We start from the raw sequence: 113,701 nt of genomic DNA on the forward strand, positions 1-113,701 counted from the left end.
CAGCTACTTGGGAGGCTGAGGCAGGAGAATCGCGTAAGCCCAGGAGTTGGAGGTTACTGTGAGCTGTGTGACGCCATGGCACTCTACCAAGGGCGATAAAGTGAAACTCTGTCTCTACAAAAAAAAAAAAAAAAAAAACACAGGGCGGTGCCTGTGGCTCAAGGAGTAGGGCACCAGTCCCATATGCCGGAGGTGGCGGGTTCAAACACAGCCCCGGCCGAAAACCAAAAAAAAAAAAAGAACAGAGTCAGACTGAATCAGAGTGTACCTGAGAACAGAATGTAAACTGACAGTGCTCTGAGGTTGGTAACATAGTATTAAGTAACATTGAATCACATCCTGTGAAAGTTTCCAGTTTTTCAAGTCCTTTCCAAATCTTGTTTAAGAATATGGACCTGCACCTGTGGCTCAAAGGAGTAGGGCGCCAGCCCCATATAACGGAGGTGGCGGGTTCAAACCCAGCACCGGCCAAAAATTGCAAAAAAAAAAAAAAAGAATATGGACCTGCACTGGGGCACAGTGGTTAACGCCTGTAATCCTAGCACTTGGGAGGACAAGGCGGGTGGTTTGCCTGAGCTCACAGGTTGGAGACAAATCTGAGCCAGAGCGAGACCCTGTCTCTAAAAATAGCCAGGCTTGGCTTGGCTCCCATAGCTCAGTGGTTAGGGCACTGGCCACATACACCAAGGCAGGTGCATTCGAACCCTGCCCAGGACTGTTAAGCAACAATGACAACTACAACAAAAAAATAGCTGGGTGTTGTGGCAGGTGCCTGTAGTCCCAGCTACATAGGAGGCTGAGCCAAGAGAATTGCTTAAGCCCAAGAATTTGAGGTTGCTATGAGCTGTGACACTACAGCACTCTACCAAGGGCAACAAAGTGAGACTCTGTTTCAAAAAAAAAAAAAAAAGAAAAAAAACAGAGCATGGACCTGGTGGCTCTGCTGTTAATCCCAGCACTCTAGGAGGCTGAGGTGGGAGGATTGCTTGAACTCAGGAGTTCCAGACCAGCTTGAATAAGAGTGAGACCCCCATCTCTACAAAAAATAGAAAGTGCCTGAAGTCACTTAGGAGGATTAGGAGGGAGACTTGCTTGAGGACAGACAGCATGGACAACATAGCAAGACTTCATTTCTAAAAAAATAAAAACAAACATAAATTAAAAAACAAAATTTCTCTAGGTAGTACCCAGAAGCTGGAATTTGGCAAACTCAGGATCATTCCAATCCTCTCTGACCTCAGTCAACAGCAAGGCTGCCACTCCTCCTCCTTACTTCTACTCTTCCCCCAACTTCTCATTCAACCCTGAGGCACGTGCTAACTGCCACCTGCTCTCCCTTCTTACCCTAGTCAGAGTCCCCTTTAATCATCCAAGACTCCAAAGACTTCCAAAGCCACCCCTGGGTGGGCTGAGCCTTTCCTGGAACCTGCTTTGGCAGCAGATTAAAGACACCCCGCCAACCCTTAATCACGGCCTCATGACTCCAGATAGCGGGTTCAGTCCCTTCAGGGGCAGAGATCCTGGTGGCTCCGCCCACTGACCTGTGGCCTGACCCTCCTCAAATGCACCCAGAGGCGACTCCCGGCCCCCTTCCTGGACCCCGCCCCGGATTGATCCAGCCCCGCCCCGCAGCAAGTTAAGAGCCCCCCAGTGCCCAACGCTCCAGAAGGTTGCCACTCTTGAGGCGTCAAGCGGATTTAGTTGTCGTCATGGCGACAGCTCGGCTGGCCGCAGTCCTCCGGGCCGCGACTGTGGGCAGGAGGCTGCACGGCTCCCGAGGCACTGTCGGCGCCCGGAGGCTGAGCTGCAGCGCTCAGCGGAGGGCGGCGGGGAGCGCCAGCCCGGGGCGCCAGCTCAGCACAGCCTGGGCGCAGGCCCAGTCCCCGCGGGAGGAGGCAGAGGAGCCATTGTGGGCGCCGACTCCCGCGCCCCCAGTGGTCTCTGAGTCCTCCGAGCCTCCGGCTGGCCGCTCACTGGTGCAGCGGGACATCCAGGCCTTCCTGAACCAGTGCGGGGCCAGCCCGGGGGAGGCACGCCACTGGCTCATGCAGTTCCAAACCTGCTATCACTCCGCGGACAAGCCCTTCGCAGTCATCGAGGTGAGCATAGCATCGGCTTTGTCACGGCAAGGGGATGAGGGCTGTGTGGAGACATTTCGTCCGGCCTGGCAGCAACGGCTGCACATTGCGCAGCGGAAGAGAGGGGGCTCAGAAGAACCTAGTAGACAAGTGCTAGGGATGGGTGAGGTTGTGTGCTCCACCAGAAGCCTCGCACACAGTCCGAGTGAGCTTGGGGACCTCAAACCGTAAGGTGGGATGCTCTGTAGGCACCCCACCGTGGGCGCAGTTAGTGGTTCAAAAGGATCTGGACTGGAGCCGCTTGCATTACCCCTGGCCCCAAGGTGTCCCTGAGTCCAAGGTCGAAGGGAGGAGCGGAGGGAGGAACTCTAATATGAGATAAGGGAGTGGGAAGACCCAATGGGGCAAAGGGCGGAGCAGGTGGGCACCAGTGGCCAGAAGCGGGGCCTAATAGCTTCATGTGAAGCGTGGAATCACCTAAGCGACCCTAGAACCAGGCTGTAGGACTAAGCAGCTCAGGGCAGTGTCACCCCCACTGAATGTCTCCTCTTCCTCAGGTGGACGAGGAGGTGTTCAAGTGCCAGCAGGCGGTATCCAGTCTGGCCTTTGCCCTGGCCTTCCTGCAGCGCATGGACATGAAGCCTCTGGTGGTCCTGGGGCTGCCCGCTCCCACGGCGCCCTCGGGCTGTCTTTCCTTCTGGGAGGCCAAGGCGCAGCTCTCCCAGAGCTGTAAGGTGCTGGTGGACGCTCTGCGACACAACGCCGCCACTGCAGTGCCTTTTTTTGGCGGCGGGTCGGTGCTGGGCGCTGCTGAGCCAGCTCCTCATGCCAGGTTAGTGCTGGCCCTACCTGCCCTGGCATTCTCAGGGCGCGCTACTCCGCCAGTCCTGCCCAGTCCGGCGGACCTGAGGGTCCCCCTCTCGAGCACCACGTCTGGCCCACAGCTACGGCGGCATCGTCTCGGTGGAGACTGACTTGCTGCAGTGGTGCCTGGAGTCGGGTAGCATCCCCATCCTGTGTCCCATCGGAGAGACCGCTGCACGCCGCTCAGTGCTTCTAGACTCGCTGGAGGTGACCGCGTCTCTGGCCAAGGCATTGCAGCCCACGAAAATCATCTTCCTCAATAACACAGGCGGCCTGCGCGACACCAGTCAAAAGGTGCGCGGCCCCACCCTTCACACGCTCCCCTCGCTAGTCTGGGCCTGCCTGTCTGAGCACCCTCTCTGGAGCCCCTCGCACGCCTCCCTGACTGGCCACACGCAGAGTCCCTTGCAAGCTGGGTGGGTAGGAAAGCCGAGTGGAGCTCCTGGAAGGGAAGCAGTTCAGTCCCTGGTGCTCAGATCTGAGCCCTCGCTGGCCAGGGACTCCCAGAGGAAATAAGGGCAAGAGAGCCAGAGAGGACAAGTCAGTGGGGCAGGCCTGGGAGTCAGGGGAGCGGTCCGTGCCCGGCTGTGGGCCAGAGGCTCACCCTCTCGCTCTGGACGCAGGTCCTCAGTAACGTGAACCTGCCCGCCGACCTGGACCTGGTGACCAACGCCGAGTGGGTGAGCACCAAAGAACGGCAGCAGATACGGCTCATCGTGGATGTACTCAGCCGCCTGCCTCACCACGCCTCGGCTGTCATAACTGCCTCCAGCACGCTGCTCACCGAGCTCTTCAGCAACAGGGGTGAGGATCACCAGCGGGCAGGGGCTGGGTCTCGGGAGTGAACCTTCCCCACCGGTCTGGAAGCTGCAGGGGGACAGCACCGCAAGAGCTTCCAGCTCCTGCCCAAACCTTGTGGAGATGAACCTCACTAGGATGGAATTTGGGAGGAAAGAGGTGGGCGGGGCTTGAGGGGGCAGACCCGTGGGTGGGCGGGGCTTGTGCGTGGGACCTGGCGGACAGTACTAGATTGTGGGAGATAGGCGGGTGGGTGGGACCAGGGGCGGCGAGGATGGACGTTGGGAAGAGGCGGGGTTAAGAGAAGTAAGTGGGACTACAGGCGATGGGCGGGACTTGGGAGACAAACTCTGCTTGGGAAAAGCATCTCCTTGAGTAAAAAATAAGAATACACCACAGAAGGCACTTCATTGCAGATGTCCCTGAGAGGGAAACTCAGACCGCCAGCCCCTACCCTACTTGCAGCCCCCACTGGGCGGCACGACGGAGGAATAGGTGGGGCCGGGTTCCCCGCCTTAACCTGCCCCTCCCGCCTCATCTCTGCTGCAGGGTCCGGGACCCTGTTCAAGAACGCTGAGCGGATGCTGCGAGTGCGCAACCTGGACAGCCTGGACCAGCGCCGTCTCGTGGGCCTGGTCAACGCCAGCTTCGGCAAGAAGCTCCGGGACGACTACTTGGCCTCGCTGCGCCCGCGGCTGCACTCCATCTATGTCTCTGAGGGGTGAGCCTGCAGGCCCCAGGGGGCGCAGTCCGAGGGACACAGGTAGCTTTGGGACAAAGAGAAGTCAAAGCCTGCTTCTCTCTTGATGCACCAGGTACAACGCGGCAGCCATTCTGACCATGGAGCCGGTACTGGGGGGCACCCCGTACCTGGACAAATTTGTGGTGAGCTCCAGCCGCCAGGGCCAAGGCTCCGGCCAGATGCTCTGGGAGTGCCTGAGGCGGGACCTGCAGACGCTTTTCTGGCGGTCTCGGGTCACCAACCCCATCAATCCATGGTATGTCCCGCCCACCCTCACCTTTCCAGCCTTTGCCAACCACGCCCCTAGGTTCACCAGCTGAGAAGCCCTCCCTTCTCCAGGGAAAGGCCCTGCCCAGCGTCGCACTGGTGACATTTCCCAAGGTGGCAACCCACAGGGAGCCTGGGATTTCCCTAGAGGTAGACCACACCTAACCCTGCTTTCTTAAAGCAAGTGGCACCTTCTAAGCCTCACACATCCTAAAACCCTTCTGGTTCTATTCCAGGCCCTTACACCTCCAGTGGGACTCCCCCTCGCCCCTCATCCCTTATCACTCTGCTGTGTGGGCACTAAGAAGTGCACAACCCTCCCCTCTGCTGCACAGTCAAGGCCGGGTGGAGAGAGCAAGGAACGTCCTCACTCTGACCTTCCTAGCTCTATGACTCTGGCAAGTTATCTAACTTCTCTGAGCCTTAGCTGCTTCTATGAAATAACAATACCACTCAGGCCCCCGCTGTGAGGATAAAATAACAGGTCCTAGACGGGTACATAGCAGGTAGTAGGTCCTCAATAAATGTTTTGCAAAAACAGAATCTGTGCTAGGCACAGTGGCTCATGCCTGTAATCCTAGAACTCTGGAAGGCCAAGGCAGGTGGATTGCCTGAGCTCAGGAGTTCAAGACCAGCCTGAGCAAGAGTGAGACCCCATCTCTACTAAAAATAGAAAAATTAGCTGGGTGTTGTGGTGGGCATCTGTAGTCCCAGCTACTCAAGAGGGTGAAGCAAGAGGAGCTCTTGAGCCCATGAGTTTGAGGTTGCTGTGAGCTATGACAATGTCAAGGTACTCTACCCAGGGTCACTGAGTGAGACTCTGTGAAAAAAAAAAAAAAAAAGCCAGAATCAGTGAATAGTGAATACTGAACACTGGCCTTACTCTAAAAGCTTTCACTTAACTGCCCCCAACCCAGGTACTTCAAGCACAGCGATGGCAGCTTCTCTAACAAGCAGTGGATCTTCTTCTGGTTTGGCCTAGCAGATATCCGGGACTCCTATGAGTTGGTCAACCATGCCAAAGGGCTGCCAGACTCCTTCTGCAAGCCAGTTTCTGACCCAGGCAGCTGACCTTCACCATAGACTCTGCAGGCCCTGGGACAGCCAGGGTGAACCAAAAGCCACACCCCGAGGGTGACCCCAGGCAGCCACAGGCTGAAAGGGGCTCATTGGCTGAGTGATCTGTAGAGGAATCAGCAGCCTTGGCTCTACCAAGAGTGGTGCCCAAGTGGGACAAGCACAGGAAGGAGGGGTGCCCACCTAAGCCCCTGACTTGCCCCAAAGTCAGGCAGATGGCTTCAATATTTAACCTGGGAATGGGGGTGGGGGTGGGGGTGCCTTCCAGGGCTACTCTCAGGGCTAATCTGAAGAGTGGGCCAGATTTCTGTGGCCTCTGTGCTGTGTTTTGAGATTCTCTTGCCCAAAATATCACCCCTGCCTACCTGATATTCTTTTTTTTTTTTTGGCCGGGACTGGGTTTGAACCTGCCACGTCCAGCATATGGGGCCGCCCACTTGACCACAGGTGCTACCCCCTACCTGATATTCTACCATTCATTTTAATTCCTTTGGCTCTTGCAGTGATTTTCCAGGAGGTATTGATTAAAACACAAATACCTGTCTATGAGTCAGCTCACAGTTGAAAGGAAGTTAGTTACCCTCTGGGAATAAGATCTTGAGGGCTGGAGACCAAGGGACTTCTGGGGGAGTCAAGGACCCAATGAGATGGTGGGCCCCAGGATGACTTACCTGGGTGTCAGCAGCCCTGAGGAGCTTCCCATCCCTAGGCTATTCCACAGACCAGGCAACAGCAGCCTAGCTGTTGTGCCCTCATCCCCACAGTTCCCTTTCCAGGCGAGGTTCAGGGCCAAGCCCAGACAGGTGTAGGTCATCTTTCACCTGCAAGAACCACAGCTAGGACTTCTTCTGGGACTACACTTTTTGTCACAGGTGCAAGGAAATGAAGGGACACATTCAATGAAGAGACCATCAAGGCACAGCAGGGGCAGTGATAGAACCCAAGAAGCCTCCTCCAGGGAATGGGTCATGTTGAGTACACATCTGGGCTTGGGTATGAGATAGGTCTGACCTGGAATCCAGCTGTGCTAGTCTGGATTTGCTCTGTGGCTTTAGACAAGCTGCTCACCTCCGAGCCTCCATTTCCTCATGTGTAAAATGTAAAATACTCAGCTTCATAATAGACACTGAATGGTAGTTCTCTAGCTGCTCTCACCAAAGATTTCTTTAAAAGAACGAGCTCCAAATGGGGAGGAAAAGACAAGAGGGATTGGGGTGAGAGAGCAAAAGCATATAGTACTGTGAGGATTTTGAGAGTCTTAAAAAGAGCTAAAGATCCGTGGGAAATTCAGGAACAGGGGAAAAGTCATGGGAGGACCAAGGTGGGGCTTAACCAGATAGGGTCTTTGAAGAAACCCAAGATCTGTCTGAGCCAGCGGCAAAGTGCCCTGTGGGGAGAACAGTGAAACAAAACCAAATGTCTATATAAAATGTTTATTTTTGGAGGACTGTGTGGTCTGGTGTTTGGGAGGGCATTCAACCCCCACCAGGCCAACCACAGAACTGGAGACAGAGGTGGCATCAGGGGAAAAACTGGCCACTGCCTGCTCCACCCCCGCATAGCCCAGAGCAGACCAGGTCCTGCTCTGCTGTCAAGGTAGGTGACACAGAGTTGGTACCGTTTCTGTCCCAGCATATCCTGAGAATCCACATGACTTCTGTGGTGCCCAGGCCCTTTGCTCCTCCTGGGCCTGATGCACATGTGTTGAGTTTCCACAGACTCGGTCTCTGGAAAGCACAGCAGAGCCTACCTGCATCTGCTAGGTTCAAAAAGGAATTTTTCATATTTGCTCACTTCTGATCTCCACCATCTTTCCTTGTCTCCCACTCTTAAGATACCCACACCCTTGGCCATCTTATTCCCTTCCCAGGGCCAGGAGGCCCAGGGAGCAGCTGGCCTCAGTTCTCCTAATAAACAAGAAAACGAAAAACCTGTGAGGCATTAGTGCCAGGGCTCCCACCTTCCCAAGGGTCAAGCCCAGGCTGGGAAAAAGACCGGCCTCTTAACAATGCAAAAAAAGAAAAAACCAGCAAGGAATCAAACAAACAGACCAAAAAGTATAAATAAACAGCAACTGGGCCAGCAAGGAGGAAGGCAGGGTGGCCCTCAGTGGCTCCCTGCGCCCATCTCAGCCTCTCGCCGTGCAACTCAGCCGTCAGTGGCCAGGATGACAGCAGCCCCAAAGATGCCCACACTCTCTCCAAGGAGCTTCATTTGGTTCCAGAACTCAACACGCCGCATGTTGTGCCAATAAGCAACATTGCCATCAATAAGCAGCATGACTGGGGGCAGCAGTACAGCCAGGATCTGGGCAGCCAGGGTCACGTAGTAGCCCGACAGGAAGGCCAGGGCCAGGATGCCATACAGCACGAAGAAAAGCTGGATCATCAGCTCCCCTCCTGGGAGATGGTTCAGATACGCCAGCCGGTCCTCCTTGCTGTGCTGCAGCGAGTAGGCCTGGAGACATACCATCCTCTAAGACTCACCAAAAAGGCTGAGAAGGCTGTCTGGGAAAGGCCACCCATGAGACTGAGATGGCACCTATAAGTCAACCCCTGCAAGGTAGGCTTCTGACACCCCACTCAGATGGGGACTTTAAGACAAAGGAAAGCCTTTATCTCCTCCTCAGACTTTGTAAGTCCAGGAGGTTACGGACTATGTCTCCCCTCACCCTGGGGGCTATGGAGGGAAGAAGTGTGTCTCCAGTCAGACTAGAGCTCCCACCTCCAAATAAACCATGAAAGCCTACACAGCGTGGCACAGGAGATGTAATACCCAGTAACTAAGATAAGGCCCAGTGGCTTGGGCCCTCCCCTAGTACCAGGGAGTACCATAACTGGCTACCCCAGGAAGCTCCATCAGCCCTAGGGGGCAGAATCCCAGTTGGGGCCGCCAAACCACTTCTTTGTCCCCTCTCCTAGCCCTCTGGGGGCTGGAGCCATGAGAGAATCACTCCATTTTATTCTCTTGGTTCATAGGGTTGGGATTGAATGGTCAATCCAATTTCTTCTCTACCTGGCGGCAATAATGTTTGAAGAAGGAGCTCTCAGCCAGGTCTCAGGCATTTGGAAGGCCCCTAAGGCCTGGAAACTGGCCAGGCAATTCCCAGGCCCCAAGCCTTCAGGAACTACATGCAAAGCCTTGTTCTGCTAGGCCTGGGCTCACATCTCACTCCTAGCCAGGCACCTCCAACCAACAGACCCCCAACCTACCACACAGATGAGGTAGATGCCCAGGAACACCTGGCCGGTGGACTGTAGGGAGCGGCTGCGGGGTTTCCGACGATACAGCTCCCCAGCACCGCTGGCAAGCACAAGAAAGCCACCGATGACGGCAACTGTGCGAGAATACATACGGACCTAGGCCGAGCAAAGGGACCCCAGTCAGGAACTGCAGCCACCACATTTCTCCTGGCTGCCCAGAGTGCAGAACTGCCATTCTTTACACATCCCATTCCATCTGATGAACCCTCTTACCATTTCCAAGCTTGGTGGACAGTAATAGCAGAGATAGATAATTATTTTATACAGAAGTGGAAACTGAGACCCAGAGGAATTGAGAAAATTATCCAAGATCCTACAGTAAGTGGCAGAACCCAAACATGCTGTATTTACCCTCTCCCTATCCCCACGTCTGCAGACTCTCATCCTGGTGTTTTTTCTCTGTATCAGTGGTTCTCAACCTGTGGGTCAAGACCCACAGGAATTGTATTCAAGGGCGGTGGCATTAGGAAGGTTGAGAACCACTGCTCTATATGGTACAAGGTCTATTCCATTAAAACAAAACAACAACAACAACAACAAAAAGAAAACAAAACAAAAAACAGGGCCAGGAATAGTGGCTCAAGCCTGTAACCCCAGCACTTTGGGAGGCCAAGGCAGGAAGATTGCTTGAGGCCAAGAGTTTGAGACTGGCTTGGGCAATATAGTGAGATCCTGTTTATAAAAAAAATTAAAAATATTCCCCTAGTGTATCCTTGTTGATTTGTTTATGGCCTTTTATGAACTGCCATTTTCTAAAATTTTTTTCAATAAAAGGAAAGAAAAAAATATATATATATTAGCCAGACATGGCAATGCATGCCTGTAGTCCTAGCTACTTGGAAGGCTGAGGCAGTAGGAACACTTAAGCCCAGGAACTTGAGGTTGGAGTGAATTACAATCTCACCACTTCACTCCACCCTGGTTGACAGAGACCATGTCTCAAAAACAAATACCCACTAATCTCCCTCCCCTACTGGACCGTTGGTCCCTTCCTTGAGGGTAGTGCCTTTGTGCAAACTCATCTGCAAGCCTGCAGCACCTGACACAGGTTCTGGCAGTTACGGGCTTAAATGCTATGCTAAGATTAATTACATTGAACCCGCCAAGGTCCCTTTTGCCCTATGACTCTGAGATTACTAGATTTAATGGTTTAAAGATTCTGGGAACCAGGCCAGGTGAGCTCAAGCCTGTAATCCTAGCACTCTGGGAGGCCGAGGAGAACGGATTGCCTGAGCTCACGGGTTCGAGACCAGCCTGAGCCAGAGCGAGACCTTGTCTCTAAAAATAGCCAGTGTTGTGGCAGACGCCTGTAGTCCCAGCTACTTGGGAGGCTGAGGCAAGAGAATCGCTTAAGCCCAAGAGTTTAAGGTTGCTGGGAGCTTAAATTATAGAGTGAAGCCAAGGCACTCTACCGAGGGTGACAAAGCGAGACTGTCTCAAAAAAAGATTCTGGGAACCAGGTGACTTCTGGTTCCACCAGTATGTTAACTAACTGTCGGGTGACTTTGGGAAAATGTTTCCCATCTCCGGATCTCAGTTTCCACATTCTAGAGGGGAGGTTTGCGTTTGCGTTGTCGCTAAGATCCTTCCATTTCTGCGATCTGTAATCTCTACAAACCTGGAGAGGTTCCGCCCTCCCCGTCTTCACACAGTTTCCATTTCTGCGATCTGTAATCTCTACAAACCTGAAGAGGTTCCGCCCTCCCCGTCTTCACACAGTTATCCACCAGTACAGCGCATCGCCCAACAACTGCCCTGAGCTTTGGCCGCTGACTCCCCATCACCCACAGCGAAGCCCCTTCTAGGGCGGAGGCGCTCACCTTCAGCCAGTCCCCGTAGTGGACGTAGCCCCCGATGTAGGCGGCATAGGTGCTAACGGCCAGCTGGAGTGCAGCCCCTAGCGCGAACCAGCGCCGCTTCACTCCAAAGGACATGAAGCTAGCACACAGCACGGCCGCCCCCATGTCGAAATACAGATAAGGCACTGGGATGTCGGGCTTCCTGCGAGCCAAGAGTGGGAAGCAACGAGGACAGAATGAAGGGAGAAGAAGAGCCCCTGAGTTCCCACAAGCTCAACTGCTCCCCCGAACTGGAGCCCCCTCTCAAGGCTAGAACCGCCCCACCAGATCTGGCCCGGACCTTACAAACGAGGCCTCAATTCCTCCCAGTCCAAAGGCCCCAACTTTTGGCTCCCAACTTCTTCCCCACATCACCGCACCCCCGTTCCTGGGACGAGCCGTACCGCCCCCCACCGCGTCCGGCGGCTACATGGGCCTTCTCACCGGCGCGCCTCAGCCCTCTCAGCATACAGCATGAGTTGGCTGAAGCAGCCCCAAAAGGGACATCGTGTGAGCAGCACCGAACCCAACTGCATGAGCAGCTGCAGCATCCACCGTCTCGAACCTATTTCAGACGCCATTTTGGGAAAGGGCAGAAAGGGCAGCGGCTTCACTCCGTCAGAGAGGCCGGCGCGAAATGGGCACGAAACTTCCGGGTGTCTCGCCTTTTCTTTTCCCCTCCCGCCGGGAAACAACGTTGTCTATTCTAGTTCCGACACGAAGGAGGTGTTCCCGCTGCGAACTTCAGTCTTCCCCCTGCCCATGGAGACTTCTGGGCTTTTCATTGTACCTGCAAAATTGAAAACTAGACTAGAGAAAGGAACAGTGGGGTCAGGACATTATAAGTCTTGGAATGTGTAATTTCATGTATTGAAACCAACTGGTCTTTAAATGCAGCCAGACCTAGGCTCTAATCCCAACTCCAACCCTGTAATTTTGGACTCATGAAATGGAGTTAATGATATCTACCTCAGAATTGTTTGAAGTTTAAATGTGGCAGATTTGATCCTAGCACATAGTAGGGGTTCAATAAATGGTACACACACCAGAGGAAATTTCCCTGCTTCTATTAAGTTCAAATAAAGGGGGTCCTTCTGGCTCAGTCACCTGGTTGGTCGTGGTCCATCCCCTAAGAGAGAGATCTAATGTGGACATTTGGGACCTCTCAAATCAGTCTATTTTCACCAGCTCCCATGCTCTCACACTAGCCCAAGTTATCATCTTTTGGCAGTTTTAACTGCAGCAGCCTTTCAACTGGTCTTCCCTACTCACCTTTGGACTCTTCGAAGTTTGTTCTCAGCTCCTAACATAACTACCCTCCTTTTGAATCACTTAGCAAAGTGGCAATGATATATTTGTGATTTATTTTTGATTTATTTTTTGAGACAGTCTGTCACCCTGAGTAGAGTCCACTGGCATCGTTATAGCTCACAGCAACCTCAAACTTCTGGACTCAAGCGATCCTCCTGCCTCGGCCTCCTGAGTAGCTGAGACTAAAGGTACGAGCCACTGCATCTGGCTAATTTTTCTATTTTTAGTAGAGACCAAGTCTTGCTCTTACTAAGGCTGGTCTCAAACTCCTGACCTCAAGCAATCCTCCTGCCTTATCTTCTAAAAATGCTAGGATTATGAGCGTGAGCCACTGCATCCGGCCTGCGATTCTTTTATTAATGACAAACTTCCCCCACAAGATTACAGGCTCCATGAGAACAAATACAGAGTATGATTTCTGTTTACTATTTATGGATGTTCCTTGACTTACAATGGGGTTACATCCCCCATGGACTCATCATCAGGTAAATATATATTAAGTTAAAAATGCACGGCTTTACAAGAAATGGTTTCTAGTGAATGCAAATCACATTCACACCATCATATATTTGAAAAATCCTAAATCGGCCAGGCATGGTGGCTCACACGAGCTCAGGAGTTCGAGACAGACTGAACAAGATACCCAATCTTTACTAAAAATAGAAAAATACCCACGCATTGTCGTGGGTGTTCTCAGTACCAGTGACTTGGGAGGCAGAGGCAAATCCGAGATCACTGGGAGCTAGGCTAAGACCATGGCACTGCAGCTAGGGCAACAGAGTGAGAATCTGTCTTAAAGAAGAAAAGGGAAAGGGAGGGGAGAAAAGAAAAGAAACGAAGAAAAATCCTAACCATCCTAAATTAGGTACCATCTGTACATCCCTCAGGGCCTAGTATACAGGATACACTCAGGAAATAAGTGCCACACAGATAAATAAACAAAAGGTGTTATCACTATGTCTAGTTCATAGTAAGGTGTTCATAGATATCTACTGAAAAATGGGGAAAACTTCCAGGCGGTTTGGGGTTGTCACCAGAGATGCCACCACCTATCATACTGCACACATAAATCCATTAACACATGGGTTCACCCTCCAATGTTGAAGGTTAAGACCATGAAAACACCCTCAATAGGCCATTTAATTCATAAAGTCTACTTCCAATTCTGTGGGGAGGGGAGAAGGGGCTCATGTACAAATGATTCCTGACCATGTGAATTAAAAATTACCAGTCAGCCACTAGAAGGTGGCCAACAAAACACCTTTTCACACTTCTTTCTTAACAGTCATTAGGATATGGCTATGTATAGCAGAAAAAAAAAGTGTGAGAGAGGATATACTGATAGAAAGAACTAGGCAATGGGATTGTATGTGTGGGACTGTATGTGTGCTGGGGGATGGGGAGATCTGTAAGCAAAGAAAAAGTCTGGGTTAAAAGTCATTTCGACTACCTCCACCCATGAGCAACCACCACACAGAGCAAGTTTTCTTTATAATACAGGCAAAAGGTACAGAATCATCTTTCCAACTGGTTTCATTTTTCAAGTCTCTTCACCCATCTGATTTAATGCACAGCCCTAAAGAGTTGGACCAAACTGGGACTATGTATAGTAAGTCCATAAAATAGCCCTAGCAGTCTGCTTGGGCTGTCCCCACAGGTGCAATGCTCCCATCTTAGCAACCAGATTCTACTCAAATCTCCATCAGCAGAGGCCAGAGATAAATCTGAGAAGGATGATGGAGATCAGAATGAAGGAAGCTTTCCTTGGTACCCACAGCACCTCAATTCCTCTGGGTTTAAGTCCCTCTCTTTTACTACTCTCTTTGCCAGAGGGGTAATGAGAAGGAAAGAATTAGGGGTCAAATCCTAGTTTCTAGGGTGGGGCAGATGCCAGCCTTCTGCTAGGTCAGGGAGAGACAAGCGGACACTGCAGGATCTGAGAAATGAACACAGCCATATGTTCCTGCCTGCCTCTATTTTTCCCACCCCTTCCCTGCAGGCACCTAACCCCATGGACCTCTGAGGAAATTCCCTTTTCCTCCTCCTAATTCTCTCCGCTCTTCTTTAGCACCCTGACTTCCCTCTGCAACACCCCTCACCTCTCCACGGAGGTTCCCATCCTGTCCAGGGCCCTGCCTGCGTTTATGCTCAGCCATAATCACAGCCACAGCGAGCAGCATGGTGCCTGAGATGCCAAGGAGAGTGGCCATCTGGGCCAGGCAGAGCTGGAACTAGCACTTCAAGTTGCCTAGGTTGGCCACATGCAATCCAGCTTCCTGAAGATTCCCGGCAGGTCACAGTTGTATGTCCAAGGGTTTTTGACCAGTGGCAGCTATAAACCTGCTGTCCAGATAGCGGCTACTGCCTTGAACTTGAGGTGATACAGTCAGTTGTCCATGAGATAGTCCCAGTGCCCACAAGGCTGTAAATGCCTCAACCTCCAGCTCATTTTTGTTCCCAGCCAGAAAGACAATTTCCAAGCCTGGCAGGGATACCAAAATAGTGCCTTTCACCCACTGCAGCTGGTTCCCAGCCAGGATAGGCAGAAGAGGCCACCAAACCCTGCTGTAGGCAGCTAGTTGAGGCTCAGATTGAGCTGCTTAAGGCTCCCCAGACCCCATTGGGTACTGGGGAGCAGGGTGGTGAGTAGGTTGTGAGACAGGTCGAGACGAAGCAAAGAGCCCAGGGTGGCTGAGAAGTCTGGGGCAGGAGGGCCAGTTGGGAGTGAGGACTAGCCGCTTCAGGCAACTCAGGTGCCCTAGGGCTCCACCAGCTACATCTTGCAGGACATTGTGAGAGAGCAGCAGACCCCATCTCCAGAGGTCTTAGAAGGCACCAACAGGCAGGTGGCTGAGATTCCTGTGGTTCCAGCTCCAGGAGCCAGGCTCTATAGGGGAAATTGGGAGGAAGGTTGAGCAGGTGGAGGCCCCTACAGCCCACCACACTGCCTGTGCTTGGGCAGGTGCATGGTGCTAGACATACTGCTGCCAGATTCCTGAAATTAGCCAAATGCAACCATCAGGGCCACTGCCATAGTGTCAGAAAGTGGACACACCCACCCCATGCTTGTCCAGGAGGGGAAGGGGAGAGGATGGATCAGGCGCTCATGTATGCTGAGACCTTCATGCCTCTCCTTCACCTGGGACCCTGGGCAACCATGTTGACACTAAGGGAGAAAAATACAAGTAGATACCATTCAGGAGTCTCACCATTTGCTGGACTCCCAGCATGGTCTCAAGGATACAATCCCTTCATCTCCCACAATTTTACCTGTCACTGAAGCTTCTGGTAAGAGCTATCTCAGGCCCCAGCATCCTGATCACCTCCTCCTAACCATCCCTCATGCCCTTACCTCTTAGATGAAAAGCAATTAGGGAAGATGGCCTTTAATCCAGGGCACCCCTTACTTACTCTCACCCACACCCCACAACACTGACTTTTAACAGGGCCCCAGCAGAAACTCTGCCTTTCCCAGCCCCTAAACATTCACTCAGTCACTCTTCATACAGCCAGCATTTCCAGAATTACCATTCTGCAAAAGGTCTGCACAGAAGTCCGATGCACTCACCTATGTTCCTAGGCAATACCTGCTGAGTGCAATCCCAGCCCAGGAATGGCAATGGAAAGAATCTCAGCTCTGCTTTCCTGCCTCTCTAGCCTCCTGTCAAAGCCCCACCTTCAAGAGCAATAGAACAACTAGCTCTCAGGGAAGCCACAGCCCTGAGATGGGTATATAGGACAAGAGGAGGAACTCTCCAAAGCCTCGTGGCCTTGTACCCAGAGGAGCAGGACCCAATCCTGCCTAAGAGTGGTGCCCTCTACCTCGTTCATCACTCACTTCTGGAGACCCATCTCCACTCTCTGATCAGGATGGCAGCTTCAGATTCCTTTGGGGCCCTTTCAGGTCAGGAAGTAGTCAAGTGTCTCCTCTTTCATTCTATGCTGCCTCCCTAAGAAATCTGCCAATGTGGCACCTGTGGCTCAAGGAGTAGGGTGCCGGCCCCATATACCGGAGGTGGTGGGTTCAAACCGGGCCCCGGTCAAAAACTGCAAAAAAAAAAAAGAAAAGAAAAGAAATCTGCCAATGTCTATAATTCACTGAGGTCTTGTCTGGACACAAAGAAAGGGAATGCTTTTTTTTGTTCCCATTAAGCCAAAGGTCAGAAAACTCCACGCTGGCCTGTTCAAAGAATATCCAGCATCTCCTGAAACAAGGTATTTGCGTCTCCTTACCCTAGGAGCAATTAGTGGCAGAGGTGAAATCTGACATTATTCAGCCCTGCCTGAATCCAGGCAGGCTTCTAACCACTAACCAACAGTCATCCAAAACTGGGCCACTGTTTCCCAGGCCAGCCAGCCAGTCCTTTAAGTTAAGGTCAACTAGATAAGACAAAAGGGGTCAATAACATAGATTATCTCAGAATAGTAAGAGCAGCAGAGCTACCACTAACTTAGGGTCTGAACCTTTGGTTGATCTCAAGCCTCTCTGCACTAATTCAAGTAACCTGGTTCAAGCAAATTATAATGGAAAACTTCAGGAATCAATGCCAATAATCTTTAAGAAAACATTACCAACACAAGATTATAAGAGCCTTGAGCTCAGCAAAAATTCGGCTCAGCGCTGATAGCTCAGTGGTTAGGGTGCCAGCCACACACACCCAGTCTGCCAGGTTCAAACCGGGCCAAGGCCTGCTAAACAACAACTACTACAACAACAGCTGGGCATTATGGCGGGCATCTGTAGTCCCAACTTCTTAGGAGGCTGAAGCAAGAGAATCGCTTAATCCCAAGAGTTTGAGGTTGCTTGCTGTGAGCTGTGATGCCATAGTTCTCTACTGAGGGTGACATTGTGAAACTGTCTCAAAAAAAAAAAAAAGGCGGTGCCTGTGGCTCAATGGAGCAGGGCGTGGGTCCCCTATGCTGGAGGTGGTGGGTTCAAACCCAGCCCTGGCAAAAAAAAAAAAAAAAATTCCCATTTTCAAGTCACACAAGTACAACAAAAGTTAAAAAACTTGGCCAGGTGCAGTAGCTCAGGCCCTTAAATCCCAGGCACCCCTTCCTTACTCTAACCGATGCCCCACCTCACTGGCTTTTCATAGGGCCCCAGGAGAAACTCTGCCTTCCCCAACCCCTAAACATTCACTCAGTCACTCTCATATAGAAGTTAAGGTCAGGCAGGGTGTGTTGGCTCACGCCTGTAATCCTAGCACTCTGGGAGGTTGAGGCGGGTAGATTACTCGAGCTCACAAATTCAAGACCAGACTGAAAAAAAAAAACAAGACCCGGCGCCTGTGGCTCAAGTGGCTAAGGAGCCAGCCACATACACCTGAGCTGGCGGTTTCGAATCCTGCCCAGACCCACCAAACAACAATAACGGCTGCCACCAAAAAAAAAAAAAAAAATAGCCGGGCGTTGTGGTGGGCACCTGTAGTCCTAGCTACTTGGGAGGCAGAGGCAGGAGAATCGCTTGAGCCCAGGAGTTGGAGGTTGCTGTGAGCTGTGATGCCACAGCACTCTACCCAGGGTTACAGCTTGAGGCTCTGTCTCAAAAAACAAAACAAAACAAAAAACAAGACCCCGTCTCTACTAAACACAGAAAGACTGACAGTTCGGTGCCTGTGGCTCAAGCGGGTAAGGCATGAGCTACATATACCTGAGCTGGCGGGTTTGAATCCAGCCCAGCCCCGCCAAACAACAATGACGGCTGCCACCAAAAAATAGCCAGGCATTGTGGCAGGTACCTATAGTCCCAGCTACTTGGGAGGTAGAGGTGTGTGAATTGCTTGAGCCTAGGAGTTGGAGATGACCGTGAGCTGTAATGCCACAGCACTCTACCCACGGCAACAGCTTGAGGCTCTGTCTCAAAAAAAAAAAAAATTGAGGCAAGAGGATCACTTGAGCCCAAGCTGGAGATTACTGTAAGCTATGACACCACAGCACTCTAGCACTCTACCCAGGGCAACAACTTGAGACTTTGCCTCAAACAAAAAAAAAGTCAAGGTCAACTAGACAATAATAATCCTAGCACTCTGGGAGGCCAAGTCAGGTGAATTGTCTGACCTCAGGAGTTTAAGACCAGCCTGAGCAAGAACGAAACCCAGTCTCTATTAAAACTAGAAAAACTATCAGTGTAACCTGGCTTATTGAACCCTCAATGAATCCCCAACAATAAAAAAAAAAACTAGAAAAACTAGCCGGCATTGTGGTGGGCACCTGTAGTCCCAGCTACTTGGGAGGTTGAGGCAAGAGAATCACTTGAGCTCAAGAGTTTGAGGTTGCCATGAGCTATGATACCACAGCTCTGTCTCAAAATAAAAAAAATAATAATTTAAAAAACACCAAAAATTAACAAAACTCGGGGTGGCACCTCTGGCTTAGTGAGTAGGGCACTAGCCCGATATACCAAGGGTGGTGGGTTCAAACCTGGCCCCATCCAAACTGCAACAAAAAAATAGCTGGGCGTTGTGGCAGGCGCCTGTAGTCCTAGCTGCTCAGGAGGCTGAGGCGAGAGAATCACCTAAGCCCAGGAGTTGGAGGTTGCTGTGAGCTGTGACGCCACAGCGCTCTACTGAGGACGACAAAGTGAGACTATCTCTAAACGAAAAAAAAAATTAACAAAACTGAAAAAAGGCTCATTGAACATGTTATGTCTGAGCAGTTAACTTAAAACATAAGGACCACTAGGTGCCCGCATGAGTTCACAAGTTACATTCAAACAACTGTATATTTTGTTGTTTTTTTTTTAATTGAGTCTCACTTTGTCATCCTCAGTAGAGTGCTAGGGCGTTCACCACAACGCCCAGCTATTTTGTTGTTGTTGTTATTTAGCAGGCCTAGGCTGGGTTCAAACACACCAGCCCTGGAGCATGTGGCCAGCGCCCTAACCACCAAGCAATAGGCGCCCAGCCAGAAGCTCAGTTCTAAGTTCTGATCAATGGCAGGTGGACATGAGTTTACTCCCCAGATCTTTTATCATGTGTGCCTCCAATAAGTCCTGTGACAAACGCTCTTATGTAGGTACACACACCTTTTTCCTCCATACTCCACTTACACACAACTCCAAACCCTGAATCCCTTCTTAAACACTTTGCAGTGTATTCCTGGATGAATTCTCAGGGGGTGAAAAGAGAAAGTAAAGAGTAGGAAGCAGAGATTCTAAAGAGGAAAGTCAAACCAAACAGGCACATCCTCCTGGGATGCCTCGAATCCCCTCCCTTTGGAGCCTCTAAAGTATGCACAAACCCGAGACATGAGTGATGGTTAAAAAAAATTGGGTTTTATTGTTTTTGCTAAACAATACTAAAAAAAAAATTTCATTTTGAAGGCAGGGCTTGAATTATTTAATTTTGATCCATTTATTTAATTAAAAAAAAAAAGGAAGGGGAAAGAGATCATGGCCAAAAAAATAGTAGTTAACCCCCACCCCACCCCCAAAGCTCTAGCCAGTCACATGAGCATCACCCATATCCCACTCAGTGCCTGATAATCAGATGGTGGCATACTCTGCCCCATGAGACTGCCTGAGGGCACAGGGGCAATGGATGCCAGTTTTAGCTCTCAGCAGGTTAGTCAAACCCAACAAAGTGGTGGGCTAAAGTCCAGAAATTCTTTCTAGGTTTCTGCCCAATGGCTGAGCAAATACAAACTGTCATAAGCTTGTAAAATTAAAGGGAGGTGGAAGTGGGGCATAAGAGCAGGAAGATGGCAGAAGAGAAACTGTAGGGTGGCCAAGCTTCTTCCTGGGCTAGTGGATCTGGATATAGATTTAAAGAGAAGTCTGGGTAGATGGACTCCAAGTTTCCTATAAAAGAAAATCATCCCTCAAGGAGGAAGAGCTGAGATGTGCCATGCAAAACAAGCTCTCCCTGCAGAGGCACAGGAGGAAGGGCAGCTGACTCTCTCCATTTGGAGAGAATGGTAAGGAGATTCCTTCTAGTACCATGTAGTAAGACAAAAGGCAGAGGGCGAATCCTGAGGTTTGGGCCAAATGTGAGACTGATGCACACACAAAGACTAAAAGCCATCAGGAACCCTCAAAGCCAAATCTCATCTGCATACACTGGCTCTACAAAGTGCTGCAGGAGATTCTTGCTGTGAACGGAGTTAAGCTAGTTGCCTGGCTATGGGTGGTGGGAAGGGCAATACATTTTTATTTTCAGAGGGATGAGGTGGGAAGAGCGGCCATGATCTAGTAAAAAGAGACCTGCAAGAAGCAGAAAATATTTAGAGAACATTTTAATATATATTTTCATATATATATTTAAAGTTAAGAAAAATAAAACTAATTCAAGCCATGCCCTGTGCAAAAAAAAAAAAAAAAAGAAAAAAGAAAAAAAAAGGAAAAGGAAAATAAAAGAAAAGAATTAAAGCAAGACCTCTGTCTTCTCTGGTCTCAACTTAAAAATCACAGTCAGCTTGTTACTTTTATTTTAGAAGAAAAGATGTAAAAGTTTCTTTCAATCACTCAGAAGACAAGTGTTGCCACTTATAAAAACAGAATGGCAGGAACAGACTAGGAAAGGAAAGTAGAAGTAAAAGGGCAGAGTGGGAAAGAAATTTTCAAAAATAAAATTAACAAGGTGACTGCTCCAGAAGGGGGGCTGTGAAAAGGACATGGTGGACCGAAGTCTGTTAGTCAAGTAATGATTCAACTTTTAAATTATTCTCTTGTTCTTTTTTGTTGGGTGTTTTGTTTGTTCAAGTCTAAGATTTGGAAATGCTGACCCTTTGTTAACAAGAGCCAACAGGACATATAGGATCCCTTCCCTCCCCCGGCCTGCCTCCGCTGAAGCCACCACCACCGCCTCCTTGGCTGGATGCTGGAAGAGTCCTCCATGTATATGGACTCAGGATGACAGGGTAGCCTCCTTCTGTGGTTGCTGGGCTTGTGAACGTTGCAGTATCTTTTGGCTTTCCACATCTCTAAAATGTTTTTCAACCTGAAAGAGATCAAGCAACCAAAGTCAGAAAAGGAGATGGACAAACAAGGTTTCCCAAACAATCCAGTCTAGACTTCAACAGCCCCATACCGGCTATCCAGCCCATGAACTCTTGCTGTCTGTTGGCCTTCCCAACCACAGGTGGGCAAGGCTCTTGTTTCAGCCACATTTTTTTTATAGCTTTCAATAAGAGTGATTAGGAGTTGAATCTACAAGCTAAAATATACAATCAAATGAGGAAAGATTATAGTGACTAACTCTTAACTCCTCCTCCCTTCTTTACTAAGTACAGAATACAAAGCTCATAGGAATTAGTCTTACGCTTTTCACATCCACAATGTTGGTCTCTCAATATCCCTCACAGGGGCTTGGTGCCTGTAGCTCAAGCAGCTAAGGTGCCAGCCACATACACCGGAGCTGGTGGGTTCTAATCCAGCCCAGGCCCGCCAAACAAAAATGACAACTACAACCAAAAAATTGCTGGGCATTGAGGGGGGCACCTGTTATCCCAGCTTCTTGGGAAGCTGAGGCAAGAGAATCGCTTAAGCCCAAGAGTTGGAGGTTGCTGTGAGCTATAACGTCACAGCACTCTACCCAGGGTGACAGCCTGAGACTCTGTCTTTAAAAAAAAAAAGGGTAGGAGTGTGTTTTGATGTGTTTCTATAAATGCTGTACCACAATCTAATAAGTCAGGTGACATATGTAGGGTCAGACGCACCAACAGTAACTAGCATATATCAACCAGCCCTTCCTAGAAGGGCACATGCAGCTGACAGCCTGGGATGAAAGGAACTGCTCAGGCCCCATTCCATCACATTATTCCACATCACCCATTGGATCCATCCCATAGGAAATGTCCAAGCCACAGCTGCAGAGCCCAGTGTAAGGAAGGCACCGAAGCCAGATACAGCTGCTAGAGGTGGCAGAGATTATAGCTCGATGTCCTGCTCTGACCCTGAAGGATGAAGGCCAAAGAACCACCCTCTTCCCTAAAGTTGCCCAGCTCCTTTACTTACTATTTTGCGTACATGGCTCAGTGCACTCCCCTCTTTGCCTTTACAGTTTTCCACTTGATATGGGGGTGTAATAACAACTTCTTCCATGACTACAATGTTTTTTTCTTGCCATTTACAGTCTTTAATGCTGAAAGGAAAAGAGAGCAGGTAAAATGTTACTCCTTGGGGCACTTTGCACCTCTAGCCTGTTGAATAAGTAAACTTCCAAAGGCTAACCCCAAGTTCCCACCCCTCAACAACTACAGCCAATAGCTCACAGAGAGGAATAGCCAAGAAACATTCCCTGGGCACCACTGGCTAGGAAAGCAATGAAACTCATGCATATTATTCCAAGAAGAGCCCAGAACTGTTACTCTGAAACACCAAGGACCCTGGAGAACCATAAAAAACTTGATAGTAGCCACAAAATTCCAAACTAAATTTAGTTATAAATAGCTAGGCTCAGAGGCCACTAGATTCAAGTTAGGTAACAGCCCTGGGCAAAAGTTGGTAAACTTTTTCTATCAAAGGTCAATCAATGAATATTTTAGGCTTTGCAGGCCATATGGTCTGTGCCACAACTACTGAACTCTGCCATTGTAGTACACAGCAGCCACAGGCAGTGCATAAACAAATGAGAAGATGTGGACCATTGGGGAAGTTTGTCAAATCTAGGCCTAGGGAGAACTACCACCTTTACAAAGTCAAGAAAACAAACTCCACATCTTGTGCTCTCTGCTTTCTATTACCTACAATGGAAGCCACTCCTCAAACTGGCCCTTCTCAGTTATCAGACAGCTGGGCACCTGCCAGATTGGGAAAACCCATTCCAGTTCACACTTGGGGAACCCCAGGGCAGCTGATGCTACTAAGAGATTCCTTTGCATACCTGTAAATGTTCAGATACTCACACCATGGCCTCAAAAAGCTCTGATGCCAGCTGCCATCTGTGCACCAGACCCCGGTTAAATAGGGTAACAGAAGGCAGCAGGGGGGTAGGGTGTCAAATGTTCCAGTTTTCAGCAGCTAGGGAAGCTAGTGGAGAGTCAAATGACTTCTGCTGTGACAAACTGTCTTTAAGAGGTGGTAAGAAGGTGGCCTTCTGCTCTAATTCCCTGTCTTCATCTCAATCTATGTTTGGGAGAACTAATATAGATGGAACTTTCCCTTATTAAAACTCTTTCGGCTTTTACAGAAATACAATAACAACATAACAAAAAAGAAAGAAATTGCTAGTTCTAAATTATGGACTACTAGGTCTGGAAGGGACTCTTAGAGATAACCAAATGCAAAACTAAGTTTTACTGACAAGAAACTAAAGCCCAGAGACAACAACCTATGATTATACTCTCCTTCTCTGTGGAAAGGCTGGAACAAGCACCCACAGCTCTGGGTGCTGGCATATTGCCAGTACACGAACCACTTCCCCGGTAAGAGAACCACCCAAAAGTCTGCCACCAGACAGCACAGCCAAATAGCTTCACCCCTCTGTCGGGACCCTTTGCTCCCCCAACTCACGTCTTGTGAATGGTCTGGAAGAGCTGCTGGCCCTCTAAGGAGACACCAGCACTGATTGCATAGGCCTGGCTCAGCTTCTCCTCTTTCTCCGTCCGTGCTTTGCTGGCAAGCTAGGATGGAAGAGAGGAAAGAAAACTCAGAAAAGCATTAATCTTCATTCTTCCCAACATCCAACTTCTGAGCTGAGGAAAGGAGGCTAGGGAAGGCTGGTTTAGAGGACAGATTCCATTTTCTCAGAGACAAAACATGAAACAAACCAAAAAATTTCTCAACATACCTAAACAGTTATTGCTACTCCTAGCAAATATTCCTTCCTTCTGAAATTTACTGAGTGCCTAGCATGTGCCAAACATTCACTATGCTAGATATACAGCCTAAAGAGAGGAGGGAGAAACAGACTATATACAAGTAAACAAAAGCATAAATTAAGAAGATAATTTCAGACAGTGATAAGAGCTAGGAAGAAATTAAAGCAAGGTAACATTAATGGAGTCTGATTGGGGGGCTATATGATGAGAAGTGATGATCAGAGATAAAAGGTAATGCATCCATTCCTATTTCAAGGGGAAAATTAAGAATTTTTACCAGCTACTACGCTAGAGCCTTAGGTTTAAAAATTAAGGGCGGTGCCTGTGGCTCAGTCGGTAAGGCACCGGCCCCATATACCGAGGGTGGCGGGTTCAAACCCAGCCCCGGCTGAACTGCAACCAAAAAATAGCTGGGCGTTGTGGCAGGCGCCTGTAGTCCCAGCTACTCGGGAGGCTGAGGCAAGAAAATCGCTTAAGCCCAGGAGTTGGAGGTTGCTGTGAGCTGTGTTGAGGCCATGGCACTCTATCAAGGGTCATAAAGTGAAACTCTGTCTCTACCAAAAAAAAAAAAAAAAATTTAATATATACCAAATCTTCACAGACCACCATTTGGAGCTCTGAAGACTCTACCTTTCCAGTGCCATTTTTTTTTGTGTGTGTGTGGTTTTTGGCCAGGGCTGGGTTTGAACCCGTCACCTCCGGCATATGGGACCAGCGCCCTACTCCTTGAGCCACAGGCACCACCCTCCAGTGCCATTATTTATGTCCACCTGGGGAGTCAGGACTCACGTGAACCCAACCTTGGATGTTGTTCACCTTTACTTGAGCTGAAGGCAATCCTGTTCTGCTTTTCGGGAAAAGGAATTGTCTGAATTCTACCTCTTATCTGTTCCTTCATTCCCCTCTGGTAGAACAATCATAAACTGATCAAAACACCATCTAGTAATATCTGGTAGTCTACTAAACTCTAGTAAATTCCACCCAACAGAAGTAGGTACCCTTTACCCGTCAATCCATATGGACCCTCCAGCACATTTCTGGTCACCAGCCCACATTCCTGGTTGCTAGAGACTCCAGAAGTAGAAATTTTTTAAGTGTTAAGACAAAACAAATGGGGCCGGGTGCAGTGGCTCACATGTATAATCCTAGCACTCTGTGAGGCTGAGTTGGGTGGAGTGGCTAAGCTCACAAGTTTCACACCAACTTGAGCAGGAGTGAGACCCTGTCTCTAAAACTAGCCAGGCACTGTGGCGAGCACCTATAGTCCCAGCTACTTGGGAGGCTGAGGCAAGAGGATTGCTTGAGTCTAAGAGTTCCAGGCTGCTGTGAGCTATGATGCCATAGCACTCTACAAGGGTGACAAAATGAGACTCTATCTCCAAAAAACCCCAAACAAACAAACAAAAAAAAAAAAACGTGCTGGGTAAGGCAGTGAAAACAAATGAAGATAATGCATCTGAAAGTCAAACAAATGACTTTGAGATTTTTCAGATCCATGAACATCAATAGCCATGTATAAAAAGCTGGAGCATGGGGCGGCGCCTGTGGCTCAGTCGGTAAGGAGCCGGCCCCATATACCGAGGGTGACGGGTTCAAACCCGGCCCCGGCCAAACTGCAACCAAAAAATAGCCAGGCGTTGTGGCGGGCGCCTGTAGTCCCAGCTACTCGGGAGGCTGAGGCAAGAGAATCGCTTAAGCCCAGGAGTTGGAGGTTGCTGTGAGCTGTGTGAGGCCACGGCACTCTACCGAGGGCCATAAAGTGAAACTCTGTCTCTACAAAAAAAAAAGAAAAGAAAATTAGCCAGGGTGGTGGTGCATGCCAGTAGTCCTAGCTCCTACAACTGTGCTGTTTACTGGGCCTGTGAAAAGCCATTGCACTCAAACTTGGGCATCAGAGCATAACCCTGTCTCTGAAAAAGAAAACAAAAAAAAAGCTGCAGCACACTAAACCCACGTGTGGGCACACAATTTGTCCTCCAAATCAGCTCCTTAAATAAAAGTGCTGTTGTTTTAGCTTCCACAGATAAGAGGGAAGACAAAATTCTGCAGTGATCTGGCTAGGCACAAAGGCTCACAACTGTAATCCCAGCACTCTGGGAGGCCAAGGTGGAAGGATCCCTTCAGTTTAGGAGTTTGAGACCAGTCGGAGCAAGAGTGAAACTCCATTTCTACTAAAACTAGAAAAATTAGCCAGGTGTTGTGGCAAACTCCTTATTTATTAAATAAATAAAAATAAAATAAAAATTTATTAAAAATAAAAATTAAATTAAAAAAAAAATATATATATATATATATATGAGAAACAACCAGGTGTTGTGACAGGCGCCTGTAGTCCCAGCTACTTGGGAGGCTGAAGCAAGAGAATCACTTAAGCCCAAGAGTTTGAGATTGCTGTGAGCTGTGATGCCATAGCACTCTACCAAGGGCAACATAGTGAGACTCTGTCTCAAAAAAAAAAAAAAAAAAAAGAGATGGGCAAATACAGCAGCAATCTTTTAAGCATGGCTACCATTCTAGCCTTACCAGGTTACACTACAGATAAATAAATGTACAGAGCTGACAGCATTCAGAGCAATGGGAATCTAAACTGTAACAAGGAAGCCTTGTGGCTTTGAAAGCACTCAGTTTCTAGCAAGAGAGAACTGCTGATGGTGTATCCTAAGCAGCAATCAGTTAACACTCACCCAGGCATCAAGAAAAACCCTGCCAATGGCCCAGAAAAGTGACTCATGCCTATAAACCTAGCGGCACTCTGGGAGACCAAGCCTGAGTGACACCTGGTGTCTACTAAAAATGGGAAAATTAGTGTGTGCCTGTAGTCCCAGCTACTACAAGAAGCAAGAGGATCAATTAAGCCTATGTGTTAGAGGTTGCAGTCAGTTGTGGTAATTCCATAGCACTCTGTCCAAGATGACAGAGCAAGACTGTCTTAAAAAAAAAAAAAAAGAAAGAAAGAAAGAAAAGAAACCGGGCAGTGCCTGTGGCTCAAGGAGTAGGGCGTTGACCCCATATATTGGAGGTGGTGGGTTCAAACCCAGCCCAGGCTAAAAAAAAAAAAGAAAAGAAAACCACCACTCTCTACACACACACAGAAAAGAAGAAAACCCTGGTATTAAGGAAGCGTTTACTTGAGTCTCACTTTCTTTTTTGTTTTTTGTTTGTTTTTTTATGAGACAGTCTCACTTTGTTGCCCTCAGTGGAGTGCCATGGTGTCACAGCTCACGACAACCTCAAACTCTTAGGTTTGAGCAATCCTTTTGCCTCCACCTCCCAAGTAGCTGGGACTACAGGCACCTGCCATGATGCCTGGCTACTTTTAGAGACAGGGTCTTGCTCTTGCTTAGGCCAGTCTCAAAACTCCTGAGCTAAGGCAATCCACCTGCCTCTCTTTCTAAACAACCCCTTAGAAAATCTGAAGTCCTTAAAGAAAAAGGAAAAACTGGGTGTAGCAGAGCTCCTGGGAAGCAGCTAGTGGTCAAGCAGATGTTAAACCTCAGTAGCAGGCAGGAGTTTCACTCCACAGTCTCAATCCCTTTTAAAATGTTTATATCCCTGGCTTAGCACCTGTGGCTCAAGCAGCTCAGGCACCAGCCGCATACACCTGAGCTGGCGGTTTCGACTCCAGCCCGGGCCCGCCAAACAACAATAACGGCTGCAACCAAAAAATAGCTGGGCATTGTGGCAGGCGCCTGTATTCCCAGCTACTTGGGAGGCGGAGGCAGGAGAATCACTTGAGCCCAGGAGTTGGAGGTTGCTGTGAATTGTGATGCCATGGCATTCTACCCAGGGCGACAGCTTGAGGCTCTGTCTCAAAAAAATAAAATAAAAAAGTTATATCCCTGAAAACCAAAATCATCTCTCAATGCTGGGTCAAAGTTGCTTCTATAAAGCTTGTGTTGACTAGACAGTCTGAGTGCTCAAAGAGTGAAATGTCCTTGTCACCTACATAGTAGCTTAAAAATATAACATCACCCCACTCAGTAAGATAGGCGCTGGCTCAGGAAACAAGCATCTACACAGAATGTTTAAGAATGGAACTGACAAATTAAGCTAGAAGAAGAGGGAAAAAGTTGGGAGAAGAGCCACTTTTAAATTTTTGCCAGAAGCAGAATAAAATGGAAATACATCTCCACCAGTGTGATTATTTACTTTAGACAGTCTGAGTAACAATGACAGACTGATTGTAGAACAATGATTTCAAAATCATCCCCCAAAATACCAAATGTGAAATCTCCTCCAAGAGCTCTGAAAGCAAAGAAGAATGGACTAGATTCTCCATTTCAATTTTAACACACAGATCTCAAAAGCCAAATAACATTTGTAAAAGTCAGCAGAAATGACTGCAAGCTGACTGTATGTCTTTCAATTTGCCCCCAGAATCCTCAATCTACACTTCTGCCTTAGGGAGCTGGACTCATTGCAAACTCTGAAACCTCCAGCTGTCAGTTTATACTTTATATTTTCATGACAACCTGAATAATGCTTCAACCTGATATACAGCTACTGAGATGTGCTTTTGCTGAGAAGTGGTACAGACAGCAAATTTATCCTATAGAGGACCATACCAATTAACCATGGAGGACAGTGCTCTCACAAAAATGATCTACAGCCATTTCCTCTCTGAAAATCCAGGTCACCGGGAGAGGGAAATTACTTGCTCTTCTTGGGCATGAAAACTATGCAGAAAGTAGATAAGCCTTCTTTTGTAAAGTAAATGATTATCACTCTCCCCTCAATTTAGCTGTTGCACAAATCTAAATTTTCCCACATATTTTTGTACTCCTATAAATGGTCCAGTTATTCTAAGTTAGTTAAGTTTATGGGTTACAGGCGCCGGCCCCATCGAGGGTGGCGGGTTCAAACCCGGCCCTGGCCAAACTGCAACCAAAAAATAGCCAGGCGTTGTGGCGGGCGCCTGTAGTCCCAGCTACTCGGGAGGCTGAGGCAAGAGAATCGCTCAAGCCCAGGAGTTGGAGGTTGCTGTGAGCTGTGTGAGGCCACGGCACTCTACCAAGGGCCATAAAGTGAGACTCTGTCTCTACCAAAAAAAAAAAAAGTTTATGGGTTACTATTAAGCCACCAGAGGGAATCAACAAAAACTGCCATTAGTAGTGAAGATGTAAGGTGTGGCTTTTAGACTTGAGAAAATCATCAAGATTCCAATTTTTAGGCTGGGTGCAGTGGCTCATGCCTGTAATCCTAGCACTCTGGGAGGCCGAGGCAGGTGGATTGCTTGAGCTCACAAGTTCAAGAGCAAGGGCGAGAGATCCCATCTCTACTAAAAATTGAAAAACTGAGGCAAGGCTTAGCACCTGTAGCTCAGTGAGTAAAGCGCCAGCCACACATACCAAGGCAGGCAGGTTCAAGCCCAGCCAGGACCTTCTAAACAACAATTACAACTGCAACCAAAAATAGCTGGGCATTGTGGCGAGTACCTGTAGTCCCAGCTACTTGGGAAGCTGAGGCAAGAAAAGCTCTTGGGCCCAAGAGTTTGAGGTTGCTGTGAGCTGTGACGTCATAGACATACTCTGCCTCAGAAAAGAAAAACTGAGGAAAGAGGATTGAGTTGAAGGTTGGGTTGAACACATTGGGTTGAGGCAAGCTGAGAAGCATAAACCTACAAATGTCTATTATTAACATGCATGTGGCTTAACTTAAATGGCTACACATGACAATCTGCACTTACCTGCCTTTCCTTGCACTCTGTGTGATTCCCAGTGAAAACAAAGTTATTCCTTACATACTTACTAACCAGTGCTTCTTCCTGTGCCTAATTTATACATCTCCTTGATATACAAAGGAGAAAAATACATGAACTTGATAGTAAAGCACATCAATATATTTTTTTAAGACTAGTCAAATGCAGTAGTGAGAAGGGGGAAAGAGAAGAACAAGGAGTTCAATCTGTAACTGACTGCGAGCAATCAAATGAGATAACTCATTACCTTCAGACCAGCCAAGCACATCAATATTAAAAGACTTCTAGTCATGCCTGCTACTGGGTAACCCCAGAGTGAGTGATTTAATGAAAACCAAGGGCACATATCTTTTCTGCACTCAGTGACATGGAGGGGAAGAGGAAGCCACAACAACAAAATCCAAGCAATATGCACTTCATCTTGTTATTTAGTCACCAGCTGGGCCATCTTGTTTCCACATGCCCAGACAAGGAAGGCACAGGTGCCATGGTGAATCCAGAGGGATTGCTACTGCAAGTATTTAACAGACTCAGACAGCTGATCAGCTTAGGCAACACTGCAAGACCTTACCTCCATTAAGAAAAATTTTTAAGGCCAGGGGTGGTGGCTGAATTCTAGCACTCTGGGAGGCCAAGGGGGATGGACTGCCTTGAGCCCACAGGTCCGAGACTAGCCTAAGCAAGAGTGAGATCCAGTCTCTAAAAAATAGCCAGGCTGGGCAGCGCCTGAGGCTCAGTGAGTAGGGCGCCGGCCCCATATATCAAGGGTGGCAGGTTCAAACCTGACCCCGGCCAAACTGCAACAAAAAAATAGCCGGGCGTTGTGGCGGGCACCTGTAGTCCCAGCTGCTTGGGAGGCTGAGGCAAGAGAATCACGTAAGCCCAAGAGTTAGAGGTTGCTGTGAGCCGTGTGATGTCATGGCACTCTACCCAAGGGCGGTACAGTGAGACTCTGTCTCTAAAAAAAAAAAAAAAAAAAAAAACAGCCAGGCATTTGTGGCAGGCGCCTATAGTCCCAGCTACTCAAGAGGCTGAGGCAAGAAAATCGGCTAAGCCCAAGAGCTAGAGGTTGCTGTGAGCTGTGACGCTATGGCACTCTACCCAGGGCAACAAAATGAGACTCTGTCTCTTTAAAAAAAAAAAAAAAAAAAAAATAGCCAGCTTGCAGCTTGGCTGGGTGCCTGTAGCACAGTGGTTATGGTGCCAGCCACATACACCAAGGCTGGCAGGTTTGCACCCAGCCCGGGCCAGCTAAACAACAATGACAACTGCAACAAAAAATATAGTCGGGCCTGGCTCAGCGCCTGAGACTCATGCAGCTAAGGTGCCAGCCACATACATCTGAGCTGGTGGGTTCAAATCTAGCCCGGTCCCACCAAACAATGATGGCTGCAACCAAAAAATAGCTGGGCATTGTGGTGGGCGCCTGTAGTCCCAGCTACTTGGGAGGCTAAGACAAGTGAATCACTTAAGCCCTGGAGTTTGAAGTTGCTGTGAGCTGTAACGCCACAGCACTCTACCAAGGGTGACATACTGAGACTGTCTCAAAAAAAAAAAAAAAAAAAAATATATATATATATATATATGTTGGCTGGGTGCCTGTGGTTCAAGCGGCTAAGGCGCCAGTCACATACACCTGAACTGGCGGGTTTGAATCTAGCCCAGTCCCGCCAAACAACGACAGCTGCAACCAAAAAATAGTCGGACATTGTGGTGGGCACCTGTAGTCCCAGCTACTTGGGAGATGGAGGCAGGAGAATTGCTTGACCCCAGGAGTGGGAGGTTGCTGTGAGCTGTGATGCCACAGCACTCTACCCGGGCAACAGCTTGAGGCTCTGTCTCAAAAAAAAAAAATAATAATAATAATATATATGTATACACACACATACACACAAACACAAACACGGGTGTTGTGCGTTGTGGTGAAGAGTTTGAGGTTATGACGCGAGGATACACAGTGAGACTCTGTGTCCAAAAAAAAAAAAAATTACGGGCAGCACCTGTGGCTCAAAGGAGTAGGGCACCGGCCCCACATGCCGGAGATGGTGGGTTCAAGCCTGGCCCCAGCCAAAAATTGCAAAAAAAAAAAAAAACAAAAAACTTTTTTTTTTAAATAGCAGGGCATGGTGGCACACGTATGTAGTCACAGCTACTCAGGAGGCTGGGACAGGAGAATCACCTGAGCCCAGAAGTTCGGGGTTACAGCGAGTGGTGATGTCACCATTTATACTCCAGCCTAGGAGACAAAGCAAGACCATATCTCCAAAGAGGGGGAAAAAAAAAAACAGACACACACACAAAAACCCCACAGTGATGGCTCAGCACCTGTAGCTCAGCGGCTAAGGGCACCAGCCACACCCACCAGGGCTGATGGGTTCAAATCCAGCCCAGGCCTACCAAACAACAATAACTACAACCAAAAAATACCCGGGCATGGTGGCAGGCACCTGTAGTCCCAGTTATTTGGGAGGCTGAGGCAAGAGAATTGCTTAAGCTCAAGAGTTAGAGATTGCTGTGAGCTGTAACGCCATGGCACTCTACTGAGGGTGACATAGTGAGACTCTGTATCAAAAACAAACAAACAAAAAAAAAAACCCACATTAAATCAAACAGGGGAATGGTACAGCCAAAGATGCCTGGCAGTGAACACTAAAATTTTAAGAATAAACTTTGGCTAAATCAGAGTGTATACCATGGTACCTCAGGCACCAAGCCACACAATTTACACATATTAAACCATCTAATTCTCACAACAATCTTATGAAACAGGTAATAAAATTACTCTCACTTGGGGTAGCGCCTGAAGCTCATGTGGCTAAGGTGCCAGCCATATACACTAGAGCTGGCAGGTTTGAATCCAGCCCAGGCCTGCCAAACAATGACAAGTACTACCAAAAAATAGCTGGGCGCTGTGGCGGGTGCCTGTAGTCCCAGCTACTTGGGAGGCTGAGGCAAGAGAATTGCTTAAGCTGAGGAGTTTGAGGTTGCTGGGTTGTGACGCCACAGCACTCTACCCAGGGTGATAGCTTGAGACTCTGTCTCAAAAAAAAAAAAAAAAAAAAAATTACTCTCATTTGATAGAGAAACTAAGGCACAGCTGTTAAGAAACTTAATCAAGGGCGGCACCTGTGGCTCAGTTGGTAAGGCCTGGCCCCATATACCGAGGGTGGCGGGTTCAAACCCGGCCCCGGCTGAACTGCAACCAAAAAATAGCTGGGCGTTGTGGCGGGCGCCTGTAGTCCCAGCTACTCGGGAGGCTGAGGCAAGAGAATCGCTTAAGCCCAGGAGTTGGAGGTTGCTGTGAGCTGTGTGAGGCCACGGCACTCTACCCGAGGGGCATAAAGTGACACTGTCTCTACAAAAAAAAAAAAAAAAAAAAGAAACAATCAAGTTGGGCGGTGCCTATGGCTCAGTGGATGGGGTGCCAGCCCATATAACGGGGTGCGGTAGGGTGGAGGGTGGGGGTGGGGTGGCAGGGTCAAACTCGGCCCTGGCCAAACTGCAACAACAACAACAAAAAAATAGCCAGGCATTGTGGCAAGGGCCAGTAGTCCCAGCTGCTCAGGTAAGATTCTCTTACCTGCTTACTGAGGTAAGAGAATCACCTAAGCCCAGGAGTTGGAGGTTGCTATCAGCTGTGTGACGCCACAGCACTCTACCAAGGGCAATAAAGTGAGACACTGTCTAAAAAAAAAAAAAGAAAGAAAGAAACTTACTCAAGTTTACCAAGCAACAAGTGGAAAAGCCTGGTTGTAACCCCAGATAAAATCTCATTTCCAAAATGTGTTTTTAACCACTGCACTACACTTCAACAGTTGCACTTAAAAGAGAAATAAGTCTAAATTATTCTTGAAAATAGTAACAAATCTAAATAGAAAAGAAAAAAATGTTTTAAAAAGGGAAAATATCATTAAGACTCCATTGCACCTTCTTTTTTTGTACCAGTACATTCTGGCATTTCCACCAGACAATGTACCCAGCACAGAAAACAATTGCCCACGTTTTTAATGAAGGGCAACTCTTCCAAAATGGGCCCCAGTCTCACCCTAAACCTCAAGAACATCCTTTATTTCTTTTGTTAAGGGTAATTCGCAGGATGCTTCAAAGAGGATAGACCTTTTTTGTTGTTGTTGTTGCAGTTTTTGGCCGGGGCTGGGCTTGAACCTGCCACCCTCAGCATATGGGGCCAGAGACATACTCCTTGAGCCACAGGCGCCGCTCCAAAGGAGAAAGAGCTTGTGTGAGAAAGCATTTTGGACCAACAAGGATAGGTATATGCCTTGGAGCCATCATTTTCTTTCTTTCTTTCTTTCTTTTTTTTTTGTGATAGTTTCCTTCTGTCTCCCTAGGTATAGCTCATACCAGCCTCAAACTCCTGGGTTTCAGCAATCTTCTTGCCTCAGCCTCCCCACTAACTGGGACTATAGGCACCTGCAATGATGCCTAGCTACTTTTAGAGACAGATCTTGCTCTTGCTCAGGTTAGTCTCAAAACTCTTGAGCTTAGGCAATCCACCCTCCCAGAAAGCTACGATTACAGGCATGAGCCACCAGGCTTGGTAGAGACATCAATTTCTGATATTTCAAGACTAGAGAAGATTCCTGCACTTGTATGCTAAAGTATGGTAACTCATTAGTTATGATGAAAAACACCCAGCAAATCCAAGGAGCCATATTATCACTTCCTTCTCCAGGGGTCTATAGAAACTTACAAAAAAAAAAAATCATATTGCTATCACATAATACAAAACCAGATTCAAGTCCTAGTCATTACACACTAGTGGCACTATTTTAACTTTTTTTTTTTGGAGATAGAGTCTTAAGCTGTTGCCCTGGGTAGAGTGATGTACTGTCATTGCTCACAGCAACCTCAGACTCTTGGGTTTAAGCGATTTTCTTGCCTCAGTCTCCCAAGTAGTTGGGACTATAGGTGCCTGCCACAACGCCAGCTTTTTTTTATTGTTGCAGTTGTCATTAATTGTTTTAACAGGCCTGGGCCGGGTTCAAATCCGCTAGCCCTAGTGTATGCAGCCAGCGCCCTAACCACTGAGATATGGGCACTGCTCTATTTTATCTTTAATCTAGTTTAAAATAAAAATTAGAGGTCAACAAAGTCAGGCTGGACACAGTGCCACACACCTATGATCCTAGCTACTCAGGAGGCTAACACAAGAAGATCGACTGAGCCCAGGAGTTCAAGGCAGCGGTAAGCTATGATCTAGCCAATGCACTCCAGTTTGGGTGACAGAATGAGACCCAGTCTCTAAAAACCAGAGGGAAAAAAATCAACAGTTTTTGTTAGTTATTTGTAATTATGTCCCAAAACATTATCCATAGCTACAACAGACAACTAAACCTCCTGGACACCAATAGAATAATTTCCCAATCCTGAGACCCTGAAACGAAATACTGTTGTCAAAACTACCATGTGGCCCTGCCAGAGAAAACTGGTTGGGATGTAAGCTGAAATTTGATCTCAACAACCTATCTCTGAGAATGCAGGCTCAAATTAGTATCAAATTAGCCATCTCACAGCACGGTCAAGAGGATTAAGGAAGACAAAGAAAGCAGTAAGTGAGCTGTAAAGCACTGTACAAATTATTTGTTGTTATTGTTCTCACAATAATAGTATTATTAGCAGAGAAAGTGGCTTATGGGTCATTTCAGAAAAATTCATACATAGTAGTATTCTAACCTTCTTTTAACCACTGAGGTCATACTAGTTTTCCTTTTTAAAGATAAATTTTATTGTATATATTTAAGGTATGCAACATGGTGTTATGATACATACAAATAATAAAATGGTTACTATAGTGAAGTGAATTAACATATCTAACATCTCATATAGTTACCCACCTTCTATAAGTTAAGCTGACAGAGAGGACATAAATCCTAAAGAGAGTATCTTCCAAAAAATAACTGGAATAATAAATTGGAAAATGCTTTTATCATCCAAAATGGGATGCTCTACTTCTCAAAAAAAATTTTTTGAGGGGGGAGAACAGAGTCTCATTTTGTCACCCTCAGTAGAGTGCTGTGGCCTCACAGCTAACAGCAATCTCAAACTCGGGCTCAAGTGACTCTCCTGCCTCAGCCTCCCAAGTAGCTGGGACTACAGGTGCCCACCAGAACACCCAGTATTTTTTTGAGACAATGGCTCTCACTCTTGCTCAGGCTGGTCTCAAACCTGTGAGCTCAGCCTCCCAACTGTTAGGATTACAGGTGTGAGCCACCATGCCTGGCCCTCCACTTGTGGAATTAAAAAGCTGATTTTATTCAGTAACAGAACCACACATGGTTGTTTCCTGAGTCTGGAGAGAGTAGAGAAAGCAAAGCAGAATGGAAGAGACACCTCTTCACCTCCCAAAACAAGCAACTCCAGCTCAAACCCCCGCCTACCACTCACAGGCCACACAAACCTGAGTATAAGATATGCAACCTCCCAAGACTTAGTCTGTTAAATGCACGCTGGGCCATTTCATGATGTATACATACATGAAAACACCATCATATATACCATAAACAGGTAAAATTTTTTCTGTCAAATGAGAAAATACTAGGCTGGGCTCGTGGCTTATGCCTGTAATTCTAACACTCTGGGAGGACTACTTGAGCTCAGGAGTTCGAGACAAGCCTGAGCAAAAGTGAGATCCCATTCTACTAAAAATAGAAAAACTGAGGCAAGAGAATTGCTTGAGCACAAGAGTTGGAAATTGCTGTGAGCTATGATGCCATAGCACTCTAACCAGGGCAACAGCTTGAGACTCTGTCTCCAAATAAAAAAACCATGAGAAAGTGCTACAAGTGCTCAGAAATGTAAATAAATAAACACTGGTTCTTAACAACCTCTTTCCTTTCTTCTGAAAACTAATAATCTTCAGTTCGGGGCGGTGCCGGCCCTATATACCGAGGGTGACGGGTTCGAACCCGCCCCGGCCAAACTGCAACAAAAAAATAGCTGGGGCTTGGCGCCTGTGGCTCAAGCAGCTAAAGCGCCAGCCACATACACCTGAGCTGGCAGGTTCAAATCCAGCCCGGGCCTGCCAAACAACAATGATGGCTGCAACCAAAAAATAGTCCCAGCTACTTGGGAGGCAGAGGCAGGAGAATCACTTGGGCCCAGGAGTTGGAGGTTGCTGTGAGCTGTGATGCCATACCACTCTACCCAGGGTGACAGTGTGAGGCTCTGTCTCAAAAAAATAAATAAATAAAATAGTCGGGCACTGTGGCGGGCGCCTGTAGTCCCAGCTACTCAGAAGGCTGAGGCAAGAGAATAGCCTAAGCCCAAGAGCTGGAGGTTGCTGTGAGTTGTGACGTCACAGCACTCTACAGGGTGACAAAGTGAGACTCTGTTTCTCAAAAAAAAAAAAAAAAAGTTAAGTAGTAAAGACAAAGACCACATGGCCTAAAAAGCCTATAAATGATTTACTATCTTGTCCTTTATAAAAAAGGTTCACTGCCCCTTGCTCTTCACCATCATAGCACCTTACCCATACCTCCATTAACATTGGTGTCAATCATATTGTTATTGCTAAGTTAAATGCTATTGTCCCTCACTCACCACTGGGAACAAATGTTAGATTCCTGAAAGAGCAATGTCCAATCATCTTGACATTTCTTAGCACCTAGAAGGGAAGGTGCACTAGAGGGAAAGCAGATAAAGAGGCTCAGGGGCGGCGCCTGCAGCTCAGTGAGTAGGACACTGGCCCCATTTACTGAGGGTGGTGGGTTCAAACCTGGCCCCAGCCAAACTGCAACAAAAAATAGCCAGGCGTTGTGGCGAGTGCCTGTAGTCTCAGCACTCAGAGAGGCTGAAGCAAGAGAATCGCCTAAGCCCAAGAGCTGGAGATTGCTGTGAGCAGTGAAGCCATGGCACTTACGGAGGGCAACAAAATGAGACTCTGTCTCTAAAAAAAAAAAGGGGGCGGGGGAAGTCCAGCTCGCTGCCCTTAGCACAGTGGTTACGGTGCCAGCCATATACACCGAGGCTGGTGAGTTCGAACCCAGCCCGAGCCAGCTAAACAACAATAGCAACTGCAACAAAAAACAGCTGGGCGTTGTGGTAGGCACCTGTAGTCCCAGCTATTTGGGAGGCTGAGGCAAGAGAATCGCTTAAGCCCATGAGTTGGAGGTTGCTGTGAGCTGTGACGCCACAGCACTCTACTGAGGGCGACATAGTGAGACTGTCTCAAAAAAAAACAGAAGAGGTTCATAGAAATAACTGTACAACAGTTCTTGAGATTAAGTGATTCACACAATTCATTAGCAACCCAGCTATAAAAAAGTTGCAGTTATTGGGCGGTGCCTGTGGCTCAGTCTGTAAGGCACCAGCCCCATATACCGAGGGTGGCGGGTTCAAACCCGGCCCCGGCCAAACTGCAACCAAAAAATAGCCGGGCGTTGTGGCGGGCGCCTGTAGTCCCAGCTACTCAGGAGGCTGAGGCAAGAGAATCACTTAAGCCCAGGAGTTGGAGGTTGCTTGTGAGCTGTGTGAGGCCACCGCACTCTACCGAGGGCCATAAAGTGACACTGCCTCTACAAAAAAAAAAAAAGTTGCAGTTATTCAAACTGCATATCCCACCACACCACACTTTCGGCAGTGTGTAGATCCTTTAATTTTCCAGTTCAGGTACAATTTGCTTCCATCTCCAGGTAGTTTCTGGTACTTACCTAAACCAGTCTTAAAATTCTGGGCTAGAATTTGACTATACTACTTGAGTTGTTTTGTTTTTGTGCTCTGTTTTCCTTCTATATCCCAAAGATGTGCACACTGGGTAAACTGGCATGTCTAAATTGTCCCAGTCTCAGGGAGTATCAGTGTGCATAGTGTACTCTATGATGGCATAGCATCCTGCCCAACCTGTGACCTGAACTGCTAAGATAGGCCCTGGCCTGGGCGGCGCTGGCCCCATATGCCGAGGGGGCAGGTTCAAGCTCAGCCCCAGCCAAACTGCAACAAAAAAATAGCCGGGCGTTGTGGTGGGCGCCTGTAGTCCCAGCTGCTTGGGAGGCTGAGGCAAGAGAATCGCGTAAACCCAAGAGTTAGAGGTTGCTGTGAGCCGTGTGACGTCATGGCACTCTACCTGAGGGCGGTACAGTGAGACTCTGTCTCTACAAAAAAAAAAAAAAAAAAGATAGGCCCTGGCCACCCTTGCCCCTAAATGGAATAAGTGGTTGGTAAACGAATAAATGAATGAATATAAATTATTATAATTTGTTAAGTCTACGATAATTAGCCAGGCCAAGTCCACAGTGGCGCTCAAACCTGTAGTAATCCCAGCACAATGGGAGGTTGAGTAAAGAGGATCACTTGAGGCCAAGAGTTCAAGTCTCTGTCCCTAAAAAAATTTTTTTTAATTGGCCAGGCAAAAGTTGGGCAGGGTGGTTCAAATCTGTAATCCTAGCACTCTGGGAAGCCATGGCAGGTGGATTGCCTGAGCTCAGGAGTTTGAGACCAGCAAGAGCAAGACCCCATTCTCTACTAAACAGAAAAACTACCCAGGCTTTGTGATAGACACCTGAAGTCCCAGCTACTCAGGAGACTGATGCAAGAGGATCCCTCCAGCCCAAGAGTTTGAGGTTGCTATGACCTATGATGCCATGGCATGCTACCAAAGGTGACAAAGTGAGACTGTCTCAAAAAATAAATAGGCGGCTCATGCCTGTAATCTCAGCACTTGGGAGGCTGAGGTGGGTCAAATGCCTGAGCGCACAGGTTCGAGACCAGTCTGAGCCAGAGGGAGACCCCCTCTCTAAAAATAGCGTTGTGGTGGACACCTATTAAGTCCCAGCTGGAGGCTGAGGCAAGAGAATCACTTTAAGCCCAGAAGTTTGAGGTTGCTGCGAGCTATGATGCCATGACATTCTACCAAGGGCGACAAGTGAGACTCTGTCTCAAAAAATATATATAAATAGGCTCGGCGCCTGTAGCTCAAGGCGCCAGCCACATACACCTGAGGTGGCGGGTTCGAATCCAGCCTGGGCCCGCCAAACAACAATGGCAGCTGCAACCAAAAAATAGCCAGGCGTTGTGGCAGGTGCCTTTAGTCCCAGCTACTTGGGAGGCAGAGGCAGGAGAATCACTTGAGCCCAGGAGTTGGATAGTGTGCATAGTGTACTGTACTCAAACTGCTGTGAGCTGTGATGCCATGGCACTCTACCCAAGGTGACAGCTTGAAACTCTGTCTCAGAAAAATATATAAATAAAAATAAAAAAATACATATATATAAATAAATAAAATGATACATCATTAAAAAAAAAAGGCAAATAAGTGACATAAGAGACCCATCTGCTTGGTTTGTTCCTATGTTCTTCCTACTAGACCAGTGGTTCTCAACCTGTGGGTCGAGACCCACAGGAACTGTATTAAAGGGCCACAGCATTAGGAAGGTTGAGAAGCACTGTACTAGACCATCATGCCCCTAACCATACAACACAGGTCATTCTCTTAGAAACATTATTTAGCATTATAGGTATCAGAGTGCTCCTTTCATTTCCCCAAACTGCAAGTTCCATGGGCTAAGCACGCAAAGGTAGAAAAAATGTGGGACTTGCCATCAAAATAAAAGACTTGAGTTCAAATCCCAGCTGTATGATTTACTAGCTGCAGAGCTTTAAGCTCATCATTCATTATCTCTGAGCCTCAGTTTACTCTGCAGTGAGATGACAACTATATTCTCATATCATCACCATAAGAACTGTAGTCTGGAATAAATGAGATGTTTACCTATTGCCAGTTCAGAGTGTGGCACATGAAAACAATGGTTTCCCACACCATTAGCCATATAACCTGGAACAAGTTACTTACACTGATAAGCCTGTTTTCTCATCTGATAAACTATATAAAAAAAAAACCAAAATTCTAAAGATCACACAAGGTGGTTGTGAGGATGAAAGGCAATGTGTCAAAGCCCTTTATAAGACATAAAACACTGGGCGGCGCCTGTGGCTCAGTGAGTAGGGCACCGGCCCCATATGCCAAGGGTGGCGGGTTCAAACGCAGCCCCGGCCAAACTGCAACAAAAAAATAGCCGGGCGTTGTGGCGGGTGCCTATAGTCCCAGCTGCTCGGGAGGCTGAGGCAAGAGAATCACGTAAGCCCAAGAGTTACAGGTTGCTGTGAGCCATGTGACGCCACGGCACTCTACCCGAGGGCGGTACAGTGAGACTCTGTCTCTACAAAAAAAAAAATTAAAAAAAAAGACATAAAACACTACAAAAATGTAAGGTGTGGTCCCCAGGAGGACTTACCATGATGGCCTGCATAAAAAACATTTTTGGTAAATAAATGCTACTTAAAAGAGGCCCTCATAAATACCAATATGCCCCCAAATCATCTCCTGAGAGAACTAATAACCCAGGGGCAATCTTGAGTATAAGATGCTGAGTCAAATCAAAGGAACCTGTTTTAAAAAAATACCCTATTGGGCGGTGCCTGTGGCTCAATGAGTAGGGTGCCGGCCCCATATACCAAGAGTGGCAAGTTCAAACCAGCCCTGGCCAAACTGCAAACAAAAAATAGCCAAGCGTTGTGGCGGGCGCCTACAGTCCCAGCTACTCAGGAGGCTGAGGCAAGAGAATCACCTAAGCCCAAGAGCTGGAGGTTGCTATGAGCTGTGATGCCACTACACTCTACTGAGGGCAACAGAGTGAGACTCCGTCTCTTAAAAAAAAAAAAAAAACCTATTAAAAAATTAAAAAAGCTGGCTCGGCGCCTGTGGCTCAAGCGGTTAAGGCACCAGCCACATACTCCTGAGCTGGCAAGTTCGAATCCAGCCCGGGCCCGCCAAACAACAATGATGGCTGCAACCAAAAAATAGCCGGGCGTTGTGGCGGGCACCTTTAGTCCCAGCTACTTGGGAGGCAGAGGCAGGAGAATTGCTTGAACCCAGGAGTTGGAGGTTGCTGTGAGCTGTGATGCTACGGCACTCTACCTAGGGTGACAGCTTGAGGCTCTGTCTCAAAAAAAAAAAAAAAAAAGCCTATTTCACTCTACCATAAGGGGCCGAGGGCTCTCATCTTCAAGTAATATTTAAGCCTTCCTCTGTGAAAGAGTAAACTAAGAATGAGGCACAATGGTGAATAAACTGAACCTCATTTATGATAGACTTCAGTAAGCTCTTATACTTTTATTGGAATGCTAGTGTCTTTTTTTTTTTTTTTGTAGAGACAAGAGTCTCACTTTACCACCCTCGGTAGAGTGCCATGATGTCACAGGACTCACAGCAACCTCCAGCTCTTGGGCTTCCGCGATTCTCCTGCCTCAGCCTCCCGAGCAGCTGGGACTACAGGCGCCCACCACACAGCCCGGCTATTTTTTGGTTGCAGTTCAGCTGGGGCTGGGTTTGAACCCACCACCCTCGGTATATGGGGCCGGCGCCCTACTCACAGGCTAGTGTCTTATCAGATGTTTTAACAGGATACAATGTTACTCTAAAGAAAATCAAATTACATTCAAGACTTTCCCTTTCTGCAATCCCACTTTCCTCTCCCAAGCTTCCTCATACAACCTACTGCTGAGGATAGACATAAGATTTCACGTCCAGGGAAACTGCCAGTTGAAAGCAAAACAAGCCAACTTCCAAGAAATTTGGTAGCTATGCCTTCTCAAGTTGAACTGTTCTTAGGTATTTCCTTTAGAAGACCTTCTCCATTTCCCACTGGGTTGGGATAAACAAACATCCAGTTTGTATCAATAGGTTTAATTAAGCAGAGTACTTAATATGCGTGCAACATGGGCCATACATGTTATCTTCCACTGAAGTTACAGTACTCAAGTAGTCCTCCCTCTGAAGCACTACACACTTTTAACAGTTTTCCAGCCAGGCATCGTGCCACACACCTGGGAGGCTGAGGCAGGTGGATTGCTTCAGCTCATGAGTCTGAGACCAGCCTACACAAGAGTGAGAAGACCCTGTCTCTACTAAAAATAGAAAAACTCCCATCCAAGTACTAACCAGGCCCGACCCTGCTTAGCTTCTGAGATCAGACGAGATCAGGCGCGTTCAGGGTGGTATGGCCATAGACAAGAAAAACTGAGGCAAGAGGATTGCTTAAACCCTGGAGTTGAGGTTGCTGTGAGCTATGATGCCATCGCACTCTATCAAGGGTGACAAAGTGAGACTCTGAAAGTGAAACAAACAAACAAACAAAAAAAGTTTTCTTCCAGCCCTTGGTGTGGTGGCTCACACCTATAATCCCAGCACTCTGGGAGGCCGAGGAGGGTGGATAGCCTGAGCTCACCAGTTCCAGACCTGCCTGAGCTAGAGTGAGACACCATCTCTAAAAAAATTTTTAAAAGGGCGGCGCCTATGGCTCAGTCAGTAAGGCGCCAGCCCCATATACCGAGGCTGGCGGGTTCAAACCCGGCCCAGGCTGAATTGTGGCAGGCGCCTGTAGTCCCAGCTACTCGGGAGACTGAGGCAAGAGAATCACTTAAGCCCAGGAGTTGGAGGTTGCTGTGAGCTGTGTGATGCCACAGCACTCTACCCAGGGCCATAAAGACTCTGTCTCTACAAAAAAAAAAAAATTTTTAAAATAGGCCAGGCGAGGTGGCTCACGCAGGTAATCCTAGCATTCTGGGAGGCTGAGGTGGGTGGATTGCTTGAGCTCACAAGTTCAAGACCAGCCTGAGGAAGAGACACCCATCTCTACTAAAAATAGAAAAACTGAGACAAGAGGATCACTTGAGCCCAAGAGTTGGAAGTTGCTGTGAGATATGACACCATAGCACTCTACCCAGAACAATAGCTTAAGACTCTACCTCAGGGCGGTGCCTGTGGCTCAAAGGAGTAGGGCACCGGCCCCATATGCCGGAGATGGTGGGTTCAAACCCAGCCCTGACCTAAAACTGCAAAAAAAAAAGACTATCTCAATAAAATAAAATAGAATAAATAGCCAGACGTTGTGGAAGGTACCTATAGTCCCTGCTACTTGGGAGGCTAAGGCAAGAGAATGGCTTGAGCCCAAGAGTCTGAGGTTGCTGTGAGCTATGATGCCATGGCACTATACCAGGAGTGACAAAGTGAGACTCTGTCTCAAAAAAAAAAGAAAAGGCAGTTTTCTTTCAGACATTTAGTTTCTTTCTACATGCTTAAACAATTCTCCATTTTGAGAAAAGCCCAGATCTGTGTTCCAAAAATGAACTTTTGATGTCACTCAAGCAACATATTAACAACTGCCCAGATTAGCTGTTTTCAGTTCAGCAGGCTCTAATAAATTCTACATGCATCTCCAAGGAAGAATCATAAAACATCCTAAAAGGTTGATTTCAAGGGAAAACCAATATAGTCTACTCATAAACATCTCTGCAAACGGAAGAATGAATAAGTGAAATCCAACAAGAACCTTCCAACCTAATTTTAGTTTTTAGTTTCTGACTCCTCTTCCCAGTAAACCTTTTTCAAGACTTGGCAAGCAGGTCGCTGAATAAGTAAAGATTTCTGGTATTCCCCAAGTTTGTACTTCCTGCTGCTCTCTTAAAGGGTAGGTAAAAGAGCTAGTTTATAATAATGCTAGTAAACTAAATAGACCAACAGAGGTTGGGTGCGGTGGCTCACACCTGTAATCCCAGCACCTAGGAGGCCGAGGAGGGTGGATTGCCTGAGATTACAGGTTTGAGACCAGCCTCAGCCAGAGCAAGATCCCATCTCTAAAAATAGCGGGCGTTGTGGCGGGCACCTGTAGTCCCAGATGCGTGAGAGGCTGAGGGAAGATGATCACTTGAACCCAAGAGTTTGAGGTTGCTGAGAGCTAAGACGCCACAACACTCTACCAAGGGTGACCAAGTGAAACTCTGTCTCAAAGAAAGAAAAAAAAACTGACCAGCAGAAAACAAAACCCTATAGGCAAGATAATCCACAAACTAAATAACCAAGAGCTATTTATATTTGAGAAGATAATTGCCTCTTAATTCCTAATTAACAGTCCTACCCACAACATGTCAGCCCCTCTAAATGGTGGCACTTGTTGATCAAAAGAGCAGAAACTATGGCTCAGAACCCTCAGCTCAGTGGCTAGGGCACCAGCCACATATACCAGGGCTGGCAAGTTCAAACCTGGCTCAGGCCAGCTAACCAACACTGACAACTACAACAAAAAAATAGCTGGGCGCTGTGGCGGGAGCATGTAGTCCCAGCTACTTGGGAGGCTGAGGCAAGAAGATCGCTTAAGCCCAAGAGTGTGAGGTTGCTGTGAGCTGTGATGCCACAGCACTCTACCATAGTGAGACTCTTGTCTCAAAAAAAAAAATAAGGTAGGTGGCGCCTGTGGCTCAGTGGGTAGGGCGCTGGCCCCATATACCAAGGGTGGCAGGTTTGAACCCAGCCCCAGCCAAACTGCAACAAAAAAATAAATAAATAATAAAATAAGGCTCAGCACCCGTAGCTCAATGAGTAGGGCACCAGCCACATACACAGAGGCTGGTCGGTTCAAGCCCAGCCTGGACCTGCTAAACAAGGACAACTGCAATCAAAAAGTAGCCGGGCATTGTGGGGGACACCTGTAGTCCCAGCTACTCAAGTGGCTGAGGCAAGAGAATCGCTTAAGCCCAAGAGTTTGAGGTTCCTGTGAGCTGTGACACCAAGGCACTCTACCAAGGGAGACATAGTGAGACTCTGTCTCAAAAAAATAAATATATGAATAAAATAAAATTAAGAGCAGAAACTGGGCAGCGCCTATAGCTCAGGAGTAGGGCACCAGCCCCATATACTGAGGGTGTGGGTTCAAATCCGGCCCCGGCCGAACTGCAGCAAAAAATAGCCGGGCATTGTAGCAGGCGCCCATAGTCCCAGCTACTGGGGAGGCTTGAGACAAGAGAATCACCTTAGCCCAGGAACCGGAGGTTGCTGTGAGTTGTGTGCTGCCAGGGCACTCTACCAAGGGTGATAAAGTGAGACTCTGTCTCTACAAAAAAAAAAAAAGCAGAAACTAGTGGTGGCACCTGTGGCTCAGTGGGTGGGGCACTGGCCCCATATACCGAGGGTGGCAGGTTCGAACCTGGCCCCAGCCAAACTGCAACAAAAAAATAGTGTGGCGCTGTGGTCCCCAGCTACTCAGGAGGCTGAGGAAAGAGAATTGCCTAAGCCCAAGAACTGGAGGTTGCTGTGAGTTGTGATGCCACAGCACTCTACGAAGGGTGATACTGTGAGATTCTGTCTCTTTAAAAAAAAAAAAAAAGCAGAAACTAGCATCTTTTAATTTTGAGATAATCTTTACTATTCACTACAAGTCCAGTGACAGAATTCTCCTACCCTATAAACACCAAAGGAGAATTTAGAACCTATTTTCCTCTTTAATATACCAGGAATAAATGATTTCATTCAAATCTTTAAGAATTTTATGCACTAATAGGCCAGGCAAGGTGGCTCACACCTGTAATCCCCTTGGAGGCTAAGGCAGGAGGATCACTTAAATCCAGAAGCTGGAGATTGCAATGAGCTAAGATCATACTACAGCACTCGGGCCTAGGCAACAAACCAAGACCCTATCTTTCATTTATTTATTTTTATTATAAACAAATAAATAAATAAAATTTCATGAGCTAATCGAAGACCACACAAAGAGCTCTTATACTTCAGTAGGAGTAGGAGGTAATTAAGTCAAAGTTTCAAAAATCTATAGGACATCCTGCATACAACAGCCTTCAAAATGAAACACAAGACTTTTCCAAGTCTGTCCTTGGCCATCACTAAAAAACAAGTGACATTTCCCTGCACTCTGACAAGAAGGGAACTCCAGATCTGAGGTAACTAAATTAACTAGCTTCGGTCACTCTCTATTGTTTCAGCTGCCTAAGTGTTTCCTTGCGTTGGTGAATTGTAGCAAACTCACCACAATCCCAAGAGAGACAAGAGAATATACATTATTACAAGACTGTCTAAAATGAAAAACTTAGGTCACACCAATTCAAGACACTTAAGGAAAGACAGCTGCCCAGGTACAACGCCCATCCTCACAGAATAAAGTTCAGTGAAACAGATATTAGACAAGTAAATAAATAATATACAACTGTAATTACAAAAAATACTATGAAAAAAAAAAAGAAAGAAAAAATGCTATGAATTGGCCTGGCACCGTGGCTCACACCTGTAATCCTAACACTCTGGAAAGCTGAAGTGGGAGGATCACTTGTGTTCAGGAGTACAAGGCCAGCCTGAACAAGAGCAAGACGCTGTCTCTACTAAAAACAGAAAAATTAGAAAATTAACCCAGGTATCATGATGGCCGCCTGTAGTCCCAGCTATTAGGAAGGCTAAGGCAGGAGGAGTACTTGAACCTAAGAGTTTCTTTGAAGCTGCTGTGAACTAGAATGATGCCACAGAACTCTAGCCTGCACAACAGTGAGACTGTCACAAAAAAACCCTCTATAAATAAAGTAATCTTACATCCTAATTTGTACAAGACACACTGATGTATACCTGCTGTTCCAATGTAAAATAAAAGCACTCCCCTTTACCCTCAAGAAAAGACCCAGGTTGGCCAAGCGAGGTGGCTCACGCCTGTAATCCTAGCAGTTGGGAGGCCAAAGCGGGTAGATTGCCTGAGCGCACGGATTTGAGACTAGTCTGAGACAGAGTAAGTCCTTGTCTCAAAAAAATAGCTGGATGTTGTGCCAGACAGCTGTAGTCCTAGCTACTCGGGAGGCTGAGGCAAAAGAATCACTTGAGCCCAAGAGTTAGAGGTTGCTTTGAGCTTATGACCCCACAGCACTCTACCAAGGGCAACAAAGTGAGATTCTGTCTCAAAAAAAAAAAAAAAGTCCCAAGTTGGACAATCAACCGTATGGTCACCTTAGCTGTGAAGGACAAGGTACTATGAAAGAGAAAAATGGGGCAAATTACTTTAGCCTGGATGATCAAAGACAACTTCCTGGAAGAGGTGCCATTTAACTGAGTCTCATTTGTGGCTCAAGGAGTAAGGCACCAGCCCCATATGCCAAGGGAGGCAGGTTTGAGCCCAGCCCCGGCCAAAACTGCAAAAAAAAAAAAATTTAAACATAAAGACATATGTTTACTCAAACACAGAAAGAAACTCTAAGTTTCAAATTTTTATAGGCCATGAATCCCTGTGAGAATATGAAAACCACTCCAGATCCTCACCCAGGAAACATGTATATTCATGTGTGCACACATCCACATACATAAAGGAGGTTCATAGGCCCTTCACCCCCCAAACCCACCACCACCAGAAGTTCATGCATAGTTTAAAATCTGGAGTTGAAAAAACAAAACAAATAAAAAGCCCTCTTTCAAAAAGGACAAGGCAAGTTCTCAAGTATTTAGGCATCAAAATATTAAAGATCAGCTGAAAATATCAGGGAATGAAGACAAAAACTAAACAGATATATTTTTAAAACAGATATCAGAACAAGCAAGTATAAATCAATATATAAATGAAAAATAGACAATGTATGTATCACCAAGAGTCAATGAGACTCATCTTTCCCATCATTTTGGAAAGCCAGACCTGCCCCTGAGTCCTTACCTTACTAACATTGAGTGAAGCTAGGGGAGGAGGGGTTTCTGTTCGGTCATTAATTATTTCCACTTCTGAAACATACTGTAAGTTTATAAGCAGGATGTCTGCGTGATTGGGCTTTCCACTGGAAGAGGGACATTCTGGTGAGAAAATAAAGTTAAGGAAAATAGGGCAAACATAGGCACTGACACATCCCAAAAGGGGTATGGAAAACACAATTCACACGAAGTTTGTGCAAAAGGTCTATCAGGAACAAGAGGGCCTCACAAGGACCACAGCTCTCTTCATGGAATGTTTGCCTGTCACCTTTCTCTACCCAAACCCATAACCAAAGATCTCAAGCTTTTCAAACCTAAATATACCACCCCAAACTGGAAGCCTCAAAGGGGTTCTGTTACCTTTACTGGTTTTATGGAGAGGCATAAGGCATAATGCCTTATGCATACCATTTGTCTCGAACCTATGAACCACAGAGAAGAGCCAGTACTTTCTGTTCTTAGCACAATTCTCTCTATACCTGTATCTTTTTTACTTTTTCAGATTTGAGGTCTCCCATTTTGCAGAGGAGAAAACTACAGCACTAGAAAGAAAATTCACCCAAGGTGACCTAATTAATCCATTCCTTCACTCACTCACTCATTCTCCAACCATTTATTTATACTAAGCAAGAGGCTGTTGTATGCCAGTTAAAAGTAGAATAATCCCTATTTCCAAGACTCTTTCATCTAAACCACTCATGTAAAAGGTCTTATTTCCTCTTATCTAAGGGGGAAAAAAGCAGCAATATTCTTGCTGCAATTAGTTTCAGAGGACATATTCCTAAACTAGAAATCGACAACTATTACTTAAATACTTACCACTTACCATTCAAAGGCAGCAGACTCAATGGAAAACTTCACTTTGAAAGATGCCAAAAGGATTACTTCTCCCGAAACTCTAAATAAACCCACCTGTAGCTCAAATATGAGGGGGAAGTAGTGGTGTTTATCCTACTGAGTAAGTGTTTTATTTCCAAGATTGAGTTTCCTGGAGTAATTTAGAAATCACTGCTACCCCAAAGAAGCAGGCCACATTTTCTATTCAGTTTAACACTGCTATTTTCAAATGGGAGGCTACTAGCACGGAAAACTCAGAACTCCATGTGCTGTACTTAAAGCAAATGAGAACTTATCCTTTCACCTGTATACCACACATTCCTACATAAGCCCCCGAAAAACGTGGCAAATCCTCTCTGGACCACGTTTCCAATGCAAACATCCCCAAAACAGCAATTTCCAAATGACTGAGAACCCAAAAAAATCAGTCCCCCCACCACACTCAGCACCACAGCCCCATACATACACACGCATCAGAAGAAAAAAAGAAGCCACTATGCCCAGTTCCGACACAAACTCTGCCCTACAGTTACTCTTCCCTGAAACAGGCAATACTCATTTAGTCACTACCTCACAGCCCTTTCTTGGGTCAAATCCTATCAGTAGGCACCCCCTCCTGAACTGCACACCCTTGCCCTATTAGCAGTTCCCTACCCTACACACCCACTCCCCTTAAGATTTTCTCTGCCCCCTTTTCCATCCGGGCTCAATTGACCAGCCCCCCTTCCACCATCACCCCCTCCCCTAATCACTGTGTCTCATCTTAAAAAGTGTTTCCCCCGAAAAGCCACCCCGTGTGTCAAGCCCCCCTCCACCCACCGACCATCGGTAAGGTACCAGCTCCAATAAGGGGTAAAAGACAGGGTCGCCAAAGCTGCCCGATGGACCCGCGGGAGGGGGAGGGGAGCTCAGGGCCGTGCGCATGCGCCCCGGGCGCCGCGGTAGCCGGTCGCCCCTAGGCCCGGAGAGGGCCCCAGCCGCCGCCGTCGTCCCCCACCACCCCCACCACCGCACCTACACACCAGCCCGGCCTCAGGCTCCACGTAAGGAAGGATACTTAAAGCCAGCATTTTGGACTGGTAGTCGAAGGCTACCACCTCGCCCTGCAGCCGCTGCTCCTGGCACGTCCGGCACGACACCTGGCTCCCAACGCTGAAGTACTCACCCGGAGGAGCCGCCATCTTGGGAGAGCAGCCGCGGCCGGCGGCGGCGGCGGCAGTAGCGGGCGAAAGCCGGGCCCCCAGTGAGCGCCGCGACGCAACGCACGGGGCGCGCTTGCGTCACACGCTAGGGCGTGGCCTGGCGCTGGGTGGGGCGGGAGGCTAGGTGGACCAAGAAGGAAGAGGAAACACAGGGGAAACTGAGTAATAATTTCTGTGCAGCTGCGCCTGCTTGGGTAATTGCTTGAGGGTCAGTTTTAGAAGTTAAGGATAGATGGCCTTAGGCCAGGCGCGGTGGCTCACGCCTGTAATCCTATCACTATGGGCGACCAAAGCGGTGGATTGCTTGATACCAGCCTGAGTAAAAGCGAGACCCCATCTCTATTAAAAAGAAAAAAACTAGCCCGGCGTTGTGGCTAGTGCCTACCGTCCCAGCTATTTGAGAGGCTGAAGCAAGAGAATTGCTCAAGTCCAAGAGTTTGAGGTTGCTAAGAGCTATGACACCATGGCACTCTACCCAAGGTGACAGAATGCGACTCTGTCTAAAAATTATAAAGGATAAATGGCCTACATGGAATGAGAAGAGGAAAGAGGAGGGGAGCTGCAGTCTCCATTATTTGCACAACTTAAACACAAGAGGTTAATGAACTCTATAAAATAATACATATTGTCCCCATTTAAATAGGAATCAGAGGCCCAGAGGACTTAACGAAACTGGCTGAAGATTATTACAACTAGTTACAAAGTGGTAGTGGGAAGAGGATTAGCTACAGAATTACATAAATCAGAATCAGAATCCCAGGTCTGCTGTTCACTAAATTATGTGACCCTAAGCAAATTACCTAATCCTTTTTGCTTCATTGGCATCTATATTATACTTTAGTGAGCATCTAAAAGCCCTTTAAGGGCCCAGCACTGAGGCTCACATCTGTAATCCTAGCACTTTGAGAGGGGGCAGAGGTAGGGAGATTGCTTGAGCCCAGGAGTTCAAGAAGAGCCTGAGCAAGAACAAGATCCTGTCTACTAAAAAAATAGAAAAACTAGCTGGGTGTAGTGGTTCCAGCTTCTCAGGAGGCTGAGGCAAGAGGATTGCTCAAGCCCAAGAGTTTAAGGTTGCTATGAGCTATGATGCCACGGCACTCTACCCAGGGCAACAGACTGATTCTCTTTATTCTCAAGTGATTCTCTTGTGTCAGCCTCCCAAGTAGCTGGGACTACAGGCAACCGCCACAACACCCAGCTATTTTTAGAGGCGGGGGTCTTGCTTTTTTTTTTTTTTGAGACAGAGGGTCATTTTCTTGCCATTGGTAGAGTGCCGTAGCGTCATAGCGAACAGCAACCTCAGACTCTTGGACTCAAGCGATTCTCTTGCCTCAGCCTTCCGGGTAGCTGGGACTACAGGCACCCATCACAACACCTGTTATTTTTAGAGACTGGAGTCTCACGCTTGCTCAAACTGGTCTCTAAGCTGTGAGCTCAGGCAGTCCACCCACCTCAGGCTACCAGAGTGCTAGGAATACCGGTGTGAGCCACTGCACCCAGCTTTTAGGGTCTCACTCTTGTTCAAACTGGTCTCAAACCCTTGAGCTCAGGCAATCCACCCACCTAGCGCTCCCAGAGTGCTAGGATTACAGACGTGAGCCACGCTGCCGGCCTGTAAAAAGTCTTTAATATATAATAGTTCTCCCATTGATCCATCGCCCTTGGAACCCAAAGACTGTACCATTTCCTTCTTTACTCTTTCCTACGGAAAGCCAGGCAAAAAGGGCAAGAATGAGGAGCAGTGATAGCAACAAAGGAAGACTTGGGGGAGGGATTCTGGGGTCCCCAAACCCTTTCTTGTCTGACACATAATGCCCACCTGATATACAAAAGTTGTTTTCTTAACTTTATGTAAGGTACTATGCAGATGCTTTTTCAAGCCTGACCACCACCAATTGCCATCCCTAACCCACCCACCCCTCCATATAGAAATTTTGGAGGGGCCGGGCGCAGTGGCTCACGTGGGTAATCCCAACACTTCAGAGGCAGAGGCGGGTGGATTACCTGAGCTCACAGGGTTCAAACCTCTCTAAAAATAGTTGAGTATTGTGGTGGGCACCTGTAGTCCCAGCTACTTGGGAGGCTGAGATAAGAGAATAGCTGAGCCCAGGAGTTGGAGGTTGCTATGAGCTATGAAGCCACAGCACTCTACCAAGGTTGATAAAGTGAGACTTGTCTCAAAAAAAAAGGAAAAAGAAATTTTGGAGCCTGATGTATGAGAAATAGGTTGACCTTTCTCTAGTCTAGAGAGAAGCAAAGGGCTAGTCTTAGCATTACTTAATCTGAACAAAGTTCAAATGTCTTTCCTTGCCCCGCAAGAGGCAAAAACTTCTTAGTGTTGGGGTATTGGCACAATCATTGTAATAGGAATAAAAATTCTGCTCCCTCATATCTGTGTTTTCCTTTTTCTTTGTTCTTTCTTTTTTTTTTCTTTGAGACAGTGTCACTTTTTTTTTTTTTTTTTTTGAGACAGAGCCTCAAGCTGTGGCCCTGAGTAGAGAGAGTGCTGTGGCATCACAGGTCACAGCAACCTCTAACTCCTGGGCTCAAGCTATTCTCCTGCCTCTGCCTCCCAAGTAGCTAGGACTACAGGCGTCCACCACAACGCCCGGCTATTTTTTTTTTGTTGTCATTGCAGCTGTCGTTGTTTGGCTGGTCCGGGCTGGATTTGAACCCACCAGCTCAGGTGTATGTGGCTGGCACCTTAGCCGCTTAAGACTCAGTTGTCGCCCTTGGTAGAGTGCTGTGGAGTCACAGCTCACAACAACCTCTAATTCTTGGACTTAAGTGATTCTCTTGCCTCAGCTTCCTGAGCAGCTGGGACTACAGGTACCTACCACGATGCCCAGCTATTTTTCTTTCTTTCTTTTTTTTTTCTTTTTTGCAGTTTTTGGCTGTGGCCGGGTTTGAACCCGCCACCTCTGGTATTTGGGGCCAGAGCCCTACTCCTTTGAGCCACAGGCAACGCCCCTGGCTATTTTTCTTTTGCTGCAGTTGTCATTGTTGTTTAGCTGACCCGGGCTGGGTTCGAACCCACCAGACTTGGTGTATGTGGCTGGCATCAGCCATAATCACTGTACTACAAGTGCTGAGCCATATAGGTTTTCATATATGACTTCCAGGTGCCATTAGGAAAGCCCTTCTCTAAGGTAGAAAAAAATCTCAGCAGAGAAGACCTAAAGTAATTGATTAGTGGCAACTGAAGGTGGCCATGTTGCAGGCAGAGGGAACTGCTTGTGGCAGGACTCCTAATAAGAGAGATTTTGGCAATTTCAGGAAACACAAAGTAGCTCAGAAATACCATCAAGTTGAGTGGGAGGTTCTTGAACTTTGAAGCTAGAGCCAGGTATTTTGTAAGAAAAGTAAGCTTTCGGGGGGCACCTGTGGCTCAGTGAGTAGGGCGCCGGCCCCATATGCCGAGGGTGGCGGGTTCAAACCCAGCCCCGGCCAAACTAACAAAAAAAAAAAAAAAATAGCTGGGCGTTGTGGCGGACGCCTGTAGTCCCAGCTGCTTGGGAGGCTGAGGCAAGAGAACCGCGTAAGCCCAAGAGTTAGAGGTTGCTGTGAGCCATGTGACGCAACGGCACTCTACCCGAGGGCGGTACAGTGAGACTCTGTCTCTACAAAGAAAAAAAAAGAAAAGTAAGCTTTCTCCTTGGGCAACTGAAAAACATTTAGCAAGGGAGTGAACTAAGATTTATGTCTAGCTTTCCTCACCCCCACCTTTTAATTAGTGAAGTCAATCTCTTTCCAAAAAGAATACTGATTTAACTCTCGTGTTTATCCAATCATCAGAAAACTCTTCAGGAACAAAGTTGCTAGGTGGGGCGCGGTGGCAGTGGCTCACGCCTGTAATCACAGCACTCTGGGAGGTCGAGGTGGGTGGATTGCCCGAGCTCAGGAGTTCCAGAGCAGCCTGAGCCAGAGCTCGTCTCTAAAAATAGCCGGGAATTGTGGCCGGCGTCTGTTGACCCAGCTACTCAGGAGGGAATTGAAAATTCTACTTAAGAGAATTGCTTAAGCCCAAGAGTTTGAGGTTGCTGTGAGCTGTGACGCCACAGCACTCTACCCAGGGCGACGAAATGAGACTGTCTCAAAAAAAAGAAAAAGGGCAGCGCCTGTGGCTCAAAGGAGTAGGGTGCTGGCCCCATATGCCGGAGGTGGTGGGTTCAAACCCAGCCCCAGCCAAAAACTGCAAAAAAGAAAAAAAAAACAAAGTTGCTTGAGTTAGAAGAAAATGAGGAGCAACTTCAACAGTCTTCTAGGCAGGTCCTTGCCTCGAATAGCTGAGATACCCGTGTATGTTCCTCCAGATGATTACTACAAACTTTGTTGCAATGTGTACCCTTTCTCTTACCATATCAACGCTGTTTCTCTGCCCAGCTGGGTTTTGGACAGTAGGAAGATAGAAGGGCAAAGGAGAAGACGAGGTTAGAACTGAGAGGAAGTATGACTTAGTGCTGTATGTGAAAATTTGCGTCTTTAGGGAAGATCCGTCAAAATCAAGAGTCTTATCTGCCAGGCTCAAAATTAACAGCGGATAAATTAGAGCGGGAGTCTCTTGGTCTGAGGGGGTAAGGCGAAAATGTTTGCAATATGCAAATTTAGGGTTCTGCTTCAGCTCTCAGAAGAAAGGAGTGTGCTTAGCCTTCACCTTCTTTCCAAGAGATCTCGGGTTTTTTGTTTGTTTACTTTGGTTTTGGTGGATAGCAGTACGGGAGAAGAGAGGTCAGTCTGGAAGGAATCCTTGGCCCTGGAGATTACACATCCGGCTTCGCAGCAGCACAGCAAAAGCCCTGGGCGCACCGCCGACCCGCTGCTTAGCTCATCTCCTGACCCGGAACCGCAGCCAGTGCAGCCAGTACGCCAGCTGCCCACGTGCCGGCAACAGCGGCCACGTGGCCCTGAGGAAACGCCTTCGCAAAGGTTTGTCCCCTGCGCTGTCCAGTAGGGAGGAACGCCGGGACCAAGCGCTGTAGGAAACCTTACCGGCAAGACGCCGGACTCGCACAAGCCGGAGCTGGCAGGGGGCGGGGCTCGGCGCCGTCTGCTGGGGGGGCGGGGTCTTGGGCTCGAAAGGGTGGGCTTTGGAGGGCGGCTAATCGCCACTACGTAGTTGCCCACACTCCTCGGCTTCCACCCTACCGCAAACCCGGGCCCCGCCGGCCTTTGGGGTAACCATGGAGTCCACACTGGGCGCGGGCATTGCGATGGCTGAGGCGCTGCAGAACCAGCTACCCTGGCTGGAGAACGTGTGGCTCTGGATCACCTTTCTGGGCGATCCCAAGATCCTCTTTCTGTTCTACTTTCCCGTGGCCTACTACGCCTCTCGCCGCGTGGGCATCGCGGTGCTCTGGATCAGCCTCATCACCGAGTGGCTCAACCTGGTCTTCAAGTGGTGAGACAGCGAAGCCTTCCGGCACCCTGGTCCCCCATCCCCAAGGGCCCTGAGTTTTGTGTAAGCCTTGGTCTCTCTCAGCAGCAAAGGCCTTCCCACCCCTACTCTGTAGTCCATGATTTTTCCCTCTGAGCATCTTTGTGCATCTTGGATTCAGACCTGAGAGTTCACCCATCCTACTCATTAGACCAGTGTTCATCAAACTGGCCTAATCAGAGAAATCACCTATGGGGTGTGTTTGAAATGCATTCTATCCACACTTCAACCCTACTGATTTAGAAACTCCAGTGGGGCGGCTCCTGTGGCTCAAGGAGTAGGGCGCCGGTCCCATATGCCGGAGGTGGCGGGTTCAAACCCAGCCCCGGCCAAAAAAAAAAAAAAAAAACAAACTCCAGTGGTGGAGTTGGGAATCTGTATATTAAGTAGCTGAAAGTCCTACTTTTTAACTCACCTTTTCATTCGTCTATTGACTCATTTGACATAATTTTTAAGAAGCATACTTTGTGCCAAGTAGCTGCTAAAGACAGAGGAGACTTGAACATTAAAGTGTGGTCTCTGGACCATGCACTTGAAAAATTGCTAGAAATGCAGAATCTCTTAGCTGGGCATTGTGGCGGGCACCTGTAGTCCCAGCTACTTGAGAGGCTGAGGCAAGAGAATCGCTTAAGCCCAAGAGTTTGAGGTTGCTGTAAGCTGTGATGCCACGACACTCTACCCAGGGTGACCAAGTGAGACTCTGTCTCAAAAAAAAAAAAGAAGAAAGAAAAAGAAACGCAGAGTCTCACCCAGGGCCAGAGCTACTGAATCAGAATCAGCATTTTAACTAGGTCCCTACATGTTTTGTGTGCCCAGTAAAGTTTGAAAAGCACAGGGCCTAAAGCACTGCCTTCCAAGGAACACTTTTGTCTTTTTTTTTTTTTGAGACAGAGTCTCACCGTGTTACCCTCAGTAGAATCCCATGGCGTCACAGTAACCTTTAACTCTTGAGCTTAAGCGATTCTCTTGCCTCAGCCTCCCAAGTAGCTGGGACTATAGGTACCGGGCTATTTTTTGTTGTTGCAGTTGTCATTGTTGTTCAGCTGGCCTGGGCCGGTTTGAACCTGCCAGCTTCGATGTATGTGACTGGCGCAGTAACCACTGTGCTATGGGCGCCAAGCCAGGAACACTTTATCTTTTTTCCCCTTCATTCACTAGTAGGCTTTTCATACTGAGATATAGAAGCCAAGAATCCCAGGCAAGTGAGTGGAGGCCATTTGGCCTGCTGAGCTTATCTCTTTGTGCCACCTGTTCTGTCTTTCATAGTCCTAAAGGGAGCTATGCTTCCACCTGGGCAGGCAGCCACACCTCCCTGCACCTCAGCCTCAGGCTCTGTTGCCAGGTCCCCAACCTGGGAGAAGGCAGGGAGTTTCATAGGGTTCACTCGAGCCAGAATGATTTGCTGAAAAACAACACAGGAGTTACCTTCCCTTCCACTCTTCTCTGCAAGGGCTTCATCGCTACTGTAATGGGAAAAGCAGTTGTCTCATCATTTCCTTCTTGCCTAATTGCCCTTTGCTGTGTGCACTCTTCCTCCCTTGGAATCTGTAGAGAGGAAAAGTGCACACAAGCAGCTTCCCTCTCTTCCTGTTCCCCTACAGGTCAGACACCCCTCTTGGTAGACACCCTTAATGCTGCCCCAGTAACAAAGACCTTATTCATTTTCTGAGTTGGCACTTTATGTATACTAGGTTCAGTTTTGGAAGGGAGAGGCTAGTCCCTTCTGGATCTCGCTCCTGGGTACTCGCTTCTTGCCAGCATCCTTTCTGCTGTTTCACCTTCTCTTTTGGCCACAGCCTCTTCAGTGTGTGGTTACCCAGGGCCCAGCCAAACACCTGCTAGCTAGGCTAGGGGATTTTGAAATTTTTGTCCTCCTTTTTCCCTAAGCCTCCTCTGTCCATTCTTCATTCCCATTTTCAGACATAAGAGGCTCACCTAAATAATTCAGCTGTGGAACCTAGCACTTTGGGAGGCTGAGGTGGAAGGATTGCTTAAGGCTAGGAGTTCAAGACCAGCCTGAGCAAAAGCAAGACCCATCTCTACTAAAAAAAGAAAAATTAGCTGGGGGTGGTGGTACACACCTATAGTCCCAGCTATTTAGGAGGCTGAGACAGGAGGATAGCTTGAGCCCAGTTTTTTTGTTTTGTTTTGTTTTGAGCCCAGGAATTCGAGGTTGCTGTGAGTTATGATGATGCCACAGCACTCTATGCTGGATAACAGAGTAAGACTCTGTCTCAAATAATAATAGTAATTCAGGCCAGGCGAGGTGGATCACGCCTGTAATCCTAGTACTCTGGGAGGCCAAGGCAGGTAGAGCTTGAGCTTAGGAGTTCAAGACCAGCCTGAGTAAAAGCTAGACCCCATCTCTAAAAATAGCCAGGCGTTGTGGTGGGTGCTTAGAGTCCCAGCTACTTGGGAGGCTGAGGCAAGAGGATGGCTTGAGCCCAAGAATTTCAGGTTGTTGTGCTATGAACCCATGGCACTCTATGGAGGATAAGGGAGACTCCTATCTCAAAATAATAATAATAATTCAGGCATCAGTAATTCAGGCTGAAATTGAGGACATGGAGAGGGTGTTAGCAGGTAGGTCAGTGAGGGCCTGGGAGGGAGACAGCCAGGTCCTTGGCTCTCTGTAGATGAGAAAGAAAGAGCTGATCCTGCAGTAGAGTGAGTCACTCTAACCTCAGTGCCTCAGAGTGCACACAAACATACACTCACCACCATCTCTTGCCTCTGTTACCACCTCTAGTCACCTTGCATTTGTTCTCTTCCAGGTTTCTGTTTGGAGACAGGCCCTTTTGGTGGGTCCATGAGTCTGGATACTACAGCCAGGCTCCAGCCCAGGTTCACCAGTTCCCCTCTTCTTGTGAAACTGGTCCAGGTGGGAAGCTACAAACCTCCTCCTTTTTCCTCTGTAGTTAGAGTTCAAGTGAGCATTGCAGAGTACTTTTCAGCCGGAGGCCCAGCCTCCCAGTTACTGGCCCAGAGAACAAAGAAACCCCAGGAAGACCAAGTTGAGTTATGGGAGGAAGGTACCCATGCCATGTGTCAGCTGCTCACCTTGTGCCGAGTACAGCCAAGAGACATAGGTCAGGACAGAAGCCTGAGAGCAGTGGTATCAAATGGGGATGAAAAGGGCTTCAGGGCAGAGCAAACTGTGGGGAAGTAGTTGTGTGGCAGTATCACCAGGGGCACCTGGGTTCCCCCTTCATTCTCTCATCATGAGCTTCTGGATTCCTCGGCAGGCAGCCCTTCGGGACACTGCATGATCACAGGTGCAGCCCTCTGGCCCGTAATGACGGCTCTCTCTTCCCAGGTGGCCACTAGAACCCGCAGGTATACACTTGGCATTGCCCACCATTGGGAGCAGGGGAGGTAGCACCCTGGACCCAAAAGACCCAGCAGCATAGCAGCCTGGGGGCTGGAGTTCTGGGGACCCTGAGGTATTTGGTCAAACCACAAAGTGCCGGGGTGCTAAGGGAAGCCAGGCTGTGTATGGACACCCCCTGAGCCATTTGCCTCTCTTCTTTCCAGCCACTGGGTAAGGGTAATGCCTAGCCTGGCTTATTGCACCTTCCTCCTGGCGGTTGGCCTATCCCGGGTCTTTATCTTGGCGCATTTCCCTCATCAGGTGTTGGCTGGCCTAATAACTGGTGAGCAATTGGGGCAACAGGGTGGGGTGAGAGGGTGCTTTTGGCAACAGGAAGACCAGTCTAGGATCTTCCCAGCATTCCTAGCTTCTATAGAGCCAACCCAAAGCTCCCCTTTTTATTCCAGTCTGTTCTCTTTCCAAGCTGTGCTACATCAGGGTGGTGGGTTATATCCTCTAACTCCTTGAAGCTGCTGTCACTCCATTCCTCTAGGTGCTGTCTTAGGCTGGCTGATGGCTCCCCGGGTGCCCATGGAGCGGGAGCTAAGTTTCTATGGATTGACAGCACTGGCCCTCATGCTGGGTGCCAGCCTCATCTATTGGACCCTCTTTACACTGGGCCTGGATCTCTCTTGGTAAGCTTGCTAGGTCCTATCTCACCTGTACCTGGTCTGGTTGGTCTCTGGTTTATTGTAGTTAAAAAAAAGGATCCATTACATGTTCACAAACATAGACCCTCCTAGGGACAAAGCAGAACCTGAGAGTGGGCTCCAAAGGGCAGATGGTTAGGAGCCAGTGGCCCTCTAGGTTCCAGTCTTTCCTGGCAAGGACTTTTCTTCCCCACAGGTCCATCAGCTTAGCCTCCAAGTGGTGTGAGCGGCCCGAGTGGGTGCATGTGGACAGCCGGCCCTTTGCTTCCCTGAGCCGTGACTCAGGGGCTGCCCTGGGTCTGGGCATCGCCCTACACTCTCCCTGTTATGCCCAGGTACGGCGGGCACAGTTGGGAAATGGCCAGAAGATAGCTTGCCTTGTGCTAGCCTTAGGGCTCCTGGGCCCCCTGGACTGGCTGGGCCACCCTCCTCAGATCAGCCTCTTCTACATCTTCAATTTCCTTAAGTACACCCTCTGGCCATGCCTGGTCCTAGCCCTTGTGCCCTGGACAGTACACATGTTCAGTGCCCAGGAAACACCACTCATCCGCTCCTCCTGACTTCTCCTGCTTCCTTTTGCCCTTTCCCTCCCAACACTCTGAGACTACCATACTCCAGAGGCAACTGCACACCCTTCCAGCCCCAAGCAGGTCCTATTCACCCGAAGTATCCTGCTTCTCCCACCACTTGGTCTTAGCTGCAAAGAAGGGCCTTTTTTTTCCTGCAGAGACTAGTCCTATTGCCTTTCTTCTCAAGGCCCCTAAGAACAAAGGCAACTGCAAGACCAGTAGCTTCCTGCAACACTGTGAGGGGCAGCTGGGGCAGCCCCAATAAAGCCCTTGAACCCTTCTGGATTCCTTTCTTACCTATGCACACATCTCCACTGAACCTACCGACATGTGTACAAGTGGAAGCCGTGCCAGGCTGCCTGTCTGCACCCCTTCCAGCCCCGTTTCTACAGAGGCAGAGGAAAGGGATGGGCTGTGAACTCAGGTGAGAGCCCACAGCCGTATGTCCCCTCCCCACTCACTACCACCTGGGCCTCATGGGAGGTCCAATTAGCTGGTGTAGCTACATTCAGTGAAACCTTCTCTTTTACCTACAGGAAAGATCTCCCACCCCAGTGTCCTGTTTCCTAAGTCGACTTCTAGTCCAGGGGCTGGAAAAGAGAATTGTTTTCTAGTCTAGGAGTAAGGAGGAAAACCTCTACTCCATTTGGGAGCCCAGAGAATAGACACATTGGCCCCAGAAGGCGCTGCCAGAAACAAGTTTATTTACACAAAGACACACAGTGTAATGGGTTACAAAATCCTTAACTGAAATCCATATTCAGGGAGACAAAGCAAGGAGTGGGTTTACATGAGAACCAGACCAGCCACAGGGAGAGCATGTTAAGGGCCCCAAGGCCTGCGGCTCAGCATTCGGAGGCCTGGTACATGGCCTAGCCCTGTCCCCATCCTCCAGGAGGATCTAGAACACACAACATACAAGTGCACAATGGTAGTAGGACTCCTGTCCCTCCCCAGCTCCCTCAGTCCTGTTCAGGCCCCCATTGGGATAATAAATATGTAAACATTGGTGGGGCCCTGGGGATGGGAGGAGAGAAAGTATATGTGATTATTAGGAAGAAGAGGGAGGAAAAGTTAGCCCCCTAGGAGCTACTTCCCATCTTTGGTTTCCTACAGGCTGGGCAGCATTCCCTGGAAGCCTTGTGGGTCTTCAGCCACTGCAGAGGGTTATGCAGGGCTCCTGGGAAATAGAAGGGGCACCACCCAGCCCCCACCTAGACTTAGTTCCTTTGGGTTGGTTGTCAGTAAAGGGAGCCCAGGAGGAATGGAAGCTCCAGCTGAGGGCTAATTTCTAGGCCGCTGGGTTCTGGCTTTGCCCTTCTAGAACCTCCACTCTCACCATCCCCAAGCTTCAAAGCAAAAGGTTCCAGGAGGAACCACTCTGCTTTTTGTATCTGCAGCATGCTAGATGGCTGGGGGAATCTGGTCCTAAACAACACGGGGGCTCTCACCAGCCTGGAGCCCCCGTCTAGGGACCACCTTCTCCCCCTCTCCAGGCAGTGCCAACAGAGTAAGGTGGGAAGCAGGCCTGGTTCTGTGGCTCCCCCTGGTGACTCCCTCTCCATACACTTCCACCCTCTCAGCTCCTGGGAAGGAGAAATAGGCCCTGAGGAGTGTGAGGCAAAACAGCCCTGCTCACAGACCTCTGGTCCAAATATAGGGCGCCAGCCTTCCATTGGTGCTGAGGCCAAGAAAAAGAAGGAAAAGAGGCATCTGCAGAGATGGTGAGGACAGAAAAGAGGGAGAAGATGGAGAATCTTAGGGTGGGAGTCCAACTCCACTCTTCATCATAGACGGTGGTGGCCCTCCATATCCTCCCCTGAGACTGGAGAGGGGAGGAGGATGAAATTAAGGCATTTTCCCCCAAGTCAGCGGAAACCAAGGCACCAACTTACTGTTTCCTCCTCACTTGGGAGGCCCTAGAACTGAAGGGTACTGTCTGGACCCCAAGCCCACCTTAGGCTGGTCCAGGCTCCAAGGGGGAAAGGATAGAATGCAGGAAAGTGGACCCAAGATACAACGTGGGGCAGGGGCTGGGAAGAGCACCCACACCCCCACAGAGGGAGCATTATAGAGTTGAGATGGGGGCCACAGGGCAGGGGGCCTGAGGCAGCTTAAAGGAGCAGGAGGGGCAAGGCTAAGAGACCCACACAGCACACGTTGTTGAATGTGTGACTTTTTGTTTTTAATAGAAAAAATAAACAAAATCACAATGATGGAGCCCAAAGGGATGGGGGCCAGGGTGTCACAGGACAGGCTCCTGCTCCATGGGCTCCTCTGCCGGCCTGTGGGGACAAGCACAGGGGAGGACATTGAGCAAGGGTCACTAGCCTGAGCAAGGGCACAGTAGTGGGGGAAGGGGCTCACCTGGGGCTGTGCTCCCGGGCTGCAGCAGCCTGGGCCTGCTCGGCCCCCACCGACAGCAAGGCCATGGCGCTCACAGTCTCGGCCTCCTCGGTCTCACCTGCCTGGGCCTCCCGCAGGGAACGGCCTAGACCAGCAGCAAACCTCTGCACACAGCTCCAGTGTTTGCCTATGGAAGAGGAATGGGCAGGGGTAAGCAGGGCAGACAAGCCCCCTGTGCACAGCCAGCCCTGATGCTCCCACAAGCACTGCCCCCTCAGCAGGCTGAGATCTGAGCCCCTCCACCTGTCCCCACGCACTCTGGATCTCAATGACTTTTTCTAGCGTGGCCACTGCATTGATGTTGGGCTTTTGCTGTAAGACTGCCTCATCCAAGGGCTGCAGCTGGCAAGGGAAAGAAAAGGCAGTTCAGAGTGGGGAAAGGGCTGGCAATGCCTGTCCCTCCAACTGCCCCCATTCAGCACCACACATCCCTCATGACAGGGGCAAGCATAGCTTTTGTAGAGGAACTCTTACTCAGAGCCTTCCTGGCCACCAGGAAAACCTTCCCAAGGGATCTAAGCTTTGCCCCCAAGTCCTACTTGGACCCAAGAAAGGGGATCTCCCTTGATGACCATTCACCTCCCAGCCTGCTGTCCCACCTCCCAGCCCCTTCCTCCACCCCTCACCTCTACACTGAGCAGAGCTGAGACACAGGCCTCAGAGGCATCACAGATGGCGGTCAAGTCGTGGCCTCCCTCTAGGGCCAGCACCACCCGGCCCCCTGCCAGTGTCATCAACTGCCTGGTCAAGTGGCCAAAACCTTTGGGAATGCGTGAAGGGAGAAAGATGAAAAGATAAAAAAAAAAACTCAAGAGACAGTAAGAAAGGAAACAAAAAGAAACATAAGAGATAGGACAAATAGCATAAAATAAATAGTAGAGGTGGTGGCTCATGTACTTCTAGCACTCTGGGAGGCCCAAGGCAGGAGGATTACTTGAGCTCAGGAGTTGGAGACCAGCCTGAGCAAGAGTGAGACTTGGTCTCTACTAAAAATTGGCCAGGCATTGCGGCACGTGTCTATAGTTCCACTTGGGAGACTGAAACAGGAGGATCGCTTGTACCCAGGAATTTGAGGTTGCAGTTAGGTATGAAGATGCCACTGCAGTCTAGCACAGGCAACAGAGCAAGATTATTTCAAAAATGAAAGGAAATGGCTCAGCGCCTGTAGCTCAAGTGGCTAAACTGCCAGCCACATACACCAGAGCTGGTGAGTTAGAATCCAGCCTGGGCCTGCCAAACAATGACAACTGCAACCAAAAAATAGCCAGGCATTGTGGCGGGCGCCTGTAGTCCCAGCTACTTGGGAGGCTGAGGCAAGAGACTTGCTTAAGCCCAGGAGTTGAAGGTTGCTGTGAGCTGTGATGCCACAGCACTCTACCCAGGGCGACAGCTTGAGCTCTGTCTCAAAACAAAGAAAGGAAAGGCTGGGTGCAATGGCTCACATCTGTAATCCTAGCACTTTGGCACTCTGGGAGGCCAAGGCGGGTGGATTGCCTGAGTTCACTAGTTCAAGACCAGCTTGAGCAAAAGTGAGACCCTGTCTCTACCAAAAATAGAAAAACTGAGGCAAGAGGATCGCTTGAGCCCAAGAGTTGGAGGTTGCTGTGAGCTATGATGCCATGGCATTCTACCCAGGGTGACAGCTTGAGACTGTCTAAAAAAAAAAATAGGACAAATAAACCCAAATATATTTGTAAGAAAATGTACTGTCAATGCACTAAATATTCTATCAACAAACAAAACATTAACAGACTGGCCAGAAGTTCCAATGATAGTCTTATAAAGAACATCACTGAAGGTGGCGCTTGTAGCTCAAGCAGCTAAAGTGCCAGCCACATACACCAGAGCTGGGTGGGTTCAAGTCTGGCCCAGGCCTGCCAAACAATGACTAGTCTGGTTCAAGTCTGGCCCACAATGCCTGCCAAAAAAAATAGCCAGGCATTGTGGCGGGTGCCTGTAGTCCCAGCTACTTGGGAGACTGAGGCAAGAAAATTGCTTAAGCCCGGGAGTTTGAGGTTGCTGTGAGCTGTGACCTCACAGCACTCTACCCAGGGCTATAGCTTGAGGCTCTGTCTCAAAAAAAAAAAAAAAAGAACATCACTGAAACATCAGGGATCTACAAGTTCTATCCTATAGTTCCAGCAGGAGATATATCCACTGCTAGCCTGTGATTCCACCTGCTTGCCTCCCCAAGGCCAGGTTGGCAGAGGGAGAGTGGGTGGAGCTACCAGAATGACTGCAAGTCTCCTGCACTCTGCTTTCCTCTCCTGCAATATGAGTCTACTTTCTGCCCTATGTCCCACTCAACTCTGTCCTCTTCCATGCCCTCCCTCAGTCCCCTAGCAGGCTCACATCTGGCGGTGACAGAGTAGCCACCCAGTGGAGACAGATGTCCTTCCACAGCATCAAACCCGGCGGAGACTAGGACCACATCAGGTGAGAACTCGTGGGCAATGGGCATCACCACTGTCCTGCAAAGGGATGGCCCAAGCTGACCCTGGCAGATGGCTGGGCCAGGCCTTACCCCATTCTGTTCTCCTCTTGGAGACAAGCCCCCTCTACCCACTCCGAACCAAGTGCTTTCTGCCCTTCCACTGCAGGTCCCAAGGGGGCGCCCCATGCCTCCCTTTGCCCTTCTCAAGTCCTCACCTGAAGGCCGTCAGGTACTCCACATCTCCAATGGGGGGGTCCACACCTCCTGTCCATGCCACGTTCACATTGTACCCCACGCCTGGCCCTCCACCAACCTGGCAGCAGGGTGGGGAAGGGAGTTATTCTCACTGCTGGGATCCCAGATATTGACCCCCATCCCTGCTTCCAGGCCTCACTGCACTGACCACTGCTCTGCCCAGAGGGGTAGTCAGACCAGTGTGGTCCTCCCACTAGCAGCCCAGATGCCCCAGCTACCAGCACCACCATGGGCCTCCACGGCTCCCTGCCAGGTCCCATTGTGCTACCTCTTTTTTTTTTTTTGTAGAGACAAGAGTCTCACTTTATGGCCCTCAGTAGAGTGCGGTGGCCTCACACAGCTCACAGCAACCTCCAACTCCTGGGCTTAGGTGATTCTCTTGCCTCAGCCTCCCGAGCAGCTGGGACCACAGGCGCCCGCCACAACGCCCGGCTATTTTTTGGTTGCAGTTTGGCCGGGGCCGGGTTTGAACCCACCACCCTCAGTATATGGGGCCGGCGCCTTACCCACTGAGCCACAGGCGCCGCCCCCCATTGTGCTACCTCTTAAGAGCTGTACCTCTTCAGGAGCCCCAGAGCCTGGAAAGAAGTTCCCATTGTCATAGCGATGCAGAGAGATGTAGAGCACAGAGGGGTCATTGTAGAATGCTTGCTGGGTGCCATTGCCATGGTGAATGTCCTAATGGGGAAGTGGAGGCATAAGGAAAATGGCCCAAGCTCTGACCCGAAGGTCCAAAATTCCACCTGCCCCCTACCTTATCCCATGGTGAGCTCTAGGGGTGCAGCCAACCACTGGCCATATTCAATTGACCCTTCTCAGACTGGGGTCTGTGTGTATGTGATGTGGTGCTACATAGGGGACAAAGCCATGGGATAAACATGGCATGTCTCCCTGCAAACCCATTCCACTTCACAGTTTGAGGGGAAACATTAAAGCTAATAGGGAATTTAGAACAAGTATATAAACTCTGAAAAAGGATCCAACAGTCACATGAATTTTTAAGCCGAAATTGGACTTCATCCTTACTAAGGATTATCTGTGGCTACTTCCCTGGCTCCCAATGAGTGGTGTATGCCTTTCCCTCCCTATTAGAAGCAGGGTTTGAGAAGCACCCACAGTAGCAAGAGCAAGGGCCAAAAGCCTGGTCTGAAACCCCCTGCCAACATTCCCAGGAAAGTGACCTTTGGTAAGTCACCCCACAGTGCCCTCATTCACAGAAAGAGACATCCTAGTTCTTACTGCTTGAGGTGGCCATGAGCAGCATGTCAAGTACTCATCAGGTTCCTGGCACACAGTCAGCCTCTAATTGAGGTGGGTGGAGGAGAAAAGTAGGCTACTAGCAAAGGAGTGGTGACATCTCTACTGTTCAAAATAGGAAATCCTTTCTGTTGCTTGAGGCTTCAGGGTGGGGGACAAGGTGAAACAGAGTCCCTCATAGCAAGGAGGGAGCCTGACTGGAATGTGAAGACTGGGCTGATGACCCAGCAGAAGGAATGCAAGGCTGGTCCTCAGGACAAGAAACCACAGAACCTGAGGAAGCCAGGGCTGAGGGGAGGTGGCTAGAGAGACCTGAAGGTTGGCCCTGGTTTCACTTCTAACCGCCCTGCCCAGCCCCAGCAGCCCACTGCCTACCCAGTCCACAATGAGGACCTTGCCCACGTTCAGCTTCTGCTGCAGGAGTTTTGCTGTGATGGCCACGGAGTTGAAGAAGCAGAATCCCCTGGGGGGGGGGGCGGAAGAAGAGGATGGGGGAGGTCGTCTTCAACATAATGTTTGCTTCAGGAGCAAGAGACACTAAGGGGGCAAAGCCAGAAGGTCTATGACAGGGACAGGGCAGAACTCACATGGCTGTGGATTCCTCAGCATGGTGTCCTGGGGGCCGGATGATGGCAAATCCATTCTGAAGAGGTGTGGGTAGAGGGACAGACAGGAAGGCAATGTGGCCAGAAGGAAAGAAGCACAAGCCGGGCAGGGGAGTGAACACAGATCAGAAACGTGTATATATATTTACCACACTATTACAAATGCCAATCAGGTCTCTGCCCCCAAGACACACACAAGCACACCAGGCATTAGTGCCTATTTGTTCGTCCCTCATACCCCTCAGCCCCTAGCTATCATCTCCTCCCCATTCTGGTGCCTGAGAGTTGAGGTTGTAAAGGGCAGTGTGTCACTGAAGGGAAACCAAGACTGCCACTGTCCTCTACTGTTGAGGATGCAAGACCAAGCCAAGAGACACCAAGGCCACAACCACACTCTCACCTTGAGCTCTCCCGCAGCCACCTTGAAGGCCAGCTCCACCAGGCAGCCCACTGCCATGCGCACAGCACTGGAGGAATGCATCTCGTTCCACACAGTGTCACTGTCCACCTGCAGGGGCAGGAGAGCAGGCTTCAGCGTGCCCCCTGTAGGGGGAGGGCAAGAATGGGGGTAGGCACCCAGATAGCGGGCCAGCAGCCACAATGGGCAAGAAGGGAACTGGGACAGCCACCTGCCCACCCCTACTGGCACACACCCTACTTACCCCAATGCCCCCACAAGGCAGCACGGCATACATCTTCTGGCTGATGGGGCCTGCAGGGAAAGGTGACAGCGGCTCTAGAAGGTGCCTCAATTGCCGAGGCTGCAGGCTCAGCTCTGCAGAGGGCAGTGAGCTCAGCCACAGAAAATGAAGGCTCAGCCCCAAGCACAAGACAGGCAGCCCACACCAGTTGAGAGCTGTCAGTCCTCTGTTCTGGTGGACATCTTATCTCTGATGCAGATGGCAGGGAGAGAGGCGCATGATGCACTGGGGAAGGGAACAGTCTCCCACCACCAAGCAGACCCCTCTCTTCCATCCTGCACTATGCCCCATCAGCATGGTCTGTTCATATTGTACCTATGTTAATGGTACTCTGGAGGTGGGTGACATTACAATCGTGCCACCTCTACCAAGGTGATGCCCTGTGCCCATCAAGACCACTTACCTACCCTTTCTGACAGGCCCCAACCCACCTGGGCAGTGAACATGCCCTGCCCACTGGCCATCCCACCAGCTCACCCAGTAGCTTCTTGCTGTCCAACTTCTGCCGGTTGAGGGGGCTGGTCCCATAGAGCAGGGTGTGGTATTCCGAGTGCACCGTCTGGATCTCATCCAATGTGGCTTTGCGACCCCGGATCCGCTGCCAAGAATAGGAGAGAAGCCAGTGAGTGGGGACACACTAAGCCTCTCCTGTCACCCAGATCCTCTCTCTGCCCCATGACCCCAGGCGCACATAGACACTTTCTGTAAGATCCAAAGATTTTTGACAAAGTAGACCCTATTCCAGGACCCTCCCCCTCTCAGCTGGGGACCATGAAGATGGAGAAACAGGTTGTAAAGGATAGGCCAGGCCAGAGGTGTAGGGCTGCAGAGTGGATGAGGCAGAGACACAGAGACAGGCTTCACTAACCGGAGAAACAAAGGCTTTTGCTGAATTTAAGTAGGGCCAGAAGGAGGGGCTTCCTTACCTCGCACTTGCTCAGCAGGCCTGTCTCCTGTAGCCGGGACCAGATGCTCTGGATCCGGCCGGCGTGCTCAGGGTGCACGTGTGTGTTCCCGCACATGCACTGGTGCTTCAGCATAAATGTGTCATAGACCACACCTGGGCCACAGACCCGCATGTCAGCTGGTACTGCTCTGGGTCCAGGGTCCCAGCCAGGCCACCTGAATGCACTAAGCTTTTTTTTTTTTTTTTTTTGAGACAGAGCCTCAAGCTGTCACCCTGGGTAGAGTGCCGTGGCATCACAGCTCACAGCAACCTCAAACTCCTGGGCTCAAACGATTCTCCTGCCTCCACCTCCCAAGTAACTGGACTACAGGTGCCCGCCTCAACGCCCGGCTATTTTCTGGTTGCAGCTGTCATTGTTGTTTGGCAGGCCTGGGCTGGATTTGAACCCACCAGCTCAGGTATATGTGGCTGGCGCATTAGCTGCTTGAGCCACAGCAAGCGCCGGGCCTTTTTTTTTTTTTTTTGAGACAGTCTCACTTTGTTCCCCTCTGTAGGGTGCTGTGGCATCATAACTAACAGCAACCTCAAACTCGTGGGCTCAAGCGATTCTCTTACCTCAGCCTCCCTAGTAGTGGGACTACAGGTGTGCATTAGCAGGTCCACTCTGGGTTCAAACCCACTAGCCCTGGTATATGTGGCCAGTGCTCTAACACTGAGCTATGGATGCCAAGCCTGCACTAAGCTCTCCTAGCCCAAACACCTACCCCTGGCCACCCAGCCACCATCCCACATGCCTGACCCTCTCCAGCTATCCACCTCCTTTCCTTCTCTGTGTCTTTTTCTCCATTACTGCCTGCCGCAAGTTCCTGTGCTCCTTGAGCCCCCAAACAAGGCTGCCTGAATGCCCCACTGTGCCCCACACTGAACCCCCTCATGACACACCTTCCTTTCCCCCTCCTATCAAGGCCCTTGTGAGATAGAGCCACCATCAGGCATGTCTGTGCCCCCCTCCCAAGTCCAGCATGTGGCAGCTTCATGAGGAAGAGCTTTCTGGAACAGATTGGGGTCACATCCTGGACGTCACAACACTGGGAGGTAGAAGGAACAATGGCCTTTCTCAGGGTTCCAGGCTTGTGGGGTGGTCCCTCAATGGGGTGAAAAGATGCTGCCCTACCCTCCCAGCTGGGGCAGAGGGCTACCGCCACTACCACAGACAGCTGTGGGCCACAGGGAGCAAGGGAAGGCCTGTTTCCTCTTCCTCCAGGGTGTCCGAGTGGCCCTGGCAACCTCTTCCCTTTGCCCTCAGGGCTGGACCCTATTGGTGCATGGTAGGACAGAACACACCGTGGGGGGGCTCACCAGTTGTGAAGAGGTGCTTGGTGGGTTGGTCTGGAGGGCTCTTCATGCCCCCAGGGGCAGCGGGTGAGGACTGGGTGCGGCCCAGGGCCTGGTGGGGCACAGTGGCCAGGCTGAGGGGTGCCTGGTACACCTGCAGTGGCTGCAGCTGCTGGGCATCTGAGAACAGCTGGTAAGGAGAGGGAGGCTCAACTTGGATGGCAGTGAGGAGAGACACTAATGGGGCCTCCAAGGGGCCCCAACACAGCCCTTCTCTTCCAAGTCTCCTTCTTCCTCCACCTCCTCCCACTTGCTCCCTCCAGGGACAGGAGACATTCCAGTCTTCCCATCTCCACAGAGATGGGGAGGGATGAGGGGAGGTGATGAGTCACATCAAAGAGTAGCATTGAGGTAAGAGGCTGGGGGGCGGGAGCGGGGGAAGAATGAGTCAGGCCCAGAGGGCTCAATTGTGTCCGCAATGAATGGAGTGCCAGCTAGGCGCTAGGCAGACTGTAGTAACAGCGGGGGCATGTGTGTACACATGCGCACAGGCCTGATGCACAACCGGCCCTATGCAGGCAGAAATGCGGATACACACGGGCCATGTGTGCAAGAGCGTGCATGCGCACGCACACACATACACCACCCACACACAGGCAGAGAGGCAGCCAGTCATAGCTGGGGAGGAGGGGGGCTGGCAGACTAGGACACAGACACAGCTGAGTTCAACACAAGCAGTTCCCACCCGCCACTCCCCTTTTGCTCTCTGCAGAAACTGCTCCCTCATAGTCTAGAAACTGCAGACTGGGGTGGGAGGCAGGGGGCACCTTTTTGTAACTGGTGCTGGACTCCTCCAAGTCGGGCCCCTCCTCAGCACCACTCTCGCCCTCCTCATCCTTGACTTGGATGCAGTCCTCCTCCTCCTCCTCTCTGTCTTCCTCTTCCTCCTCCTCCAGGTCTTCTTGTGTGCTCTCACTCTCCGTGGAGCCTTCCCTGGGCATGGTCAGGGCTCCCTCTCCCAGCAAGGCCTCCTGCTGCTCTGTAAGCTCCTCCTCTGTCTCCTCAGGGTGGGTGGTGGGCTGCCTGGACAGCTCCCCTGTCTTGGTGAGGATCTAGGAAGAGAATGCAGAAGCTACATCAGCTAGGGGAGCCACTGTGTAGCCTGCAGCCCAGAATGGTCCACCCCTCCCTCCATTCTCCCAGGCAGCCACCAGCCCATATAGAGCTCAGTGAATTTTAAAAAGGAATGGTAGGGTGGCACCTGTGGCTCAGTGAGTAGGGTGCTGGCCTATACTGAGGGTGGCAGGTTCAAACCCCGCCCCGGCCAAACTGCAACAACAAAAAAAATAGCCGGATGTTGTGGTGGGCACCTGTAGTCCCAGCTACTTGGAAGGCTGAGGCAAGAGAATCACCTAAGCCCATAGAGCTGGAGGTTGCTGTGAGCTGTGATGCCATAGCACTCTACTGAGGGCGATAAAGTGAGACTCTGTCTCTAAAAAAAAAAAGGAACAGTGGCTGCTCTAAGAAGATACATGGTGCTATGGTGAGGATTGTCTGGCGTTAGCCCCAACTACCTTCTGCCATCTTGGTGTTCTCTCTCCTGTGTCCTGCCCCAGTGCAGCCCTGGGACATTTGCCCCCCAGGCTCACCTTGCCCAGCTGCAGCTGTTGCTGCTTCTGCTTCTCCAGGAACTGCTGGTGCTGCTGCTGCATGACCAGCTGCTGCAGAGCCTGGGGACTCTGCGGCAGTGGTGAGGACTGAGTGCGGCTCAGTGGCCGGTGCCGCGGGAGCTTGGCCACCGTCCGCATGCTGGTGGCCACGCGTTCACCCGTCACCAGTGGAGACTGCCCATGAAGCGGTACTATGGAGTTGGGGAGTGCGGAGTAAGCACCACTGTCAGGGCACCAGGCCTCCCCCTTCCCATCTTACTTCCATCTGCCCCCCCTTGAACACCACCACCTCCATGCTCAGGAATAACCTTGGAGGGCCTGGAGCCCCTGCAGCCAAACCTGAGCCCCACTCTTCCCCCTCCCCATGACTGAAAAGCTTGACAGCTCGGAGACACTGCCTCTAGGAAGCCTTCCTGGATTCACCATTCTCTCCCTTTGATCTACTTTTTTTTTTTGAGACAGAATCTCACTTTGTCACCCTTGGTAGAGTGCCGTTGCATCACATAGCTCACAGCAACCTCCAGCTCTTGGGCTTAGGTGATTCTCTTGCCTCAGCCTCTGGAGTAGCTGGGACCACAGGTGCCCGCCACAACACCCGACTATTTTTTTTGTTGTTGCAGTTTGGCTGGGTCTGGGTTTGAACCCGCCACCCTTGGTATATGGGGCCAGTGCCCCACTCACTGAGCCACAGGCGCCGCCCACCCTTTGATCTACTTGACTAAGTGCACATGTAATCTTGGGCCCTCCATGTGAGTGAACAATGACTAGTTCTTCCAACTGTGATGGATCCTTCCATGGATCCCACCAGGCTGGGAAGCCTTGGGGCCAGGATAACATATCTTTAAAGCAGAACCTCTTCTGATGCCAACAGGTACTAAGAGCTGACTGTCTAAAGCTGCACTTTCCAGTCCCATAGCTATTAGTTACATGTGACTGTCTAAATTGAGATGTACCGCAAGTGTGAAATATGCACCCAACTCAAAAGACTTAGTATGAAACAAAAAGTAAAATAAAATACCTAAAAGAAAGGAAAAAAAAAGTAAAATACCTCAAAAAGTAAAGTGCATCATTGATAACTCTGCATATTTATTACATGTTGAAATGATAATGCTCTGGGTATACCAAGTTAAATATATATTATAGGGCGGCACCTGTGGCTCAGTCGGTAGGGTGCCAGCCCATATACCAAGGGTGGCGGGTTCAAACCCGGCCCCGGCCGAACTGCAAAAACAAAAACAAAAACAAAAAAAATAGCCGGGTGTTGTGGTGGGCACCTGTAGTCCCAGCTACTAGGGAGGCTGAGGCAAGAGAATTGCTCAAGCCCAAGAGTTGGAGGTTGCTGTGAGCTATGTGATGCCCTGGCACTCTACCTAGGGCCATAAAGTGAAACTCTATCTCTACCAAAAAAAAAAAAAAAAAAAAATATATATATATATATATTATAAAATTAATCCCATCTGCTTCTTTTTTTTTTTTTTGTGGTTTTTTGGCCGGGGCTGGGTTTGAACCTGCCACCTCCGGCATATGGGACCAGCACCCTACTCCTTGAGCCACAGGCGCCGCCCCCCATCTGCTTCTTTTTTATGTGTTTTAATGTAGCTACTAGAAAATATGTATGTAGATGTGTCCCATTTCTACAGGACAACACTGCTCTGGAATGTGAGCTCCATAATGGCAGCAGATTTTGTACAGAAAAGTGTGTGGCATCCTGTAGGTATTCAGTGTTTCCAGGGTGTGGAAGAAACTTAATGATGCTGTGGAGAGTTGTAACAGGGCTGAAGAGTCTCCCTGGCTGCTAGTCCCGACCTGAGCCCTATCCCTGGCACTGCTGCCTACCCACTCACCAGCGATGAGGGTACTCTGCTGCCGGGCCTGCTCCAGCAATAGCACGTGCTGTAGCAGGGAGGCATGCCCATGGGGACTGGTGTCACCCTCCAGTGCCACACCCAGCAGGCAGCCAGGGATGGAGGATGTGCTCATGAACTTGCCCGTCAGCGTGCCACCCTGCCGCAGGGACTGGAGGGCCTGCCTCTCGGCCTCCTGCTTTGTCGACAGCTTTGGGGAGGCCTGGTGAGGAATGAAGACAAATGGGAGATAAAGGAGGGGCTATGCTCCCCTAGTGCTGGGAACTTTGGGCCAACATCACTCATCTCTTTGGCTACTCCCCCATCTCTGGGTAGAGCCATCTGATCTCCTTAAGGGCCCTGGGTGGGCAAAAGCCCCAGCTGGGGACATCCAGGACCAGTGACCTCAACACCAGAGGGAAGATGGAGGGTATGTGCCCTGTACTTACTGTGAGGTGCGAGTTGGTGACAGTGACTGTGGCCTGCAGCCCTAAGGAGATGTTGGGCAGAGAGGGAGACGTATAGAGGCTGAACTGGTTGGGGGAGCTGTCCAGAGGGAGGGCCCGGTGCTGGGGGAGCATCTGGGGAGCAGTGGAAAGAGATAGGCATGAGAGCAGGCAAAGGGCGGGCAGCAAAGGAGGCAACTTGGGTTGAGGCTAAAGTCTTTGAAAGGTGCCCCCCAACCCCTAACTGGGAGAGTCTGAGATCAGAGCCTTTCATGGGCCCATGGGACAAATCCCCCTTCAAGACAATAGGTCCAAGCAAGGTCCAGCCTATCCACACAGGCAGGAAGGTCTCCACTGGGCATCCCCAACCAAAATGGAAGCTGCGCTTTTTCTTCCAAGGGAAGAATAGCTGTCCCCTTCCCACCTCACCCGCAGCCAGGCCTGTACCTCGGTGGGTATGTTGGGAACTGAGCCAGTAAAGCCATTCTCAGCAATGGTGCTGTGAGAACTGTTGGGAGAGCTGGGGCCGGAGCCTGGCGCACTGTTACACACAGATGATGCTACAGGAGAAGTGGCTGTGTCACCTGGGCCTGCTCTGAGTCACCCTTCACTCCAGACCCTCAGAACAGGGACATGAGACTAGCCCTTACCCCCAGGCCCAGCACCTGTGATCTCAACAGCTCTCTTCTTAAAGGTGCTAATAACAGTCCCATCCTTGCGACGCAAGAGGGGACTGCTTCTCCGCTCAGCCACCTTCTGTTTTAGCCTCGAACGCACTTTCAAGTTGGGTTCAGAGGCTGGAGACAAGGCAGCAGGAACTCAACTACATGCATATGGGCACACATGTGGAACCCAGCCCACCACAGTCCGGCTGACTCAGACAGCAGCTCTGCCCCCTCCACCTCCCAGAGCCATGTTTTGGGACACCAAGTTGGGTACTGACTAACCTGTTTTGCGGAGGGGAAAGTCATCTCGGCTGTCATAGGGCCCAAGCAAAGGCAATTTATAGGAGGGAGGTGTCCCAGGGGGGCCGCTCTGGGGAGGGGAACTCTGGTCCAAAGAAGCATGGTGGGCTCCCCTGGGGGTGGGAGTAGGGATGAAAGCAAATTTAGGTTATCACCCAGCCTACTGAACCTGCCACCTAGCAATCCACTTTTATGAAAAATCTGTTGGGACATAGATCTACTGGGAGGGAAATGAGGAGAGAAACCAGAGATGGGAGTCTCAATCTCTAAGACTGCAGGGCCCATATGTGGCCACAGGGCAGGAGCCCCTTGGTATCTATAGCCAGGCAGCCCCTGGGCAGCGCACATCTGCCCTCCCACGCCTGCCCAGGGCCATTACCAGCATTTGGGGTGCTGTGGGAGGGAATGGTTGAGGCCGCCTGGTGTGGGCTCCTTTGACTTCGACAAGAGGAACTCCTGGAGCCTCAGCTTTACCTCAGTGCTGGCAATGGCACCTGCAGGACAGGGCATAGTGGACCTGGGTGCTTGGGGCCAGGCCCCCGTGGCAGGGGGCAGGCAATAAGGGCAGTGACCCCAGGCAGCCCCGCCTTACTCTCTTTGCTCTTCTCTTTGTTCCGCAGGATGAGCAGCTGCTGCTCCAACCGCTGCTTCTCCAGCTCCTCCTGCCGCTGCTGCTCCCGCTGCCGCTGCTGCTCCAGCTCCTGCTGCCGCTTGGCCGCCAGCATCTCCTGCTGCTGCTGTGGGGAGGGTGGGAGGTGGGCATGAGCTGCACCCGGGCAGGAGCCAGAGGTCTGGGCGGCATCCCTGCACCCCCCTAGCTCACCTTGAGGTGCTTCTGCAGCTGGACCTCATGCTGCCGTGTCAGGTGGTCGTGCTGTTTCTGGAACTCAGCGAACAGGAGCTGCTTCTGCAGCTGCTGCTGCTGCTTGAGCGCCAGGAGCTCCTGCTGCAGTTGCTGCTCCCGCAGCACAGGGTCCACAGAGCCCGTCAGAGCACCCCGCAGCTCCACAGGGCTGGGGCTGCCTCCACTACCACCCCCCAAAGAACTGGGCATGGCTCCTGGCAGCACCGGCTTCACCTCCACTGTGGGCAGAAGAGACAGATAGAGGTCAGTGGGCTCAGTCCCAGTCGCCAGCCATACCTCAGGCCCTGTAAGCTACCAGACAGGACCAGGAGACTCAAGAACAGAGACAGAGGGCAAGTCAAGTCCTTCTGCGCTGCAGATGCAGCCTTCTGCCTTAATTAAATGAGGTTGAAACGGTGAACTTCAGTAAGAAAATATGCATAAGCATAAGGCACAGTACCAGCAGATCATGAGTACTCAACACATACTATTATCATTAACAGTTAACACCTCTGGGCATTTTACATGAATGACTCGTTTAAAATGACTTAGGTGCTGTTATTACCCCATTTTACTGATGAGGAAACTAAGGTTTACAGAAGTTTCAGTGATGACCAGACACAGCTAGGTGATCGAAGAACTAGATCTCTGCTTTTAACCACTGTTCTGTGGCTTCTCTCCATCTCTCGACACCATGCCCCCATCAAAGCCCAGACTACAAGAGAAACTGAGGCGCAGAGGTTGGTTCTAGAACTGATGGAGCTGGCAGCCAGGGCTCTTGGTAAACCCAGAAGCCTGTGGAGACCTTCTAGATATCCCCTCCCTCTCCCCTTTTCTCTGCCTTACACCCAGCTGGGGTAAAGGGGGGAGGAAAGGTGGGCTATGGGAATGGCGGTGGGATGGGAACTGGAGGCCTCAGGGAAAGGGGGTGCAGGGCTGCACCAAACCAGGGACAGGAGGGGGCTGGGAATCAGACTTGCTTCCTTTGCTGGATTATCTCCTTTCAACAGTTTTATTGTAATTACCCTGAAAATGCTGCTATATATAGAGTGAGCCAAACAGCAGCTGTGCCTGGGGGGAGGGGGAATGAGAGGATGGGCGGGCAGGCAGCAGGAGGAGGTGGGAGGAGGAGACAGGAAAGGAAAGGGAATCAGACAGGAAGAAGGGTAAGGGCAAGGGGAGGGCGTGAGCTTCTGCAGAGATCTCAGAACTGCAGTTCTGGGAGAACCAGCCGGGGAGGGGCAGGTAGCCCAGAGCCCGGGTTTCAAGAAAGTGAGTCCAGGCCCCACAGTGGGCTTCCCATGAGCCCACTTGAACCTTCTGTATTCCAACAGCCTTCTAGGACAGCGGTTCTCAACCTGTGGGTCGCAACCCACAGGAACTGTATTAAAGGGCTGTGGCATTAGGAAAGTTGAGAACTACTGTTCTAGGAAGACCACATCTCCACATCTTAGTGCCTGTACACTGTCCTCTGGTCGATGAATGTCACTCCCCACCACTGCCCTGTGGTTGCCAGGGAAACTGGGCAAACATTACTACACCAGCAGGGAGCCCCAAGCCCAGCCTATGCCCCCACAAAGCCTCCAGAGGCCACCAGGAAGGGGAAGGCAGGATACTACTGCCTGGGAAGGAGGAAGTGAGAGAGGCAAGGCCAGGCTGTCTTGTTCCTTTTCTACTTCTTTTTCCAAAGAAAGACTTTACTTTCCTCCATACAGTCCAGGGTGGTCACAGGGGCTGGGGAGACTCTTCTGTGGCAAAGTGTGACCCACTCCAGTCCAGGCCTGGAGAAGAGAGGACCCCAATATCCTGATGGCTGCCACTATCTTCTGCCCTGTGAACAGGCCTCTCTCTCCCCAGACCTCCAGGACCATCCTCCAAGAGTGGAGAGGGGATGGAACTGAGAGGAGGGAAAAGATGGGCTAAGAGAGGCCCCTATACCTATCTAGACAGCTCTTGATTACTCTGGGAAACCTACCACTGAATGAAGTGTCACCAAGGCAGGAGCAAGGCCTGCTGAAAACCAAGGCCATGCCACTCTCATGACTGAATATGGCCTCTGGGACCCAGTGGAGGCAGGAGTGGGGGTGGGAGAAGGTAGAGTCTAAGCAGGATGTCTCTTTCCGTTCCCACCAGCCCCTTTCCCCCCAGGATGGTTGGGCACATTCCTCTGTGGTTTTCCCGCCAGCCGTCCTGACGACTCTGTGGCCACAAGGCCAAAGCCACATCTGCAGGAGTGGCCAGATGTGGCTAGGAGGGTGGGGTTACACACACACTCACTTTTCCTGCCAGCCCATGTCCTGCTCCAACATCAGGAGGAAGGGTCCTTAGAAATAGCAGAGGACCTTCCTGGGGGTAACCATCCAAGTCCAGGATGGTGGTAAGAAGCCATCAGCCAACCTCAGCCCCTATAGTTCTCAGCAAGGCCCCGCACTGGCTGGAGGGTTATCCATTCTCAGGCAGGGCTTGGCCCAAGGCACTATGATCACTCAGCCAAGAGGTGGACAGGCTTCAACCTGCTGCTCTCAGCAGTGCCGGGGTTGCAGGAGCCGGATGCCAGCCCGCCCGCCCTGGGAAGGGCAGGGGTCCAAGCGCTCCTGGCTCATAGTAGATAACCCTGCCTTGGGCTGGAACTGCTGCCAACAATGCTGGCTTCCCTTGCAAGAGAGCTGCAGAGAACCCATGGCCTCAGATGAGGGGAATCTCCCACCAGACTATCTCTCTGCAGCAGCGGAGATATTAGGCCCTGAGCCGCAGTGGGAGCCACAGCCCCATTGGTATGCAGGTGGCAGGGTGGCCAGAGAGTTCTGCCACACAGCCTTGTTCCCATGCAAACAAGAAGCGTAAGCAACTCAAGAATATTAATCTGCAGGCCCTACAAAGGCCCCAGAGATCTGTTAGGTAGCAATTAGCCCCATCCAAAATGGAACTGGCCACGGCTGCTCAGCTGGAGTCAGAGAAGGGAAGCATGAAGCCCCGATTGTAGTCTGCTGGGTACAGACCCTAGCAGGGGTCCTCAAACTTTTTAAACAGGGGGCCAGTTCATTGTCCCTCAGACCGTTGGAGGTCCGGACTATAGTTTAAAAAAAAAACAACTATGAACAAATTCCTATGCACACTGCACATACCTTATTTTGAAGTAAAAAAACAAAACGGGAACAAATACAATCACGCCGCCTCACGTGACCCACGGGCCACAGTTTGAGGACCCCTGCCTAGAGCCTGGCTGGCCTTGCAGCTCCTCAGAGATCTATGCTCTGTCAGCTTGGCATGAGCAACAGCTGCCTTCAGAACCAAGCACCTGGCTGGGGAAGTGGGTGTGTCCTAATAGGGAGAGGCTCTTGGCTGCCTCCTGCTGGACCAAGGAAGGTTGGGAATCCTCTGGAAAGAGAAGAGGGGACATAAAGGGGCATTGTTCTCTAAGGGGACATGTCAAGAGCCTGGCTAGCCAAAAGCCCCCCTGAAGGCCAGGGAAAAGGAAGGTCCCAGGAAGGCCCTCCCCTCACCCTGTGAGGCATCACTCTGCCAGAGAGCTGGAGGGAGTCCAGAGAGGCCAGACAGCCAAGACAGTAAGCTCTCAATCCCCACTCCATCCCACCCTCTGCTGCTCCACACTCTATTCTTCCCAGGGGACTTAGACCCTTCCTCTTCCTAGGAGTAGTGACTTCAGGAACAGGTAGCTACACCATCCTGTCCTCCGGCCTTCTGCAGGGCTGACCTGCACTGCCCATGTGGAGAAGCTGGTGGGCAAGGCTGTGTGCTTCCAGCTGTCAGAGTGGCCTTGTAGACAGCAAGCTCTGGCTCAGGAGGCATGCCCTGGGAACTCGGCTTATGGCACAATGGGGTGCCGGCAACACCTTAGTGACACTCCCTTCCCATCCAGCTGGACCACATTCCTCCCCAGGGACCCCATTAGCCCAGTAGGGGCTCCCATGGAGATTCTTCAGGCAGCACAAGGGATAGCCTGGGTCCTCTAGGGGAAATGATATAGTACTTGTGGAGCTAACCTGAGACTACTACCAGCATGGCCTTAATCTAAAAAAGGGTATCCAGGCAAAAGGACACTGTCTTTGGGCCATGAAGAGCAGGAACAGGAGTTCACAACAAAAAACAGATCTAGCTGCTCTGAACATACCACAAGCCACGCTCCAACTCCAAGCCCTCCCTCTGAGACAGTATCACCAAGTCAGAATCCCTGGAACACCAACCCTGGCCAGCAATCTGGACCTTTAGTTCACCCTGGAGAAACCCTGGGGGGCAGGGGCTGGCACAGTGTATGAACCCAGCTGGCACACCCAAGAGGCTTTGCATCTGGCTCTAAAAAGACCCTGTTCCAGGAGACACCAGCCACAGAAGGTTAGAAGGAGGGGACTCAGAGGAGTGCACTAAACTGTTTGGAATGTCTATAGAGGATAGAAATGAGACCAGTGCAAACATTCCCTAGACTGGCAGAGCTGCCCTCACAAGAGGGGAGGGAGTGAAAGGAACCTCTGAGAGCATCTGTTTCAACCCCCACGTTACACAGGCCAGGAAACCAAGCTTCCTAGAGAGCCTCCTGTGCAGAAGACCCCACCAGTTAAGCAGCAGCAACATGGGGATCCAAACCCAGCTGTCCTGACCCCCAGTGCAAGCCAGGTTTCCTCTGCACACAAGATGTGCACGGCCTGCCTCTATGTGGGCATCCCATGTGCTCAGTGCCAGCCAGCCAGGCAACCCACCCTACAAGGCAGAATTTGGGGAGTCAGCAGCTTACTTATATGTCTAATTATCTCGTTCTGTCCCTTGGAGAATGGGGAAGGGCTCTGGTCCCTGTCCTGGCCTCCAGGAGTTCAGAAGGAGGCGAGGCACACTGTCAGCTGGTGACTCTGGCCCCTCCTCACTGAGGTTGGTTTCCCAGGATCTATTTCTATGATCTTATGTGACTAGTTTAGGCTCAACAGGTTCTACCACAATTCCAGACTATTTTCATGTGCAAGCTGGTCTGACTCTCACCTATCAATTTTCACAACTCCTCATGTAATGAACATGCATCACATAGTGGTTAAGAGCAGGGCCCTGGAGTAAGAGAATGCTAGGTCTCAAGGCAAGCACGCCACCTACTAGGACAAGGCACCAGGTCCCTCCCTGCACTCTGTGCAGGCATCTGTAGAATGCGGGCAAGAACAGCTCCTACCTCCCAGAATTGTTAGGCACAGGGGAATGCATGCAAAGCAGCTCAGCACAGGTCCTGGGAAGATCTCAGAACATGATACTCAGGGCTATTATTAAGGGCTCCTGACATTTTTTTGTGTCCTGGACTCCTTTGGCAATCTAATGAAGCCTACAAATCACTTCTCCATATATTTCTTTCTTTTCTTTTCTTTTTTTTTTTTTACATTATTGAAGTATCTCTGAATGTTTCTGAAGTGCATAAAATGAAATACTTAGAATTACTAAGTATTTTAAGTAGGGCCAGCTTCCCAGACCATCTTGATTCTAAGGATATCAGGCTCAGAATGAAGCCTTAGCTCTCATTTCAGACTGTCCAGAAGGTCAGTCTATGGTCCTGACACAAACAAAACCCTTCTTGTGGACTCTACACTACACAAGACAGAGTGGCCAGCAGTTGAGCGCCAGCGCTAGAGGAGCCGCCTCTGAAAGCAGCCTTCTCCGACTCTTAACACTTCCAGGCTGTCTCACGTTATCTCCAAGAAGGGCCACTCTGTCCTCTGGCATCCCTTATGTCCCTCCAAAATATTACTTAGCACAGATGAGCATGAGTTTTGGTCTCTCCCTGCTCTTGGCCCCAGTTCCAAGCTGCCTGAAATTTTTCCCTTATCTCTAAGCATCACTGTGCCCTGCTCCAGGTGATACCTCTCTCCTCAGTACAAATCCTCCTAAGGTCAGGATTTGGGAGCTAACCCCCATTTCTTGCATGGCAGAAGCAAGTGAAACTGATGGCAGTGAAGGATGGGCCTGGAGATCAGCAACTCAACTACCCCATTGACAGAGGAGGAAGTGAGGCCAGAGAGGGAAGTAACTTTTCCAAAGTCACCTAGGAAAGAGGTGGAGGAGTCAGTGCTTAATCCCAGCTCTTCTGGCTCTCTCTGCCCCTCACTAATAAACCGAAGGGGAAACAGTGAGTGCTTGTCCCAAACTTAATGAGAGACACACAAGGAGCCAAACTCTGTATTAAAGACCCAGGAATTGAGCTGCCCCTTCTTGGGAGTCATGATGGGCACCAAGATGGCGTCTGCCAACAGGGTCGTCCAGGTAGTCAAGCTGCATGCTCCATTAATACCATTTCCTGACAGAAGAGACAATCCTAAACCCAATGTATCAAAAGCTTTAAGATCGGGCAGCGCCTGTGGCTCAGTGAGTAGGGCGCCGGCCCCATATGCCAAGGGTGGAGGGTTCAAGCCCAGCCCCAGCCAAACTGCGACAAAAAAAATAGCCGGGCGTTGTGGCGAGAGCCTATAGTCCCAGCTGCTCGGGAGGCTGAGGCAAGAGAATCGCTTAAGCCCAACAGTTAGAGGTTGCTGTGAGCCGTGTGAGGCCACGGCACTCTACCGAGGGCGGTACAGTAAGACTCTGTCTCTACAAAAAAAAAAAAAAAAAAGCTTTAAGATCAGCAGGACTACTGTCTCACTCTTCTGCAATTTCCCAGTATTCTAAAGGAAGTAAATCACAGATTTGCTGATGTATCAGGGTCCAACAGACTGCAGAAATAATAAAAACATTACCTCGGGCAGCGCCTGTGGCTCAGTGAGTAGGGCGCCGGCCCCATATACCAAGGGTGGTGGGTTCAAACCCAGTCCCAGCCAAACTGCAACATAAAATAGCTGGGCGTTGTGGCAGGCGCCTGTAGTCCCAGCTACTTGGGAGGCTGAGGCAAGAGAATCACCTAAGCCCAGAAGCTACAGGTTGCTGTGAACTGTGTGACACCATAGCACTCTACTGAGGGCGATAAAGTGAGACTCTGTCTCTAAAAAAAATAAATAAATAAAAACATTACCTCAGAAATACAGAAGGAAACGTGTGTCTCAAGAAGAAATTGAAACTATCCAACGTGGAGGTCCAGAGTAATCACTATGGCTGCTGTTTGTCATCAGACAAAAGAAGTACCTTTACAATAAATGACTTCCAAAATGAAAAAGGAGAAATTGTATATTGAACAACTTTAATAAATACTGTGTAAAAAAAAGACATAGAAAATTTAGATGGACACTTGTATCTCCTAATTTATATATTTTGGTCAGCTTCTCTATGAGCTTACCTAAATGTTTATATGCTTTATACTTATTAAAGTATACATTCGTAAATGTTAGCTTATTAATTTACTCTTGGTTATCAAATATGACCAGTGTTGAACTATTAAAAGCACACAGTATCAGCTTGGCGCCTTGTGGCTCAAGCAGCTAAGGCGCCAGCCACATACACCTGAGCTGGTAGGTTCAAATCCAGCCTGGGCCCGCCAAATAACAATGACGGCTACAACAAAAAAACAGCCAGGCATTGTGGCAGGGGCCTGTAGTCCCACCTACTTGGGAGGCGGAGGCAGGAGAATCGCTTGAACCCAGGAGTTGGAGGTTGCTGTGAGCTGTGATGCCACGGCACCCTACCCAGCGACAGCTTGAGGCTCTGTCTCAAAAAAAAAAAAAAAAAAAAAAAAAAAAAAGATGGGCGGCGCCTGTAGCTCAGTGAGTAGGGCGCCAGCCCCATATGCCGAGGGTGGTGGGTTCAAACCCAGCCCCGGCCAAACTGCAACCAAAAATAGCCGGGCGTTGTGGCGGGCGCCTGTAGTCCCAGCTGCTCGGGAGGCTGAGGCAAGAGAATCGCGTAAGCCCAAGAGTTAAGAGGTTGCTGTGAGCTGTGTGACGCCACGGCACTCTACCTGAGGGCAGTACAGTGAGACTCGGTCTCTACAAAAAAAAAAAAAAAAAAAAGGAAAAAAAAAAAAAAAAAAAAAAAAAGATGGCGCCTATGGCTCAAGGAGTAGGATGCCAGCCCCATATATCGGAGGTGGTGGATTCAAACCCAGACCCAGACAAAAACTGCAAAAAACTCCCCCACAATATCTAGAAAACAAACAAAACCAAACACCCAGGAATCTAGACAAGAGCACTTGGCTGGCCCCCAGAACACCCAGGAGTGCAGAGAAGGAGGGCACCAAGTGGCAGGAACTCTCAGAAACCTTGACTGTGACTCTGAGGAATCTTCTTTTTTTTTTGAGACAGAGCTTCACTTTGTCACCCTCAGTAGAGTGTGACAGCTCACAGCAACCTCAAACTCTTGGACTCAAGTGATTCTCTTGCCTCAGCCTCCCAAGTAGCAGGGACTACAGGCGCCCACCACAACACCTAGCTATTTTGTTTGTTTGTTTGTTTGTTTAGCAGGCCCAGGCCAGGTTCGAACCCACAAGCCTGGAGCATGTGGCCAGCACCCTACCCAATGAGCTATGGGTGCCCAGCCAACTCTGGGAAACTTAAGCTCAGGGGATTCAAAGTGCCAATGGAAGGCACAAAGCATCTGTCTGTCACTGGTGAAGATGGAGTTACTGGTTGTTCTGGGGAGGCTTTCTGGAGGAGTAGACTCACATCTACTCATATCTACAGCCCAGCCATTTCCAGGAAATACTTGGGCACAAAGCTAGAGGCAATTAAAGGCACACTAACCATTCAAAGTCTGCAGCTGTTGCTGGGACTGTCTGCTCCACACCTGGGCTGGAATGTCAGGGGCCCCAGGGCAGATCTGCCTCCACTCCCCAAACACAACCCAGTCCTGAGTGTCCAGCAGGGCGCCCTGCCCACCTGGCCATTTGCCATAATCCTCCACCCTGCTAGGGTTTTGACACCTGCTCCCCAGTGTCTCAAAACATCCTCTCTCCAGACTGACAGGCTGCTGGGAGTTGGATTTGCCTGTAAGTAGGGCGACAGCCTCCCTCCCTCTACATATGCCCTTTTCCCAGGAGTCCCAAAGCTCAGCAGGGCCTTCCAGGGATGCTGATGACATCCACTGGCAGGACACCAGGCCCCATGATCCTAGTCCACACAGCCCTTAGACCAGGCATCCTCAAACTTTTTAAACAGGGGGCCAGTTCACTGTCCCTCAGACCGTTGAAGGGCCAGTCTATAGTTTAAAAAAAAAACCATGAACAAATTCCTATGCACACTGCACATATCTTATTTTGAAATATAAAAACAAAACAGGAACAAATACAATCACACCGTCTCATGTGGCCCGTGGGCTACAGTTTGAGGACCCCTACTTAGACTGTCCACCAAGCATGGTCTGTCCACTTACAACAGAATCACCTGAGAAACAAGTAAAATGGTTGGTTGCTAGGCTGGCCTACAGAATCTGAAACTTTGTGGAAAGTGGGAAACGGGTGGGAGGGGTGATTGCCTGGCCTGGGAACCTGCGCTTTAATACATCCCCTTAGCAATTCTGATGCAACTAGAAGTTTGAGAACCACTGCCCTGAAGTGTCCCCGGGCTGCCTGTACTCATTTCTGCAGCCAACCTGACAGCTGTTACAGCTGTATATGTGGACGGACACAGTTAATCTGATTTCCTGTCTGGCAGCTGTGTAGCAGCTGAGGGTCTCAAAAACAAGAAAGGATGAGATAGGAGGGGATGGGGCAGGGGGAGGTTGTCTATAGTGGGGGGTGGGTGTTCAACTTTGCTCCTGAGCCCTCTTCTCCCCTGTGGCTGAAATCCCTGCAGAGAGGGAAAATGCTGACCAAGTGGTCCCAAGTATTTATAGAAAACAAAGCCTCAGCTCAGTGCCCGTAGCTCAGTGGTTAGGGCGTCGGCCACACACACAGAGGCTGGCAGGTTCAAACCTGGCCCAGGCCTGCTAAACAACAATGACAACTGTAAGAAAGAAATAGCCGGGCACTGTGGTAGGTGCCTGTAGTCCCAGCTACTTGGGAGGCTGAGGCAAAAGAATCACTTAAGCCCAAGAGTTTGAGGTTGCTGTGAGCTGTGACACTATGGCACTCTACCGAGGGTGACATAGTGGGACTCTGCCTTCAAAAAAAAAAAAAAAAGAAAGAAAGAAAACAAAGCCTCCTCTCAGAGACCCTAGGAGCTCTCCAATATCATCATAGTCCCTATACTCTAAGAACACAAACTTTGAAGGCATACAGATAGGCCCACCACATGAAGTTGTACAGGAGCTGAAATCCAACCTACCCTCCAATTACTAAGCCATACACAGTGGCATGAGAATGTATGTACCCAGAGGGCCATCTTTTTAAAATCTGCATAGAAGAAGTAGATTAGCAATGACTCTACACAGAGACCTGAGTTCAAATTCCAGCTCTCACTTCTCTGTGACCTTGGGCAACTTCCTTAACCTCTCTGGTCCTCAACTATGGCTAAACTATGGCTATTAATACCTTCCCAAAAGAGATAATAAGACAAGGAAAGAACCTGATACCCTTGTCACTTAGACATTATAATATTAGTTCCCCTCCCACACCCAAGTCTCGCCCTTCCTACCTGGCCGGCGCCCTTGCACCTACACACCTACACACACAGCCCAGCTCAGAATGGACTGAAGAGCATGAATAAGAATATCCACGGATGGCTCAGCACCTGTAGCTCAGCGGCTAGGTTGCCAGACACATACACTGGAGCTGGCGTTCGAACCCGGCCTGGGCCTGCCAAACAATGACAACTACAACAAAAAAATAGCTGGGCGTTGTGGCAGGCGCCTGTAGTCCCAGAGTGGGAGGCTGAAGCAAGAGAATTGCTTAAGCCCAAGAGTTTAGGTTGTTGTGAGCTGTGATGCCATGGCACTCTACCAAGGGCGACATAGTGAGACTATGTCTCAAAAAAAAAAAAAAAAAAAGAAAGAAAAAAGAATATCCACGGATGCCAGGTGCGATGGCTCACGCCTATAATCCTGGCACTCTGGGAGGCCGAGACAGGCAGATTGCTTGAGTTCAGGAGTTCAAGACCAGCCTGAGCAAGATCGAGACCCCATCTCTAAAAATAGTGGGGTATTGTGGCAGGTGCTTGTAATCCCAGCTACTTGGGAGGCTGAGGTAAGAAAATTGCTTGAGGGCGGCGCCAGTAGCTCAGTGAGTAGGGCACCGGCCCCATATGCCGAGGGTGGCGGGTTCAAACCCAGCCCCGGCCAAACGGCAACAAAAAAATATCCGGGCGTTGTGGCGGGCGCCTGTAGTCCCAGCTGCTCGGGAGGCTGAGGCAAGAGAATCACGTAAGCCCAAGAGTTAGAGGTTGCTGTGAGCCGTGTGACGCCACGGCACTCTACCCGAGGGCGGTACAGTGAGACTCTGTCTCTACCAAAAAAAAAAAAAAAAAAAAGAAAATTGCTTGAGCCCAAGAGGGTGAGGTTGCTCTGAGCTGTGATGCCATAGCACTCTACCCAGGTGACAAAGTAAGACTGTCTCAAAAAAAAAAAAAAAAAAGAATATCCAGGGAAAACCCAAAAGAATATCCAGGGACTATCCAAGGGAAAGCCTGAATGAACACGGTAGCACTTCCCAACATCCCCAACATTCCTTCCTGGCACAAGCAGCATTCATACCTTCCCTCAAAGGGAGACTCCTCTTCTGTGCCTTCTCATAAAGTCTTGTACACTGCCCAGGCATCAGCTCTACCGAGTATGGGACAGAGGGGACCCAGGGCCCACTGAAGGGAGGCAGAGAATTTCCCTGTTTTGTGTCCTTGGGAATCCCACACCACAGCTCAAAGTCCCAGGCTTCCCAAGCCAGAACCAGGATTGGATGATGATGGTGCCCACTGTACGCTGGGCTGTGACAGGGTACCCAGGCAGAGACCCTGTCCATCAAGGAAGACCTCTGATGGCCACTAGCAGAAGTTGAAATGTATCCCCTCCTCAAGCAGGAACAGCAGAGAGTGCCTTTATCCCTCAGCTGGCTAAGGCTCTGGCTCAACCCATAGGGGTGACTCACTATATTTGTCCCTACTTACCCAGAGGTCCAAACCCCAGAACAGAGCCCAGGAATCCTGCCAGCAGTCCTGGACTCCAACCCCCAAACACACACACACAATGCAACATTCATTCATCCATGTGCCAGGCATTGTGCTGGGTACTGTGCAATCACAGCAAACAAGACGGCCAGAGAGCAAAGATTACCCTAAAAGAGGGTTCCAAACACTTGCTACTGGAGGCGGCAGGTGGGCACCACCCTAGAAAGCCCCTTTCTTCAATCCCTTAGACTGGGAAGGCCTGTGAGACATACTGTCCAAGAAAGCATCCCTGGGCACCTGCTTTTTTAGCCACAGGCTTTCGCATCCTGTCTGGAGATGGATCAAGAGATGGAGAGAGGGGGTAGGGAGGAAAACACCAGGCTGCCTGGGCCCTCATGGCCATGTTTATCTGGGGTGGATTTTTTTTAACCCAAAGGTTAAAGTGTTTCTATTTGAAACATCTATTTACATTCCAGAGTCCAAAAAAAAAAAAAAAAAGGCAGCCGAGCTCCAGGCCTATATCTGTCCCTAGCCGCGTCACAGACACAGCATCAGAGCTGCGCAGGGGGAACATTCTTAGTCCTCTCCCTGAGCCTCTGAGGTGACTCACACCTCCCTCTTGCCAGCATGGACCAAGCCACTGTTCAGAAGGCCAGGCCTTGGGGGTTGGAGGATGGAGGTGGGGAGACAGAGATGTGGATAGAGTGGCTAGAGGTCCATGCAGGGACAGGCAGGCTTAGGGAAGGGGTAGAGCAGCAGGGGTCCCAGCATGCAACGTTTCTGGGGTTTAATATGAAAGGAGGCAAGTGAATAAGCTGAGGAGGAAACTTCAGGCCAATAGCTGGCTACTGCTGGTAGGCAAGGGCCAGGGGGACAGGCAGGATAGGTGGGCTAATATGCTAAACAGAGCAGAGCTGCCCCAAGCCAGGGGCATTTATACAGCCATTTCTTTGCTTCCCAAAAGACCACCTTGAATCCCAGAGGCTATGGGCTAGGGGCCAGCAGGCAGGGTCTCTTGCTGGAACTGCAGACTCAACTAGACCAGGGCACGGACAAGCCCTCTCTGTTTCTACCCCATCCCTGGGTACATGCGTAGGTGCACTGCAGGCCTAGACCCAGGGTTATGTCCCACCTCAAGGAACTGCATGAGTACCCTGCAGGACTGGTCTCTAAGGCTATGCCCCTTCGCTGCAACACTGCATGAGCATCCTTGCCAAGGTAGGCAACAAGCCTGTTCCAAGGATTTCCCAAATCTTCCCAAAATGTTCACTCTCCAACACATCTAAGTCCCACTACAATCTGGACAGCTCAGAGCCAAATCACAGGTACCCATAGAGGCACATAGCTCCCACCTTCTGATTCGAAGCTTGGGGTGCACACCCATGTATCCAGAAGCAAGGACTCCCCATACACACACATACTCCAGTGCCAAGCCGCTGCGAGGAGGGGCCAAGCAGGCACCAGTCCAGCAGGCCCCTCCCTGGAGGAAGCATCCTGTGGTGCCGGCCTGGTGGGGAGGCTGTGCCAGAAAAGCCTGATGCTGCCAACAGGTTCTCAGGAGTAAGGGAAGGAGTGGCTTAGCCCTGGGGGATGCCACCCCCAGCCAAGGGCCAAAAGAGTCCTTGCCAAGAAGGTGGCAGGATTAGGGGGTCCTCAAGCTCATTGGAACCAGAGTAATACTTCTCCATGTTCGGTGGAATAAACCAAGGCCTAGGGAGGGGAGAGGCAGAGGGGAACCAGGGCCTAAGGTGGCCAAGCCCCTTAACATCCCAGCTGCCAGCCTCTGCCTAACTTGACCACAGGGACATCAAGCTCTTCCCTATGTGTCTAATTCTCAGGAATCAGACACTAGGGACTTGTGGACGTTACAGCACTAGACCCTCTACCTCCAAGACCAAGTCTGAGGAGCTGGGGTAACCACTATTCTTGAGGACACCCAGCAATGCATGGAGGCAGGTCACTGACCCACTTCCTCCCCTCTGACCATAGTGCCAACTAGGCCAGGATCCTCTAGTAACCCCCAACCCCCTGCAGCTACTGTCAACCTGCCTGGGCCCACAGGACTTAGAAGAGATGCCCCAGAGTGTAGCTGGGAGGTATGGGGAGGGCAGGGGCATCAGGCAGAGAAGCCCACTTCTGAGCAGGGTTCCCCTAATCTTTTTATTTTTATTTTTTGTAGAGACAGAGTCTCACCCTATTGCCCTTGGTAGAGCGCTGTGCCATCACAGCTCACAGCAACCTCCAACTCCTGGGCTCAGGTGATTCTCTTGCCTCAGCCTCCCCATTAGCTGGGACAACAGGCGCCCGCCACAACACCTGACTATTTTTTGTTGCAGTTTGGCCGGGGCCGGGTTTGAACCCACCACCCTCGGTATATGGGGTCTGCACCCCACTCACTGAGCCACAGGTGCCGCCCAGGGTTCCCCTAATCTTGCATATTCTCAACAAAGCCCTCAAGAAAGATCTGAGAAGAACTGTATCTGGCCACTCTATCTAGAGTCAGATGCTCAGCCCCAGAGACAAAAAGGCCCAACAGCAGAGGGCAGGTGGGGACACGGAGGCACTTACCTGCCAGAGGGATGCTGTGCAGAGGAGTCCGTGGCAGGATTTCCAAGGATGGTTCTCGGCCTGACATCCCATCTGCTGAGAAACAGGATTCTGTCTCATAGATGGTCTGCAGCATCTCCACCAGCCCCTGAGCCTTGGGTACCAGCAGCATGCCAGGGAGGGGCCGCCTGAGGCGGGGCGCCGACCAAGGGAAGGTGGTCGGGGGAGCCTGCACAGCCCAGGGACTCCCTCAGGCCACCGCTGCTGAGACCCGCACTGTGGGGAGGCACCCCATCCGGCTAGGTGCGGGAGGCAGGAGGCCGCTGGAGCAGCAGGCCTGGCTCTCCTACAGAGGGGCCTCCAGCCACCCGCCTGTCCTTGGTTCCTGGGAGTTGGGGTATGGCTAAGCACTCAGGACAGGAAGAGAGAAGCTCAGCAGGCAGGCGGGCTCTCTGTGTTCCCTCCCAGCCCTGGGTGACAGCTCTGGGCCCGGCTCCCTGCTCCTCCTTCCCGAATGAGCCGCCGGCAGCTGGCAGGAGACAGAAATAGCAGTTGGGGGAGGGCCCTGTCTATAAATAGGTGGAGCATGCTCAGGGAGCCGCGGGCGGCTGCCAGGAGGCCCCATGGGTGGGGGGGGGAGGCGCGTTCTACCCCAGGAGGAAGCGCCAGGCGAGGGGGATGGGAAAGGGGAGGGCCTGCACTCAGGGCCAAGGCCACAGAGCTGGTGGCCAGAGGCAGGCTGGGAAAGGCACAGGCCAGGATACCCAATGCATCTGGGAGCAGTTCAGCTCCGGCTGCTACTCTAGGAAGCGTGCAAGGGGCTGGAAACTAAGAAGCCAGACTTGATCCTCTGTCATCCCTCTTGCCATCCAGAGCAGGTAAAGGAATCAAAAGGGTCTGGGAGAAGCTGGCAGACACCTGGCCTAACCTTGCACCTTCCCTGAGTCCTTCTAACAGTCCCATGGAGGTTTGCTTAACTTCTGTCCTCCAGCAGAGTTGAGAGGTGCCTCCTGAAGCCCTCAACCAGCCAGAAGACCCCTGAACAGTAGCTAAATGGCAGCTCCCTCCTGTTGCCTCCCAGGGCTACTCAGCTTCTTTCCAGTCAGCAAGGAGATGTCCCATGCAGGCCTGGCCACCGCCCAGGGAAGGGGACCAGAGAGCACAGGTAGCTCTTCCCTGGCAATGTGCCAAGTGTGATACTAAGAACATACACACATCACATCATTTATTCTGCATGATGACCTCAAGAGATAGGTACAGATGGGGAAACTGAGACTCAGAGAAATGAAGTCACTTGCCCTAGGTGGTATGGCTGCTCACATGGTAAGACTGGGATATCTGAAGCTTAAGTCTGAGCTCCAACCACCACACTCTACTACCTTCCATGCAAGAGAGTGCATGAAGCTGCCCCAGGTACAGGTACAATAACCCCCAGGGCCCAAGTAGGAACAGACTTGAGGTTGGAGCCCCTCCAAGAAGAGCAGAGAGCCTACCAGCACTTAGCCCTTTCCCATCCAGCTTCATGCCTAGCAGAACACCTGCTCCTTGGGCCCTACTGGGCCCTAAGGCTAGTATACCATGGGGACTGGTGCCACTTGCCTACTCTCCCTACCATAGGCCTGCCTCTGCTTCTCAAGCTGTGCCTCCCACCATCACAGAGATCCTACTTGGCCCCTTGACCTCACTGGAGCCTTTTAATAGCCTGGTTATTCCTAGGTCTGTGTCCCCCTCCCCCTTCCTGATGTCACAGTTGCTATTTTGGGGCCATTCCTGGCCCCTCCTTGCCCCCTACTCCAGGCATGGAGCCAGGGACACCTGTCCTCTTGCTGTACTGGATGACCTCACCCTCCTGTCGGTGCCTGGGAGGAACTGGCCAACCAAGGACACGATGGCTATAACTTATGGATCCCAATTTCCCAGCCTGCTTCTGCCAAGACAGAGATGGCAAAGGGGTCTCCTGCCCTCAGGTGGGAAGTGGTGGGAACACACCTATAGAAGAGGTGGCAGAGATAGGTCTTCCCAGACCCTAGACTAGCAAAATGTGTATTTTGCCAGGAGGTCTCCAGTGTTGGACAAGAAACAAAACACAGGTCTGGGGCCATGGGCTCTCAGTCTCCAGAAAAAAGGTAATGGAGCAGTGCTCCCCAGGGGCCTGGTGCTGGTGGATAACTAAGGGTAGGTCTGGGGACCTCCTTCACCAATCTTTGCCCCAACCTCATTCTGGCCAGCCAGGCCCTCTCAAGGGGAAGGTAAGGCAAGGGCCCATCAGCAGGTGATGGGCAACACACCCAAGGGAACCCAGACACCAGGAACAGCAGCCCCACCTAGCCCAGGACTCCACCCACCCACGCTGGAAACAACCAGAAGGGCTGGCTTGCCCTGTCCTGGCTCTCTCTGTCTGCCCCAGGCACAGGTGAGCGTGGCAGAAGAGGAAGTCATCACTTACCACGACTGAACCTGGAGCAGCCAGATGCCTACAGAAAGAGGCCTCCCTGCTTAGGGAAAATAGGTGCACCCAGGAGATAGGCACCCAGAGGAGATCAGAGCCAGGGACTCAGAGCCAGCTCCCAGTACCATTATGGCTTCCATGAAGTAGAGAGCAAAGCATCAGACACAACCAGAGAATCCTCAGTACAAGTTCCAGAACCCCCCCCCCCAGAACCCATATTTTCCCCTGAAATTCAGGTGACATAACAAGGTCTTCCTAATGTCTAATCTCAGCCTATCCTATCACCCCTCTCCTAGCAGTTCATTTCTCTTCTTCATCTCCTCTCACCCAGCGCTCTCATATATCATCCCACAAACCCTACAGAGCAGCCACCAAGCATGGGGCACATGAGCCTCATCTAGAGCGAGCACTGTCCTCCCCAGACCATGGTGACTCCATCCCCTCTCTCAGAGGCTGTATTGAGTCTAGAGGAGGGCAGGAGTACAGTGCTGTCTCCTTGGCTCTTCTAGCCTCCTATTTCCTGGCCCCAAAAGGCTGATATGGTGCCATGACCCAAAGGAAGAAAGTAAGGTCTGCTTATGCACGGTAAGAAAGCCAAGGGCTGCCCAGGAGCAGCCTGGATAGAGTGCGCGATGCAAGCTGCCCTGGGCACTGGAGCTATCAGGCCTGCTGCCCTCTATTCCTTTCCTGCCCTTCGAGCTCAGTCATGCTGGAGCCCGTCAACATGCCCAGGAGCTGCCAGGTGTTGGCTGAACTCTCTAATTTAAAACCAAATCCAGGAAAAAGGTGAACACCTACTCTGGCATCTTCCACTTCCCCTCAGTAAAGGTTAGCCCTGCCTCCTGTGCTGTCCCATTCTAAGCTTTGAAGTTGTGTGGAATGATGGAGTAGGGAAGAGGAGGGAAACAGATGCCCACTTGTAGTGAGCACAGAGGTGTGCCAGGGGCATATAGTGGAAAAGGGAGGCCAGAAGGCCACTTCTCAGATCCCTGTCCCCTGCCAGCACTCACCCACTTTCTGGCTGCCCGCCTTCCCCAGGGGCTTAAAGGCAGAACCTGAGGTGTAGAGGGAGGACGCTAAGGTTCCAGGCTCCATGCCACACCCATGCCCCAGTTTCTCTGGTCACCTAGAAAGGAGGGGGCAGCTGCCCTCCCTCCTGGGAAAGGGAAGGAGAGAAAGTGCAGAGGGTTTGGGAGGTGTTGGGCAGGCAGGTGTTGTCATGAGGCTGTGTGCCTCCCACGCTGGTATAAGAAAGCGCCTTCTCTAGGGCCCCACTGCCACCCAGACTAGCTTGCATGGTAGGCCTTGCTCTTGCCCTCTCCTCTAGGCAAGAGCATAAGGACAGGATATGAACCACAGCAGGCCTGGGTGCCAGGTCCCAGGGCAGCTACCCCAACCTGGTAGAGCCAAGCCTAGACCAGGGCAGATTCTATAAGTAATTCAACACCACTGAAGAGAACATGCAGAAATAATCAGCTCCAGAAAAAGAAAGAAAGCCTTAAACTCCTTGAGCCCCCCCCATTTGCCTAAAGAGAAGGCAGAGACCAGAGAATGGCCTTCTCAGGGAAGCAAGCAGCCCCATCAACGGCCTCGGCCTGTACTTTCAGGACTGCACAAGAGGTAAATAAGGTCAAATGCTGGTAATCAGCCCAACCCAGAGGTAAGTGGATCAGCTCCCACCTCCCAGGGTGGTGGGCCCCAGAAGGAAATTGCGTGGAAGTCTCCATCTATTGCCCTTTACCAGGAGCACTCTCTCTAACTTGTTTGCTGTGAGGACAAGGATGAACCGTCTCATATTTTCTTTTTCTTTCATTTTTTTTTTTTTTTTTAGAGATAGAGTCTCACTTTATCGCCCTTGGTAGAGTGCCATGGTGTCACAGCTCACAGCAATCTCAAACTCCTGGGCTTGGGCGATTCTCTTGCCTCAGCCTCCCAAGTAGCTGGGACTACAGGTGCCTGCCACAACGCCTAGCTATTTTTTTGTTGCAGTTTGGCTGGGGCCGGGTTCGAACCTGCCACCCTTGGTATATGGGGCCAGCGCCCTAACCACTGAACCATAGGTGCTGCCTACCATCTCATATATTTTCTTCTGTTCCCCCATAGACCGAGCTTGTTGGTGACACTGAGCAAGGATTGCCAAATAGAACAGCTCCTGTGCTCAAAGGAATTGAGAGGAACTGGAGGGAATGGCAGAAAGCTCTCTGTCCCTTCTCAGCCCTGATGTTCTGTGCCTAGGGACAGAAGAGCCAGTGTTTGGGTAAGCAAAGAGAGGATGGGAGGTGCTCAGGGATGGGGGACACAGGACACATTCCCCTCTGCCCCACTTCTATCCCCTGCCCTGTGGCCCTATACCTTTCTTTCTTATGGCTCTCTGCAGAGTGTCCACAGGGAAGTAGACACCCACATGCTCTGCCTACAATTCGTGGTTTCATTTTACTTCCGCGGAGTCCCAAAGCACGTGGTTTCTAGGCTTCTGCCAGGTGCTGGGCACCCTCAGCCCCAGCCCAGATGCCAGCCTGATCTCTGGGAATAGCAGATGCTGGGTGCCTCAAAGAGGAAGAGCTGACTGTGTCTCTGTCCCAGGGAAGCTGGAACCCCACATCTGGAAAAGCCAGTCCCAGAACCCCAGGAATGTTTTATGTGAAGGGCCTCCAAGGGATGGCCCCGCACAGTGATTCCAGTTCTAAAGCCTCTCAACAGTCCTAAAATGAGGTTCCCAATCCCCAGCCCCCTCCTTCATTCATTTCCCCCCTCCCCAACACAGACCAGGCATCTCCCTCTGCTGGGGGGCACTGGAAAGCCTGCCAGGAGGCACAGCCTATGCCACCTGCCTCTTCTGGCCAGGGCTCAGCAGCTGCTCCCAAGCTGCCTGCCACCTTGGTGGCCACCTCCAGCTCCTGCCACATCCTGCCAGCTCCAGCAGAAGTAGCTGCAAAGGGAACTCAGACCAACAATGTCTATAAAGGCAACCCAATAACTTTATCTAGCCTGGGTTAATTATTATAACCTTTCACTGCAAGAGAAAGAACCTCAAAGCCAGGAAACATCTTTCCCAAGCCACCACAGATGCCTCTGAGCAGCTTCTGTTCCCTTGGCCAAAAGTCAGACCCTAACCCCACGACTTGAGATGGCTCTGAGACAGGTCAATGCTGCAGCTCAGAAGAAAGGAGCTGCTGGCACTCCTGCCAGACACAACCAACCACACTGGGGCAGTGCCAAGCTGAGATGTACAAGGCACTGATGAACACCCACCAGGCTTCTCCTCTCCCTTTGCCAAACCAACCTGAGAGGAGGAATCAGGAAGACAGAGCTGGACAACCTACCTGGTCCAGCCCCTACCTTGAATGAAGGGAGGGACACAGACAGGAGGATCTGAGGGGAACCACAAACCTGCAGGAGGGATGATGGGAAATAAAAGGGGGCTGGGGAAGTGAAGCACCTCCCTGATGCTGTTTCTGTACATCCTGCAAATGGGTTTTCATCATGGGCCCTAGTTTCCCTCCCTCTAAAAGAAGGAGAAATGTCCATCCACCCCTACAGAAAAAGAAGTGGGGGACATGATGGGCCACAGAGGGTTAAAGTTGAACAAGATGGACTATGAACCTTTAAGACTGTGCAGAAGGAAACAGCCAAAGAGAGAAGCAGTCATGACTCTGACCACAGTGCCCCAGGACCCTCTTGGGGAACTCTTGAGGGTCCAGCTTAGGGCAGCTAGACATATCCTCATGGGCACATGTCCAGATCCACCCTACAACTGCCTGGTTTCCCACATGTAGACTATTTATGGTACCACTGGGCTGGGTCCTAAGATCAGACAGAAGTAGGAAATTTCAAAGAAAAAGACCCCAAGTTAGGAATCTACCATGTCTAGGACCCAAGAAGAAGACAGGTAGTCTGGACTCCGAAGAGAGCCAAGATTCCTCTACACACACATTACCCTGACTCCCACCCAATGCCACACATCCAAACACAGCGGCTAAGTCCCAGTCTCCACAAAGAAAGAAGTATAGAACACAGAGAAACATTCCACCAAGAAAAGAAGCCACCACCACAAAAATGAAGCTGCGCATTCAGCTATAGTAAGGAAACTCTTCCAAAATCATCCTGGACTGCCAGAGAGGTTCAGGGATACACATCCCCTCTCAGGCCTGCCTGGCTTGACTAACAGGCAGGGTGGAGTGGTAACCAAAGACCCCCAAGTGGAAAGTACAAGTGTGGAGGCAGAGTTGGACCCATACCCTCCCAGGGCCAGGCTGGAGCATCAGTTCCCAGGTCTCCTCAGGGTTTACCTGTCCTTTTCTTGCAAAACTTCTCCATTCCTGACCCCTTGCTCCCCTTCAGCTCAAAAACTGATGGTCAGCTCGCCTGGACTGCAAACCCACATGGCCCATTGCATCCACAGCTACCCCAGGGTGCTCTTCTCCAACCTCCCAGCTCTTACCCGACTCGTTGGGAGAGTTCATGCCGGCTCTGGGCCCGCAGGAGCTGGCGTTGGGGGCTGGGACGGGAGGGGGTGGAGCTGCGGTGATGTCAAGAGAGACAGACGATAACACACAGACGGACGGGACGGGTGCCCGGGGCCGCCGTGCCTCTAATGCCCATCCGAGGCCATCCTTCGGGGCGAGGCAGTCAGGCACTCAGAACGGCATCCCTGGGGAGAGATGGAGCAGGGTTAGAGGCCCCTAACTCAGGAATCTGAAAGTCAAGGAGACCTTGGAGCTTGTCAGTTTATACCTAGATAAGAGAAAGAGGGACACCTGCCCAGGGGCACAGAGAAAATCGGTAGATCTGGATGAGATCCTTGTTTCTTCTCTTACTAGTTGATGAGACTTCTAGTGCCTAAGGGATAAGAAATGGCTATGGTGGCCACACCCAAACTCCTTTTTCAGACAAGTGTCCACTGTCAGGTATGAAGATCTCATAGACTTCTAAAGGTGCCTGGCTTGGGACTAGGTGTGCAACAAAGCAGAAAGTGCAGGGAGGCTTCTGACCTCTATCCATGGCAGTGGGGAGATACAGGACTGATCTAGAGTCCCTGTATGAAGTCAAGGAAGAAACTGGTAGCCCAGCCCCAGCAACCTAAGGTGGAGCTCTTAGGGGGAGAGTCATCTTCTTCCTGCTTTCTGACCCTTGTGCCACCCAACTTTGGAAGTGTGGATGTGCTTCTGCCTTGGTCTCCCCCCCTTCAACAATAGGCAAGGACAAGGCAACAGCTTATTTTTCCAGGAAATGAGACAGTCAGTGCCCTCATCCCAGATCCAGCACACACCCCCAACCCCTGGCCTGGAGGCCAGGGTTCAAGCCCAATGCTTGGTGTATGTTATATAAGTCATGCTCTGTGCAAGGAGGTCTGGCCCAGCTACGCTGAACCTACCCAGAGCAAGGGACACTTTTACCCAGTTTGTACAAAAGCACCAAAAGGCCCAGCAGCAGCCCTGCTGAGGCCAGTATAGTAATGAAGGATACATTACAGTACCATGGGTTTGCCTGTGTCTCCTCCTCCAGCCCTCCCCATCCCAGCCCTATAGTTGGTCCTCAAGCCTCAGACATTACGCACACACCCACCTGGGCCCATCCCTAAACAGCCCACAATCCACCCCAGACATGATCTCATTCGTTTGCTTCCAAATGAAGGCAGGTCCTCCAATACCCAATGAAAACGAGGTAGCAGGAAGCAATTGGAGGAGGCTGAGAGCTGCTGGATGTTTAAGCTCTAACTCTACTCTCCAGGCCTAGAACAGGCAATCAGCTCTGCCTCCAAGACAGCACCTTCCTGGAAGGATTAATTCTCAGTAAGCTTTGTATTCTCATCAAAGATTCCCAGGGGTTGGGTCCAGCAGCCAGCCATGGCAGGAACAAATGAACACACACACTCACACAGACATAGGAGATCTTGAGGTCTCAGGCTTACTGCCTCCTGCTCTCACCCACAGGGCTTGGACTCTATGTCTGGAGAAAGATGAACTCAAACTGGGAAGGGTAGAGTTGAAGGGGCAGAATTTCTCCCGACAGGCACAGGTGTGGGTGAGGCTATGCAGGGCTGGGGCCAAGCTCAGGAATGCAGCAGGTGGGGCTGCTAGTGTCCTGGCAGGGCCTGCGTGGGCAGGCAACTCAGCCCGTGCCCACACCAGTGCTGGCGCCCAGTCCTGCTCACACCCTTTTCCGTGGGCTGGGAACACAGGTTCAGAAATTCCCACGATTCTCAGCAGCCTAAATAGCCCAGCCCATCTCCGTAGTGAGATGCACCTCCGCAGCAGTGCGCTCAGAAGGGGCAGAGCCCCATGGTACAAAAACTAGGTTAAGCTCAGCCCCCAGCCTCCGTCATACTCACCCACCCATTCCCTGGGTCATAAAGATGCTGATCCTCACCAACTGGGGAGAAGAGGAGAGCAGCTCCTTGAACTCATACTGGGCTCAGAGCTTGGTCACACTTTACTTCTCCCCACCCTATAGGATTCAGCAGGAACCCTGAGACCGGTCCACCTGTAAAGAGTGTCTACTAACATGCCCATCAAGTCTCCCAAGTGAACAAAAGCCACCATCTAGGGCCTCCCTGAGAAACAAAGCAGTGTTCACAGTCTGATCAGGATAGGCACAGATTCTTGTCAAGGGTGGGCATAAAGGGCAGCCTGATGTATAAAACCTGAGCCTGTTTGCTCCCACCTCTGCCAGAGAAACTCATAGACTATTGTTATAGCAGGTTCTCAGTGGATAGTCAGGGACCAGGAGCAATGTGGCTCCTGGATAACCTAACACATGGATGCCATACTAGTGAGCAGCCCAGCTTCCATGATGTCATACACAGGCAGACCCCCAAGGCCCTGCCTCCCCCAACAAAGATAACTGTTTGTTCCAGACAGACCTACTCAACTCTAAGATCCAAACTCATCTCCCACCTCTAGCCAGGATAGCAGAGCAAGGAGGAAAGAGGGAAAGCAACTGCGTCTGACTCTATAAGCTCATGGCTTAGCTAGAGGAGGTAGGATAGAAACCCTAGGGAGACACCCCCCCACCTCAATAAAAACTACAAAACAGGGTGGGAAGAGGAGGGCAGACAAGTGAGGGGGACACAGTGAGATGTGATACCCCAAGGCCACATGTTCACAATGTTGCCCTGTAGGGATCTTGTCCCTCAAACAACACCCTCTGAATTCCTCATAAGTCAGATGTGCCGTGGAGAACCTAGACTCCAGTACCACCATGCAACCCCTTCCCAACACACCTTCTCTGGCCCCGCTAGTGGCAGGGTTATCGAAACCAAGTTGTGAGTCTGAGACTACTTTACCCGCAATAACTTCACCCAGATAACTCTACCCCCAATAACTTACCCAAGCCCAGATATCTCATCTAAAGACACTAAGGACTTGTGATCTTGACCCCTCCTGACATGGCCACAGCAGGCCACATTCCACAGCCTCTGAGAGCTTCTGTTGCCTTGTGCCTCCCCCTGCCCAGCCAACAGAAGCCCGGGAGGATCGGAGCCTGCAGGTTGGCTGACCTGGATGTCAAGGCCCCAAACCAGAGAAAGGGGGAGGGTACCAGGGGAGGAAAAAAGGCACTAGGCTGACAAATTCATTTTTGCAATCGGCCCATTTCTGTTTGTCTGCTCAGACGCAGCTCCAGGCATCTGCACAAGCCAGATGGAGGAGGCTGCTATTTCTAGAAAAAAAAAAGGAAGGGGGGTTAGAGGGGAGGCAGGGAGGAGGAGGTGGTAGAGGGCAAAAGACAGGGTCTGTTTACCCTAAAACCTCAAGCAGAATGATACCCCCTCCCCAGCACTACAAGACAGGGTCCCCATTCAAGAAAAGGCTGGGGCTAGGGCTGGGGTGGGGTGGGGGAGAAGAAAGGCAGAGAAAGTTTAATTAGCCAAAGTCAGCTACAATAGGCCCCCTCACGGGCTGCATCAGGTTTTCATTCATGAGCAAGCTACAGTGCTCCAAAAATGCCAAGAACCGCCCCCCCCTGCTGTCTCTCCCTCACCCCCCCCCAACAAGAGTGCATCCTCTAGCAGGCTGGCTGAGCCTGATGCCGTGTTCCAGACATCCCTCCTCAAAGGGATGTGAGTAGGAAGAATTAATTATTAAAGAGCAGCTGGTACTTCAGCACCGACTGCACTACCCCCAGCTCCTATAGCTGATCTCCCCTCCTCCACTATTCAGACACACAAACGACCCTCCCCATTCCCTGGCCCCCTTTCTGAACACACAGCTAAGATGCCACCCCTTGGGAAGCGAAAGCAAACCTTTGTCTCTACAGCTACTTGGGGTGGGTGGGGCATGTGATACTGCTCCCCCCACTCCAAATTACATGAGCCAGCCAAAGTAGGAGAGTATATTGGGGAAAAAGGGGGGGCTGGCACAGAGCTCACATTTCCTCCACCCTTGCCCCCAAGTAACCTGCACCTGGGATCTGACCCTCTTGCCCCTGGTGTGCACACACTGCCAGGACGGAGTGGAGAGGCTGGGGGCCCACTCTTCTAACTCAGGGAGACCCTCTCTGCCTTGTCAAGACAGCCCAGATCCAAGTTCAAATAAAGAGAGGGCAAAGAGAGGATTCAAGAAAACTGAAAGGAAGTAAACCAAGATTTCCCCAAGCTTTGTGTTTAGGGAGGGAAAGGCAGGAGGGAAGACTGGAATGAAGAAGCAGGCAGACCCCAACGTGGCTCACCATCCCCGGCCCAGCCCAGCCCAGCCCAGAATCAGCTCAGAGGCGAGGGGACTTGGGAGACCTAAGACATTCCCTGCCTACATCCTCTGAATTTAAGAGGAGACCCAGGGCAGTACCCAGACCCAGGCTCCAATCCTGCAAGGCAATTTGGCCAGAGGACGACCCTGACCAAGACTCCTGGATCTCCCATCCCCTGCCTCCTTTTGTTCCTCTGGTCTGGCTTCATCTTCCCCTCCCAGTTGGACCCTGAACCCTATCACCAACACCCCCCCTCCAAACTCCAAAGCTAATTCTGGGTCCCAGAAGCATAGTGGTCACTGACAGAGTGGTGAGTCCTTTTTGCACCCCCCAAAAGCAACACAACTGCTACCCTTCCTTTTTCAGGACACATCTCAGAAGACCCAAAGGCAGGGGTATCAGGTGGTCACCTTCCCAAACGAAGCACCCCATCTTCCCATTCTGCCTTCCCGCCCCCCACCCAGGCTCTCAGATTAATTACTTATTACCCAAACGTTCTCATCTTCTCCAGGGCCCAAGAGAAGGGTGGGGTAAGGAAGCCTACTCCCCCCAAGTTAACGAGGCACTGGTAGTGCCCCGCCTCTAGGAGACAGAGATCCAGGATGAAAAATGGGGGGCATCTACCCCAGACAGGAAGGCGGTGGGGGAGAATTCCATTTCATTTCCCAGCTCTCTCTCCCTGGCTTCAGGGTGTCAGACAGGAGAAGAGGGTGGGAACAAACGCAGTAATGTTTCATGGAGGAGGGGGTGAGAATAATGGGAGAGAGAAGTAAGGTGGACTCCGCAGTCCCTCTCTTCGTGCACGAAGTCAAGGACACAAAATTAAGGATGCGTTCTTAGCTACGGGGAGAAGCGCTGTGGGTGGGCAGCTCCCCTCACTTCAGAGTACCAAGAAAGGGGTGTCCAGTGAAGAGGGATCTGCAAAGAATCCGGGTGCAGGGCTCAAACCTCTCTGCAACGCAACATGCGCCGCCAGAGAGGGGGCAAATCAGACAACCCGGGTCGGTCTCCAGGCTATTTGGGGGCGCGGGGAGCGGGAAGGCGGGCCCCTCCCCTACCTACAGGGAAGGCGCCCCTGCAGGGGAGGGTCCGGGAGAGACACGCAGACAACACCGAGGCCTGGCTCCCGGGCGGACGATGTTCCCGGGGGGTGCTGCCTGGCACCCGGGCGCGGAGGGGAAGGAAGGGGTACGCTCACGAGGAGCCAGCGGGAAGCGACGGCAGGAGAAGGGGGAGCTGCCTTGGGTCCCTGGGGCCGGGGGAGATGGGATCTGGGCTGGTGCGGCGCGCTCACCCCCTGCGGCTCGAGCTCCGGCTTCGCAGGCGGCGGCGGCAGCAGCGGCGGCGGCAGCAGCGGCAGCGCCTCCTCGACGGCTCCTCCATCTTTGCGGCGGCTCCTCCGGCTCCGCTCGCCGCCGCCACCAACAACAACATTCGGAGACGTCACTCCCGTCACGTGACCCAGCTCGGAGCTAAAAATAGACCCAGACCCCCCCACCACCCCAGCCACCAACAACCCCTCCCCTCTTTTCGGCCCTCCCCACCGGGCGGGGCCACCAGCGCCACAGTGACAGCTTCTTAAAGGGACGGTTCCTTCAAAAGGTTTGGGCTGGGTAGAGGTGAAGGGCAGGGATACGAGCTCAGGGAGTAGTAGTAGAAGGAGCGCTGCAGGGGCTGGGTCTGGCGTTGGGGCTCGGACTTTGGGATATACGACTTACCTCCCTGTGCTTCCTGGACTTGCTTTTCAAAGTGTGGATGGTGGAATCGTTGCCGGCCTAAGCAGCTCTCTAACACTCCTTCCCGCCGTGGCGGAAGGGAACTGAAGACAAATCCCCAGTGGCTGAGAGGGCTACCAAAGACCCTGTTGTGGGACCTGGCTTAGGGTGGATGGCTCTGACAGGTCAGCCCTGACTGCACACATTGCATCCATGCCAAGGAAAAAAAAACCCTAAGAAAGGCCCAAGTCATGGTTGTAACGCTCCAAGGCCTTCAAAAAGGTAGACCAGAAGCTTGACTTTGGTGCCATTCTGTCTACAACGCTCCTTGGGACATAGTACCAGCATGTGTGATTAAACCTGGACAGGTTGTAATGACTCAGCAGTTCCACTAACAAAAATGTATTCTAAGGAATAAACATTGTTGTGTCCAAAAATGAGCGTAGAAGGAAACATTGTTGTTGTTGTTTTTAAGGGAAATTTTATTTATTCATTTACTTTATTTTTTATTTTTGTGCGGTTTTTGGCTGGGGTCGGGTTTGAACCACCACCTCTGGCATATGGGAAGGGCGCCCTACTCCTTTGAGCCACAGGCGCCACCTAGAAACATTGTTTATAATGATGTGTAGCTTTCGCAGTGGCAGTGTCATAGCCAATGATGTTTATCTAAGAAAGAAATCTAAACAATGATGTTTCTGATTATTACTATTTGAAAACTTTTCCCTGGCCTGGGCTTGGGGGTCTAACGCCTGTAGTCCTAGCACTCTGGGAGGCCGAGGCAGGTGAATTGCTAAGGCTCAGGAGTTCAAAATCAGCCTGAACAAAAGCTAGACCCCATCTCTAAAAATAGCCAGGAGTTGTGGTAGGTGCCTATAGCCCAGCTACTTGGGAGGCTGAGGCAAGAGGATCCCTTAAGCCCAAGAGTTTGAGGTTGCTTTGAGCTACCATGCCACAACATTCTACAGTGACTGAGTGAGGTTCTGTCTAAAAAAGAAAACTTTTCCCAATATGCTGGCATGAAGACTTGAAATGTAATGATGTGGAAAGTTGGAAACAATCTAAATATCCATCAATAGGGGATTGGCAAATAAATTAGGGAACATCCATTCAGTAGAACACCATCCAGGTATTAAAAATTGCATAGGTCCGGCCGGGTGCAGTGGCTCACACCTGTAATCCCAGCACTCTGGGAGGCCGAGGTGGGTGGATTGCCTGAGCTCACAGGTTTGAGACCAGCCTGAGCCTGAATGAGACCCCCCACCCCACCCCCCCATCTCTAAAAAAATAGCCAGACATTGTGGCCGGTGCCTATAGTCCCAGCTACTCAGGAGGCTGAGTTAAGAGAATCACTTGAGCCCAAGAGTTAGAGATTGCTGTGATCTATGATGTCACCACACACTACCAAGGGGGACAAAAAAAAAAAGAAAAGAAAAGAATTGCATAGGTCTTGACTGGGTGTGGTGGCTTACACCTGTAATCCTAGCACTGAAAGGAGGCCTAGGCGGATAGATCACTTGAGCGCAAGAGTTCAAGACCAGCCTGAGCAAGAGAGAGACCCCCACCTCTAGTAAAAATAGAAAAAACTATAGGCGGTGAGTACCTGCAGTCCCAGCTACTGGGGAGGCTGAGGAGGAGGATCATTTGAGCCCAAGAGTTTGAGGTTGCTGTGAGCTATGACCCCACAGTACTCAACCTCAGGCAACTGAGTGAGATTCTGTCTCAAAAAACAAAACAAACAAAACAAACAAACAAACAAAAAAAAGGCGGCGGCACCTGTGGCTCAAGGAGTAGGGCACGGGTCCCATATGCCGGAGGTGGCAGGTTCAAACCTACCCCGGCCAAAAACCAAAAAAAAAAAAAAAAAGAAAGAGAAGACACTTTTTCCTACAAAGCATCTCGTTAATCCGTCCATTCCTGTTTATCTCCATCCCCACCCTGTTTTCTAAGCCAGATCACCCCTCACATGAGATACATTAGCTGTCCTCTTAACTCATCCATTTCTTTTCAAGTTTTTTTTTTTTTTGACTGGGGCTGGGTTTGAACCCACCACTTCCAGTATATGGGGCCGGCGCCCTACTCCTTTGAGCCACAGGTGCTGCCCCCAACCCATCCATTTCTGTATCCATTCCAGCCTCTGGCAAAGCCAGATTAGAATACAGTCTAATCAAGAAAAGGTTAAAACTTTTCGGATTTTGTCACTGAAATATATAACTGGCCCAGAAGAGTTGTTTTCAAACTTTAGTATACTTACAAATTATTACAGGAGCATATCCAAAATGCTAATTCTTGGATCTCACCCCCAGAGCTTGTTTTTCAGGGGAAATGAGGCCCAGAAATCTCCATTTCCCCCCCCCCCTCCTTTTTAAGAGAATACCATCTTGCTATGTTGCTCAGGCTATAGTTGAGCTCCTGGGCTCAAATGATTCTCCACCTTAGCCTCCTTTTCTTTCTTTTTTTTTTTTTGAGACAGAGTCTGACTCGGTTGTCGTGGGTAGAGTGCTGTAGCAGCATAGATCACAGCAACCTCATGTAGCAGAGACCACCAGCAAAATCTTTGTCTTTAGTAAGTACCTCAGAGGATTTGCTGCAACTGTTTCTCTCCTCATATTTGGGAAAAAACAGCTAAAAGCTTCTACATAATCTGATCCCTGTCTACCTCACTCTATTCCGTTAACTATCTGTACATCAGGCTTCTGGCTATCTCTCATGTCCTTGAACAATGTGTTCTTTGCTCCTTAGGGCCTTTGCACGGGCTATTTTTTTTCTCTCTAGAATGCTCCCTTCCCTTCTTCTCTATGCTTGGCTAACTCCCACTCATCCATCGGAGCTCACAGCAACCCCTAGCTCTTGGGCTTAGGTGGTTCTCTTGGGACTACAGGCGCCTGCCACAATGCCCAGCTATTTTTTAGTTGCAGTTTGGCTGGGCCAGATTCGAACCTGCCACCTTCAGTATATGGGGCTGGCATCCTACTCACTGAGCCACAGGTGCCACCCACTACAAGCTTCTTCTTCTTCTTTTTTTTTTTAGAGACAGAGTTTCACTTTATCACCCTTGGTAGAGTGCCGTAGTGTCACAGCTCACAGCAACCTCCAACTCCTGGGTTTTAAGCAATTCTCTTGACTCAGCCTCCTGAGTAGCTGGGACTACAGGCACCTGCCACAACGCCCGGCTATTTTTTTGTTGCAGTTTGGGCAGGGCTCGGTTTGAACCTGCCACCCTCGGTAAATGGGGCCGGCGCCTTACTCACTAAGCCACCTGCGCCACCCACCACTACAAGCTTTTTAAGCATAGATACCATACATCTCCTCCCAGCACAGTGCCTGAAACAAAAAAGACTCAATGAACATTCATTGAACAAAATGAATGTTAAAAGATTAAACCAAGGTGAGCATTTTCTGACCTGGACAATGGACTCTTGAGCAGGAAGGACACCTGCATGCATGTAGTCATCCCATATCACTCCAAGACAGGGGTCATCCCACTTCCTTCCAGTGATGGTGGTGCCACCCATTTGTTACTACTCTTGTACAATCTTATGATGTCTCTTGGCAGTTGGGTTGGGTTGGATTGGGATTTTACTTTCCTGGTGGTTATGTTTTGCCTCGTCAGATTATGAACCACTTAAAAGAGGAAAGATCATCTATTTTTGGCCTCTCCAGAGCCTAGCACTGTGCTCATCAATAAAGATTTGGTGGGCGGGGCAAAGTGGCACACGCCTGTAATCCTAGCACTCTGGGAGGCTGAGGCGGGTGGATTGCCTGAGCTCATGGGTCGAGACCAGCCTGAGCCACAGCAGGACCCTGTCTCTAAAAAATAGCCAGGAATTGTGGCAGGGGCCTGTAGTCCCAGCTACTTGAGAGGCTGAGGCAAAGGAATGGCTTGAGCCCAGGAGTTTGAGGTTGCTGTGAGCTATGACACCATAGTACTCTACCCATGGCGACAGAGTAAAACTCTGTCTAAAAATAAATAAATAAATAAAAATTTAAAAAAATAAAGGTTTTGGGGTGGCACCCGTAGCTCAGTGGGTAGGGCGCCAGCCATATGCGCCAGGGCTGTTGGGTTCAAACTCAGCCCAGGCCAGCTGAAAAAAAAAAAAAAGCCAGGCAGGGACCTGTAGTTCCAGCTACTCAGAAGGCTGAGGCAAGAGAATCACTTAAGCCCAAGAGTTTGAGGCTGCTGTGAGCTATGACGGCACTCTACCACTCTACCAAGGGCAACAAAGTGAGACTCTGTCTCAATAAAAAAATAAAATAAAATAAAGGTTTGGGGACACTGGAAGATTTCAGAATCTCCTCTCTTGGAATCTCAGAAAATGGGAAAAGAATCTCCCCATCTATTATAACAGATGATTGTTAATAACTGCCTCATGGAGCATCTCATTCCACAGATGAGGGAACAAAGGCTCAGAGAAGCTAGATAATTGTACAAATTTACAGAGTTCTATATGTACAAGCAAGATTGGGATTCAAACCCAAATCTCTCTGTTAACCCAAATACAAAGAACAGGGCTAATGGAGGGCTCCCAAATCCAGAACTGTCACCCTCTTCTCTAGAGGTCTCTGAGATTATTGTCTGGGTTCCTGCAGTAGCCTAATGACCCCAGAAATTACAAGAATTTACTATATGGGGCCCAGATTAGTCTTCGGATTTCTCATTCTTAGGTAAGTGGAGGCTAAATAATTCAGCATTCATTCTGCATGTGTTTCTTGAGTACCTGCAGTAGGCACTGGGGATAGAGAAATGATTCTGCTTTTAAGAAGTTTCAGTTCCTTACAGAGAATAGAACTGTCTTTTGTTATGAGTCCTTAGAGTAGGCCCAGATCCTTGCTAGGACCCTTCACCATGAAAACAAGGGTCAGGGCTATTTCCTTAAACACTACTTCAGTTTCCCAATGTAGAATAAGCCTACAGATAGGACCTAGAAGCTGATTGGAGAACTTTTGACCTTGAGAACTGGTGGTGAATTTGGATTCATTCATGGCAGAAGGAAATAAATCTCAGAAGAGAGCCAGTCATTTAACCTGTAGCCTGACAGATGGTGGCATGGCTGCACTTTGGAAAGGTGTTGGGAAAAGAATAGTGAGTGGTGAGCAACACTGCTAGGGACTCTGGGAGTCACTACTCCTACCTGGAATCATAAGAAATGTCCTGTCCAATATTTGGAACAGGAGATAGAGCAAACTTCCTCCCTGCTTAGTAGACACTACTGGACTGACAGCTAGCACCCATCCTGCCCACATCCTGCACACCTCTTCTCACTCATTCTAGGGTTAGCAATGCCTGGGGAATAGACAGGGTACCCAGTTCAAATGTACGCTCACCTCCAAACTTTTATCTCAGAATTTCTTCTGGGTGGAAACCTTCAGATCCATGGGCAGGATTCCAGAGGCTCTAGGCAGGCTCTGGCCAGAGTGGTTTAACCTATAGGCTCTGGCCCCTGGAAGGGTCATACTTAAAAGGTTCTACTTTCCACCAAAAAGTTCTGCCTCAATATAGCCTCAGGCAGAAAATAATATAGAACAAGGAAGGTGGGGCACAGTGGTTCACGCCTATAATCCTAGCACTCTGGGGGACTGAGGCGGGGGTGGGGAGGGTTGCCTGAGCTCAGAAGTTCAAGACCAGACTAAGCAAGGGCAAGACCTTGTCACCACTAAAAATAGAAAAACTAGCTAGGCATTTTGGTGAGTGCCTATAGTCCCAGCCACTTGGGAGGTTGTTGTGAGCTATGATGACACCAGAGCACTCTATCCAGGATGAGTAAGACTCTGTCTCAAAAAAAAAAAAATGGGTGGCGGCTGTGGCTCAGTGAGTAGGGCGCCGGCCCCATATACTGAGGGTGGAGGGTTCAAACCCAGCCCCAGCCGAACTGCAACAACAACAACAACAAAAAAAGCTGGGCGTTGTGGCTGGCGCCTGTAGTCCCAGCTGCTCGGGAGGCTGAGGCAGAATCACCGAAGCCCAAGAACTGGAGGTTGCTGTGAGTCCTGTGACGTCATGGCACTCTACCGAGGGTGGTAAAGTGAAACTCTGTCTCTACAAAAAAAAAAAAAAAAAGGCGGTGCCTGTGGCTCAAGGAGTAGGGCGCCAGCCGAGGGTGGTGGGTTCAAACACAGCCCTAGCCAAAAAAAGAAAAAAAATAGAACAAGGAAGAACTGAGCTTATAAAAGCAAGCAACAAGTATTTATTAGATATTTATCAAAGACAGTATCCATTCTTTAAAGCATTCATCAATTACCAAAAGTGTCTTGTACACAAAGGCATCTTATATATATTCCATTTAGCAAGAATTTATTGAGCATATTGAAAAGTTATGAGGCTAGCACAATGCTAGGTATTGTGGGAACTGCAAAAAAAAATGGAAGGTGGCACCCGTAGCTCAGTGGGTAGGGTGCCAGCCACATACACAGAGGCTGGTGGGTTCAAACCCAGCCTGGGCCAACTAAAACAGCAATGACAACTGCAACAACAACAAAAATAGCCAGGTGTTGTGGTGGGCGCCTGTAGTCCCAGCTACTTGGGAGGCTGAGGCAAGAGAATCACTTAAGCCCAAGAGTTTGAGGTTGCTGTGAACTGTGATGCCATGGCACTCTACCCAGGGCAAAAAAAAAAGGAAGAAGAAGAAGAAAGCCTGAGGTGGGGGGATCACTTGAGCTCAGGAGTTCAAGGTTGTAGTGCACAGTGATCACACCTGTGAACAGTCACTCAAGCCTGGGCAACATAGCTAGAGCCCATCTCTAAAAAAAATTTATATTAGATAAAGAGAATTAGAAAACAGGACAGGACTGGGAGGTGAGAAAACCTGGATCCTGGGGATAGGGACAACTCCATCCTATTATGCTGTTGCATAAGTCATGTCCCCTCAGGATCTTGGTCTGCTTACCTAACAAATAGGACTTGGACTTCTGTTCTCTGAGGATCCTTTCAGTTCTGACACTCTGTAAGTTCCAAATTACTGCCAAATATGACAGCAGATATGACAATGTCCATCACAGAGTTGGGCTTCAAAGTTTAGGTTGATCCTTTTGTAATTCACAAGCATAATGATTGGGTCTTTGTGCACATGTGTGAGATGTGCCTCCCTCAAACTTTGTCAGTACAGTACAGGATGCTTAAGGCCTAGTCCTGCCCTTAGGTTGTTTATGATGAGCTCTGACACCAGAAGAGAGTTTATCTCAGGGCAAACAATGTGTGCCCCAAGCATAAAGCAAAGTCAATGAGGGCCAGATCATGCAGAATGTAACAAAAACTGCCCCTAGGATGTCTGGGTACGGCCCAGCTCTCCCTATGTGACCCTGGACAAGTCCCTTCCTCTCTCTGGACCCATGTTTCTTTATTTGTACAAAGTGAAAGTTGGTCTGAGGATCCTTCCTTCCTGCTGGAAACATTTCTAGATGGTTCAACAAGATGAAGTTGACAAGAAAGGGTGGAAAAACAATTTCTTTCTCCTTTCCCTCCCTTCCCTTACCCTCCTCTGGGCTTAAGGGAGAAGGAAGCCAGTTTCAGGCCAGCATCCAGCACACGGTCTGGTTTGACTGCTTGAGATGTTGAGGGAACAGGAAAGACAGGGGCGTTTGGCAAGCTATTGCCCCTCCTGGCCTCTGTTTCCTCATCTGTGAAAGGGCATGATTAGATGAATGACTTCTGAGGATTTTTACAACTCTGCCAGCTAACTATATTCTAGAGTTGTAGCTCAAGACAAAAAGCAAACAAGTAGGGCTGGCTAGAGGTGGGGGCCTCAGTCATGCCTTACCTGAGAGTACTACCTAGCTGCTGAACATCTCTGTCTCTTCCCAGGCCTCTTACTTCCTGCCTTCCCTGTCCAGAGATTGGGAGCAGGCCATTGTCTCTATACTCAACAATGGCCAAGCCCAGGGAAAGCCAGCATTATGGATCTTAAAACAAGCTGCAAATTAGCTTAAAAATAAAGAGTATTGACTGGGTGTGGTGGTTCATGCCTGTAATCCAAGCAGTCTGGGAGTGCAAGAAGGTGGATTGCTTAAGCTCAGGAGTTCAAGACCAGCCTGTGCAAGAGTGAGACTCTGCCTCTACCAAAAATAGAAAAACTGGCTCAGTGCCTTTAGCTCAGTGGCTAAGGTGCCAGCCACATACACAGGAGCTGGTGGGTTTGAATCCAGCCCGGGCCTGCCAAACCACAATGACAACTACAACCAAAAATATAGCAAGGTGTTTTGTGGCAGGTGCCTGTAGTCCCAGCTACTTGGGAGGCTGAGGCAAGAGTTTGAGGTTGCTGTGAGCTGTGACACCACAGCACTCTATCAAGGGTGATATAGGGAGACTCTGTCTCAAAATAAATAAGTAAAAATAAAAATAAAAGGCTCGGCACCTATAGCTCAGCAGCTAGGGCGCCAGCCACATACACCAGAGCTGGCAGGTTCAAACCCAGCCTGGGCCTGTGAAACAACAATGGCAACTATAACCAAAAAATAGCCAGGCATTGTGGTGGGCATCTGTAGTCCCAGCTACTCAGGAGGCTGACGCAAGAGAATCGCTTAAACCCAAGAGTTGGAGGTTGCTGTGAGCTGTGACGGCACAGCACTCTACCCAGGGCAACTTGAGACTCTGTCTCAAAAAAATGAAAAATAAATAAAAATAAAAATAGAAAAACTAGCCTGGCATTGTGGAGAGTGAGACTCTGTCTCAGACAAAAAACAAAAAATGACTATTCTGGGTACAGCTGCCACTGTTTGTCATGGTGCCTAAAAAAATATAAATAAAAGATCATGCCTGTAATCCCAGCACTTGGGAGGCCGACGCAGGTAGATTGCCTGAGCTCAAGGTTGAGCCAGAGCGAGACCCCATCTATAAAAAATAGCTGGGCGTTGTGGCGGGCACCTGTACTTCCAGCTACTCAGGAGGCTGAGGCAAGAGGATCACTTAAACCCAAGAGTTTGAGGTTGCTGTGAGCCAAGATGTCATGACACTCTACCAAGGGTGACAAAGTGAGACTCTGTCTCAAAATAAATAAATAAATAAGTAAATAAAAGATTTTATATAAAGACAAAGAGACATAGAGAGTAGAAAGCAGAGTGAGGCTGACAGCCTCCTAGTCTACAGATTTCACATCTACCAAGAGACTCCCCCAGCAGCCAACCTCTTGCTAAAGGATAGCAGCTGACTACAGGCCTGGAACACGGCAGGGATCCCAGAACAAGGCTTCTCAGTCCATCTCCCTCCAGGGCCCTGGAGTGGCCCACATCAAGCCTTCTACTTCTTTTTTTTTTGAGACAGAGCCTCAAGCTGTTGCCCTTGGTAGAGTGCCGTGGCATCACAGCTCACAACAACCTCAAACTCTTGGGCTTAAGTGATTCTCTTGCCTCAGCCTCCTAAGTAGCTTGGACTACAAGTGCCCACCATAACACCTGGCTGTAGGTGTAGTTGTTTGGTTGTAGTTGTCATTGTCGTTTTTTTTTTTTTTGTAGGGACAGAGTCTCACTTTACAGCCCTCAGTAGAGTGCCATGACGCTACAGGACTCACAGCAATCTCTAGCTCTTGGGCTTACGCGATTTTCTTGCCTCAGCCTCCCAAGCAGCTGGGACTACAGGCGCCCGCCACAACGCCCAGCTATTTTTTGAGTTGTAGTTGTCATTGTTGTTTGGCAGGCCTGGGCTGGATTTGAATTCACCAGCTCTGGTTTATGTGGTTGGTGCCCTAGCTGAACCATCAGCTCCATTTTTTTTTTGCAGTTTTTGGCTGGGGCTGAGTTTGAACCCACCACCTCTGGCATATGGGCCCAGTGCCCTACTCCTTTGAGTCACATGCCGCACATCATCTCCATTTTTTTTTTTTTTTTGTAGAGACAGAGTCTCACTGTACCGCCCTCGGGTAGAGTGCCGTGGCGTCACACGGCTCACAGCAACCTCTAACTCTTGGGCTTACGCGATTCTCTTGCCTCAGCCTCCTGAGCAGCTGGGACTACAGGCGCCCGCCACAACGCCTGGCTATTAATCATCTCCATTTTTTAAGATGAAGGATATACTGCTCAGGAGACTTCAGGAACTTGCCAGAAGCCACAAATCTAGTAAGTGAAGATGCATGGTCTGACTCTGGGTTATTGGAGCCCAGAGCCTGATTTAACCACTGCCTTTGTGGAAAGTATTTTATTTTTTTATTTTTTTTAATAATATATTTATTTTAATTAAGTCTGTGGTTATTATTATTATTATTATTTTTTGCAGTTTTTGGCAGAAGCTAGGTTTGAACCCGTCACCTCCGGCATATGGGGCCAGCACCCTACCCCTTGCGCCACAGGTGCCGCCCGGAAAGCATTTTAATAAGAAGCCACAGAACTGGTTTGGCACTCATAGCTCAGTGGTTAGGATGCCTGTAGTCCCAGCTACTTGGGAGGCTGAGGCAAGAGAATTGCTTAAGCCCAAGAGTTTGAGGTTGCTGTGAGCCGTGG

At 50.0% G+C, this 113,701-nt stretch overlaps 5 protein-coding genes, 1 non-coding gene and 1 pseudogene across 20 annotated transcripts; 4 read left to right on the forward strand and 3 right to left on the reverse strand.

Moving 5' to 3' along the window:
• Positions 1–216: 216 nt before the first annotated feature.
• NAGS (N-acetylglutamate synthase) lies at positions 217–6,047 on the forward strand. Of its 3 annotated transcripts, XM_053569030.1 has the most exons (8): positions 217–2,099; positions 2,636–2,910; positions 3,023–3,236; positions 3,566–3,746; positions 4,290–4,461; positions 4,556–4,738; positions 4,986–5,147; positions 5,667–5,776. In XM_053569030.1, exons 1-7 carry the CDS (start codon positions 1,710–1,712, stop codon positions 5,140–5,142), a joined length of 1,572 nt encoding a protein of 523 aa, XP_053425005.1. In that variant the 5' UTR covers positions 217–1,709; the 3' UTR covers positions 5,143–5,147; positions 5,667–5,776. The 3 variants fall into 3 exon arrangements, with proteins under 3 accessions (XP_053425005.1, XP_053425004.1, XP_053425006.1); XM_053569029.1 differs by having other exon boundaries at positions 218–2,099; positions 4,986–5,807; XM_053569031.1 differs by lacking the exon at positions 4,986–5,147 and having other exon boundaries at positions 221–2,099; positions 5,667–6,047.
• Positions 6,048–7,245: 1,198 nt separating this feature from the next.
• Positions 7,246–16,417, reverse strand: TMEM101 (transmembrane protein 101). Of its 2 annotated transcripts, none has more exons than XM_053569033.1 (5): positions 14,338–16,417; positions 11,372–11,717; positions 10,910–11,090; positions 9,039–9,185; positions 7,246–8,283 (listed from the first exon to the last, which is right to left on the reverse strand). In XM_053569033.1, the coding sequence occupies exons 2-5, from the start codon at positions 11,506–11,508 to the stop codon at positions 7,975–7,977; spliced, it is 774 nt and encodes a 257-aa protein (XP_053425008.1). In that variant the 5' UTR covers positions 11,509–11,717; positions 14,338–16,417; the 3' UTR covers positions 7,246–7,974. The 2 variants fall into 2 exon arrangements, with proteins under 2 accessions (XP_053425008.1, XP_053425009.1); XM_053569034.1 differs by having other exon boundaries at positions 11,332–11,717.
• A 3,075-nt stretch (positions 16,418–19,492) lies between these two features.
• LSM12 (LSM12 homolog) lies at positions 19,493–50,327 on the reverse strand. Of its 2 annotated transcripts, none has more exons than XM_053567779.1 (5): positions 50,105–50,327; positions 48,179–48,312; positions 23,691–23,800; positions 22,194–22,320; positions 19,493–21,177 (listed from the first exon to the last, which is right to left on the reverse strand). In XM_053567779.1, exons 1-5 carry the CDS (start codon positions 50,226–50,228, stop codon positions 21,085–21,087), a joined length of 588 nt encoding a protein of 195 aa, XP_053423754.1. In that variant the 5' UTR covers positions 50,229–50,327; the 3' UTR covers positions 19,493–21,084. The 2 variants fall into 2 exon arrangements, with proteins under 2 accessions (XP_053423754.1, XP_053423755.1); XM_053567780.1 differs by having other exon boundaries at positions 22,206–22,320; positions 50,105–50,293.
• Positions 50,328–54,927: 4,600 nt separating this feature from the next.
• Positions 54,928–60,552, forward strand: G6PC3 (glucose-6-phosphatase catalytic subunit 3). Of its 3 annotated transcripts, none has more exons than XM_053567782.1 (6): positions 54,928–55,175; positions 58,458–58,564; positions 58,929–59,019; positions 59,218–59,336; positions 59,547–59,688; positions 59,900–60,552. In XM_053567782.1, exons 3-6 carry the CDS (start codon positions 58,949–58,951, stop codon positions 60,261–60,263), a joined length of 696 nt encoding a protein of 231 aa, XP_053423757.1. In that variant the 5' UTR covers positions 54,928–55,175; positions 58,458–58,564; positions 58,929–58,948; the 3' UTR covers positions 60,264–60,552. The 3 variants fall into 3 exon arrangements, with proteins under 3 accessions (XP_053423757.1, XP_053423756.1, XP_053423758.1); XM_053567781.1 differs by lacking the exon at positions 54,928–55,175 and adding an exon at positions 55,196–55,647; XM_053567783.1 differs by lacking the exons at positions 54,928–55,175; positions 59,218–59,336 and adding an exon at positions 55,217–55,647 and having other exon boundaries at positions 59,900–59,929.
• A 1,883-nt stretch (positions 60,553–62,435) lies between these two features.
• On the reverse strand, positions 62,436–103,020 carry HDAC5 (histone deacetylase 5). Of its 9 annotated transcripts, none has more exons than XM_053567785.1 (28): positions 102,859–103,020; positions 97,321–97,530; positions 90,452–90,523; positions 75,921–76,180; positions 75,690–75,834; positions 75,477–75,591; positions 75,080–75,210; positions 74,783–74,929; positions 74,580–74,692; positions 74,136–74,267; positions 73,687–73,909; positions 71,822–72,033; positions 71,000–71,284; positions 70,197–70,362; positions 68,857–68,990; positions 68,408–68,528; positions 67,892–67,941; positions 67,630–67,737; positions 67,212–67,267; positions 67,000–67,087; positions 66,607–66,669; positions 65,926–66,045; positions 65,328–65,425; positions 65,031–65,149; positions 63,305–63,438; positions 62,936–63,020; positions 62,640–62,805; positions 62,436–62,557 (listed from the first exon to the last, which is right to left on the reverse strand). In XM_053567785.1, exons 2-28 carry the CDS (start codon positions 97,340–97,342, stop codon positions 62,518–62,520), a joined length of 3,405 nt encoding a protein of 1,134 aa, XP_053423760.1. In that variant the 5' UTR covers positions 97,343–97,530; positions 102,859–103,020; the 3' UTR covers positions 62,436–62,517. The 9 variants fall into 9 exon arrangements, with proteins under 9 accessions (XP_053423760.1, XP_053423761.1, XP_053423762.1 ...); XM_053567786.1 differs by having other exon boundaries at positions 75,690–75,831; positions 90,452–90,526; positions 102,859–103,010; XM_053567787.1 differs by having other exon boundaries at positions 74,798–74,929; positions 90,452–90,526; positions 102,859–103,010.
• On the forward strand, positions 82,149–83,003 carry LOC128569596 (alpha-ketoglutarate dehydrogenase component 4-like; annotated as a pseudogene).
• Positions 103,021–110,296: 7,276 nt separating the features above from the next.
• Positions 110,297–110,397, forward strand: LOC128571499 (small nucleolar RNA U13). The gene has a single exon (XR_008375901.1). It is a non-coding gene; the product is annotated as a small nucleolar RNA U13 (small nucleolar RNA).
• Positions 110,398–113,701: the final 3,304 nt, after the last annotated feature.

This window comes from Nycticebus coucang, chromosome 18 (genome assembly GCF_027406575.1).
Source record: "Nycticebus coucang isolate mNycCou1 chromosome 18, mNycCou1.pri, whole genome shotgun sequence".
Lineage (NCBI taxonomy): Eukaryota > Metazoa > Chordata > Mammalia > Primates > Lorisidae > Nycticebus > Nycticebus coucang.

Coding starts and splice junctions, on each gene's coding strand:
- NAGS (XM_053569030.1), top strand. CDS start 1,710: ATGGCGACAGCTCGGCTGGCCGCAGTCCTCCGGGCCGCGACTGTGGGC. Junction 3,747..4,289: donor CGAGCTCTTCAGCAACAGGG/GTGAGGATCACC, acceptor TCTCTGCTGCAG/GGTCCGGGACCCTGTTCAAG. Junction 4,739..4,985: donor ACCAACCCCATCAATCCATG/GTATGTCCCGCC, acceptor GTTCTATTCCAG/GCCCTTACACCTCCAGTGGG.
- TMEM101 (XM_053569033.1), bottom strand. CDS start 11,508: ATGGCGTCTGAAATAGGTTCGAGACGGTGGATGCTGCAGCTGCTCATG. Junction 9,186..10,909: donor ACTACGGGGACTGGCTGAAG/GTGAGCGCCTCC, acceptor TGCTCGGCCTAG/GTCCGTATGTATTCTCGCAC. Junction 8,284..9,038: donor GCATCTACCTCATCTGTGTG/GTAGGTTGGGGG, acceptor GTATGTCTCCAG/GCCTACTCGCTGCAGCACAG.
- LSM12 (XM_053567779.1), bottom strand. CDS start 50,228: ATGGCGGCTCCTCCGGGTGAGTACTTCAGCGTTGGGAGCCAGGTGTCG. Junction 48,313..50,104: donor GTCCAAAATGCTGGCTTTAA/GTATCCTTCCTT, acceptor TTTTCTCACCAG/AATGTCCCTCTTCCAGTGGA. Junction 23,801..48,178: donor CTTCACTCAATGTTAGTAAG/GTAAGGACTCAG, acceptor CTTCCATCCTAG/CTTGCCAGCAAAGCACGGAC.
- G6PC3 (XM_053567781.1), top strand. CDS start 55,430: ATGGAGTCCACACTGGGCGCGGGCATTGCGATGGCTGAGGCGCTGCAG. Junction 58,565..58,928: donor TTCTTGTGAAACTGGTCCAG/GTGGGAAGCTAC, acceptor ATTCCTCGGCAG/GCAGCCCTTCGGGACACTGC. Junction 59,020..59,217: donor GTGGCCACTAGAACCCGCAG/GTATACACTTGG, acceptor TCTTCTTTCCAG/CCACTGGGTAAGGGTAATGC.
- HDAC5 (XM_053567784.1), bottom strand. CDS start 97,342: ATGAACTCTCCCAACGAGTCGG. Junction 67,268..67,629: donor TGGCTGCGGGAGAGCTCAAG/GTGAGAGTGTGG, acceptor ACACCTCTTCAG/AATGGATTTGCCATCATCCG. Junction 63,021..63,304: donor CAGCTCTGCTCAGTGTAGAG/GTGAGGGGTGGA, acceptor TTCCCTTGCCAG/CTGCAGCCCTTGGATGAGGC.